A 144,179-nucleotide genomic window follows, 5' to 3' on the forward strand; every position below is an offset into this window, starting at 1 on the left:
TGAAATTGAGATAGAACAGAAGGGTGCGAGTGGAAAGTCGTAGTATTGATAAAATGAAGCAATAAATTGACTCCAAAACCTGCATGGTTATCCCATTAGAATTGCTAATCAGAAGGTGTAACTTTTATCCTAGGTAACACACTAAGCGATCGTAGAGATTGAAATTCTGAGCTGATAAAACCTATTGATCCCAGGGGCAATATCCTTTGTAAATCCACTGACCTTGTTTTACTCCTTAGTCCCTAGACTTGTAGGAGTAAAGGGTAACCTCGAACTCTCCTTGGGCATGTCAAACCTGTCAAGAATAAATTGTTAGCGGTGGGTTTTCGCCGTCCGGAACTTCATGAGTCTCCTTTGACTGGACCTCTTTTACTTTTTCTAAGGGTAGTATCACACCGTTTGCAACCTTTAGTGTTTGTAAATTTATATAGAAAACCTATGACCCTTTTCCCCCTTGGCGGGGAGTTAACATATGTCGCCTTCCCTCCATTGAATTATGCATCTTTATTCAGGATATTGCCACAGTAGGACTGACCCTTGCCCCCCAAGTTATCGTAGAGCGTCCTTGTAAGCTTTGCTATGTTCTAAGATGAACCCCTTTATGACTAGATACCTCTTGAGTGTATCTATGGGGGAACTTCTTTGTTGAACTAATCTTTACTCGATGATAACCTTTATTGTATTTACAATTCTGTTACGAAAAGGCCTGGACATGTGGCTGGCATGGTGAAAGGCATCCTTTTTCTCTTTTTAAGACCAAGTTCATTTTTATCTCTCAATAATTTATCCTTATCTCTCCATAGTTTGTGATCCTCTTGATTTTCTTCGTGAGTCTCAGGAAATCTACTAGCACGGTAAGTATAGATACGGGCGAAGGTAGAAACACAAATGTAAATGTATGAATGTATGAAAATGCAAATGCATGCGTATGCAAAAGACTCTTCTTTTTGTGTATATTATGACTCCTTATATGTAATGCAATGTAGACGTGCGACAGATATAACCCTAAGGATAGCCTATGTGGATTTCGAGGTGACATTAGACCATAGTGAAATCCTTTCAAGCTAGATGTTATGACGCGCCAATGGAAATTCCTTATATTAGGGAGTACGCAGAAGGTAGCAGCTGGTGACCGTTCAAGACAGTCACCAAATCTCATGGCCATCGGGGGCCGTTCGACGTGTACTAACGAAGTTGTCCCTCGTGGGAAGGTTCTCTATGCAGAACACAACCTATCTAAGGACGATTCTGTAACGCCCGGAAATTCGATTATTCGTTTGATCTAGACGTTTAGAGTGTTTAGTGAAGTTTTCGTATTTTAAGACGATTTAGTCGGTATTAGTTCGGGATAGCGGATTGATATTTAATCAAGAGTTCTGATATTTTTCAGTATTAGAAATATTATTGGAAGAATATTTGAAGTTTTGGGAATTTTCTGAGTAATTAAGATTAGACCGAAAATATTCGATTTAGTCGAATTTGGATTGTCGGTGTTATTTAAGGGCAAATTTGGAATTATTAAATTGAAGTCAGAAAATAATATTAAGAATAATATCACTTATAAGTCGGAATTATTATATTGAAGGAATTATTATTATAAGTGATATTTTGGTTATTGAGTTATATCTCTTATTGGGCCTAAATTGATTTTGGAGGATATTAAATAAATAAGAGTTGTTAACCTCTAAGCCCAAATTGGATTTTAAATTAGGGTTTTAGAGATGAGAAAGAGTAGTTGTCATTTTTGGAGAAAACAAGAATAGAAGAGAAAGAGGCAAGTTTTGGAGAAGATGAACAAAGCTTGAAGATTTCCATCTATGGTGCCCAATCGGAAGTGTGAATCGGAGACCCATTGAGTTGCTTCAATTGATAAGGTAAAGGTGGGGTTCTCTTCCTATAATGGGGCTCATGAACAATTGTATGTGGGGATTGGATGTGTAGATTTATTACTTTTGCTTGTGTTAATTGTTGCTGGAAAATTAGAGATCTATAAGATATTGTTTTCTCTTTGTGGTTGTTGTTTGAAATTGCCATGTTAACTTGTTCCGGAAATTGAAATTTGCCATCACTGTTTGTGTTGATATTTAGACATTTTTGGCTGTTGCTGTTCGTATTATAAACCATGAGTGTTGAAAATATATAAAGCAAAATGAAATGCACAAATGGCTAAAATAAGTGACGGTAACAATGTAAGATGTGTGCGTTATTTCTTTCTTGCTGTTCCATTATTTTCTTCATTTAATATAATAATTGGTAATGTGTTTATCTTGATTGGGGACACAGACCACCATGTGGAGATGGCCGCCCCACTCTGTAATCATCTATCACCTGTTCCATCCATTTTGTTATCTTTGTTGCTACATGTATAGTGCAAAATTAGAATAAAAGTGATTCTAGTGATGAAACTATATGACTTAGTAATAATTAAAAGAAAAATACAGAAACAGTAGGAAATGTAGTGGTGTAACTTAGATGGATCACATGATTAGAAACAGTTCTAATTATTGAACTAATAAATAGTCCCGTTCGATCGAAATAGTTTAATTAAGCGGTATAATTAGGTTCCCGGAATTTGATAAAAATTTACGTGGTAGCTAAGTTTAATTAGTAGATTAACATGATGGTGTTATTTTGTTGAAATTGTGATATTTTACGAATCGACTGAAATTGTGTCTGGTTTAAATATTCTTTATAAATAAATTATAATAATTTAATAGAATTGTCAATAGAGTTGTTAGAGTTGTCAATAGAGTTGTTAGAGTCGACAATAAGTTGTCAGAGTTGTTTTGAATTATTAAGAGTCATATTTTTATTTGTTTTGAGTAATTCTGACATGTTTAGAGTTGTCAGTGTATAACGTCGGTGTTTGTTTTTTTATTGGAACTTTAACAATTCATATCTTTTGAACCGTAACTCCGTTTGAGTCTCCGTTCGAGGCGTTAGAAAGCTAGCGTGATATTCTTTTCAATAAAAATGGTTTTGAACAATAGAATGCTAGAAATTGGAAATGGAGTAGAAATTGAAGTGAATTAAATTAATATAGTTTGATATTAATTGGTTAAATTAATAGTTAAATTAATTGCAATGAGTTTAATTGATTGGAATATATTTGAAGTTGGATCAATTATTTGGTTTGTCGGTAAATTACGATATTTTGAGAATTTATCCGTAATTGTGTTTTGACTTGAATATGTATGTTGAGAAATATATATTATTATGTCAATGATGTTGTTTTGATATTGATTCTCTGTGGGTAGTTGGATAGCATTAATTTTAATGATTAATTGCTTGATTTTAAATGTGTATGTTCATATAAAATTGGCAAAATGAGAATTAACATGAGATAGTATGATTACTAGTGTTAATTGGATTTTGTGAATCGTAATTGATTAATTGGCCTTTTATATGTGAATGATATGTATGTGTTGTGAATGTTGTGTACAATTGGTGGATAATTCATCGAGTTGAATTATTGTGATATGCTAAATATTAAGATGGTAGAGATGATCTTAATTGCATATGTTTGTCAACATTGTACATGCATTCATGTCATGGTGTGCCTTGAAACAAAGGTGGTTTGCTTTGAAACAAAAGCGAGGCTTGGATTCTAGAGTGAATTCGGAAAGCGGTAAACTATATGTTTACATTTGGTGGTTTTGATCTTGTCCGGATCTGAAGCGTGGCTAGATTCTATATGAATCGGAAGCGGTGGAACTCTGGGTCCATATTGGGTACCACATGCATATAGTCACATGTCTTGCATTGAGTCACATTGAGGTTAAGTGATGTTTGAATATATGCATTTATGTGATTGTTATGTGTACATGAGATGTGATAATTGAAATTGGTGATGTTTTGATACATAATTGGCTAAATGTGTGAATATGTGATAATGATGGATTGTATATATATTTGGAATAATAGTATTGAATCTTTTGAGTATTATACTATTAAATTTTGTGCATACTTGATTATGTGAAATTTATTGGATGATACTATTTACATGATTATGACTTGTTGTGTGATGAAAAGTATGTGAGACTAATGAACTGTAGAAGTATGATGTGTATAGTAGTTATTGATACTTGCGATGTGATGATTTTATATGTCTGAATCCTAGCATGCAATTTATCATACGCCCACTTATATGATTTGATATCTCACCCTTTTCTCTTGTTTCGCCGTTGCCTTTATATTGGCAACGTGCAGGTATTCAAGTATGAAGATTTAGTTGCCGTTACTCGATTCGGTTGTTGCTCTGATACGTAGCACTCTGGGGGGAAAGATTTATATTATTTATGATGTTGCTATTTAATTGTTTCATTTTGGTTGGACAAAGTGATAAGTTAACTGAAGATATTTTGTTGAATACATTCTTAAGTGATTCCGCTGTGTTTTAATAAAATAAGTTATTCTATTTCAAAGGTGCTATGTATCCGCTTTATGCGACGAGGTGATTTGTTTTGTTTTAATTATGTGACGCCTCATTTGTTTATTGAGAAATTTTGAAAACTCTGATTTTTTTTATATATAATTTCCGGGTAGAAATGGGGTGTTACAATAGTGGTATCAGAGCAGGTCGGTCCGTCCGGCCAAGTTGTCGAGTCTGTTGAGTTGTGCGACAGTTGAATGCTGTCAGTGTTTTAGTCTTTAGTACACGACACGTGTGTGAAACACTGTCCGTACTTGTTTGTTTTGTTGTAGGGATTGGTTTGATTCCAAGTGGGGGAGAAGTTTTGCTTCTCGAAGATGTTTCTGTTGTAAGGGATGGTCAGGTATGTTATCGACAAGCGACAATGCAAGTGTTGTTAAGAGTTTTGGATGTTAACCAGAGTCGAAGACAATGTGAAGTTAAGGATAATTTTGGGAGACAGAAGTTAGAGAGTGAGATGTTCAGCACGGTTGAGGACTGAGAGCTTGTCGGTGTGTTTAGCCTTTGCGTCTGATGCCGGTGTTTGACAAGTGTTAAGGTGATAAAGTTGCGGTAGACTTTATGTTGGACTCGCATAAGTGATTATAGGACGTAGTCGATGTGTGAAGTGTTGTGAATCGCAAACCCGAGTTGGAACTCGAGGACGCGCGTAGCTTGTAAAAAGAATTGTTGTCTCCGTGATATCAAGACGGAATTTCGATGAAAGAATGCATCTCTCGAGTTATAAGGAGTTATGCTAGAGGTTGTTTGGGATGTGTTTGAGTCGAAGAAAAGTGATTTTCGGAGTAGGATCTCCGTAAGCAAGTCGCAGAAAATTCAGAATCATTGTGAAACTTTAAAAATTCATAACTTGAATTCCAGATATCCGATTTGAGCTCCTTTTGAAGCGTCGGAAAGATAATGAGATGAATTGTGAAGTACGAGTATAGAAGTAATTTTGGAGATGAAAACACGTTTGAAGATTGTGTGATGCTAAGTGACTACGAAGCAGATTTTGTAATATGCTTGGACGTTGGTGTTTCATCGACAAGATATAACGAGTAGGAAGTTGTGGGTATTGTAAAAATCCAAGGTGAATCATTGGATTATGAGGTGTTAATGGATTTGAGTGAAAATTGGAGATGACGCTATTACGAAGTAACGACGGTTTATACTCCACTATGGTTGTCGAATACTAATTGACAAATTGGGGAACTGATCACCCTCAATCCATTGTTAATGGTAGATGATAATCGTACTGAATGTTATAGATCTGTCTTGCTATCTTAATAGTATAGAAAGAGTATTGATGTTGTATCAAGAAGGTAGTCGCTCACCAGTTTGTGTAACTTGATGAGAGGAGTGGTTGAGTAAGAGACGGACAAAATGAACAATTTGGAGTAGTGAGTATTGTACAAGCGAATGTCGCAAGGGAAAGATTTGGAAGTAAGAGTGAAACAACAATGTGAAAATGAGTATTAAGGAAGTCTGTGTTGGATTGAAAATTTGTGAACCATACAGTTGACAGGGTTTTAACAAGCCAGTGACTTAAAGAAGAATTATCAGAGCTGCGCAGCGGAAGCATTGCGTTGCACTGTTGTTATTCGACTTGTAAGAAGTGAAGGAAGATATGTCAGAAGACTGTGAAGTGGAGTTATCTTGATGTTTGGATTGATAGATTGTTGGAATAAGTGTGATGAGCTAGGATGCTACATTGGGTCGTAGATTATTGTGAATCTGGTAAGAATAGTAATGTGTTTGTGTTCTTGTGGAATCGTTGCTGTGCCGAAGAAGTAGTGATTGGAGTGTTACCAAACGCGATTTGGATATTTGAGAATTGGATACGAGATTTGGTTGCGATGGTGTTGTCAAGTAGATTTTCGAGGACGAAAATATTCTAAGTGGGGGAGAGTTGTAACGCCCGGAAATTCGATTATTCGTTTGATCTAGACGTTTAGAGTGTTTAGTGAAGTTTTCGTATTTTAAGACGATTTAGTCGGTATTAGTTTGAGATAGCGGATTGATATTTAATCAAGAGTTCTGATATTTTCAGTATTAGAAATATTATTGGAAGAATATTTGAAGTTTTGGGAATCTTCTGAGTAATTAAGATTAGACCGAAAATATTCGATTTAGTCGAATTTGGATTGTCGGTGTTATTTAAGGGCAAATTTGGAATTATTAAATTGAAGTCAGAAAATAATATTAAGAATAATATCATTTATAAGTCGGAATTATTATATTGAAGGAATTATTATTATAAGTGATATTTTGGTTATTGAGTTATATCTCTTATTGGGCCTAAATTGATTTTGGAGGATATTAAATAAATAAGAGTTGTTAACCTCTAAGCCCAAATTGGATTTTAAATTAGGGTTTTAGAGATGAGAAAGAGTAGTTGTCATTTTTGGAGAAAACAAGAATAGAAGAGAAAGAGGCAAGTTTTGGAGAAGATGAACAAAGCTTGAAGATTTCCATCTATGGTGCCCAATCGGAAGTGTGAATCGGAGACCCATTGAGTTGCTTCAATTGATAAGGTAAGGGTGGGGTTCTCTTCCTATAATGGGGCTCATGAACAATTGTATGTGGGGATTGGATGTGTAGATTTATTACTTTTGCTTGTGTTAATTGTTGCTGGAAAATTAGAGATCTATAAGATATTGTTTTCTCTTTGTGGTTGTTGTTTGAAATTGCCATGTTAACTTGTTCCGGAAATTGAAATTTGCCATCACTGTTTGTGTTGATATTTAGACATTTTTGGCTGTTGCTGTTCGTATTATAAACCATGAGTGTTGAAAATATATAAAGCAAAATGAAATGCACAAATGGCTAAAATAAGTGACGGTAACAATGTAAGATGTGTGCGTTATTTCTTTCTTGCTGTTCCATTATTTTCTTCATTTAATATAATAATTGGTAATGTGTTTATCTTGATTGGGGACACAGACCACCATGTGGAGATGGCCGCCCCACTCTGTAATCATCTATCACCTGTTCCATCCATTTTGTTATCTTTGTTGCTACATGTATAGTGCAAAATTAGAATAAAAGTGATTCTAGTGATGAAACTATATGACTTAGTAATAATTAAAAGAAAAATACAGAAACAGTAGGAAATGTAGTGGTGTAACTTAGATGGATCACATGATTAGAAACAGTTCTAATTATTGAACTAATAAATAGTCCCGTTCGATCGAAATAGTTTAATTAAGCGGTATAATTAGTTGCCCGGAATTTGATAAAAATTTACGTGGTAGCTAAGTTTAATTAGTAGATTAACATGATGGTGTTATTTTGTTGAAATTGTGATATTTTACGAATCGACTGAAATTGTGTCTGGTTTAAATATTCTTTATAAATAAATTATAATAATTTAATAGAATTGTCAATAGAGTTGTTAGAGTTGTCAATAGAGTTGTTAGAGTCGACAATAAGTTGTCAGAGTTGTTTTGAATTATTAAGAGTCATATTTTTATTTGTTTTGAGTAATTCTGACATGTTTAGAGTTGTCAGTGTATAACGTCGGTGTTTGTTTTTTTATTGGAACTTTAACAATTCATATCTTTTGAACCGTAACTCCGTTTGAGTCTCCGTTCGAGGCGTTAGAAAGCTAGCGTGATATTCTTTTCAATAAAAATGGTTTTGAACAATAGAATGCTAGAAATTGGAAATGGAGTAGAAATTGAAGTGAATTAAATTAATATAGTTTGATATTAATTGGTTAAATTAATAGTTAAATTAATTGCAATGAGTTTAATTGATTGGAATATATTTGAAGTTGGATCAATTATTTGGTTTGTCGGTAAATTACGATATTTTGAGAATTTATCCGTAATTGTGTTTTGACTTGAATATGTATGTTGAGAAATATATATTATTATGTCAATGATGTTGTTTTGATATTGATTCTCTGTGGGTAGTTGGATAGCATTAATTTTAATGATTAATTGCTTGATTTTAAATGTGTATGTTCATATAAAATTGGCAAAATGAGAATTAACATGAGATAGTATGATTACTAGTGTTAATTGGATTTTGTGAATCGTAATTGATTAATTGGCCTTTTATATGTGAATGATATGTATGTGTTGTGAATGTTGTGTACAATTGGTGGATAATTCATCGAGTTGAATTATTGTGATATGCTAAATATTAAGATGGTAGAGATGATCTTAATTGCATATGTTTGTCAACATTGTACATGCATTCATGTCATGGTGTGCCTTGAAACAAAGGTGGTTTGCTTTGAAACAAAAGCGAGGCTTGGATTCTAGAGTGAATTCGGAAAGCGGTAAACTATATGTTTACATTTGGTGGTTTTGATCTTGTCCGGATCTGAAGCGTGGCTAGATTCTATATGAATCGGAAGCGGTGGAACTCTGGGTCCATATTGGGTACCACATGCATATAGTCACATGTCTTGCATTGAGTCACATTGAGGTTAAGTGATGTTTGAATATATGCATTTATGTGATTGTTATGTGTACATGAGATGTGATAATTGAAATTGGTGATGTTTTGATACATAATTGGCTAAATGTGTGAATATGTGATAATGATGGATTGTGTATATATTTGGAATAATAGTATTGAATCTTTTGAGTATTATACTATTAAATTTTGTGCATACTTGATTATGTGAAATTTATTGGATGATACTATTTACATGATTATGACTTGTTGTGTGATGAAAAGTATGTGAGACTAATGAACTGTAGAAGTATGATGTGTATAGTAGTTATTGATACTTGCGATGTGATGATTTTATATGTCTGAATCCTAGCATGCAATTTATCATACGCCCACTTATATGATTTGATATCTCACCCTTTTCTCTTGTTTCGCCGTTGCCTTTATATTGGCAACGTGCAGGTATTCAAGTATGAAGATTTAGTTGCCGTTACTCGATTCGGTTGTTGCTCTGATACGTAGCACTCTGGGGGGAAAGATTTATATTATTTATGATGTTGCTATTTAATTGTTTCATTTTGGTTGGACAAAGTGATAAGTTAACTGAAGATATTTTGTTGAATACATTCTTAAGTGATTCCGCTGTGTTTTAATAAAATAAGTTATTCTATTTCAAAGGTGCTATGTATCCGCTTTATGCGACGAGGTGATTTGTTTTGTTTTAATTATGTGACGCCTCATTTGTTTATTGAGAAATTTTGAAAACTCTGATTTTTTTTATATATAATTTCCGGGTAGAAATGGGGTGTTACAATAGTGGTATCAGAGCAGGTCGGTCCGTCCGGCCAAGTTGTCGAGTCTGTTGAGTTGTGCGACAGTTGAATGCTGTCAGTGTTTTAGTCTTTAGTACACGACACGTGTGTGAAACACTGTCCGTACTTGTTTGTTTTGTTGTAGGGATTGGTTTGATTCCAAGTGGGGGAGAAGTTTTGCTTCTCGAAGATGTTTCTGTTGTAAGGGATGGTCAGGTATGTTATCGACAAGCGACAATGCAAGTGTTGTTAAGAGTTTTGGATGTTAACCAGAGTCGAAGACAATGTGAAGTTAAGGATAATTTTGGGAGACAGAAGTTAGAGAGTGAGATGTTCAGCACGGTTGAGGACTGAGAGCTTGTCGGTGTGTTTAGCCTTTGCGTCTGATGCCGGTGTTTGACAAGTGTTAAGGTGATAAAGTTGCGGTAGACTTTATGTTGGACTCGCATAAGTGATTATAGGACGTAGTCGATGTGTGAAGTGTTGTGAATCGCAAACCCGAGTTGGAACTCGAGGACGCGCGTAGCTTGTAAAAAGAATTGTTGTCTCCGTGATATCAAGACGGAATTTCGATGAAAGAATGCATCTCTCGAGTTATAAGGAGTTATGCTAGAGGTTGTTTGGGATGTGTTTGAGTCGAAGAAAAGTGATTTTCGGAGTAGGATCTCCGTAAGCAAGTCGCAGAAAATTCAGAATCATTGTGAAACTTTAAAAATTCATAACTTGAATTCCAGATATCCGATTTGAGCTCCTTTTGAAGCGTCGGAAAGATAATGAGATGAATTGTGAAGTACGAGTATAGAAGTAATTTTGGAGATGAAAACACGTTTGAAGATTGTGTGATGCTAAGTGACTACGAAGCAGATTTTGTAATATGCTTGGACATTGGTGTTTCATCGACAAGATATAACGAGTAGGAAGTTGTGGGTATTGTAAAAATCCAAGGTGAATCATTGGATTATGAGGTGTTAATGGATTTGAGTGAAAATTGGAGATGACGCTATTACGAAGTAACGACGGTTTATACTCCACTATGGTTGTCGAATACTAATTGACAAATTGGGGAACTAATCACCCTCAATCCATTGTTAATGGTAGATGATAATCGTACTGAATGTTATAGATCTGTCTTGCTATCTTAATAGTATAGAAAGAGTATTGATGTTGTATCAAGAAGGTAGTCGCTCACCAGTTTGTGTAACTTGATGAGAGGAGTGGTTGAGTAAGAGACGGACAAAATGAACAATTTGGAGTAGTGAGTATTGTACAAGCGAATGTCGCAAGGGAAAGATTTGGAAGTAAGAGTGAAACAACAATGTGAAAATGAGTATTAAGGAAGTCTGTGTTGGATTGAAAATTTGTGAACCATACAGTTGACAGGGTTTTAACAAGCCAGTGACTTAAAGAAGAATTATCAGAGCTGCGCAGCGGAAGCATTGCGTTGCACTGTTGTTATTCGACTTGTAAGAAGTGAAGGAAGATATGTCAGAAGACTGTGAAGTGGAGTTATCTTGATGTTTGGATTGATAGATTGTTGGAATAAGTGTGATGAGCTAGGATGCTACATTGGGTCGTAGATTATTGTGAATCTGGTAAGAATAGTAATGTGTTTGTGTTCTTGTGGAATCGTTGCTGTGCCGAAGAAGTAGTGATTGGAGTGTTACCAAACGCGATTTGGATATTTGAGAATTGGATACGAGATTTGGTTGCGATGGTGTTGTCAAGTAGATTTTCGAGGACGAAAATATTCTAAGTGGGGGAAAGTTGTAACGCCCGGAAATTCGATTATTCGTTTGATCTAGACGTTTAGAGTGTTTAGTGAAGTTTTCGTATTTTAAGACGATTTAGTCGGTATTAGTTTGGGATAGCGGATTGATATTTAATCAAGAGTTCTGATATTTTCAGTATTAGAAATATTATTGGAAGAATATTTGAAGTTTTGGGAATCTTCTGAGTAATTAAGATTAGACCGAAAATATTCGATTTAGTCGAATTTGGATTGTCGGTGTTATTTAAGGGCAAATTTGGAATTATTAAATTGAAGTCAGAAAATAATATTAAGAATAATATCATTTATAAGTCGGAATTATTATATTGAAGGAATTATTATTATAAGTGATATTTTGGTTATTGAGTTATATCTCTTATTGGGCCTAAATTGATTTTGGAGGATATTAAATAAATAAGAGTTGTTAACCTCTAAGCCCAAATTGGATTTTAAATTAGGGTTTTAGAGATGAGAAAGAGTAGTTGTCATTTTTGGAGAAAACAAGAATAGAAGAGAAAGAGGCAAGTTTTGGAGAAGATGAACAAAGCTTGAAGATTTCCATCTATGGTGCCCAATCGGAAGTGTGAATCGGAGACCCATTGAGTTGCTTCAATTGATAAGGTAAGGGTGGGGTTCTCTTCCTATAATGGGGCTCATGAACAATTGTATGTGGGGATTGGATGTGTAGATTTATTACTTTTGCTTGTGTTAATTGTTGCTGGAAAATTAGAGATCTATAAGATATTGTTTTCTCTTTGTGGTTGTTGTTTGAAATTGCCATGTTAACTTGTTCCGGAAATTGAAATTTGCCATCACTGTTTGTGTTGATATTTAGACATTTTTGGCTGTTGCTGTTCGTATTATAAACCATGAGTGTTGAAAATATATAAAGCAAAATGAAATGCACAAATGGCTAAAATAAGTGACGGTAACAATGTAAGATGTGTGCGTTATTTCTTTCTTGCTGTTCCATTATTTTCTTCATTTAATATAATAATTGGTAATGTGTTTATCTTGATTGGGGACACAGACCACCATGTGGAGATGGCCGCCCCACTCTGTAATCATCTATCACCTGTTCCATCCATTTTGTTATCTTTGTTGCTACATGTATAGTGCAAAATTAGAATAAAAGTGATTCTAGTGATGAAACTATATGACTTAGTAATAATTGAAAGAAAAATACAGAAACAGTAGGAAATGTAGTGGTGTAACTTAGATGGATCACATGATTAGAAACAGTTCTAATTATTGAACTAATAAATAGTCCCGTTCGATCGAAATAGCTTAATTAAGCGGTATAATTAGTTGCCCGGAATTTGATAAAAATTTACGTGGTAGCTAAGTTTAATTAGTAGATTAACATGATGGTGTTATTTTGTTGAAATTGTGATATTTTACGAATCGACTGAAATTGTGTCTGGTTTAAATATTCTTTATAAATAAATTATAATAATTTAATAGAATTGTCAATAGAGTTGTTAGAGTTGTCAATAGAGTTGTTAGAGTCGACAATAAGTTGTCAGAGTTGTTTTGAATTATTAAGAGTCATATTTTTATTTGTTTTGAGTAATTCTGACATGTTTAGAGTTGTCAGTGTATAACGTCGGTGTTTGTTTTTTTATTGGAACTTTAACAATTCATATCTTTTGAATCGTAACTCCGTTTGAGTCTCCGTTCGAGGCGTTAGAAAGCTAGCGTGATATTCTTTTCAATAAAAATGGTTTTGAACAATAGAATGCTAGAAATTGGAAATGGAGTAGAAATTGAAGTGAATTAAATTAATATAGTTTGATATTAATTGGTTAAATTAATAGTTAAATTAATTGCAATGAGTTTAATTGATTGGAATATACTTGAAGTTGGATCAATTATTTGGTTTGTCGCTAAATTACGATATTTTGAGAATTTATCCGTAATTGTGTTTTGACTTGAATATGTATGTTGAGAAATATATATTATTATGTCAATGATGTTGTTTTGATATTGATTCTCTGTGGGTAGTTGGATATCATTAATTTTAATGATTAATTGCTTGATTTTAAATGTGTATGTTCATATAAAATTGGCAAAATGAGAATTAACATGAGATAGTATGATTACTAGTGTTAATTGGATTTTGTGAATCGTAATTGATTAATTGGCCTTTTATATGTGAATGATATGTATGTGTTGTGAATGTTGTGTACAATTGGTGGATAATTCATCGAGTTGAATTATTGTGATATGCTAAATATTAAGATGGTAGAGATGATCTTAATTGCATATGTTTGTCAACATTGTACATGCATTCATGTCATGGTGTGCCTTGAAACAAAGGTGGTTTGCTTTGAAACAAAAGCGAGGCTTGGATTCTAGAGTGAATTCGGAAAGCGGTAAACTATATGTTTACATTTGGTGGTTTTGATCTTGTCCGGATCTGAAGCGTGGCTAGATTCTATATGAATCGGAAGCGGTGGAACTCTGGATCCATATTGGGTACCACATGCATAGAGTCACATGTCTTACACTGAGTCACATTGAGGTTAAGTGATGTTTGAATATATGCATTTATGTGATTGTTATGTGTACATGAGATGTGATAATTGAAATTGGTGATGTTTTGATACATAATTGGCTAAATGTGTGAATATGTGATAATGATGGATTGTGTATATATTTGGAATAATAGTATTGAATCTTTTGAGTATTATACTATTAAATTTTGTGCATACTTGATTATGTGAAATTTATTGGATGATACTATTTACATGATTATGACTTGTTGTGTGATGAAAAGTATGTGAGACTAATGAACTGTAGAAGTATGATGTGTATAGTAGTTATTGATACTTGCGATGTGATGATTTTATATGTCTGAATCCTAGCATGCAATTTATCATACGCCCACTTATATGATTTGATATCTCACCCTTTTCTCTTGTTTCGCCGTTGCCTTTATATTGGCAACGTACAGGTATTCAAGTATGAAGATTTAGTTGCCGTTACTCGATTCGGTTGTTGCTCTGATACGTAGCACTCTGGGGGGAACGATTTATATTATTTATGATGTTGCTATTTAATTGTTTCATTTTGGTTGGACAAAATGATAAGTTAACTGAAGATATTTTATTGAATACATTCTTAAGTGATTCCGCTATGTTTTAATAAAATAAGTTATTCTATTTCAAAGGTGCTATGTATCCGCTTTATGCGACGAGGTGATTTGTTTTGTTTTAATTATGTGACGCCTCATTTGTTTATTGAGAAATTTTGAAAACTCTGATTTTTTTTATATATAATTTCCGGGTAGAAATGGGGTGTTACAATAGTGGTATCAGAGCAGGTCGGTCCGTCCGGCCAAGTTGTCGAGTCTGTTGAGTTGTGCGACAGTTGAATGCTGTCAGTGTTTTAGTCTTTAGTACACGACACGTGTGTGAAACACTGTCCGTACTTGTTTGTTTTGTTGTAGGGATTGGTTTGATTCCAAGTGGGGGAGAAGTTTTGCTTCTCGAAGATGTTTCTGTTGTAAGGGATGGTCAGGTATGTTATCGACAAGCGACAATGCAAGTGTTGTTAAGAGTTTTGGATGTTAACCAGAGTCGAAGACAATGTGAAGTTAAGGATAATTTTGGGAGACAGAAGTTAGAGAGTGAGATGTTCAGCACGGTTGAGGACTGAGAGCTTGTCGGTGTGTTTAGCCTTTGCGTCTGATGCCGGTGTTTGACAAGTGTTAAGGTGATAAAGTTGCGGTAGACTTTATGTTGGACTCGCATAAGTGATTATAGGACGTAGTCGATGTGTGAAGTGTTGTGAATCGCAAACCCGAGTTGGAACTCGAGGACGCGCGTAGCTTGTAAAAAGAATTGTTGTCTCCGTGATATCAAGACGGAATTTCGATGAAAGAATGCATCTCTCGAGTTATAAGGAGTTATGCTAGAGGTTGTTTGGGATGTGTTTGAGTCGAAGAAAAGTGATTTTCGGAGTAGGATCTCCGTAAGCAAGTCGCAGAAAATTCAGAATCATTGTGAAACTTTAAAAATTCATAACTTGAATTCCGGATATCCGATTTGAGCTCCTTTTGAAGCGTCGGAAAGATAATGAGATGAATTGTGAAGTACGAGTATAGAAGTAATTTTGGAGATGAAAACACGTTTGAAGATTGTGTGATGCTAAGTGACTACGAAGCAGATTTTGTAATATGCTTGGACGTTGGTGTTTCATCGACAAGATATAACGAGTAGGAAGTTGTGGGTATTGTAAAAATCCAAGGTGAATCATTGGATTATGAGGTGTTAATGGATTTGAGTGAAAATTGGAGATGACGCTATTACGAAGTAACGACGGTTTATACTCCACTATGGTTGTCGAATACTAATTGACAAATTGGGGAACTGATCACCCTCAATCCATTGTTAATGGTAGATGATAATCGTACTGAATGTTATAGATCTGTCTTGCTATCTTAATAGTAGAGAAAGAGTATTGATGTTGTAATACGAAGGTAGCAGCTGGTGACCGTTCAAGACAGTCACCAAATCTCATGGCCATCGAGAGGCCAGTTAATGTATGCTAACAAAGATGTCCTTCATGCGAAGAATTCGATCTTAGAAGTAGAATCCCTGCCGCCTAGGGAGTGCGTAGATGTAGGCGCAGGGTGACTGTTCAAGATAGCCACTAGGTCTCATGGCCATCGAGAGGCCAATTGACGTGCATAAATGGAATTGTCCTTCGTGATAAGGACATGATCTTGGAAATAGAATCCCTTCAGGATAGGGAACGCGTAGAAAGACCTGCAGAATTAAAACGCAGATATTCGTAGTATATAAACCACAAACATATAATAAGCACCTAACCCTAAGTTCATAAGTTTGGTATGACGGCATAAGGTAGTCTACCCTTCCCATAGGTGGTTCTAAAAAGGTCTCATGGGGTCCCTCGTAGCCTCCGAGACTTTTTGTCTCTTTGGATTTTAGAAGGATCGTTTACCCTTGAGGTTCGAGTTTTAGGGGTAGGTTCCCAGAGAGATTAGATAAATACCAAGTCTTGCCCTCAACAAAGTCAAGCCTCGTATTGGACATTTCCGGATATCTAACACACTCTGAGTGGAATTATCAATGAGACTCGTAGGCGATGCAAGTCTCCTCTAGTCTTAAAGATAATTCCCACGCTTATGTTTTGACCATAGTTTAATTTCCCAAAAATACAATAAAATAACAAATATTTCACATAATCACAATTAAACAAAATTTATTCAAATTATTGTAAATAAAAAAATAATATAAAAATAATGTAAAAAAAACCCTAAACCTAAACCCCAAAATCCTAAAACCTTTAATCTTAAACCCTAATCCATAACCCTAAAAGTTAGCCAAACCCTTAATAATTAGCCAATACCCTAACCTTAAGCCAAACTTAGGAGCATAATAATTTACCATGTCCCTAGCATGTCGCCAGATGTAGCAATCTGCCCTAAAAATTTAGATTTAGAGTCGCCACCTATTCTGCCATAGCGAATAGGAAACCCTACGAAGTTCAGAGATCTGGATAAGTTATTATAATCAGGTCAAGGGAAGGTGTTAGGCACCCTTACCCCTTTCCTAAGGTTTTTCTAAGGTAAAGGATTATGGCTAATAAAGAAAGGTGACCGAAAGTTAAATAGGGCAAACCTTAAACCTATTGAAGTTTTTGGGAAGGGGACTCGCCTTGTTACCAAGTTCCTACGTACCTCCTTATGGAGGATTAGAGTCTACGTAGTTCGTAGTATGTTTGTGTTTTTTAGAGGTTGTACGCCTTTGTAATTTGTATATTGAAGTATGTTTTAAATTGCAGTTCGCAGTTATGCAATTATCGCAGTTTCGTAGTTCGTAGTTTGTGAAATGTTAGTGAATTATTACATGGCATACAACCCTGTTTAGTATTTTAAACCTTATTATTGTTAATCGCGTTGATCAGTAGCTTTGATCAGCATAACTAACAAAATAACGGGTATCGATTTTATTACTAATTATCATAATCGATTGATTCGACTACAACCGTTAGCAAATTAATTTGTTTTTTGGATTAGATTATTTGAATTATTTAAGGGTAATTTTAAATTGAATTTGAAAACCTTAATTTAGTCAATTGCGTTGATCAATCGATTTGATCATCATAATTAACAAATATGTGCTTAACTTATCCTACGTAATTAATAATGAAAAGCATTAATTTTGTTACTAATCATCGCAATCGATTAAATCGATCAAAACAATTACTAAATTGAAACTTAACCTGTATATAGAAAATCCTTAGTTAGCTTGACAAAAAATGATTTTTTTCGCTAATTATCGTAATTGATTGATTCGATTAAAACAATTAAGGAAACTAATTAGAGGTTTTAATATTGTTTAATCCTATTATATTTTGTATTATTTTATATTATATATTTTTTGTTATCTGATGGGCTTCAAGAAAAATGACAGGCCCAAGATCATTAGAAGGAAATTACCAACAACTGGGGGTGGTGGAAATAAAAGAGGCACTGGTGTTGGTAAAATCGGGTGGGCTGGGCATGAAGCCCAAAACGAAAACTGCGAAAAAAGAAAAGAAAAAAAACAACAAATCCCTAAACTGGAAGCTACTCAAACAACATCCCTGTCTCTTTCTTTGCTCTTCCTTTATTCTCTCACACTCAACTCTTCTATTTCCTCTTTGTCAAATTCTGTGATTCAAATCTCATGTTCCTATCTCTCTTAAATGAACCTTAACCAACAGTGAATTTCACATCAACACTTCTAAATCTACGCTCGGAAGACGAATTCTAACACTTAATTGAAAATGATTCATACAAGTAATAGAGCAAACAAGTTGGGAGAGGAAACTATTACCGGTTGATTCTTTGGTCCCCGTAGCTACAACGCTTCCGCCTTGGTGTATTTCCAACCAAACCGTGAAGCTCAGATGTTGAATCTATGGAAGGTCCGCGTGAAGCTTGTGGCGTCGGTTTTGAGAAATCGTTCGGTGTGCGATGCTTGGCGGGGACTGGGTATGTCTACTAATGAGTTGAACTCGTGTTGATGCCGTGACGTTGTTGAAGCCGCAGAATCGTGATGCTGGGTTTGTTGTTGTGTGAATCGCGGCTGCATCATGTTCTTATTGTGATATGAGGTTGCCGTGCTATGTGAAGCTGAGCGTGTGAAGTGGCAAAATAGAAGTATACGTCGTAAAGGTCACAGTCGATTGCAAATCGCAGACGTCGCAATCTCGACCTCTAATTCTTCTTCCCTTACCTGCAAAAAGAAATAAAGACAATTGTACATATTATATTTATGATTCTTGTTACAGGGCTATTGAACGAATTCGAATTTGGTTGATGATGAGGTTGTGGTGAATCGAATCGTGAGTTTGCGTTTTGCTGAGTCAAGAAAATTGAAATTTGTTGATGGTATTACTATGGTAGTTTATATGTTGATGTTAGATTGATAAAAACATGATACAAAGGTTAAGGAGGAAAGATTGTATGTAGGACTGGTGTTTTTTGTACATGAAGAACCAGTAGGATTAGGGATCAAAAGGTTTGTGTAGCATAAGGGTTAGTGGCCTCCCCTTATTCGGTGACAACATCTTCTTTTTATAGTGCTCAAATTAGGGTTTTCTACAGCCAGTTGGCCTATTGCCTAATTAATTAATTAAACTAATTATATTACTAATAACAATAATCGAAAATAATAATAATATCCTAATAAAACCATAATTAACATTAATAATAATTAAACAATAATATTAATTAATAAAATATTAGTTAATAAAATTATAATAATAATTATTATATCCTAATAATGGTTAGTAGATTATTGTAGCAAAAGAAAGATCCAAACCTTATAGTGGGATAGATTGGGCCAAATGATTTGTCCCAAAATTTATACATCTAGATTTAATTAAAAAAGTTTTATAAGAGGGTGTGTTTAACAATAAATATGTTAAACCCTATAACTCTTAATTTTAATACCTTTAATAAATTAATAGACGTGAATCATATCGGATAAATTTTGGGGTATGACATATATATGTTGAGAATTAATGATTAATGGGAATAACAATGTTTGGCGTTGTTGTTATGTGTATTTGTGATATGTTGAGATGGTTAATGTTATGTGAACGCATTGTTGGTGATGATAACATGACATATTGATCGGAAAAATAGCAAGTGTACTATTTTTACCGATGTAGTTATAATGGGTTTTACCCCAAGTATCGATCTCGAGGATTGCGTAGGAAATATAAGTTATTATAATGAGTCAATTAAACAAAAGAGCATAGGGGTGCTTTTGCTTATCAATGAAATAAGTTGAAATAATATAAATAAGCTGAAATTAAAGTTGAGCTTTTTATAATATGAGAATAATGCAAAGGTAAGGTGTGTGATTTATCTATAACTCCTCTGGATTAAGATCTCTTTAACAAGTTCATGGAATTCAATTATTTATTCTTAAGGATGTTTTCCTAAGTCCTTAGTGAAAACCTTTTGGTTTATAATCCTATTATCTAAGTCCTTAGAGAAATAGGAGAAAACCAAATATGTGATTAATCAAGAATTTCCAAATAACCTTACGGTATCCCTAGTCCTAGGTGATAACTACAAGGTTCAATTGTATACAGACCATAACAATCGTAGTCCTACAAATTGTTAACCACAAAACATTCCTTATTGATCCGATAAAGAAAGCATTAAAAACATTATACAATCGAATTGAATAATAAGAACATTTGATTAACGAAATACTAAATCCAGAGTTATCACAGATCAAATCAGGGACACCCCCTAGCATTGGGGGGTTTAACCTCTCATAATATTCAAGGAACACAAAGCAAAGAATTTAGACATTACAAAGATAATTGGGAACTTTGATCTTCAATGGTGTCCACTGTTGAATCTCTCCGTCTCTGAAACCCTTGATGAAGCTATCTTCTCCTGTTTCTGGAATTCTATCGTATGATGCAAAAAGTGCCTCACCTCTTGTCTCAAAATCACTTTTAATCTGTTCTAAGTTTTCAGGTCCAAGACAGAACACCCAAAATGCCCCTGGTGCTTTAAAAATAACAAAATAGAAAAAAAATCAGAATTTCTGTCCGCACCAGCTGACACGGCCGTGTCACTTGACACGGGCTGACAGTGTCAGCTTCTGCCACTTTTGGGGAGAATCCTTCAGCAGGTTGGACACGGCCGTGTCACTTGACACGGGCAGCCCGTGTCAGCCTCAGCCTTTAGAATTTGGCTTTGACTTCAACATCAAAGTTGTAGCCCTTTTCGTTAGAGAAATTTTGCCACCGGAACCGTGTCATTCCGAGTTACGGAGCTCTAGTTTTGATCAAAATACTACATGCTTGTCACGATTTTCAACTTCTTTTACATCAACACTTGTGAAATTTCCATCTGATCCAGAATTAACCTATAACCACCAAGTAGAGAGATCAAAAGCATCTAAAAAGACATGATAAAGGGCACAAAAACATAATGCAAGCAATTAGCTAATATTAAAGGAATCAATGAAAAACTCTTGAAAACAACCACAAAGTGTTACCAAGTATGACGATCTTATGCAGAATTTATGACGAAACTAAGTAGAAATGGTGACCGATCACAACCCCTAACTTATCTCATTGCTTGTCCTTAAGTGATGCATGAGAGAACAAAACAAATGTAACCCCTGAATTCACGCTTACCACAATACAACAAATGCTTTTCGCAACTCAACTTATACCTTTCCGATCAATTTTTCCAGTTTCAAGAACCGGGTTTCCCGCTTCACTTCCACGTCAAAGTACTCCTTCACCTGCAAGCTTTTTCACATTTCTCACCGTCATACCCCAAAATTTGCCCGATCAATTCTCGTCTAATAATTTATCAAGGGTATTAAAATTAAGAGTTATGGGGTTTAACATATCTATTGTTAAACCCACGCTCTTATAAAACTAGTTTTATTGGGGTGTAATTAGCAGGTATTTTGGGCGCAAAACCAGTCAGTCCATTTATCTTATCATAAGGGTTTTTATTAAATATTATTAAATATTATTAAATATTATTAGGGACTCTTATTAGAATTTTAGTATTATTAATTTTAATATTATTAGTATTAGGATTATTATTATTTAACTAATTATTATTATTTTATTATTATTAATTTCTAAAAATGACAAAATTTAAGTTTTTTTCTTTTGTGGGTTTTAACCTAATTTTCTAACACTATAAATAGGACCTTTGACAATCCTATCAAGAGCTTCTTTCACTTTCACGTATTTTTTTCACAAAATTCACACACACTCAAAAACTACGTTTTTCACACAACTACGTTTTCTACGCTTTTTTTCTCTCCTCCCTTTGAGGGTTTGTCTTAGGGTTTGTCTTGAACATCCCTAATCTGCCATTGTCGATCAACTGACAACAGCCGACAAACCCTTTCCCCCTTCAAACGCAATTTTCAAACCACTCAAATGCAATTTCAAATCATTCAAACTTAATCACAAACTCAAACATTTTTGGCTCTGGCCATTGTTGTCTCGATCTGACAATGGCCGGCCTCCCATAAAAAAGGGGTTTCTGGCCATTGTTGTCTCGATCTGACAATGGCCTAATTCTTTACAATGTTTTTTTTACCTTTTAAAGGTTTTTGGCCAATGATTATAACTGAGGCCTCCCCTCTTTTAAAAAATGTTTTGTTATTCATTTAATACATGTTTTAGCTAATGATTTTGTATGCTCTAAAAAATGTTCATTTTGGCCAATGATTTCTATGAGGCCTGCTCTTTTTTAAAATGTTTATTTTGGCCAATGATTTTTATGAGGCTTTTTTATTAAAAAAACTTTGTTTTGGCCAATGATGATGCATTGAGGCCGTATTTATGATATGCTTGGTCATTGTTGTCTCGATCTAACAATGGCCATATCTTGGGTTTTGGCTTGTGGTCATTGTTGTCTCGATCTGACAATGGCTTTATCAAAACTGAGATTTACCCTTTTGTCCAAAGGCTGAAAAACTTTTTTTTAATAAAACCTAAACATTAAATGGGTCCTCTTGAGTACAAGGGTGGCAAAGGGTGCCTAACACCTTCCCTTTGCCTAATTAACCTACTTACCCAAATCTCTTATAATTTTTAAGGGTTTCTCACTTGCCCAAATAAAGTGGGTGGCGGCTCTAATTTTTAAGCAGGTTGCTACAGCTGGCGACTCTGTTGGAGAACGTGTTTTTTTTTTTTTTAAAATATTTAGGTTTGCCCTAATTTAGTCTTTAGGTTTTGACTTTGGTTTTTTTCCATTTGGTTTTTATTATTGTTTTTGGGTATTAATTATAATTCAGATTTTTTTTAATCATTAACTCAATATATTATCATCACTATTATTAAGTTGCTCATTTTCAATAAACTGATACTAATTAAACTTAATTTGAGATAATTAATTTATTTATCCGATTGCTGTATCATTTATTTATTTTCTTTATAGCAATTATTATATTATTATCTTTTAATTAATAAATTTATCAATACTAACCCCTGTGTAATTTTATGCACAAGAACTCATGCTCCCCACTTTTTGTTACGCATACAGAACAGAATTCAGTTCTTATTAATTTATTTTATTAAAAAAAAATCAATACAAGACTGTTCCATTAGGAGTCATAATCAATTTCCACCATTTACTATAATCACAAAAACCATCTTAACCATACACAAAACGAAACCTTCAAAATCTATTGAAAGCTCACAGATACAATACTAACAACATCCATAGTTTGAGTTTGTTTTGCAGATGAAAGGAAGAGGAACGGAATCGGAAACTGACACCCGTCCTCCCCGGCCAACCGTTCCCAATCCGATCGCCGCGCTTCAATCTCCTCCGATCGTCCAGCTTGCCGAAACAACTCTGCGAGATCGCTTACACCGGGAAGCCACGCAAATGCGGCACCCTAGCTCCAATTCTGCCGGCGATGACACCACCACCTCCATCACCACTTTTCCGAATCGATTGGAGATCCACTCAACCCAGCAACAACACCACGAGGCCCCATGTCACCGAAAATCCTTCGCCGCCATCGCCGGCTGTTTCGACCATCGGTAGACCCTTCTCTTTTCTTAGGTTTTGTTTATTGTCTATGTTTTGAATTTTACAACTGATTCTTGTTCGGCTTCTTTGAGGAGATTATGATTTGATGGCAAGAGATATGATATAGTGTGATTTATTTTCTTTGGAAATCTAAAGGAGAAGCATGTTTTGTTTTGGAGAAGAGATATTGGAGTGAGAGAGACAAAGAAGGTTACTCCCTTTGTTGCTGCATAATCTTTTAATAAGGTTTATTTTAATTATTATTTTTTCAATAAGAGTACCATGTGTCAATTATTGGTTGGTTGATGCTCAAAAGAATCACGAAGCGTAAACAAGGTGCCCACCACGTTTCTATCAGGTTTCATTTACCTCTTCAAATTTAATTTATTTTCTTTAAATTTATTTATTTATTTTTTTTAAAAGTTGATGGTTAGAAATCATAACTAGATGTTTAGAAATCATAATTAAAATTTCTATTATTTTTATAATGATGGTTAAAAATTAGGATTACAATTTCTAGTAGGAAATAGGTTTCCGCTTTAATTTTCTTCTAATTGAACTCCTTCTAATTTTTACTTTCATGTGCTTAGATGTTTGTATCTAGCTTGGTTAACTTATTTAAATTAGCCCTTTATTTAAGTTGATTCAATTATTTAGTTGGGCTTTATCATTAAAAAAAATACAAAAATACAAAATAAAAAATCAATTCTCACAATAAAAAAAATATTTCTTACACAAATAAATACGATGTTTGGATTTCACATTTACCGCATCTTCGAATTGGTCGACTCCCGATGTCGCACCAATCAATTATTCAAAACACGATTAAAATTCATGTGGTTTAGGCCTAGAGCGATAATCGAGTGCTATCGCTAAAAATGCGGTAATTGAATTAAGTCAAATTTCTTCGCCTCGAGCGAATTAATTCTGATAAAGATCACGATTCTTTATCAAGACTCAATCAAACAATTTACTCACCTCCCCTTTAGTCTTAGGGTTTTTTTAATTTTGTTTGGTGTTTATATTGTTTCATTTTTCTGCTGATAATTATATATTTGTTTCATTATCTCTTTTTTGTTCGTATAATTATCATTTTTTCATACTTGTTGGTGGGATAATATATATTGTAAACCTTAAGTGTGGGAATTATCCTTAAGACCAGGGGGACTTGAATCGCCTACGAGTCTTATTGATAATTCCACTCAGTGTGGGTTGAATATCCGGAAATGTCCAAAACGAGGTTTGACTTTGTTGAGGGCAGGACTTGGTATTCGGCTGATCTCTCTGAGAACCTACCCCTAAAACTCGAACCTCATGGACAAATGAGTTGTTCTAAAATCCAAAGAGACAAAAAGTCTCGGAGGCTACGAACGACCCCATGAGACCCGTGTTAGAACATACTAATGGGAAGGGTAGCCTCCCTAAGCCGTCATGCCGAACCTATGAACTTAGGACTTTTGTGCTTTTGTGCTTGTTATATGTTTGCGATTTATATGCTACGAATATATGCGTTTCAATTCTGCAGGTTTTTCTACGCGTTCCCTAGCTTGTAGGGATTCTATTTACAAGGTGACGTCCTTCCCACGAAGGACACTTCCATTCATGTACGTCAATTGGCTTCCCGATGTCCATGAGACCTAGTGACTGTCTTAAACAGTCACCCCGTGCTTACATCTACGCATTCCCTAGCGTGTATGGATTCTATTTCTAAAAATCGCATCCTTCATACGAAGGACATCTTCGTTAGCATACGTCAATTGGCCTCTCGAAGGCCATGAGATCCAGTGACTGTCTTGAACGGTCACCTCGTGCTTGCTCCTACGCACTCCCTAGCCCGTAGGGATTTTCTTTTATGACCATATGTTTTTTGCAATGACTTCGTCCTTCCCCTAAAGGACGTCCTCGTTAACGCACGTCGATTGGCTTCACGATGGCCATGAGATCTAGTGACGGTCTTGAACGGTCACTACGTGCCTGCTCCTGTGTACCCCCTAACTCGTAGGGTTTTGGATTTCCATCTTTCATCCCTAGCCTGCAGGGATTTCACTTCTTCCAGTATCGTCCTTAGATAGGTTGTGTTCCGCATAGAGAACCTTCCCACGAGGGACAACTTCATTAGCATACGTCGAACGGCCTCTCGATGGCCATGAGACCTAGTGACTGTCTTGAACGGTCACCCAATGCTTTCTCACGCGCAACCCCCTAACTTGTAGGGTTCGAATCTCCATTTGTGCATCTTTCATCCCTAGCCTGTAGGGATTTTACTTCGTCTGATATCGTCCTTAGATAGGCTGTGTTTCGCATAGAGAACCTTTCCACGAGGGGCAACTTCGTAAGTACACGTCGAACGGCCTCTCGACGGCCATGAGATTTGGTGACTGTCTTGAACAGTCATCTGCTGCTACTTTCCGTGTACTCCCTAATCTAAGGGATTCCCATTGGCGTATCATAACATCAAGCTCGCACGTATTTCGCTAGGGTCTAATGTCATCCCTAAATCCGCGTAGGCTATCCTTAAGGTTATATCAGTCGCACGTCTGCATTGCATTGTGTCACCTCGGTTTTTGGACGTGAACTGACTCTTCTTTTTATTTTTGAATTGCGAAAAGCAGAGAGTCGCCACCGACTTTTATTTTATCCAATTAAGGAAAGGTTTATAAAAGAAACAAAAAAAGACCTTAAAGAGATTTTGGGTTCGGGGGGTAGGTTATACAAAGGGAAGGTGTTAGCACCCTTTGTATCCATGGTTATCCATGGGCTCTTAATTGCTTAGCTCACTTGTTTGAATCATTTGATTTGCTTGAAATGCTTGTATGTGGTTTTAAATATTTTGTAAAGAATTAACTTTGTAATGATCCTTGTGCGGATGTATACAAAGTGTTTATCTTTCGAAAGATGTTTTGATGGTTTGAAAAAAGATTTTTAACTTCGTAATGATCCTTGTTTGGATATATACAAAGTATAGTCTTTTGAAAGTTTGTTTTGGAAAAAAAACAGTGATGTGTGAAACATTTTTTTGTTTGATTTTTGTTTGAGCAAGCAATTAAGAGATCTACCCTAAATTTGTAAGGTCCTTTCCCATTTCTTTTATAAAATTTTCCCTAAATGGATACAAACAGGAATTTGAATTTGTAATCAGGTAATTTGAAAAGAGTATTAGAGGGATTACCCTAAGAGGTGCAAGTGTAATTGTGTTTAGTTTTCAGATATATTATCTTTGAGATTAGTGATCTAGCGCTTCAGTTTTATTCTTGTTATACACGCAGTTTTATATGTACAAGAATTAAAATGCGGAATGTAAAGTGCGGAAAGTAAATCTACGCTATTACATCGATTGTGCGAGAAATGTAAACTATGCTATTTACATGAAATTTGCAACCTAATACACTTATCTAAGAATTTAAATTGCAATAAGATAAAGGGAAAATGTTTTTTTTTTTTTTGGATTTTTTGGATGGTGTTTTAATTAAAATTAAAGGCATAATTAATCTAATTAAAAGGTCAACAATTTGAAATAAAATTTAAACCTAAAAAATTAAGTCTAAAATATGTCCAAATTGTTTGTCAATTAATTTTAAAATAAAATTAATTTTTTTGTGATTTTTGAAATTGTTTTTAAGTTAATTAAACAAATAATTATACAAATAATTAACCTAATAAGAAAAATATGCTTTATTATGTCTAAAAATTAGATTATAAAGATCTAAACCTAAATATAAAAAAGAAAATTATTTTTTTGAGTTTTTGATTGGCTGAAAATTAATTAATAGCAAATATTTACATAATTACTAATTAATTAATCAAAATAAATTAATTGTGAAGAAAAATAAAATATTTTCATGTAAAAAAATTAATTAAACATTTTATCAACCTAAAATTGAAATTAAAATAATTTTCTGATTTTTAAAACTATTTTTAATCAATTTAAAAGAGAAATAAAATTAATTAAAAGAAATATAGAAAAATTAAATAAAAGGATCTTGTGTGGTGCTCCTCTGAGGGAGCATGGTGGACTGCTTGCTCACGTGTGTTGGATGGAGGATCAGATGCATCTGATGGTGAATGGAGAGTGGCACATGGCAAGAGCGTGGACTGCAAAGCACAGGATCCAAGGATTTGAAACCAAAACGCGCGCGTCCCTACGGCCAATGGGAGGGAGCCACTTCTTCATCTTCTTCATCAAGAAGCTTTTTACAACGCTCTTTTACAGAGAGCTGTAAAAACTTCCACTCTATTACACCTGTGCTTCACGAATAAGGGTAAAACGCAACATAAATTTGGCGCAAGGCCACGAATCGATTCGTCTCGTTCATACGAGTGCGATGGTACCAATTAAACCCTGCAATTTTGCCTAAATCATGAAGCCCTATTTTTGAGCTCAAGAACCCTAAAATGGTAAGTGCTCGTACAAGAGTCCAAACATCAATTAAACTTCCAGAAATGATCAGAACATCAAACCAAACTTAAATATACAATTACATCGTGTTAAATTTGCATGTACAATTGGATTTGTGTCAGTTTTTGTTTGAACAAACCGTGAGCTATATAGCTTAGTTTAGGGTGTTTCAATGCTTGATTATGGTCGGGATAGGTTCAGTGATGTTTAAGGATCGTGTTTGGATATTTATTTGGACTTGAATTGAGCTTAAACTCAGAATTCGAATTTTGAGTTTCTTTGAAAATTTCAAGTGTGAAAATGGTATCCCTTTGGCTCTGAATTCGTCCTTCTTTGATGCTGATAAGCTTATGTATATATAAGCAATGATTTGAAGCAGATAAACTCAAGCAAACAAGTCTAGTCTTGCATACTTGAGTACTTTGACTTTCATGGATGGAACTTTGAAAAAAATGGCCATGGCTCCAAATTTCTTCAACCACTCTTGCCAATAAGTCACTCTGTACTCTCTGCACCATCTTTGAATCAATCTTGGCAACTCACATAGAAACAAGAGCCTTGGATAATATCTTTGATTATTTCTTTTTTAATTTAATTTTAAATTAAATAAAATTAAATCAAAAATGAAATAAAAAGGTCATGGGTCTAAGATTGGTCGTGGATGGCCTTAAGCAATCTTAGAAACATGTTTAGATCACAAAAGATTAGGCCCTTTTGAAAAAAACAAGTTTGGTCAATGTTGGTTTCATGTTTTTTCCCAAAAAATGGCCAACTTCAACAAGGCATAACTCCCTCAATTTCATTTGAAAGATAATTGAATTTCCTTCAAGATGAGCTTTGGTTTAAATTTTTCGGATGAACGAGGAGAGAGTTATGGCCGGTCAAAGTTGAGTTGACTTTTTAGGAGAGAACCCTAATTTTGAAACTTGGAATTTTGTCGATTTCTGAACTTTTCTTGATGAATTATGATCAACGATTGATCAAATGATGAATCTTTTGACAAAATATGGATGTTGACAAAAAGTTGCATTTTTGACTGTCTGTTGACTTTTTGGTCAAACTGGTCGTCTGTTGACTGTTTGAGCTGTTGACTGTGCGTCCAAGCGAATCGAAGTTTGAAAATTTGGCTGGTGGTACTTTGAGACATATGGATATCCATGAAATCCATTTGAGGTCTCAAAAACTTGTTCTCCTGAAAAAAAACAAAAACCCTAGTTAGGGACTGTTTGTGTAGGAGACAATTAGGCGTACCTGATTTTTGTGCAGTGTTGAGTCTCTGTTGATCACATGATTATCAGAAGACTTCTAGAACAAAAATCTTTGAAATTTGAAGTGCGAAAGATTGATTTGACTGATGGTACAAACACGGAGAATTGCGCTGATAGCGGGTTTGACTGGTAACTGGCTGTCCGGGTATTAATGTAACAGTTAAAGTGAAAACTTAACAGTTAAAGTTAATTTTTCTTTTTGTTTTTGTTGTGTTAATGGTGAAAAATTATTTACATGGTTTGTTAGAAAAACAAAAACATAAAAACATATACTGTACGCGAATGAAATTATCGATAATAACATTGAAAAGGATTTAATGCATAGAAATAAAAATTAAACTAGCAATAAACACGCATAATATCATCTCAATAATTAAATGACGGTACAACAGATAATACAATATTTAATACTGACAGTACAAATATTACATAACAAAAAATATAACGAACAGTACGACAAATATAATGAACGGTACATTATTTGAAAGCGACAGATACGACAAACTTTAAGTATGACGATTAAAGATCCATGCTATAAACAACAGTATATAGATGATGGGAGTGTAAACATCCCAGGTTCGCATTTTTCAGGACTATGCAAACAAAAAAAGGACATGATCACCACAAAAACAGTGATGACCACAAGAAGAAACATATCCACCCACTTTGCCATTTTTTTTGCCGGGGAAGAAGAGAAAATGATTAGGAGATAGCATGATAGAAATTTGGGAGATGAGTGAAATTTGATGTGAGCAATTACGGAAAAAATGAGGAGTATCTATAGAGTGAAAAGAGAGAGATAGAGACGTTGGGGAATGGAGTGGTACCGTAAAAAGGGAAAATTTGAATAGTAGTAGGATTTGAAAAAATATGGTAGGTTTTGAAAAGAAAGGGGTATAGAATAAAGTTAGGATTTGATTTGAAAGAAAGAGATTTGAAAAGAAAGGAAGATATTTGAAAAAAAAAAAGAGATTTTGAAAAAATAATATAGTATAAAAATAAAAATTAGTGGGAAATAAAACCAATAATAATTTAATTGTTACCAGTATAATTTGAAACCCCGGACTCTGCGCCTGCAAATTTTAATTCTGTACCAACTGTGTCAGCATTATTTATCTGAAAATAAATCTCAAATAAAAAGTGAATGAAGTGATAAACAGTATTTGGCGTTTATGTAAGAATAAATTCAACAGCGAACCAAAATACTGTATAAAAAATTCTAAAAATTGAGTATTCATAAAATCAGGATATTTATGAAATAAAAATCCAAGATTGTATAAAACTCCAAATTTTTAGACAGAAGTTTGTTGGCTTCTCTTTAGAAAAAAGACGCGGGCAAATTTTGGGGTATAACAGTTGCCCCTATTCAATCTTCTTAAACTTGAAGAGGCCGATTGGAATCTGAAGGTAGAAGATGATTGAATATTTAGATGCCCTGAAATTTGCGCTTACCTCCACCAGAAGTGATGTTGGAAATTGCATTGAACGCGGCTTGAGAAATTCCGTTTGGCGGATCAAAACATTACTTGAGATGGGCTTTCAGATGCCATCTAGTGGATTTGTTGATGGTTTGTTTACCAGAATGAATCCATTGATTATATCTTGATGAAGGATTTAAACCTCTGTGTTGACCGTTACGGAACCGTCCGAGGTTACCACTTTTAGATTTTGAATGTTGATCATTACGGAACCGTCCGAGGTGTCCACTTTATATTTTAAATGTTAATCGTTACGGAACCGTCCGAGGTTTCCGCTTTAGATTTTGAAATGTTGATTGTTTAAGGAACCGTCTGAGGTATCGACTTAAATCTGAAGGTAGATTGTTTAAGGAACTGTCCGAGGTATCGACTTAAATCTGAGGGTAGATAATTTAAGGAACCGTTCAAGGTATCGACTTAGATCTGAAGGTAGATCATTAAGGAACCGTCTGAGGTATCGACTTAGATCTGAGGGTAGATCATTAAGGAACCGTCTGAGGTATCGACTTAGATTTGAGGGTAGATCATTAAGGAACCGTTTGAGGTATCAACTTAGATCTGAAGGTAGATCATTAAGGAACCGTCCAAGGTATCGACTTAGATCAGAAAGTAGATCATTAAGGAACCGTCTGAGGTATCGACTTAGATCTGAAGGTAGATCATTAATGAACCGTCCAAGGTATCGACTTAGATCTGAAAGGTTTGAAGTTGTTTATTTGACAGCAGCAGTAACCTGAAAAAAAGGCAAAGTTAGTTTTTTATGCCATGTCATGATGCATGTGATGCGTTTATGTGACGGGATTCTCAAAATAAATGAGAACCGTGCATGTTATGTACGCGTTAATCGCGATGCATTATGTATTATGTATGAACAATATGTAATTGTATGATGTATGGATACGACTATGTGATGGAAGCGTGTCAATGATTTTGTCTATCAATTTTGAGAAAGTAAATCTCTGTATGCGGCTTGGAGATGATGGCATTATGACCGTTGATGATCTTTGCTATCTTGTTGGAGCGTACCCAGCTGGGGAATCTTCCTTACGAACCAGGATGTTCCGTTGAGGATTATTGATTACCACTTGGGGATGAGATTAACTTGAAGGATCTAATCTTGATGCACCCTGACTGAGGATAAGAGAGATGGATAATCCTCCAATGCACTATTTGATCAGGTTTTTGTGGAGGATCCAACCTTCTAGGGATAGTGATCTTGAACAACCCTGCTGGGGGGGTGAAGGAGATGAACAATCCTTCGATGTAACATCTTGTCCGAGCTTGGGGATTGGGTCCCTTGAATAATGTTGTTGGAGAAAAGAATCCTGTCGAGGTTCTTGCTGAGGAATGTATCTCTGTTGGAGAAGTATTTCCGTTGACAGATGAAACATATTAGAGGATTTATTTTGACAGTGTGATCATCGTGAATGTGCACTACAAGCGTTGAAAGCTCGCTTATAATCTTCTGATGCTCGTACTCAGTGTCGGAGATGAAACACTCCGTTGGGGAATTAATTAGGCCCTTCTTATCCGGAGCTGACCTCTTGAAGATTGCTTTGTGGGGGAGATTCCCATGTTGCCGGTTTCGGGATAACGTCCGGATGATTGGGACATTACCTGAATGCTATTCGTGTTTTCATGTTTTTGATAAACACCAATTATATTTAAATGCATATGTTCATTCAAAATTATCATTGGGACGTTTACGCATTCAAAACAAAGAAAGTAAAAACATTGATTTTGAGCATGAACTGTATTGATTTGAAAGAGAGCCGTAATAGGCTGATTAGTACAAGGAGACAAAAATCCTAGTAGTAGGAATTTGTCATAAAACTTTTTGAAAAGTATTTATAAAGGAAGATATCTATGTGAAAACAATCCCGTCGAGTTTCAACTTTGCTATTGCCAATCTGTCTTCGAGTATCTCATCCCTCACTTGTTGGAAGAAAATGATTGGATTGATTGATGCCTTTCGGACTTTGATGTGTTGAACCTTGAATGTGAATTAGTAGTTAAATGGGACATAGTCGTACGCTTTATTCCCTAAATTTTGCCTAGGCCGCCTTTTCAGGTTTTCAGCCTACCGGGATGATTTTTATATATTTTTTAGTCTCTAATTTTTGCCTGGATCGCCCTTTCAGGTTTTCAATCCACCGAGACGCCCATTTTTTGCCTAAGTCGCCCTTTCGGGTTTTCAACTTAGCGAGCTTTTATTTCTTTAAGCGAAGTACCTTTTGACTATGTCCGCATTCACAGGGTGTGGGAAATCCTCGCCATCCATAGTGGTAAGCAACATGGCTCCGCTGGAGAATACTTTCTTGATTACAAATGGTCCCTCATAAGTGGGAGTCCACTTGCCCCTGGGATCACCCTGTGGTAAGATGATACGTTTGACAACCAAATCACCGATTTGATATGCCTGACTTTTGACTTTTCTGTTGAAAGCTTTGATCATACGTTTCTGGTACAACTGACCATGACAAATAGCCGTAAGCCTCTTCTCATCAATCAAGTTTATCTGGTCCAACAGAGTCTGGATCCAATCGTCTTCGTCTAGATTGGATTCTTTCATAATCCTTAGGGAAGGAATCTGAATTTCAATTGGAAGAACTGCCTCCATACCATAGACTAAGGAGAATGGAGTTGCCCCTGTTGAGGTACGTGTTGAAGTGCGATAATCATGAAGAGCAAAAGGTAACATCTCATGCCAGTGTTTGTAGGTTACTGTCATCTTCTGTATGATCTTCTTGATGTTCTTGTTGGCAGCTTCCACGACACCATTCATCTTTGGTCGATATGGAGAGTGTCATACCCCAAAATTTGCCCTCTTATAATTGTCTATGTCATGTTATTTCAAATAATTGACGTAGCGCAATCGGTAAGAATTTGAGGGCAAAAGATGTACGACCGAAAGGTCCCGGGTTTGAATCTCACATCTAACCTTTATTTTATTTTCTAACTTTTTTTTCCATTTTTTTTAACTTCATTAGTTATAATTTTCTTCTTTTTTATCAGGAAGTTTAAAACATCTTTCTTCTTTAAATCTTAATTTTTATAGTCCTTTCAGTAAAATATATTCAAAAATTACAAAAAATATATATAGTTTTGAGAAGTTATTTTTTTATTTTAAGCATTAGTTTTGTTATTAGTATTATATTAAAGATTTAGAAATATTATATCAGATAGATGTTATTATTATTATTATTATAATTTTAATTCAGTTATTATTAGTTTTATATTTTTATTTCTAATTATATTATAGTTAGTTAGCTATTATTATTATTTAGTATTATAATTAATAGTTATTAGAATTTTATTTTTATTACTAATTAAATCCTTTTTAGAGTCCAAGCCCATTGTTTTTTAACCTAATATTTTTCTTATAAATACTAATTTTTTTTGTACTTTAGGGACTAACAATTCTAACCCTTATTCTCACTCTCTCTCTCTTCTCACAAATACAAAAAATATTTTCTCCTATTTCTCCTTCTTCAGGGTTTCAATTCCGGTTGCAGCAGAGTGATAAATTTTCCAGCCTATCAGCCGAATTCTGAAACTACTGTTTCGATTTGCTCTGATTTCCTCTTTTTTCTATTTTATTTGATTTAATTTCTATTTTCATATTTTCAAAAAAATCTAAAAAAATTTGTAGTTTCGTGTTCTTATTTTATTTGATTTATAATCAGGTTTTTATATTTTTTTGATTTTATTTTAATCACTTTTCTATTTTTCCATTTGTTTTCTTAACCGTAACATTACGTTGGTTTATGAACAGGTTTTTTATGGATTGACCAAGTGGATGGTACCCAATTGCTTTAAGGAAATCAGGTGTCAATTCTTCCTTACATTGCTTCATTGCCCTTGAAAACCTTGGTAAAATCAGGTGTCAATTCTTCCTTACATTGCTTCATTGCCCTTGAAAACCTTGGTAAAATCTCCCTTTTAACCATTAACCCTAAAATATATATAATAGGTAGATGTTGTCCATTTTCATGAATTAGGGTTAGGATTTTATCACATTCTTTATTTTTAGGCTAATAATTATTTTTAGGCTAATTTATTTATTTTTAGGCTAATTAATTTATTTTTAGGCTAATAATTATTTTTAGGCTAATTAATTTATTTTTAGGCTAATTAATTTATTTTTAGGCTAATAATTATTTTTAGGCCAATAATTTATTTTTAGGCTAATTAATTTAATTTTAGGTTTGTTAGCCTTGTTTTCAAAAAACCTTCGTTACCTTTTCGCTCTCCCTTCAATTTTATCCTGCTTTTATTTTCGCGTCCAATTCTTCCTCTATATTGTCACTGCCCCACTTTCTTGTTTATTGCGAGGTACATTCGAGCTGTTCATCTATTCTCGTGGATATTCGCAAATTCATCCTCACCAGAACGTGTTGCTCCATCATAGACCTCGACCACACCTAATCAGAGGTTACCTCAAGCTCTTCCGACCGCGCGCCATATCAGATCTAAAAGCTAAGTTTCTGATTTTATTATTTATTTAATATCATTTTATTTTGCCTTTTTTGATTAAAATAGGGTTAGCTTCAATCGCTAATGAATTGGTAATGCACTCACCCTTTTGTTTATTCTTCCTTTGCCAATTTTCAGGGTTAACCAACCATTAAAGCTCAAATAGTCGGTAACCCTAAAAACTCTTACCTCTTCTATTTTTTTGCCTAATTATTGCTTATGTCAAACCCGCTGGATTCTTATTCCCTTCCCCATATTCTTATGTATCTGCTTCTAGTCTGTATTGATTGGCCTTGAAGGCACTTAAATTGCTTTATACTTTCTGCTGTGGTTAGTAATCTTAGGGAGTGCAAGTCTTGAACTGAATTAGGATAACTAATTACAAGATAAATAATCGAACTTAATCACGTGATTGTTGCACCCACGCACACTTTTTGGGTAACCTCTTTGCTGCCTGTTGCCTGTTGCCCTGTTGCCTTGTTGCCTTGTATTTTTTGCAGAATAGCCATGTCCCTCGAATACGAGGATACCTCAGCCATGTTGCCTCGATAAATACAAAGGTCATAAGACCCTAATGATGCTGCCTTCGATACACCAATATGACCTCGACCCTCGGAAGTTGCCTACGAAAGGCTGAGGTATCCTCTGGCTGCCTACGAAAGGCTATTCTGATCCTTCCCTTTAGACTACCTGCCTCTCTATGGCATGGGACAGTCTTATGGCGAACGATGCTAAAAGGCTTTATGCCCTCTTATGGCATGAATAGACCCTTTCACCCTGAAAGGCTAAAAGAACTGATTTTCTACATTATTAAGGTAATTGCCCCTAATTGCCTTGCTCTGGCTAAAAACATTTTCATATTCTTTCTCATAAACCTTCAAAATGGCTACGCTCATTTACGAGCTAAAGTCCGTATTCACTTCTTCTACATTTCTGAAATCAAAGAGCAAAGCAATTAAGAGCCCATGGAAAACCATGGATGCAAAGGGTGCCTTACACCTTCCCTTTGCATAATTACCCCCCGAACCCGTTTTCTTTTAAAAAGGTTTTTTCCTGTTCTTTTAGCCTTTCTGATTAATTTGGATAAAATAAAAGTCGGTGGCGACTCTTGCTATCCGCAACATTTCAAATTAAAGTCAGTTCACCGTATTACAGAGAGGAATTATGATGTTTAATCTTGAACTGCGTGCAAATTTCAGCAATCATCATGTTGTTTAAATTTGTGCCATTGTCTGTGATGATCCTTTCAGGGATGCCATACCGACAAATGAGACTGTGCTTGATAAATCGGGCCACAACATTCTTGGTGACAGAAGCAAACGAGGCTGCCTCTACCCATTTGGTGAAGTAATCAATAGCGACCAGGATAAAACGATGTTTGTTGGAAGCCGTAGGCTCGATTTCTCCAATCATATCGATGCCCCACATTACAAAAGGCCAAGGAGCCGTCAGAACGTTTAATGGGACTGGAGGTACATGTACTTTGTCGGTGTATATCTAGTATTTGTGACAAGTTCTGGAGTGATGATGGAAGTCTGTCTCCATGGTAGACCAATAGTAACCTGCTCTCAAAATCTTTTTAGCCATTGTATGTCCACTTAAATGAGTACCAAAGGTACCATCGTGTATATCTTCCATAATCTGTTCCGCTTCCTTCTTGTTTACACAACGAAGCAGAGTCGAGTCATGATTGCGTTTGTACAGGGTTCCATTACTTAGAAATAATTTGGCAGCAAATCTTCTTAGAAACTTTCTGTCATTAATGGATGCCCCTTCAGGATACTCCTGAGCTTCGAGATATCTTTTTACATCATGGAACCATGGTTTTTCTTCCACTCCTTCGGTATTGATCTCGTTGCAATAGGCTGGTTCATCCTGTCTTTAAATGGTGATCATAGGCGCCTCATTGTCCCACCTGACTTTGAACATAGATGACATGATAGCTAAAGCATCAGCCAGTTGATTTTCTTTGCGCGGGATATGCTCAAAAGTGATTTTTTCGAAGTAAGGAATCAAACTCAGCACATGTTCTTTGTAAGGAATTAGATTCGGGTGCTTTGTGTCCCATTCTCCTTTAACTTGATAAATTACAAGGGCCGAGCCCCCGTATACCTCCAGGAACTTGATTCTCAGATCGATTGCAGCTTTGAGACCCAAAATACATGCTTCGTACTCGGCTATATTGTTAGTGCAGTCGAAACATAGTCTGGAAGCGAATGGTGTATGTCCTCCTGCAGGAGAAATAATCACAGCTCCGATGCCATTGCCAAGCGCATTAGAGGCTCCATCAAAAATCATAGTCCATCGGGACTCTGGCTCGGGTCCTTCCTCCGGTCCGGGTTGTTCGTAGTCAATAACTAGCATAATGTCTTCATCTGGGAAGTCAAAGTTCAACGCTTGATAATCATCCACTGCTTGATGAGCCAGATGATCAGCTACCACACTTTCTTTGATTGCCTTTTGCGAAGTGTACTGGATGTCATACTCTGTTAAGATCATTTGCCATCTTGCTATTCTTCCAGAGAGAGCAGGTTTTTCGAACACATATTTGATAGGATCCATTTTGGAGATCAGCAAAGTGGTATGGTTTAGCATATACTGTCTTAGTCGGCGAGCCGCCCATGCATAGGCACAACAAGTTTTCTCGAGAAGTGAGTATCTTGTTTCACAATCGGTAAACTTTTTGCTAAGATAGTAGATTGCATGCTCTTTTCGGCTAGACTCGTCATGTTGCCCCAGTACACACCCCATTGAATCTTCTAACACTGTTAGGTACATTATCCGAGGTCTTCCTTCCACTGGTGGTAACAAGATTGGTGGTTTTTGAAGATATTCTTTGATCTTGTCAAAGGCTAATTGGCATTTGTCGTTCCATCTTGCACTTGATCTTTCTTCAACAATTTGAAGATCGGCACACAAGTAGTAGTCATATGGGCAATAAATCTGGCGATGTAGTTCAGACGTCCCAAGAATCCTCTAACTTGTTTCTCGGTACGAGGTATGGGAATTTCTTGAATGGCTTTGACCTTAGCAGGATCAAATTCAATACCCTTGCTGCTGACAATGAAACCTAACAGTTTACCAGATCTCACCCCAAAGGTACACTTGTTCGGATTCAGTCGCAACCTGTACTTCTTGAGTCTGTCAAACAGCTTGTGCAGATGACCCAGATGTTCTTCTTCGGTGTTGGACTTTGAAATCATATCATCAACATAGACTTCTATTTCCTGATGAATCATATCATGGAACAGAGCTATCATTGCACGGTGATATGTTGCTCCTGCATTCTTTAAACTAAAGGGCATCACCTTGTAACAAAAGGTTCCCCAGGGTGTTGTGAAGGTTGTCTTTTCCATGTCTTCTGGCGTCATCTTGATCTGATTGTAACCGGAGAATCCGTCCATAAAGGAAAATACCTTCCATTATGCAGTATTGTCAACCAGTACATCGATGTGAGGTAAAGGAAAATCATCCTTGGGGCTTGCCCGATTTAGATCTCTGTAGTCTACACACATTCTGACTTTCCCGTCTTTTTTAGGTACAGGCACGATGTTAGCTATCCATGGAGGATAACTCACAACTTTTAGAAAGCCAGCATTGAATTGCTTCTCAACCTCGTCTTTAATCTTCTTGGACATGTCAGGCCTACTTCTTCGTAGCTTCTGCTTAACTGGAGTGCTACCTTCTTTGATCGGCAAGCGATGGACCACAACATCGGTATCGAGACCAGGCATATCTTCATAGGACCAAGCGAATATCTCGACATAGTCTTGTAACATGTGAATCAGTCTTTGCTTGACGATGTCTTCTAAATCAGCCCCTATCTTGACTTCTTTCTTTTCTTCGTCACTGCCTAGGTTGATAACCTCAATTGGCTCTTCATGCGGCTGTATAGTCTTTTCTTCTTGTTCTAACAGCCTTGCAAGTTCCCTAGGTACTTCACAATCTTCCTCACTTTCGTCCTCAGTTTGGTAGATCGGATTTTCAAAGTCATGACTGGCAATAGCAGAATCGTTATCAACAGGATCCAGAGTGAATGTGAATCTGCATTTATTATGTGGGTGTGTGTAAGAACACATAGCTATTTGAAAATGAATAAAGTAAAAAAAGAAACAAAAAGGATCACAAAATTTGAATATGCAAACGTCCCATGAACATATGATCATGATATGACAAACCCTTATCAAAAGGACCAGTGTGCCCCGGGCAAGGCACCTGGCTTTAAAGTTCATGGTTCGATAGTACAGGAACCATTTTTATTTTTTTGAACATATAAACAACGAAAACATGAAATTGCATTTACTCCTGATCAAAGGAGATAACATCTTCGGCTTCCCAGTTGTTCAATCCATTGTTGTGAGTGGGGAATATCCAGTTGCCCCAGTTGCATTTGTCTTCTTCGTCTTCCACAACATTGACTTCTTTGGTGACGAGATGGGCTATTGATCCTTCCGGATGAGCAAGATGCTTTGTTGGAGATGAGAGCCCAGGCTGAGGTATCTCTGTTGGCTGAGAGAGATACTCGATAAGATCGTCCCATCCAGTTGGGATGATGTCTTTGATAGAGATTTGCGCACTCTGGGGAGCAGTGTACTTCACCAGAAAATCATACTTGCCACTTGGGTCTCCTAGTGTATCCCAGATTTCTTCGGGGCTTGTGATTATCTTATCGTCTTCATCCCATCCAGTTGGGACAATGTCTTCAATGGCAATTTTTGAGCTCAAGGGAGCGGAATACTTCACCATAAAGTCATGCTTGCCACTTGGCTATCCCAGCGTATCCCAGACTTCTTTTGGAATAGGTGGACTAGGTGAACTTTGGCATTGCTTAGCAACGGAACCTGTGATACTTTTGTCATCTTCGAAATGATCATCCCGTCCAGTTGGGACAATGTTTTCAATGACAATCAGAGAACTCTGAGGAGCAGTGTACTTCACTAGAAAGTCGTACTTGCCGCTTGGTTCTCCCAAAGCATCCCAAACCTCTTTGGGAACGGGTGGAACTTCTTTTGGATGTTGCTTAGTAATAAGGTTTGAGATCACTTTTCCGTCTTCGATAGCATTTACTCCTTGGCTGATGAAATGTGGCATTAATCCTCCAGAACGAGGGCATTGATCATTCTTTTGAGTTCCATTAGCATAGCCCAGACCTAGCTTATCGAACTTGTAAGGCACATCAGGGAGTTGTCCCCACACTCTACAACCACCCTCTTCGATCACAGCCTTAGCATCTTTGAGAGAAGCCATTGTTGGAGTTATTCTTGTTGAAGGAGTAGCAGAAATATGTTTGGCAGTAGAGACAGCCGGAGGGACTGCCTCAAAAGCTTGGCAGGGGGTCTCGATGAATTCACCATCCATCTCAACATACTTGGAGTTACTTAGGTGGCTAACCACATATTCTTCTTCACCATAAACCATGACGACCTTGCCTTTTATTGGATATTTTAACTGCTGATGCAGGGTAGAAGTTACAGCGCTTGCACCATGTATCCAAGGGCGTCCTAGTAAACAGGAGTATGCTGGATGAATGTCCATCACGTAAAAGGTAGAATCAAAGATCTGAGAGCCCACTCTGATTGGGAGCTTAAGTTCTCCGTGTACTGTTCTTCTTGACCCGTCGAAGGCTCTTACCACAACATCGCTTGGTTGTAACACAACTCCTTCGAAATCAAGTTTCTCCAGTACTACTTTTGGTAACACATTTAACGAGGAACCATTGTCTACCAGCACATGAGACAAAGTGGTGCCTTTACATTCAATAGAGATGTGCAGGGCTTTATTGTGATTTTTCCCGGCAGGGGTTAAATCAGCATCAGAGAAACCGAGACCATTATCCACTGTTAGACTGGCAACACAATTTTCAAATTGGTCGACTGAGATCTCTTGTGGTACATGTGCAACTTTCAAGAATTTCATCAAGGCCTTGGCATGAGCTTCTGAATACCTCAACAGAGATAGCATTGAAATCTTTGAAGCAGTGTGCCCCAGTTGTTCAACAATATTGTAATCACTATTGCAGATGATTTTCAAAATCTCCTCCATTTCTTGCTTTGAAGGATCTTCAACAGTGACTTCAACAGGTACTTGAACTGGTTCAACTAATGGCTCTTTGCCTCGAGCATTGACAGCTTGATTAGGAACTGGGACCTGGACTGGAGTAGTAGTAACATTTGGAGAAATTTCCGGCGAAAAGACCCTTCCACTTCTTGTAATCTTACTAGTCCCCACAATATTATCAAAAACTGGATTAGTAACATTCGCGGCCTCATCAGTCGAGGTGTCTTGTTTAACTCCATGGACATAAACATTCGCGCCATAACTCCACGGCACAGCTTTGTCTGAGGAATATGGAAATGGAGCCGGATTGGTGATGATTACAGATGCTACTCTGGGTGCAGTAGTAATTTTGACGGGTTTATTTGTTGGAATTTTCATAGGGGTTGTGGAAATAACAGACAAATCCGGGCAATAGTTCTTCAGATGGGGAATTCTTTCAAACATTATTGCATGATTGTTTATCAGGCGCTGAATGCCTTCCTTCAATTTCGCACAGCCGTTGGACTGAGAAGCACAATGGTAACAATTCTCATTACAACCCGGAAATAAACCGGATTGTAGCAACTTTGCTTTGATAACTAAGAGGGAAGTAGTTAAATTCATCACATCAGCAACATGAGAAGCATCATCTACAACATTGATGGCCTTGTCATGCTTGGGCATAGGAGCAGTAATGACATTTGGAGTCTTTGGAGGGTCGAATTCAAATTCCCCAAGATCTATCATGTCTTGGATCTTATTTTTCAAGGCCCAACAGTGATCTGCATCATGTCCAGGAAAATTGGAATGGTATGCACATGTTGCGTCGGGGCGATAACTAGGAGAGGAAGTGTTGACATTCTTTGGAGGATCCCTCAATGTAATCAGATTTGCTTTTATCAAGTGTTGTAATGCTTGAGAAATTGGCATGTTGATTTTGGTGAAGTTCCTTCTTGGTGCGTCTGGCCGACGCGTATTCTTCAGCGGTTGATCTTGTTGAGGTGCAGACGTAGAGATCAGAACAACCCCTACAGATTGGTGATGCTCACTTTTGTTGCGACCCTTTTGACTGTGCACTGTATTGACTTCATTTCTCCCGCTGATGGGCCTCTTTGTAGTACCAGAGGAGGAGCCTACTTGAATTTTTCCACTTTAAATGCCGCTTTTGACACGCTCTCCAGTTAATATCAGGTCAGTGAAACCTGACGACGAGCTTCCCAGCAAATGACTGTAAAAAGGGCCAGTTAAAGTGCCTATGAACATGTCGACCAACTCGTGATCAGATAAGGGAGGTTGAACCCTTCCAGCTAGATCTCTCCATTTTTGTGCATACTCTTTGAAGCTTTCTTTCGGTGCCATGGTCATGCCTCGTAGTTGAGTACGGGTTGGTGCAAGGTCAGCCTTGTATTGATACTTGTTATACCCCAAAATTTGCCCGCATCTTTTTTCAAGAAAACTTCAATCTAAAAATTAAGAGTTTCATATAATCTTGGATTTTTATATCCTGATTTATGAATACTTGGTTTTTAGAATTTTTCTTATGCGGTATTTTGGCTCGCTGTTGAATTTATTCTTACGCAAACGCCAATTACTGTTTATTACTTCACATACGCTATTTATTTGATATTTATTTACAGATAAATAGTACTGACGCAATTGGTACAGAGTTAAATCTTTTGCAGGCGCATAGTTCGGGGATTCAGACTATACTGGTAACAAGTAAATTATTATTATCTTTTGTTTCCCACTAATTTTTGTACTATATTCCATTATTTTCAAAATCTCTTTTCAAATCTCTTCTTTCAAAATCAAATCCTAACTTTATTCTATACATCTCTCTTTTTTCCAACACTATACACTTTCTTTCAAATCTCACTTCCACTCAAATTTACCTTTTGTACGGAATCACTTCATTCCCCAACATCTCTATCCTTCTTTTCATTCTATAAATACCTCTCATTTTTTCCATAAAATCTCACATCAAATTCTAACTCATCTCTCAATTTTCCACTTCATATTCATTCTCTCTTCTTCCCCGACAAAAATGGCGAAGCGAATGGAAACGTGTTTTCTTATGATCATCACCGTCGTGGTGGTAATCATGTCCTTCTTCTGTCTGCATAGCCCTGAAAAATGTGGACCTGGGATGTTGACACTCCCAATCATCTACATGTTACTGTTTGTAGCGTGGGTTATTAATCGTCATTCTTAAAGTTTGCCGTATCTCTTATTTCTTAATGTACCGTTTACTCGTCGTACTGTTCATTATAGTATGTAATATTTGTACTGTCAGTATTAAATGTCGTACTATTTGTCATATTGTTGCTTAATTGTCCAGATAATATTTTGTGTGTTTTCTGCCAGTTAAATATTTATTTTTCTGTGCATTAAATGATTTTCAGGGTCATTATTGGTAATTTTGCTCGCATACAGTACATATTATTTATTTATTACGTCTGTGTTTTTCTAACAAGTCATGTAAATAAATTTTCATCATTAACACAAAACAAAAACAAAAACAAAACAAAAAACAACAAAAATATTAACTTTGACTGTTGAATTTTCACTTTAACTGTTACATGCCTGAACAGTCAGTTGACAGTCAAACCGCTGACAGTGCAATTCTCCGTGTTTTGTACCATCAATCAAATCAAACTTTTGCATTTCAAAATTCCAAGATTTTTGTCCTAGAAGTCTTCTGAATATCACATGATTAGCAGAGACTCAACACTGCACAAAAATCAGGTACGCTTAACTGTCTCCTACACAAACAGTCCCTAACTAGGGTTTCTTGTTTTTTTCCAGGAGAACAAGTTTTTGAGACTTCAAATGGATTTCATGGACCTCCATATATCTCAAAGTACCACCATACCAATTTTCAAACTTCAATTCGCTCAGACGCACAGTCAGTAGCTCAAACAGTCAACAGACGACCCGTTTGACCAAAAAAAGTCAACAGACAGTCAAAAATGAAATTTTTTGTCAACATCCATATTTTGTCAAAGGATTCATCATTTGATTATTGGATGATCATAATTCATCAAGGAAAGATCAAAAATAACCAAAACCCTAAGTTTCAAAATTAGGGTTTTCTCCTAAAAAGTCAACTGAACTTTGACTGGTCATAACTCTCTCATCCTTCATCCAAAAAATTCAAACCAAAGCTCATTTTGAAGGACATTCAATTATCTTTCAAATGCAATTGGTCCCATGGTCATTAGATTCACCATTTGAAAAATATGAATCAAGACATTACAGGTCATTTTCAAAGTCAACAAAATGTCACTTTTTTCAAAAGGACACACAAGGAGCATGAAAAATCATTTTGATATGATACCAAAGACATTGGTTAGAGGACTCTTTGAGGTTTCCAAAAAGTGCAAGAACTCCTTCATATGATAAAAATTGAGGGATTTACACCTTGTTGAAGTTGGCTAAATTTTGGGAAAATGCATGAAATCAACATTGATCAAAAATGTGTTTTTTCCAAATGGGGCCTAATTTCCATAATCCAAACATGTTTCCCATAATGAGAAGGGCCTACCACGACCAAGACAAAGCCCACATCATTTCTGTTCCTTTTTTGGTTTAATTTTATCATATTTAAGATTAAATTAAAAAAGGAAATGGAAGGATAATATGTAGCTTGGTTCCTAAGCATGACTCATCAAAGATCATTCAATATTCTGCAGCCAAGGAAGTACCGCAGAAGAGGTGTGGAAAATTCAAGCTATGGTGGCTTGAATTCAAAGCTACATATATTAAAAAATTCAAAAATTCAACAAAAGCACTTAATGCTTTTAGCTTAGTTTCTAAGCACTTACTTGCTTATATAAGGGCTATCACACTTCAGTAATAGAGACACGAATTCAGAACCTAAGCCTTGCTTGTAACATACTTGTATCAACTTGAATTTTTTAAATAAATCTAAAATTCGAATTTTAATTTCTAGCTTGTTTCAGTTCAAACTAAACACTCAAATACAATCCCCAAGCATCATTGAATATATTCCAATCAGTTTCAAGCCTTGGAACACTCAGAATCGTCCACTAGACCTCACGGTTTGCTCGAACTAAAACTTACAAAAATCTCATCACACATGCATATTTAACAAGATGTAGACTCATATTTAAGTTTAATTTGGGGTTCTAATCATTTCTGGATAGTTAATTGCAGTTTGGTTGCATATACACGAAGATACCATTCTAGGGTTTGTGAACTTAATTTTAGGGCTTTTCGTTAGAAGCAAAATTAATGGCATATTCGAACTCAGTGAATCAAGCCAAATCGAATGGACATGTCGCGCCAAATTTCTATTCATGTTTACCCCTATTCGCTATTTTGCAGGTTTAGAACTCATCTATTACAGCGCGTTTCTCACAAAAATGCTGTTAAATGTGTTGGCGAGAGGTTGAAGATGATGAGGTGTCCTCACCTCATAGGACAGAGCGTGCGCGTGTTTTTTTTAAATAACTTGTGATTCTGTGTTTTGCAGGTTTTGTACACCTCGTGTTCCTCAAAATCTGAACCATCAGATCATGCCAGCTGTTTATCCAACGCACTAAGACACACCAGTTCATGATATAGACTTTAAGCCAGTCACACATGATCATTGTTTATATATTTTCTATTTTATTTAATTTTCTTTGTAAAATTATTTTAAAATAGTTTTAAAAATCCAAAAAAATACACAAAAAATATTTTTAAGTTGATAAAATAATACTTTATTTTCTGATATAAAAATATTTTATTTTTCTTCATAATTTAAATATTTTGTATAATTAATTAGATAATATGTATATATTTATCTTTTAATTATTTTAACCAATCAAAAAATCATAAAAAAAATTGTTCTTTATATTAAATATAGTTTATATATTATAGGCTAATTTTGTACATATTTAGAATAATTTTCTCTTTAAGTTTTAATTATTTGTGTAATTATTTTTATAATTATATGATTATTTAACTTAATAATTTCAAAACAATTTCAAAAATTCCAAAAAAAATAGTTTTGTTTTAAAATTAATTAATAAGCATTTTGAACATATTTTGAACTTAATTTTTAGGTTTAAATTTTATTTCCATCTTTTTCTCATTTTAATTAAATTAATCATGCATTAATTCTAATTAAAATCAATCATCAAAAAATCCAAAAATATTTCTTTTATTTTCTTGCAATTTAAATTCCTAGATCAAGTGTATAGGTTGTCAAATTCATGTAAATAGCGTAGTTTACATTTCCCGCAAAATCGATGTAATAGCGTAGATTTACTTTCCGCATTTTACATTTCCGCATTTTAATTTTCAGTACATATAAAACTGCGTGTATGCCAAAGATAAAATTGAATCGTTAGATCACTAACTTCAAAGATAAAATATCTGAATCAAAACACAATCACACTTGCACCTCTTAGGGTAATCCCTCTTTTACTCTTTTCAAAATCAAAATCAAATTCTACTGTTTCAAATGCAAATTTGAACTTTCGATTACATCCGGTAAAAGGATAGTTTTTTAAAGGAAATAGGAAAAGACCTTATAACTTAGGGTAGACCTCCTAATTTGCTTGCTCAGATTAAAACAAACAAATCTCTCATATATCATTGTTTTTCAAAATAAAACTTTCAAAAAAGACAATACTTTGTATATATCCAAACGAGGATCATTACGAAGTTAACGTTCTTTTTTCAAAAAACATCTTTTGAAAGATAAAAACACTTTGTATACATCCGCACAAGGATCATTACAAAGTCAATTTACAAAGGTATTTGAAACCACATACAAGCATTTCAAGGCAATAGAAAAGTGATTCAAAACAAGTGAGCTAAGCAAATTAAAGAGCCCATGGATAACTATGGATACAAAGGGTGCTAACACCTTCCCTTTGTATAACCTACCCCCTTACCCAGAATTTCTTAAAGGTCTTTTTCTGTTTCTTTTATAATCCTTTCCTTAATTGGATAAAATAAAAGTCGGTGGCGACTCTCTGATTTTCAAAAACACAAAAGCAGAAAAAAAAGAGTCAGTTCGCGTATCTCTCACACGAGAGGTACGGTAAAAAACCGAGTGCATGACAGAACTGGCGACTCTGCTGGGGAATTACTTTCTAAAACAAAATGTTTTAAAAGGGGTTACCTTTAGAGTTTAGATCGCTTTGATGTTTTCAATTGCTTGATTTGATTGCTCTATTTTTCAAAGGTTTGTTTGGGTATTTTGCTTGTGTGAAAGATTCTAACCCGAATCTCGAGATACCTTAAGTATGTGACAATAGACCAAGGAAACTATACGGCATGTACCGATACGGTTGATCTGGTAGTCACCGTTAGTGCGATACTTTGGTTTATACTGATGTCCCTTGAAAACGATCAAGGAGTATATTAGGCTTCCGAAATGTCATTAAACACTAATTTGTCTTAGATCCTTTTAGTTGAACTTGACTTGTGGCCTATTAAGTAGCTAGCTTTGAAATTGATCGAAGTTAGTTATCCTCGAGGAATATTTTTGATCGGCCGTCTGAGTGCCGTATTGAGATGTTGTCTCCAAGGATCATAGAACCCGAATACTATTCTAGGACAGGTTTTAACCAACTCAACTTCAGTGGGGAGGGTATCACCTATGAACTTCATGCAAGCCTTTAAACCTAAGGCTATTGTTTGATTTGTTTGTGTTTGCCACATGTTTGACATCATAACATCATAAGCATATCATTTTCTCACTAATCATTTTAAGGATCGAAGAGTTTACCTTTGTTTTGTTATTACAGGTAATGGCCCCCGCCACCAGAGATTACATCCGAATCAACATCTCAACGGTGCCATCTGAACTAAAAGACTTAATATCAGAGTTTCCAAGGAATGCTCAATTCACCGAAAAGCACGGTCACCTACTCCATTTGGTTACCTCAAAATTTGAAGAAGACATGATACGGGTCCTGTTCCAGTTCTTTGATCCCGAACATCATTGCTTTACCTTTCCTGATTACCAGTTAGTACCCACCTTGGAAGAGTTTTCTGAACTAATTGGATTACCTGTTCGAGATCAATTACCTTTCACTGGTTTAGAAAGGATTCCAAAACCTGAAATCATTGCTGCTGCCTTACATTTGCGAAAGTCAGAAATCGAGTCCAATTGGGAAACAAAGAGTGGAATCCAGGGTTTTCTTGCTAAGTTCTTAATGGAAAAGGCTCGATTACTACTAAAAAATAAAAGTTATCCAGCTTTTGAGGAGGTTATGGCTCTTTTGATCTATGGGTTGGTTTTATTCCCTAATCCCGACCAGTTCATAAGTGTGCACATTATCAACCTTTTCTTAACCCGTAACCCGGTACCGACCTTGCTGGGAGACATTCTACATTCTCTACACAATCGTACCATGAAGAAACGAGGAACTCTTATGTGCTGTATATCACTACTGGCTAGATGGTTTACATTTCATCTTCCCCGATCAGTGTTGAGAAATGAACAAAGAATGCAATGGTCTCGCAGGATTATGTCTTTGTCTCATTCAGATATCCGATGGAACAACTTCTTTCAAAGAGACATTACTACCATTGATCATTGTGGAGAGTACCCTAATGTGCCACTCCTCGGCATCAAGGGAGGCATCACTTACAATCCCTCTTTAGCTTTACGCCAATTCGGATATGCACGGAGAAACGGTCCTCATGACATGATTATCTGTGGCATTGTGTTTTATTACGAGGATGATTCCCATAGACATCGACGAAGGTTCATACATGCGTGGGGCAGTGTCTATAGAATAGAAAGCAAAACTTTGGGGCAATGGAATTCTATTCCTATGGAACCTTACCTCAGATGGGTGCGTACTCATGCTCAGAAGTTCATCATGCCATATCCCGCTGTTCTACCTGTGACTATCAAGCCAGAAGTCGAAGGAGACGAACCTCAAGTTATTCTACATCTGGATATGCCAACTGACCTGGAAGAGTTGCAGAAATCTTGGGTTCAACTAAAAGAGGAAAGAGACACCTTCAAAGCACACTGTCAAGACTATGAGAGAAGATTATTGGAGCTCACCGGACAACTCCAAGAAGAACAGTAGATCAACACATTCCTGGGTGCAAAGAGAAAGCGTCCATGGGAGACCTGAGGGATCCTTCATTTTCTTTATTTATTTCTGTTTTGTAAGCCCGAATGAGGCAAAAGAAAAAGAAAAAAAGAAATAAATTATTTAACTAATAAATGTTTGTTTCTCCTTTGTTTTAACAAATCTAAATTCTAAGATCCTTGAAAACATTGCATATGCATTTCATTCATAAACATTGCATAACAGGTTCACATGACGGATTTCTCATCTCCTCGCTGTTTATTTCAGTTAGAAGAGATGGAATCTGAGACAAGCATCAAGAATCTCGAAGCACAGAACGCCCAAGTTCAAGTAGCAATTCTGGAATTGGCAAAGGGGCAACAAGAACTGCAAGCCCTGATAACCAAGAAGAAAAAGAAGCCCAAAGGATCTGTAGGCTTGAGTCACCTGAAAAGGAAGATCAAAATCCCAGTCAAAAAGTCCAAAAAGCCACCGATCCCTGAAATAGTCGGTGATGGTGAACAAGGAGACAATCACAGCAACCAGGGTTCTGCCAAACCCTCTCTCTCTTCCAATGAAGAGGATTATCATTCGGAAGACGAACAGGATGATGACAAATACCAGCAGTTGGAAGAACGCATGAAAGCTATGGAGATACAAAAAATACCTGGTTTAGATTTCAATGATCTGGGACTCGTCTCAGATGTTGTTATCCCTCCAAAGTTCAAAGTTCCTGTCTTTGCAAAGTATGATGAAGTTTCTTGTCCAAAACTACATCTGAGGTCCTATGTAAGGAAGATACAACCTCATACAGCAGATAACAAATTGTGGATTCACTTCTTCCAAGAAAGTCTGTCGGGTACACAATTCGAGTGGTACTACCAACTGGAAAGTACAAAAGTTCATACCTGGGAAGAGTTAGTTGCTGCTTTTTACAAACAGTATCGATACAATGCTGATCTTGCACCAACCCGTACTCAACTAAGGGGCATGTCCATGGCACCAAAAGAAAGTTTCAAAGGATATGCACAAAAGTGGAGAGATATGGCTGGAAGGGTTCAACCACCTTTATCTGATCGCGAGCTGGTCGACATGTTCATGGGCACTTTAACTGGCCCTTTCTATAGCCATTTGCTGGGAAGCTCATCATCAGGTTTCACTGACCTGATATTGACTGGAGAACGTGTCGAAAGCGGCATTCAAAGTGGAAAAATTCAAATAGGCTCTTCCTCTGGTACTACAAAAAGGCCCATCAGTGGGAGGAATGAGGTCAATACAATGCAAAATCAGAAAAGTCGCAAAAGTGAACATCACCAATCTGTAGGGGCAGTTCTGATCTCCGCATCTGCGCCTCAAAAAGATCAACCGCCAAAATATACGCGTCGACCAGATGCGCCAAGAAGAAATTTCACCAGAATCAATATGCCAATCTCTCAAGCATTGCAGCATTTGTTAAAAGCAGATCTGATCACATTGAAAGACCCTCCAAAGAATGTCAACACTTCATCTCCGAGTTATCGCCCCGATGCAACATGTGCGTATCACTCTAACTGTCCAGGACATGATGCAGATCACTGTTGGGCCCTGAAAAATAAAATACAAGACATGATAGATGCTGGGGAAATTGAGTTCGATCCTCCAGAGACTCCAAATGTCATCACTGCCCCTATGCCGAAGCACGACAAGACCGTCAATGCTATCATAGACACTGTTTACATCTATGATGTGAGGGAATTGTCAACTCCGCTCCTTGAAGTCAAAGGAAAGCTAATCCAAGCTGGTTACTTTCCAGGTTGTGACCTTGATTGCTTTTATTGCACACACCTACCCAATGATTGTGAAAATCTGAGAATGGGAATTCAAAAGTGGATGGATCGCCGTATCATTATGTTTGAGAGGCTACCTTCCATGGACGTTTTATGTGAAGTCTTTGCAAACGGGATGAGAATAGAGGACGTCTCAGTGGTTTCCAGCATACCATTGAAAATCCCTACCAAAGCTCCTTTCAAAATTTCTGCTACACCCAAAAGTGGCATCGGTAATCATTACCAGTCCAACTCCATTTCCATACTCCTCAGACAAAGCTGTCCCGTGGAGTTATGACACTAATGTTTATGTCCATGGAGTTAAACAAGATACCTTGTGTAACACCCTTCTAAACCCCGCGGCAAATTAAACAAGTTTATTCAGAGTACATGAAATAAGGGTGCCACAATTCAAAATAAATTAAAAACATCGTTCAGTCATGTCATGCAGTCACTGAGGCAATTCTCATTAATTAAAATAATTCATGTCAACACAGCGGAATTAAATCAAACAGATTAAGTTTAACATCTTTCAAACTAATCCTTCAAACATCAAAACATAACTAGAGTTATAAAACATAAACTCTAAACATCGCGTCCCTAGTGTTACAACTATCAGAGCATGACACCTGACGCTAACTAAACAACTGACTCATGAGCTAATCCTCACCGAGTCGAACAGCCGCTATCCTCAATCTGAAAATGATCAACAGTAAGGGTGAGTCTCATTCACAATTAAACAATGTTATCAGTTCATAAACGACAGAACATCAACAATATAATATTCACCCAACATCAACATATATTCAGGCAAGTTTCATCATCATAAACAACCAACACATCATCAATATTTATAACACTGGAAAACCTCCAATCATGTTATAAAATCATGCATATGAATGCAACTGACACTATGCATGTGGTACCAACATCATCAAATGGGAATAACCCATGACCGATCCAACATCATCAAGATACGGCCCTGCCGGCACAGATTCCACACAATGGGAATCATGCCCTTCACTGATCCAACACACCCTTATGGATACAGTATCACCAATGAACATGAATGAATGCAAACATATATGAACATACTTATACCATCGTCAAGTCTATGAGTAACATCATCTAATACTCATTTCATCATCATCATCATCATCATCATCATCAAGTATGTTTATATATATGCATCATTCAATCACAATAACATCATTAGACATCAAAACAATCACCACATGATCACATTATCAATATTATAATGATCTTATCACAACATCGCCACTTCAATCATATGAACAACATTATCATATCTCGACTCATCACACAATGCATACAACAATAATACAGTCCACAATTATGTACTAAGTACGTCAAATCCACACAACGACAACATGAGATTTACATCATCATAATACTACGTCTAACACATTCATCACAATTCAACATATTGAATTATCCACCATTGGTATAACATACATTCATCATGTAACAATCACAACAATACATAGAAATTATCATTCATCAATTCCATGTATCACAATTAGCACATAATACACAATCTCCATACATGTTATTCTTAAATAACATTAATCCATGGCATACACAGATACAATTACATGTCATTTTCAAAATCACACAATAATTAAATTATCTAGTGCTAATTAATTTATTTTAATCATAAAGAGCATTCCGTTAGCTTTCTAACGCTTCGAACGGCACCCAAAACGGACTTACGGATCAAAAGTTATGAGTTTTATAAAAATAAGTATTTTTCAAAAACGTACAGCGGTAACCGATTACCCAAACACCAGTAATCGGTTACTGAAGTTCAAAATCCCATATTTGCTGTTTTTACTATGGGTAATCGATTACACCCCTTTCGGTAACCGATTACTTCGTACCTGCAACCCAAAAACCAGTTTTCAGCACCTTGAATCCCCCCAAACATCCCCCAATCGAACCAATACGATTGTATACGAAAAACAGAGGGATTTCACATGCAATATGAGTTATATCATCAATCAAACAACACTTTTAACATCAACAATCACTACCAACAAGTAATTACACAAAGTTCACAAAATTGAACCTAAATACCAAAACCCCAACCTAGAACATATTCTCTATCGAATCAATAGTATATGATTTCAATCCTAACGCCTACGACCCGATAATAGAGGTTAACCGGAAGAGTCCCCCCTTACCTTAGAGTTTGGGATCCTTGAAGCTCTCTTCCTCTTCTTCTCCTCTGTCGCACTTTCACGTTCTCTGTGTTCTCCCAAATGCACTTGTGTTTCCCTTCTTTCAAAAATCTTGTTTTATGAAAAACACAACATAGCTTTAGTAAAGGCCTTATTTCTTGCACCCCTTTCTCACTAACTACAACACTGGCCCATTACTACATATTCCAATTTTATCATTTTAATCACCGCATAATTACATAAACCCAATTAATTCCAATAAATAATTTAAATTCTAATTAAATTAATTTAAGGAAAAATACGGATGTTACAACTCCCCCCCACTAAAAGAGTTTTCGTCCTCGAAAACATACTTCAAATGAAAAGTTTCGGATATGAGTCCTTCATCTGACTCTCCAGTTCCCAGGTAACATTTCCCTAGTCGATCCTCAAAATTCATCTAACATAAACAACATAAAGCATGTCTCATGCATTCAATCTCAACTCTTACGTCGCATATGACCCTCCAAAAGGTTAACAACAATGGAATAATTGAGGTACAACCCACACAATACGCCCAATGACTGAATAAGACATGAATAGTCAACCAAACGCGTACTCATAGTTGTACACTATCCTTCATCTTACCATCTCAAAATCAAATTCATTTTCAAATCGAAAGAGAAACCAACATCCACGTCCGCAAGATGTGTAGTATTTCTTTAACCTCTCCATCATAGAAATTATACATACGCACTAGGATCTCATCCTAGAAAGCGAGATCAAAACCTCATTTAGGACAAGGATCTTTCCACAATCCTATCCGCCCTTCTCAATATCCCACTACTTAATAGCACTGTCATCATGACATTAACTTATCTGCATCTTTCAACAAGGTCGTCACTCAACACTAATATAGATTTTCGCTACACACGTCTGTGTAATATCATTCCTTATCCATAGCATGATTATACCCGATCTACACTGCAGTAATGCATTCCATCTACCGAACGTACCATCCTTAAACATACCTTCCCGTCTGAACGATAAAAATTTTCACCAACTGCTTCCTTCAAGAACTCAATAAGCATATCCATATACCATTTAATTTCCACTATCTGACTCCTCTCGAGTCACACCAGCAATTATCTAACCCGTTATAGTCCGCTTTCGCTGCACTACTCTGGTTACTCGTTACAACTATCATTACCAATTAGATTTCTGAGTTTTACCCAATTCCGACTCTCTTTACTCATTCGTTTAAAATCTTCCTTTACCATACATGGTACTAATTGACCACTTAGCAGTATTTGCACACACTCAAAAATAAATTCCTGAGTTACTACATCTATTAAAACATTCCAACCATCAGAACGAGTACACACAAGTAGTTATAATTACACTAATCTGCCTCAATATACCATTTCTTACAAGTTCAAACTGAGTCTCACTCTTCTCTAAGAATTAAATCAACTTCATCCTTCCTAAAGTATAATTCTTCATTATATCTGGAATCTACAATATCACCTCAATAACAGCACAAAATTATTATAGTACCATATGGTATCAACTCACCGTCTTAACTTCGCCGAATACATACTCGTTAACTACGTACAACCACAATAACATACTCATCATCTTGGAAATTATTCAAAAGAGTCATAATCTTCCGGCACGGCATCCTTACATCCACTAGATTCTAAATCCAACATATAGATTAATTCATGTTCTCTACGTAGGCTTTAGACATATTATTTCCTCACTGTCTACTAGTAGTACCTATAACACTACTCCACATCACACTTTCGTTGTGCGACTCCGATTACCCGTCTTAAGTCATCGTCCAATATGTCGCACTCTTTCACATTAATTTCTTCATAATTTCACACAACATGGTGAGTGATTATTCTCATGGCTTAGTATTCATCACTTTTTAAACCATTAAGGTAACAAAACAAGTTCATCCCATCTATATGATTCCGCCTACTATCAACAAGAGATTAAGGGTGATCAAGTCCTCAATTTGTCAATAGATAGCCGACAACCATATGTAAGCATAAACCGTCGTTACTACCTAATAGTGTCCTTTCCGAGTTTGCACTCAAACTCATTAACATTGTCATAGTTCAATAATTCACTTTGAGTCTTTACAACTCGCGCACTTCCCTCTTATTGGATCTTATCGGTGAGACACCGACGTGCAAACATCTTACACAATCCGCTTCATAGTCACTTAGCATCACACACTTGTTAAGTACTTCCAAACTTCATAATCACTAATATACTTGTACATTACTATTCATCTCGTTCCAAATCAAAATCCTCCTCTTAGCAAAAGACCGCGACAACATTCATAACTCGTGGTTTTACTCTAAATTCCATGACATCTTTCGCGCTGAAATGTCATTCCACTCGACATCTCAACAAAGTCTCCCTCACATCAACAGGTGTTAAAAGTTCTCTACAATTCTTCTTTTATACTTGTCGTTACTTTGGCCTCCCAAATACGACTCCAAGAGTTCTAAAGTTTATTTTATCTTTACTACTAAGTCTCTTCTCACTAAAATCCATCGGCACTCAAATCATCTTTATTACCGAACATCTTATCAACTTATTCATCAACCATGTTCCACTCAACTTCGTTTCAAATGATTGCGGTAGTAGGCATTCCTATTCAACAAGTTTCACTCTTCCTTAACCGACTTCACAATATCTCCTTATAGGATCAATCTACTGTATTTATAACATCTCCCATAAGGTAGAACATAATTTCACCTCTTCGTAGGTTCAAACGACACATTAATCCGACACTCGAAACTCAAGATATGAATTTTCCAATCGTTATCCAAAAATGCAACATCGACATCATGCAGCGACGCTCTATACGGTATTCCCAAAACTTTTCAAATGGTACATTCAATTCTAAAAATTAATTCTCAACAAACCTTCTAATTATTCCTTCAATTCGTTCCACTCTGACACTGACATCCCGTGCAGTACCAATAAACAAATCTAGTTATAAGAACAAGAGTAACCGTAACTTCACCTCTTTCCAACTTCATCCCGTCACAATTAATTATGTTACAGCTGCTGCAACTATTTTTATAACAAAGTTCATCTCGTTAGCTTTCCGTCGCTTCAAACGGAACTCAAATCGGATGTCCAGAACTCCAGTTATGAATTTTTGAAGTTTTGCAGCTATTCAACAATTTTCCTGCGTTTTGCTTACGAAAATCTCACTTCAAAACTCATCCTCTTCAACTCAATCACGTTCCAAACAGTCCCTTATCATGTCTCTTCACTTCCAAACATTCTTATAACTTGAGCAACACATCACATCGCCGAAGTGCGATTTCCGGAACATTACGACAGCAATCCTCTTTGCAAACTTGCAGCTGAACCTCTTCTGAGTCGTACGGCTACTCAACTGACAACTTTGCAGTACACCAGCAGAGCTGATACATTGCAACTTTCTAATTTCCTCTCCTACAAATAATCATCAATTACCTCTAATCATCTTCCTTCAGGATGTTCCAACTCGATTATCAGTCAAGTCTTAATTTCAAGTCACCTTCGATTCGGAAAACAACAACTCCAACAACGCTCGCACTGTTGCCAACAACAACCTACTGAATCAATCGTCTTACAACTGAAACATCACCGAGAAGCCAAGCTTCTCCCCCACTTGTCTCAATCCAACACCTGCAACAAAACAAACAAGTACCGACAGTGATTCACTCACATGTCGTGTACCAAGGGATAAAACGCCGACAGTATACAACTGTCGCGCAACTCAACTGACTCGACAATTGGCCGGACGGACCGACCTGCTCTGATACCACTATTGTAACACCCTTCTAAACCCCGCGGCAAATTAAACAAGTTTATTCAGAGTACATGAAATAAGGGTGCCACAATTCAAAATAAATTAAAAACATCGTTCAGTCATGTCATGCAGTCACTGAGGCAATTCTCATTAATTAAAATAATTCATGTCAACACAGCGGAATTAAATCAAACAGATTAAGTTTAACATCTTTCAAACTAATCCTTCAAACATCAAAACATAACTAGAGTTATAAAACATAAACTCTAAACATCGCGTCCCTAGTGTTACAACTATCAGAGCATGACACCTGACGCTAACTAAACAACTGACTCATGAGCTAATCCTCACCGAGTCGAACAGCCGCTATCCTCAATCTGAAAATGATCAACAGTAAGGGTGAGTCTCATTCACAATTAAACAATGTTATCAGTTCATAAACGACAGAACATCAACAATATAATATTCACCCAACATCAACATATATTCAGGCAAGTTTCATCATCATAAACAACCAACACATCATCAATATTTATAACACTGGAAAACCTCCAATCATGTTATAAAATCATGCATATGAATGCAACTGACACTATGCATGTGGTACCAACATCATCAAATGGGAATAACCCATGACCGATCCAACATCATCAAGATACGGCCCTGCCGGCACAGATTCCACACAATGGGAATCATGCCCTTCACTGATCCAACACACCCTTATGGATACAGTATCACCAATGAACATGAATGAATGCAAACATATATGAACATACTTATACCATCGTCAAGTCTATGAGTAACATCATCTAATACTCATTTCATCATCATCATCATCATCATCATCATCAAGTATGTTTATATATATGCATCATTCAATCACAATAACATCATTAGACATCAAAACAATCACCACATGATCACATTATCAATATTATAATGATCTTATCACAACATCGCCACTTCAATCATATGAACAACATTATCATATCTCGACTCATCACACAATGCATACAACAATAATACAGTCCACAATTATGTACTAAGTACGTCAAATCCACACAACGACAACATGAGATTTACATCATCATAATACTACGTCTAACACATTCATCACAATTCAACATATTGAATTATCCACCATTGGTATAACATACATTCATCATGTAACAATCACAACAATACATAGAAATTATCATTCATCAATTCCATGTATCACAATTAGCACATAATACACAATCTCCATACATGTTATTCTTAAATAACATTAATCCATGGCATACACAGATACAATTACATGTCATTTTCAAAATCACACAATAATTAAATTATCTAGTGCTAATTAATTTATTTTAATCATAAAGAGCATTCCGTTAGCTTTCTAACGCTTCGAACGGCACCCAAAACGGACTTACGGATCAAAAGTTATGAGTTTTATAAAAATAAGTATTTTTCAAAAACGTACAGCGGTAACCGATTACCCAAACACCAGTAATCGGTTACTGAAGTTCAAAATCCCATATTTGCTGTTTTTACTATGGGTAATCGATTACACCCCTTTCGGTAACCGATTACTTCGTACCTGCAACCCAAAAACCAGTTTTCAGCACCTTGAATCCCCCCAAACATCCCCCAATCGAACCAATACGATTGTATACGAAAAACAGAGGGATTTCACATGCAATATGAGTTATATCATCAATCAAACAACACTTTTAACATCAACAATCACTACCAACAAGTAATTACACAAAGTTCACAAAATTGAACCTAAATACCAAAACCCCAACCTAGAACATATTCTCTATCGAATCAATAGTATATGATTTCAATCCTAACGCCTACGACCCGATAATAGAGGTTAACCGGAAGAGTCCCCCCTTACCTTAGAGTTTGGGATCCTTGAAGCTCTCTTCCTCTTCTTCTCCTCTGTCGCACTTTCACGTTCTCTGTGTTCTCCCAAATGCACTTGTGTTTCCCTTCTTTCAAAAATCTTGTTTTATGAAAAACACAACATAGCTTTAGTAAAGGCCTTATTTCTTGCACCCCTTTCTCACTAACTACAACACTGGCCCATTACTACATATTCCAATTTTATCATTTTAATCACCGCATAATTACATAAACCCAATTAATTCCAATAAATAATTTAAATTCTAATTAAATTAATTTAAGGAAAAATACGGATGTTACACCTTGACCGAAGAGGCCCTGAATTTTACTACTCCAACTATTGATAATATTGTGGGTACCAGTAAGATTACGAGAAGTGGAAGGATCTTTTCACCAGAAATTTCTCCAAATGTGGCTACTAATCCAGTCCAGGTCCCAGTTCCTAATCAAGATGTCAACGCTCGAGGCAAAGAGCCACAAGTTGAACCAGTTCAAATACCGGTGGAAGTCACTGTTGAGGATCCCTCAAAGCAAGAAATGGAGGAAATATTGAAAATCATCTGCAATAGTGATTACAATATTGTCGAACAACTAGGGCACACTGTTTCAAAAATCTCAATGCTGTCTCTGCTAAAGTATTCAGAAGCTCATGCCACGGCCCTGATGAAGTTCCTGAAAGCTGCACATGTACCACAAGAGATTTCAATCGATCAATTTGAAAATTGTGTTGCCAGTCTAACAGTGAATAATGGCCTCAGTTTCTCTGATGTTGAACTAACCCCTGCTGGAAAGAATCACAATAAAGCCCTACACATGTCCATTGAATGTAATGGCACCACTCTATCTCATGTGCTGGTAGATAATGGTTCTTCTTTGAACGTGTTACCAAAAACAGTACTGGAAAAGCTTGACTTCGAAGGATTTGTGTTACAACCAAGCGATGTTGTGGTAAGAGCCTTCGATGGGTCAACAAGAAAAGTGTACGGAAAAGTGAATCTCCCAATCAGAGTGGGCTCTCAGATCTTTGATTCTACCTTTTACGTAATGGAAATTCACCCAGCATATTCCTGCTTACTAGGACGCCCTTGGATACATGGGGCAAATGCTGTAACTTCTACCCTGCATCAGAAGTTGAAGTATCCAGTAAAAGGAAAGATTGTCATAGTTTATGGCGAAGAGGAATATGTGGTTAGTCACCTGAGCAATTCCAAGTATGTTGAGTTGGATGACGAATTCATCGAAACTCCCTGCCAATCTTTTGAGGTGGTCTCTCCAGATGTCTCTACTACCAAGCATATTTCTGCTACTCCAACTACAACTATGACTTCTCTCAAAGATGCCAAAGCTGTGATCGAAAAAGGTGGTTGCACAGTATGGGGACAACTCCTCGATATACCTTACAAGTCCGACAAGCTAGGCCTGGGCTATGTTAATGGAAATCGAAAGAACGATCAAAGTCCTTGTTCTGGAGGATTAATATCACATTTCATCAGCCAAGGAGTAAATGCTATTGAAGACGATGGAGTGTTCTTGAACCATATCATTCAGCCATACCCAAATGAAGTTCCATCCCTTCCCATGGGAGTTTGGGATACTTTGGGAGAACCAAGCGGCGGATATAATTTTCAGTATACCGCACCTCAGAGTTCTTTTATTGCTACGGAAGACATTACCCCAACTGGATGGGGCGATCAATTTGAAAATGGCAAAAGTTTCACAAGTTCCATCACTGAGCAATATCAAAGTCCACCTAAAGAAGTTTGGGATACTTTAGGAGAGCCAAGTGGCAAATATGACTTTATGGTGAAATATTCCGCTCCTCCAAGCTCACAAGTCGCCATTGAAGACATTGTCCCAACTGGATGGGGTGAACATTACGACGACAATTTTACTCTTGAAGAAGCCAGGGAAACACCAAATAACGAGGGTTATTTCCTGTCACAGTACACCACTCAGCAGAATGCACAAGTCTCCCTCAAAGACATCATCCCGACTGGATGGGACGGCCTTATCGAGTATCTCGCTCAGCCAACAGAGGTACCTCAACCTGGATCCTCATATCCAACAGATCATCCTACTTATCCTGAAAGATCACCGACTCATTTCCCCACCAATGAAATCAATGCTGTGGAAGATGAAGAAGACAACTGCAACTGGAACAGCTGGATACTCCCTGCTCACAACAATGGATTGAACAACTGGGAAGCTGAGGATGTGATCTCCTTTGATCAGGAGTAAATGCAATTTCCTGTTTTTGTTGTTTATATTGTGCAAAGATAAAAATGGTTCCTGTACTATCGAACCATGAACTTGAAAGCCGTGTGCCTTGCCCAAAGCACACTGGTCCTTTTATAAGGGTTTGTCATATCATGATCATGTTCATTCAATAAAATCATGGGATGTTTGCATATTCAAATTTTGTGATCCTTTTTCTTTCTTTGCTTTTTTCAAATAGCTATGTTTTCTTACACACACCCACATAAATAAATGCAGATTCACATTCACTTTGGATCCAGTCGATAACGATTCTGCTATTGCCCGTCATGACTTTGAAAATCCGATCTACCAAACTGAGGACGAAAGTGAGGAAGATTGTGAGGTACCAAGAGAGCTTGCAAGGCTGTTAGAACAAGAAGAAAAGACCATACAGCCGCATGAAGAACCAATTGAGGTCATCAACTTGGGTAGCGACGAAGAAAAGAAAGAAGTCAAGATAGGGGCTGATCTAGAAAACAGTATCAAGCAAAGACTGATTCAAATGTTACAAGACTACGTTGAGATATTCGCTTGGTCCTACGAAGATATGCCTGGCCTTGACACGGACATTGTGGTTCATCGCCTGCCGATCAAAGAAGGTAGCACTCCAGTTAAGCAGAAACTGCGGAGGAGTAGGCCCGATATGTCCAAGAAGATCAAAGACGAGGTTGAAAATCAATTCAATGCCGGTTTTATGAAAGTGGTGAGTTATCCTCCTTGGATAGCTAACATAGTACCTGTGCCCAAAAAAGACGGGAAAGTCAGAATGTGTGTAGATTACAGAGATCTGAATCGGGCAAGCCCCAAAGATGATTTCCCTTTACCTCACATCGATGTACTGGTTGACAATACCGCACAATGAAAGGTATTCTCCTCCATGGATGGATTCTCAGGGTACAATCAAATCAAGATGGCACCCGAAGATATGGAAAAAACAACTTTCACAACACCCTGGGGAACCTTTTGTTACAAAGTAATGCCCTTTGGTTTAAAAAATGCAGGAGCTACATATCAGCGTGCAATGGTAGCTCTGTTTCATGATATGATTCATCAGGAGATAGAGGTTTATGTCGATGATATGATTGCAAATTCCAACACCGAAGAAGAACATCTGGGTCATCTACACAAGCTGTTCGACAGACTCAAGAAATACAGGTTGCGACTGAATCCGAACAAGTGTACCTTTGGAGTAAGATCCGGCAAACTCTTAGGTTTCATCGTCAGCAGCAAAGGTATTGAAGTTGACCCTGCCAAGGTCAAAGCCATTCAAGAAATGCCTATACCCCGTACTGAGAAACAAGTCAGAGGATTCTTGGGACGTCTGAATTACATAGCCAGATTTATTGCCCATATGACTACTACTTGTGTGCCGATCTTCAAACTGTTGAAAAAAGATCAAGTGGAAAGGTGGAATGAAAAATGCCAATTAGCCTTTGATAAGATCAAAGAATATCTCCAAAAACCGCCAATCTTATTACCACCAGTGGAAGGAAGACCTATGATAATGTACCTAACTGTGTTAGAAGATTCAATGGGGTGTGTACTAGGGCAACATGACGAGTCCGGCCGAAAGGAGCATGCAATCTACTATCTTAGCAAAAAGTTTACCGATTGTGAAACAAGATACTCACTACTCGAAAAAACTTGCTGTGCTTTAGCATGGGCGGCTCGCCGACTAAGACAGTATATGCTAAATCATACCACTTTCCTAATCTCCAAAATGGATCCTATCAAGTATGTGTTCGAAAAACCTGCTCTCTCTGGAAGAATAGCAAGATGGCAAATGATCTTAACAGAGTATGACATCCAGTACACTTCACAAAAAGCAATCAAAGGAAGTGTGGTAGCTGATCATCTGGCTCATCAAGTAGTGGATGATTATCAAGCATTGAACTTTGACTTCCCAGATGAAGACATTATGCTAGTCACTGACTACGAACAACCAGGACCGGAAGAAGGACCTAAGCCAGGATCCCGATGGACTATGGTTTTTGATGGAGCTTCTAATGCACTTGGCAATGGCATCGGAGCTGTGATCATTTCCCCTGCAAGAGGTTATACACCATTCACTGCTAGATTATGCTTCAACTGCACTAACAATATAGCCGAGTACGAAGCATGTATTCTGGGTCTCAAAGCTGCAATTGATCTAAGAATCAAGTTCCTGGAGGTCTACGGAGACTCGGCGCTTGTGATTTATCAAGTCAAAGAGGAATGGGACACGAAGCACCCAAATCTAATTCCTTACAAAGAATATGTGCTGAGTTTGATTCCTTATTTCGAAGAAATCACTTTTGAACACATCCTGCGTGAAGAAAATCATCTAGCTGATGCTCTAGCTACCATGTCATCCATGTTCATAGTCAGGTGGGACAACGAGGCGCCAATGATCACCATTTACAAACAAGATGAACCAGCCTATTGCAATAAGATCGATGCCGAAGGAACGGAAGACAAACCATGGTTCCATGAAGTAAAAAGGTATCTCGAAGCTCAGGAGTACCCTGAAGGAGCATCCATTAACGACATAAAATTTTTAAGAAGATTTGCTGCCAAATTCTTTCTAAGTAATGGAACCCTATACAAACGCAACCATGACTCGATTTTACTTTGTTGTGTAAACAAGAAAGAAGCATAACAGATTATGGAAAACATACACGATGGTGCCTTTGGTACTCATTCAAGTGGACATACAATGGCTAAGAAGATCCTAAGAGCAGGTTATTACTGGTCTACTATGGAGACAGACTGCCATCATCACTCCAAAACCTGTCACAAATGCCAGATATATGCCGACAAAGTACATATACCTCCAGTCCCGTTAAACGTCCTGACGGCTCCTTGGCCTTTTGCAATGTGGGGTATTGATATAATTGGAGAAATCAAGCCTACTGCCTCCAACGGACATCGTTTTATCCTAGTCGCTATTGATTACTTCACAAAGTGGGTAGAAGCAGCTTCATTTGCTTCTGTCACCAAAAATGTTGTGGCCCGATTTATCAAGCACAATCTCATATGTCGGTATGGCATCCCTGAAAGGATCATCACAGACAATGGCACAAATTTAAACAACAGAATGATTACTGAACTCTGCACACAGTTCCAGATCAAACATCATAATTCCTCTCCATATCGACCAAAGATGAATGGCGCGGTGGAAGCTGCCAACAAGAACATCAAGAAAATCATACAAAAGATGACAGTAACCTACAAAGACTGGCATGAGATGTTACCTTTTTCTCTTCATGGTTATCGCACATCAGCGCGTACTTCAACAGGGGCAACTCCATTCTCCTTAGTCTATGGTATGGAGGCAGTTCTTCCAATTGAAATTCAGATTCCTTCCCTAAGGATTATGAAAGAAGCTGATCTAGATAAAGACGATTGGATTCAGACTCGATTGGACCAGATAAACTTGATTGATGAGAAGAGACTCGCAGCTATTTGTCATGATCAGTTGTACCAAAAGCGTATGATCAAAGCCTTCAACAAGAAAGTCAAAAGTCAGGCATACCAAACTGGTGGCTTGGTTGTCAAACGCATCATCTTACCACAAGGTGACCCCAGGGGCAAGTGGACTCCCACTTATGAGGGACCGTTTATAATCAAGAAAATATTCTCCGGCGGAGCCATGTTGCTTACCACCATGGATGGCGAGGATTTCCCACACCCTGTGAATGCGGACATAGTCAAAAAGTACTTTGCTTAAAGAAAAGCTCGCTAGGTTGAAAACCTGAAAGGGCAACTTAGGCAAAAAAATGAGCGTCTCGGTGGATTGAAAACCCGAAAGGGCGATCCAAGCAAAAATTAGAGACTAAATAAAGATTATCCCGGTAGGCTGAAAACATGAAAAGGCAGCCTAGGCAAAAGTTAGGGAATAAAGCGTACAACTATGTTCCGTTTATTTGCCTACTCACCTTCAAGATTCAACACATCAAAGACACCGATCAGTCCAATTACTTTCTTCCAACAAGTGAGGGATGAGATGCTCGAAGACAGATTGGCAATAGCAGAATTGAAACTTGACTGGATTGTTTTCACATAGCTATTTCACTTTATAAATATTTTCCAAAGCTTTATGACAACTTCCTACTACTAGGATTTTTGTCTCCTTGTACTAATTAGCCTATCATGGCTCTTTTTCAAAAAATCAATGTAGCTCAGGCTAAAAAATCAACATTTTCACTTTTTCTGTCTTGAATACGTAAACGTCCCAATGATAATTTTGAATGAACATATGCATTTGAATATGATTGATGTTTACCAGAAAAACAGAAATAGCGTTCAGGTAATGTCCCAATCATTTGGACATCATCCCGAAACCAGCATCAGAAGAAAAATCCCCAACAGAAATGCATTTCTCAGCAAATTCCTCAAAGAGATTTTTTCTCTCCCAAACAAAGTGATTCGAGAAATTTTATTCCCCAGCATGGCTGTTCCGGATTACTATCCCCAGAAGGTGTGATCTCCACACCAGGACTTGGTCAAATAGTGCATCGGAGGATTATGCATCTTCCTTATTCCCACTTTAAAGGGCATCAAAATCAGAACTTTCAAATTACTTTTCATCCCCGAGCGGTAGTCAAAAATCCTTCAACAGAGCACCCTGGTTCTCAAAGAAGGTCCCCAGCCGAGGGTACTCAAACAAGACGACAAAAATCATCAACAATCACAATGCCTTCATTTCCAGATGGCTAGCAGAGATTTATTTTCCCAATCAGAAGCTTGATACGCTCAATACATCATACATTATACATCATACATCATACATCATACACATATTCATACACCACATAACATGCATATTTCTCCTTTAGTTTGAGAATCTCATACATTACATACATCATAAACATTGCATATCACTAACTTGATTTTTTCAGGCAGACGGATGTCTTCAGCAAAGATGTTCTCAATCACATGCAGTGTTCCCTTGAATTCTATTCAGATAAGCAGTCCTCTCAGATATAATCAAGCCGAAGATTCATTCTGAAGAGATCTCTCTTTACAAATCACCTATCAACTCAAAAACATACCAACACAGATTTAAAGCTGATACCTCAGACGATTCCAGAACGATCTACCATCAAAGATCTAAAGTCGATACCTCATACGGTTCCAGAACGATCTACCATCGAAGATCTAAAGCTGATACCTCAGACGGTTCCAGAACGATCTACCATCGAAGATCTAAAGCTGATACCTCAGACGGTCCCAGAACGATCTACCATCACAGATCTAAGCTGATACCTCAAACGGTTCCAGAACGATCTACCATCAAAGATCTAAAGCTGATACCTCAGACGGTTCCACAACGATCAACTTTCAAAATCTAAAGCGGAAAAACTTTGGACAGTTCCGTAACGATCATCCTCCTAGACTTAAAGCGGTAACCTTGGACGGTTCCGAAACAGTCAACGCAGAGGTTTTCAAATCCTTCATCAAGATATAATTAATGGATTCATTCTGGTGAACAAACCATCAAATACATCTGCCAGATGGCATCTGAAAGCCCATCTCAGGTAATGTTTCGATCTGCCAACAACATTACTCATGCAACATTCAAAGACAAATTCCAGCATCACTTCCGGTCAAGGTAAGTGCAAATTTTCAGGGCATCTAAAATATTCAATCATCTTCTACCTTCAGATTTCAAACAATCTCTTCAGGTTTAAGAAGATTGAATAGGGGCAACTGTTATACCCCAAAATTTGCCCGCATCTTTTTTCAAGAAAACTTCAATCTAAAAATTAAGAGTTTCATATAATCTTGGATTTTTATATCCTGATTTATGAATACTTGGTTTTTAGAATTTTTCTTATGCGGTATTTTGGCTCGCTGTTGAATTTATTCTTACGCAAACGCCAATTACTGTTTATTACTTCACATATGCTATTTATTTGATATTTATTTACAGATAAATAGTACTGACGCAATTGGTACAGAGTTAAATCTTTTGCAGGCGTATAGTTCGGGGATTCAGACTATACTGGTAACAAGTAAATTATTATTATCTTTTGTTTCCCGCTAATTTTTGTACTATATTCCAATATTTTCAAAATCTCTTTTCAAATCTCTTCTTTCAAAATCAAATCCTAACTTTATTCTATACATCTCTCTTTTTTCCAACACTATCATACACTTTCTTTCAAATCTCACTTCCACTCAAATTTACCTTTTGTACGGAATCACTTAATTCCCCAACGTCTCTATCCTTCTTTTCATTCTATAAATACCTCTCATTTTGTCCATAAAATCTCACATCAAATTCTAACTCATCTCTCAGTTTTCCACTTCATATTCATTCTCTCTTCTTCCCCGACAAAAATGGCGAAGCGAATGGAAACGTGTTTTCTTATGATCATCACCGTCGTGGTGGTAATCATGTCCTTCTTCTGTCTGCATAGCCCTGAAAAATGTGGACCTGGGATGTTGACACTCCCAATCATCTACATGTTACTGTTTGTAGCGTGGGTTATTAATCGTCATTCTTAAAGTTTGTTGTATCTCTTATTTCTTAATGTACCATTTACTCGTCGTACTGTTCATTATAGTATGTAATATTTGTACTGTCAGTATTAAATGTCGTACTATTTGTCATATTGTTGCTTAATTGTCCAGATAATATTTTGTGTGTTTTCTGCCAGTTAAATATTTATTTTTCTGTGCATTAAATGATTTTCAGGGTCATTATTGGTAATTTTGCTCGCATACAGTACATATTATTTATTTATTACGTCTGTGTTTTTCTAACAAGTCATGTAAATAAATTTTCATCATTAACACAAAACAAAAACAAAACAAAAAACAACAAAAATATTAACTTTGACTGTTGAATTTTCATTTTAACTGTTACATGCCTGAACAGTCAGTTGACAGTCAAACCGCTGACAGTGCAATTCTCTGTGTTTTGTACCATCAATCAAATCAAACTTTTGCATTTCAAAATTCCAAGATTTTTGTTCTAGAAGTCTTCTGAATATCACATGATTAGCAGAGACTCAACACTGCACAAAAATCAGGCACGCTTAACTGTCTCCTACAAAAACAGTCCATAACTAAGGCTTCTTGTTTTTTTCAGGAGAACAAGTTTTTGAGACTTCAAATGGATTTCATGGACCTCCATATATCTAAAAGTACCACCATACCAATTTTCAAACTTCAATTCGCTCAGACGCACAGTCAGCAGCTCAAACAGTCAACAGACGTCGTTTGACCAAAAAAAGTCAACAGACAGTCAAAAATGAAATTTTTTGTCAACATCCATATTTTGTCAAAGGATTCATCATTTGATCATTGGATGATCATAATTCATCAAGGAAAGATCAAAAATCAACAAAACCCTAAGTTTCAAAATTAGGGTTTTCTTCTAAAAAGTCAACTGAACTTTGACTGGTCATAACTCTCTCATCCTTCATCCAAAAAATTCAAACCAAAGCTCATTTTGAAGGAAATTCAATTATATTTCTAATGCAATTGGTCCCATGGTCATTAGATTCACCATTTGAAAAATATGAATCAAGACATTACAGGTCATTTTCAAAGTCAACAAAAAGTCACTTTTTTCAAAAGGACACACAAGGAGCATGGAAAATCATTTTGATATGAGACTAAAGAAATTGGTTAGAGGGCTCTTTGAGGTTTCGAAAAAGTGCAATAACTCCTTCATATGATAAAAATTGAGGGATTTACACCTTGTTGAAGTTGGCTAAATTTTGGGAAAATGCATGAAATCAACATTGATCAAAAAAGTGTTTTTTCCAAATGGGGCCTAATTTCCATAATCCAAACATGTTTCCCATAATGAGAAGGGCCTCCCACGACCAAGACAAAGCCCACATCATTTTTGTTCCTTTTTTGGTTTAATTTTATCAAATTTAAGATTAAATTAAAAAAGGAAATGGAAGGATAATATGTAGCTTGGTTCCTAAGCATGACTCATCAAAGATCATTCAATATTCTGCAGCCAAGGAAGTACATCAGAAGAGGTGTGGAAAATTCAAGCTATGGTGGCTTGAATTCAAAGCTACATATATTAAAAAATTCAAAAATTCAACAAAAGCACTTAATGCTTTTAGCTTAGTTTCTAAGCACTTACTTGCTTATATAAGGGCTATCACACTTCAGTAATAGAGACACAAATTCAGAACCTAAACCTTGCTTGTAACATACTTGTATCAACTTGAATTTTTTAAAGAAATCTAAAATTCGAATTTTAATTTCTAGCTTGTTTCAGTTCAAACTAAACACTCAAATACAATCCCCAAGCATCATTGAATATATTCCAATCAGTTTCAAGCCTTGGAACACTCAGAATCGTCCACTAGACCTCACGGTTTGCTCGAACTAAAACTTACAAAAATCTCATCACACATGCATATTTAACAAGATGTAGACTCATATTTAAGTTTAGTTTGGGGTTCTGATCATTTCTGGATAGTTAATTGCAGTTTGGTTGCATATACACGAAGGTACCATTCTAGGGTTTGTTAACTCAATTTTAGGGCTTTTCGTTAGAAGCAAAATTAAGCAAAATTAATGGCATATTCGAACTCAATGAATCAAGCCAAATCGAATGGACATGTCGCGCCAAATTTCTATTCATGTTTACCCCTATTCGCTATTTTGCAGGTTTAGAACTCATCTATTACAGCGCTTTTCTCATAAAAACGCTGTTAAATGTGTTGGCGAGAGGTTTAAGATGATGAGGTGTTCTCACCTCATTGGACAGAGCGCGCGCGTGTTTTTTTAAATAACTTGTGATTCTGTGTTTTGCAGGGTTTGTACACCTCGTGTTCCTCAAAATCTGAACCATCAGATCATGCCAGCTGTTTATCCAACGCACTAAGACACACCAGTCCATGATATAGACTTTAAGCCAGTCACACATGATCATTGTTTATATATTTTCTATTTTATTTAATTTTCTTTGTAAAATTATTTTAAAATAGTTTTAAAAATCCAAAAAATACACAAAAAATATTTTTAAGTTGATAAAATAATACTTTATTTTCTGATATAAAAATATTTTATTTTTCTTCATAATTTAAATATTTTGTATAATTAATTAGATAATATGTATATATTTATCTTTTAATTATTTTAACCAATCAAAAAATCATAAAAAAAATTGTTCTTTATATTAAATATAGTTTATATATTATAGGCTAATTTTGTACATATTTAGAATAATTTTCTCTTTAAGTTTTAATTATTTGTGTAATTATTTGTATAATTATATGATTGTTTAACTTAATAATTTCAAAACAATTTCAAAAACTCCAAAAAAATTAGTTTTGTTTTAAAATTAATTAATAAGCATTTTGAACATATTTTGAACTTAATTTTTAGGTTTAAATTTTATTTCCATCTTTTTCTCATTTTAATTAAATTAATCATGTATTAATTCTAATTAAAATCAATCATCAAAATATCCAAAAATATTTCTTTTATTTTCTTGCAATTTAAATTCCTAGATCAAGTGTATAGGTTGTCAAATTCATGTAAATAGTGTAGTTTACATTTCCCGCAAAATCGATGTAATAGCGTAGATTTACTTTCCGCATTTTACATTTCCGCATTTTAATTTTCAGTACATATAAAACTGCGTGTATGCCAAAGATAAAATTGAATCGTTAGATCACTAACTTCAAAGATAAAATATCTGAATCAAAACACAATCACACTTGCACCTCTTAGGGTAATCCCTCTTTTACTCTTTTCAAAATCAAAATCAAATTCTACTGTTTCAAATGCAAAATCGAACTTTCGTTTACATCCGGTAAAAGGATAGTTTTTTAAAGGAAATAGGAAAAGACCTTATAACTTAGGGTAGACCTCCTAATTTGCTTGCTCAGATTAAAACAAACAAATCTCTCAGATATCATTGTTTTTCAAAATAAAACTTTCAAAAAAGACAATACTTTGTATATATCCAAACGAGGATCATTACGAAGTTAACGTTCTTTTTTCAAAAAATATCTTTTGAAAGATAAAAACACTTTGTATACATCTGCACAAGGATCATTACAAAGTCAATTTACAAAGGTATTTGAAACCACATACAAGCATTTCAAGGCAATAGAAAAGTGATTCAAAACAAGTGAGCTAAGCAAATTAAAGAGCCCATGGATAACCATGGATACAAAGGGTGCTAACACCTTCCCTTTGTATAACCTACCCCCTTACCCAGAATTTCTTAAAGGTCTTTTTCTATTTCTTTTATAAACCTTTCCTTAATTGGATAAAATAAAAGTCGGTGGCGACTCTCTGATTTTCAAAAACACAAAAGCAGAAAAAAAAGACTCAGTTCGCGTATCTCTCACACGAGAGGTACGGTAAAAAACCGAGTGCATGACAATACTGTTTGTAGAAAGCAGCAGCCAAATCTTCCCAGGTATGAACTTTTGCACTTTCTAGTTGGTAGTACCACTCGAGTTGTGTACCCAACAGACTTTCCTGGAAGAATTGAATCCACAATTTTTTATCTGCCGTATGAGGTTGTATCTTTCTCACATAGGACCTTAGATGCAGCTTTGGGCAAGAGACTCCATCATATTTTGCAAAGATAGGAACTTTGAACTTTGGAGGGATAACAACCCCTGAGACGAGTCCAAGATCGTTGAAGTCTAAACCCGATATTTTCTGTATCTCCATAAATTTCATGCGTTCTTCCAACTGCTATATTTTCTATGACCCTGTTCGTCATCGGAATGATAATCTTCTTCGTTAGAAGAGAAAGAGGGTTTGGCAGAACCCTGGTTGCTGTGATTGTCTACTTGATCATCTTCACCGACTACTTCAGGGATTGGCGCCTTTTTGGACTTCCTGGCTGGGACTCTGACTTTCCTCACGAGGTGGCTCAAACCTACAGATCCCTTAGGCCTCTTTTTCTTCTTGGCCATCAGGGCTTTCAGTTCCTCTTGCCCTTTTGCTAACTCCAGAATTGCTAATTGAACTTGGGCGCTCTATGCCTCGAGATTCTTGATGCTTGCTTCGGAATCCATCCTTTCTAACTGAAATAAACAGCGAGAAGATGAGAAACCTGTTATGTGAACCTGTTATGCAATGTTTATGAATGAGATGCATATGCAATGTTTTCAAGAATCTTAGAATTTAGATTCGTTTAAACAAAAGAGAAACAAACGTGTATTAGCCAAACATTTTATTTCTTTTCTCTTTTCCTTTTCTCTTTTTTTTTCTTGCCTCTCTCGGGCTTACAAGATAAAGCAAATAAAAGAAAATAAAAGATTCTTCAAGCCTCCCATGGACGCTTTCTCTTTGTACCCAGGAACGTGTTGATCTGCTGTTCTTCATGGAGTTGTTTGGTGAGCTCCAACACTTTCCTCTCATAGTCCTGACAATGTGCTTTGAAGGTGTCCCTTTCTTCTTTTAGTTGAACCCAAGATTTCTGCAGCTCTTCCAGGTAATTCGGCATGTCCGGATGTAGAATAACTCGAGGTTCCTCCCCTTCGACTTCTGGCTCAATGGTCACAGGTAGGATAGCGGGATTTGGCATGATGAACTTCTGAGCACGAGCACGCACCCATTTGAGGTAAGGCTCCATGGGAATAGAATTCCATTGTCCTAAAGACTTGCTTTCTACTTTGTAGACACTGTCCCAAGCATGTATAAACCTTTGTCGATATCCTTGGGAATCATCTTCGTAGTTGAACATAATACCGTGGATGATCATGTCGTGAGGACCATTTCTTCGTGCATATCCAAACTGGCGCAAAGCTAAAGAGGGATTGTAGGTGATGCCTCCCCTAATGCCAAGGAGCGGCACATTAGGGTACTCCCCACAATGGTCAATAAGAGTGATGTCTTCTTGAAAGAAGTTGTTCCACCGGATATCTGAATGAGATAAGGACATAATTATGTGGGACCATTGCATCCTTTGCTCATTTTTCAACACCGATCGGGGAAGGTGTGATGTAAACCATCTAGCTAGTAGTGGTACACAACACATAAGAGTCCCTCGCTTTTTCATAATACGAGTGCTAGAGAATGTAGAATGTCTCCCAACAAAGTAGGTACCGGATTGCGGGGTAAGAAAATGTAGTAGCGTGCACGCCTATGAATTGGTCGGGATTAGGGAATAACACCAACCCGTATATCAAAAGAGCCACAATTTCTTCCAAAGCTTGGTAACTCCTATCCTTTAATAGTGATCGAGCCTTTCCTATCAAGAACTTAGCAAGCAAACCCTCGACTCCACTCTTTGTTTCCCAATTAGACTCGATTTCTGACTTCCGTAAATGTAAGGCAGCAACAATAATTTCAGGCTTCAGAATCTTTTCTAAACTAGTGAAAGGTAATTGATCTTGAATAGGTAACCCAATCAGTTCAGAGAATTCCTCCAAGGTGGGTACTAGCTGGTAATCGGGAAATGTAAAACGATGATGTTCGGGATCAAAGAATTGGAACAGGACCCGTATCATGTCTTCTTCAAATTTTGAGGTAACCAAATGGAGTAGGTGACCATGCTTCTCGGTGAATTGAGCATTTATGGGAAGTTCTGTTATTAATTCCTTAAGTTCGGATGGTACTGTTGAGATGTTGATCCGGATGTAATTTCTGGTAGCGGGAGCCATTACCTGCAACAACATAACAAAAGTAAACTCTTCGATCCTTGAAATGATTAGTGAAAAATGATATGTTTATGATGTTTATGATGTTATGATGTCAAACATGTGGAAAACACAAACAAATCATACAATAGCCTTAGGTTTAAAGGCTTGCACTAGGTTCATAGGTGATACCGTCCCCACTGAAGTTTAGTTGGTTTAAACCTGTCTTAGAATGGTATTCGGGTTCTATGATCCTTGGAGACAACATCTCAATACGGCACTCGGACGGCCGATCAAAACATTCCTCGAGGATAACCAACTTCGATCAATTTCAAAGCCAGTCACTTAATAGGTCACAAGTCAAGTTCAACTAAAGGTTCTAAGGCAAATTAGTGCTTGATGATATTTCGGAAGCCTAACATACTCCTTAATCGTATTTAAGGGATATCAGTACAGACCAAAGTGTCGCACTAACGGTGACTACCAGATCAACCATATCGGTACATGTCGTACAGTTTCCTTGGTCTATTGCCACATACTTAAGGTATCTCGAGATTCGGGCTAGAATCTTTCACACAAGTAAATCCAATTCCCAAACAAGCCTTTGAAAAATAGAGCAAACAAAACAAACAATTGAAAACATCGAAGTGATCTAAACTCTAAGGTAACCCCTCTTAAAAACATTTTGTTTTGAAATCCCCAACAGAGTCGCCAGTTCTGTCACCTCGGTTTTTGGACGTGAACTGACTCTTCTTTTTATTTTTGAATTGCGAAAAGCAGAGAGTTGCCAGTTCTGTCACCTCGGTTTTTGGACGTGAACTGACTCTTCTTTTATTTTATCCAACTAAGGAAAGATTTATAAAAGAAACAGAAAAAGACCTTAAAGAGATTTTGGGTTCGGGGGGTAGGTTATACAAAGGGAATGTGTTAGCACCCTTTGTATCCATGGTTATCCATGGGCTCTTAATTGCTTAGCTCACTTGTTTGAATCATTTGATTTGCTTGAAATGCTTGTATGTGGTTTTAAATATTTTGCAAAGAATTAACTTTGTAATGATCCTTGTGCGGATGTATACAAAGTGTTTATCTTTCAAAAGATGTTTTGATGGTTTGAAAAAAGATTTTTAACTTCGTAATGATCCTTGTTTGGATATATACAAAGTATAGTCTTTTGAAAGTTTGTTTTGGAAATACAACAGTGATGTGTGAAACATTTTTTTGTTTGATTTTTGTTTGAGCAAGCAATTAGGAGATCTACCCTAAATTTGTAAGGTCCTTTCCAATTTCTTTTATAAAATTTTCCCTAACTATATTCAAACAGGAATTTGAATTTGTAATCAGGTAATTTGAAAAGAGTATTAGAGGGATTACCCTAAGAGGTGCAAGTGTAATTGTGTTTTGTTTTCAGATATATTATCTTTGATATTAGTGATCTAGCGCTTCAGTTTTATTCTTGTTATACACGCAGTTTTATATGTACAGGAATTAAAATGTGGAATGTAAAGTGCGGAAAGTAAATCTACGCTATTACATCGATTGTGCGAGAAATGTAAACTACGCTATTTACATGAAATTTGCAACCTAATACACTTATCTAAGAATTTAAATTGCAATAAGATAAAGGGAAAAGGTTTTTTTTTTTGGATTTTTTGGATGGTGTTTTAATTAAAATTAAAGGCATAATTAATCTAATTAAAAGGTCAACAATTTGAAATAAAATTTAAACCTAAAAAATTAAGTCTAAAATATGTCAAAATTGTTTGTTAATTAATTTTAAAATAAAATTAATTTTTTTGTGATTTTTGAAATTGTTTTTAAGTTAATTAAGCTAATTAAACAAATAATTATACAAATAATTAACCTAATAAGAAAAATATGCTTTATTATGTCTAAAAATTAGATTATAAAGATCTAAACCTAAATATAAAAGACAAAATTATTTTTTTGAGTTTTTGATTGGCTGAAAATTAATTAATAGCAAATATTTACATAATTACTAATTAATTAATCAAAATAAATTAATTGTGAAGAAAAATAAAATATTTTCATGTAAAAAAATTAATTAAACATTTTATCAACCTAAAATTGAAATTAAAATAATTTTCTGATTTTTAAAACTACTTTTAATCAATTTAAAAGAGAAATTAAATTAATTAAAAGAAATATAGAAAAATTAAATAAAAGGATCCTGTGTGGTGCTCCTTTGAGGGAGCATGGTGGACTGCGTGCTCACGTGTGTTGGATGGAGGATCTGATGCATCTGATGGTGAATGGAGTGAGGCACATGGCAAGAGCGTGGACTGCAAAGCACAGGATCCAAGGATTTGAAACCAAAACGCGCGCGTCCCTCCGGCCAATGGGAGGGAGCCACGTCTTCATCTTCTTCATCAAGAAGCTTTTTACAACGTTGTTTTACAGAGAGCTGTAAAAACTTCCACTCTATTACACCTGTGCTTCACGAATAAGGGTAAAACGCAACATAAATTTGGCGCGAGGCCACGAATCGATTCGTCTCGTTCATACGAGTGCGATGGTACCAATTAAACCCTGCAATTTTGCCTAAATCATGAAGCCCTATTTTGAGCTCAAGAACCCTAAAATGGTAAGTGCTCGTACAAGAGTCCAAACATCAATTAAACTTCCAGAAATGATCAGAACATCAAACCAAACTTAAATATACAATTACATCGTGTTAAATATGCATGTACAATTGGACTTTTGTCAGTTTTTGTTTGAACAAACCGTGAGCTATATAGCTTAGTTTAGGGTGTTTCAATGCTTGATTATGGTCGGGATAGGTTCAGTGATGTTTAAGGATCGTGTTTGGATATTTATTTGGACTTGAATTGAGCTTAAACTCAAAATTCAAATTTTGAGTTTCTTTGAAAATTTCAAGTGTGAAAATGGTATCCCTTTGGCTCTGAATTCGTCCTTCTTTGATGCTGATAAGCTTATGTATATATAAGCAATGATTTGAAGCAGATAAACTCAAGCAAACAAGCCTAGTCTTGCATACTTGAGTACTTTGACTTTCATGGATGGAACTTTGAAAAAAATGGCCATGGCTCCAAATTTCTTCAACCACTCTTGCCAATAAGTCACTCTGTACTCTCTACACCATCTTTGAATCAATCTTGGCAACTCACACTAGAAACAAGAGCCTTGGATAATATCTTTGATTACTTCTTTTTTAATTTAATTTTAAATGAAATAAAATTAAATCAAAAATGAAATAAAAAGGTCATAGGCCTAAGATTGGTCGTGGATGACCTTAAGAAATCTTAGAAACATGTTTGGATCACAAAAGATTGGGCCTTTTTGAAAAAAAACAAGTTTGGTCAATGTTGGTTTCATGTATTTTTCCAAAAAATGGCCAACTTCAACAAGGCATAACTCCCTCAATTTTGATCATATGAAGGAGTTCTTGTACTTTTTAGAATCCTCATGATGTCCTCTACGAGCCACTTTGGAAGCTTTTTTGCATTTGGAGAAGTTATCTTGATGTTATGGGTTTTGACAAAAAACTGCTTTTTGTTGACTTTGAAAATGACCTGTAATGTCTTGGCTCATATCTCCCAAATGGTAAATCCAATGACCATGGGACCAATTTCATTTGAAATATAATTGAATTTCCTTCAAGATGAGATTTGGTTGAAATTTTTCGGATGAACGGGGAGAGAGTTATGGCCGGTCAAAGTTGAGTTGACTTTTTAGGAGAGAACCCTAATTTTGAAACTTGGAATTTTGTCGATTTCTGAACTTTTCTTGATGAATTATGATCAACCATTGATCAAATGATGAATCTTTTGACAAAATATGGATGTTGACAAAAATTGCATTTTTGATTGTCTGTTGACTTTTTGGTCAAACTGGTCGTCTGTTGACTGTTTGAGCTGTTGACTGTGCGTCCGAGCGAATCGAAGTTTGAAAATTTGGCTGGTGGTACTTTGAGACGTATGGATATCCATGAAATCCATTTGAGGTCTCAAAAACTCGTTCTCCTGGAAAAAAACAAAAACCCTAATTAGGGACTGTTTGTGTAGGAGACAGTTAGACGTACCTGATTTTTGTGCAGTGTTGAGTCTCTGTTGATCTCGTGATTATCAGAAGACTTCTAGAACAAAAATCTTGGAAATTTGAAGTGCGAAAGATTGATTTGATTGATGGTACAAAGACGGAGAATTGCGTTGATAGCGGGTTTGACTGGTAACTGGCTGTCCGGGTATTAATGTAACAGTTAAAGTGAAAACTTAACAGTTAAAGTTAATTTTTCTTTTTGTTTTTGTTGTGTTAATGGTGAAAAATTATTTACATGGTTTGTTAGAAAAACAAAAACATAAAAATATATACTGTACGCGAATGAAATTATCGATAATAACGTTGAAAAGGATTTAATGCATAGAAATAAAAATTTAACTAGCAATAAACACGCATAATATCATCTCAATAATTAAATGACGGTACAACAGATAATACAATATCTAATACTGACAGTACAAATATTACATAACAAAAAATATAATGAACAGTACGACAAATATAATGAACGGTACATTATTTGAAAGCGACAGATACGACAAACTTTAAGTATGACGATTAAAGATCCATGCTATAAAAAACAGTATATAGATGTACGGGAGTGTAAACATCCCAGGTCCGCATTTTTCAGGACTATGCAGACAAAAAAAGGACATGATCACCACAAAAACAGTGATGACCACAAGAAGAAACGTATCCACCCACTTTGCCATTTTTTTTTACCGGGGAAGAAGAGAAAATGATTAGGAGATAGTATGATAGAAATTTGGGAGATGAGTGAAATTTGATGTGAGCAATTACGGAAAAAATGAGGAGTATCTATAGAGTGAAAAGAGAGAGATAGAGACATTGGGGAATGGAGTGGTACCGTAAAAAGGGAAAATTTGAATAGTAGTAGGATTTGAAAAAATATGGTAGGTTTTGAAAAGAAAGGGGTATAGAATAAAGTTAGGATTTGATTTGAAAGAAAAAGATTTGAAAAAAAGACGCGGGCAAATTTTGGGGTATAACACATTGCATACAAGGAGTCACCATATATAAAAAAAAGGGATTCTTTTGCATACGCATGCATTCACATTTTTATGCGTTCATACATTTACATTTGCATTTCTATCTTCACCCGCATCCATACTTACCGTGCTAGCCGGTTTCCCGAAATTCCCGAAGAAAATCAAAAGGATCACAAACTATGGAGAAAGGAGGATATACTATTGAAAATGATCTTAGTCTTACTAAGGAAAAGAGGATGTCTTTCACCATGCCAGCCGCATGTCAATGCCTTGTCGTAACAGGATTATAAATACAACAAAGGTTATCGTCGAGCAAGGATAAGTTCAACAAAGAAGTTCCCTCATAGATACACTCAAGGGGTATCTAATCATAAAGGGGTTCATCTTAGAACATAGCAAAGTTTAAAAGGACGCTCCGTGATAACGCTGGGGGCAAGGATTAGTCCAACTGGGGCAATATCTTGAGCAAAGATGCACAACTACGATGGAGGGAAGGCGACGTATGTTAACTCCACACCAAGGGGAAAAAGGGTCATAGGTTTCTTCATCAATCTACGAACTCCAAAGATTGCGAACGGTGTGATACTATCCTTAGAAAAAGCAAAAGAGGTTCAGTCAAAGGAAACTCATGAAGTTCCGATACGATGAAAACCCACCGCTAAGAATTTATTCCCGACAGGTTTGACGTGCTCAAGGAAAGTTCGAGATTACCCTTTACTCCTACAAGTCCATGAACTAAGGAGTAAAACAAGGTCAACGGATTTACAAAGAAGATTGTCCCTAGGATCAATAGGTTTTGTCATGCTCAGAATTTCAACCCCTACGATCGCTAAGTGTTACTCAGGATAAAAGAGTTACCTTCAGATTAGCAATTCTAATGGGATGACTACACAGGTTTTGGAATCGATTCACTTGCACATTTCTATTCTATTTTCAATTTCAAAGTTAGGATTATTAACAAACTTGAGGGAGAATGACGAATACAAATAACTAAGTCTAGCTAGACTTATGCTTTCAAGGTAAGACCAAGCCGAGGATGTACAGGCATTGTTTCAATTCCCAAACAGTGGAGATATAAGGATGTTAATCCCTCATCACCCCCTCGAGCCAGGAGTTGGAGTTTGTTTCTACTTTTCAAATAAACCTTGATTTCAACCAGGGGCAGGGTAGATTTTGATTAATTCAATAATGTGTTTTGGTTGTCAAGAGAATCAGTCAATCCAAGTGTTAGGGACCAAATAGTACTAATTTTCATATATTGTTTTTGGTCCCTTTAACCACTTTTTACTATATAATCACACTTTTATTCATGCAATTTAATAATTTTGCAATTTTTTTCATTTTAGTTCATTTGAATTGTTATTTCACATGTTTGTTAGTTTTGTAGCGTTTTTAAAAGGTTTGAAGATCATGGAAGCGAAGAGGAATTACTTGAAGACTTGGAATAGCAAAAGAAGTGTCGATAAGGCCAGTTTGCCCCGCAAACATCCTTTGCGCCGCCAACTGATAGATGCTGAACAAGTCCAGTTTTGAATTGCAACTGATGTGGCAAAAGATTCACTGTTTGCCCCGCAAACACTGCGCTGCAGAATTTTATCTTTTACTTTGTTGCCACTTGTCATGAGAGACAGGCTTATCTTTTGAAGAGGAAAAGTTAGTACTAATTAGGGGTTATTTAGGGAGATAAAAAGGGGGAATTTTAATATTCTATTCATTGTGAACCAAACATTGAGGCTAGGGTTTTGGAGAGAAAAGCTTGTAACTTTGTGAGAGATTGATGCTCATAGTTTCTTCTCCATCTCTTTTGCTGTCAACCATGGTGATGAGTAGCTAAATCCCACTTTGACAAGATTGGAGGTAGTAGCTATCCTTGTTAACTATGTATTTTCTCTAACACTTTGTATGAACTTAATTAGCATTGAAATGGATGAATGTTGTTGTTTTATCTTTATATTTAGATTTGATTTATGATTGAGAAATATATTTCAAGTCTTGGTCTACAACATTTTATCAAGTAGTGAATAAATGCTAGAGATAGATTTATTTGCAACTTTTCTATTTGTATCAAACAATCAAGATTAGTATATTGATAGTTAGAGTGAGAGATCATCTAAAGATTAATATATTAACTTTCATAACCTTGTTTAGACATAAACATTGTTGAGAGGATACTAGAACATCGTCATTGCTATTGAAGTTATACATTAGTTATTAAAGTCACATAGAAAATAGGAATAGTGAAACCAAAACCAATCTTGTCATTCTTTTATTATTGAAACAAGTTTTAGTTTATTGTCTTGATTAGAACAAATAGCGATTCAAAACAAAATAACTTTGTTACCTTCCGAACTTAAAATAATAGTAACTATAGAACGGAGGTAATATCACCCAATCTCGGTGGATACGATATAAAAATATTTGCCTTGAAAATACTATTCAACACCAAGCAGGGGTAGAAGCAAAGGTTCAAGCAAAGGATCAAGCAAAGCAAAGGTTCAAGCATATCTTCTTCCTCGCTTTCATCCAAGTTTGAGGAAGCAATGGAGATAATATTCACAACACTTTCTTCCTCAATACATCATTCAAGATCGAGGACGTATCAATGTCGAAGCTTAATCGAGGTTAAACATGGCAGTCACAATATTTAAAATCCAAGGATAAACATTTAAAAAGGGGAATTCAAAAAAAAAGGAGGAAAGCGCCCACTAAGTCAAAACGGAAAATTCCATGAAAGAAAACAAAATGACTTAGGAAAAAATTAGGGCATCCCGATGGGTCAAATTCAAAGGAATTGGCTCATGCAAAAATAAGGGATAAAAAAAACAAAGGCGAAATACAAAGGATAATCTTATGACTGCTAAATCATCGAAGCTTCTCATCAATTCTTGAATCTCTACAATATTTTTCATCAGTGCTTGGATCTCTACTAAGGCTTCTGCTCAACATCAAAACTGAAACGATTCTCTTACAAACAAAGCACATTCATTAGATTAAGCGAATTTTAAGGATTTGAAGAACATCAAGGAGAAAGGGTTGGGTTAAATAAATTTTTAGCCTTATATCCGTTGTTTATTAAACCATGAACCAGGCCAAGTTACAACATTCAAAAGTCCTAATTGAGGCAAGGTTAACTACGAAAGCATATTAAGCAGGATTTTGTTATAGTGACTCCTAAGTTTGTTAAAACTATTCCTAACCACTGCGCTTCTTCAAGCATTCATTTCCAATCATCCAGTCCTAATTCATAACGGACTTCGATTTCAAAACTTGCATACGCATCGCATTGGAGTTACTTCTCAAAGGGTACAACGTCATCTACGAATATACACTTAGCATCGAGGAGATATCGAAATTGGTTAATCAAAGGTGATCCTTTCTAATAAAGACTCTTGAATGGGGAAACCACGTCCAGAGGGTTTTCCTAAACAGGGGAAAAACCTCAAGGATTACAGGGGCATACGATCAAACATCCTATTTACTAGGGGCATTCTTCCTAAGGTCCAACCGACTTGGGTCACGTCTCGAAGCAATAATAATCAGGGGCATGTCAAACATGGGAGAAACTTAAAAAGATAGAACACCATGGATAACCCTCCATATCCTGGGGATCAAGAGCATACCTTTCAATATAAACATTTAAGCATATGTATCACATTCGCACGACAAGGTTATTTCTTGGAGCATTTCCTTCATAGCTTGGAGATCAATGGCATCTTTTCCCACAAAAATATTGGGGCAGTGGATATCAAACCCTAAGGGTGAACAACTCGAAGGGTTAAAGGCGTGGAGAACCTCAAAAAGTTAAAGGCGTGGAGTATTTCAAAAAGCCAAACTGGGGCAAGGCGCACATCATAAGGAAAAGGCGTTCTCACACTTTACAACATCGAACAAATCTTTCTCCTAACTACGATCTTCAAAGTTCAAAAAAACAGGTATTGGGAAATCGCGCTAGCTTCCAACAACCTTACAACATTAGCGAACTATATACGCTTTGGTTATCAACATCCTATCATTGGAGCATCATGCAAATACATATAAGTCATGCATTACATACATCGGTTGATACATTACGCCACACCTTTTTAGGTAGTCTTCTTTAAGACAAATCTTACGATCCTTTCTAGGAACCTTTTCAAGTAGTCTTCCTTAAGACGAATTGTCATCCTTTCTAGGAACCTCTCCAGGTAGTCTTCTTTAAGACTTTCTTTTTTCTAAGAGCCTTTCTAGGTAGTCTTTTCTAAGACATTCATCATCCTTTCCAGGAACCTCTTCAGGTAGTCTTCTTTAAGACATTCTTTTTCTAAGAGCCTTTCTAGGTAGTCTTTTCTAAGACATTCATCATCCTTTCCAGGAACCTCTTCAGGTAGTTTTCTTTAAGACATTCCTTATCCTTTTCTAAGAACCTTTTTAGGTAGTCTTTAAGAAAAAATTTATCCTTTCTAAGAACCTTTTCAGGTAGTCTTCTTTAAGACAAATGTTCATTCCGGAAACCCTTTCAGGTTGTCTTATAGAAGACATTATTTCATTCCACTCGTTACATCAATCAACATATGCATGAGCATAAGCATTATCCGCATACATAAACATTACCAAGCCAGCATAAGCATAGCCGTGGTATAGGGGAAAACATGGATTAAACAGATTCAATGGGTTTAAGGAGATAAAATCTCGGGATTGCACCAGCATACATACATACGCATTAGCATATACATATCATTTAGCGCATTCACAAGCCCAGTTTCCGACCCTCGAGTCGTGAGTTTCCAACCCTCGTGTTGTGATTGGTTTGTTTTCTGACCCCCGAGTCGTGAGTTTCCAACCCTTGTGTTGTGATTGGTTTGTTTTCCGACCCTCGTGTTGTGATCGATTTGTTTTTCGACCCTCGAGTCACGAGTTTCCAGCCCTCATGTTGTGATTGGTTTGTTTTCCGACTCTCGAGTCGTGAATGTATGACCCTCGAGTCGTGAGTTTCTAAACATATCGTTTCCTTTCGGACCCTCGAGTCGTGAATATTTGACATGCTATTTTCTCCGACCCTCGAGTCGTGAGTCTCCAAACAAGTGAATCTTTTTCATGCAGGAAAACGTGCTAAAACTACAGCAAACAATCTTCTATGCAGGTAAACTTATCCGAACCGGGGCAAGTGGATCCCATTGGTGCAGGTGAGCTTGCTAGAGCTATAGCAAGTGATCCTTTTGGGATTACTCAAACTACGATAGTAAGTAGGTATGGCTAACTGCGACGACTTACTAGGCTATAGTAAGTGGGTCATACCATCTACGATAAACTTACTGAAACTACGATAGTAAGTAGGTATGGCTAACTGCGACGACTTACTAGAGCTATAGTAAGTGGGTCATACCATCTACGATACAATTACTGAAACTACGATAGTAAGTAGGTATGGCTAACTGCGACGACTTACTAGAGCTATAGTAAGTGGGTCATACCATCTACGATAAACTTACTGAAACTACGATAGTAAGTAGGTATGGCTAACTACGACGACTTACTAGAGCTATAGTAAGTGGGTCATACCATCTACGATAAACTTACTCAAACTACAATAGTAAGTAGGTATGGCTAACTGTGACGACTTACTAGAGCTATGGTAAGTGGGTCATACCATCTACGATAAACTTACTGAAACTACGATAGTAAGTAGGTATGGCTAACTGCGACGACTTACTAGAGCTATAGTAAGTGGGTCATACCATCTACGATAAACTTACTGAAACTACGATAGTGAGTGGGTATACCAACTGCGACGACTTACTAGAACTATAGTAAGTGGGTTACCTACAAACTACAAAACCTTGCTAGCACTATAGCAAGTTAAATATCTTCTACATAGAAAACGGCGAACCCTCGCTATTGCTAGCCAGGTTTATTCATCACGTTAGTCCCTCGGCAGTGATCTCTTCCAAAAATACAAAGGGTTTTACAACAAGGTTTTTCCAAGGGTTTCTCAATTGGGATTGTTCATCACGTTAGTCCCTCGGCAATGATCTTCTCCAAAACTTCATCAATAACAAACAAAGGTTTTATTTTTTCTAACATAACTAACAGTCATGCATCATTCAATTGCGTACCTCATTCATACATAATGCATATTCATACATTGCTCTCATTTATTTTGAGAAGCTCACTGCATCATACATCACATGCATCATGACATTGGATAAAATTAAGGTTGCCTTTTTAGGCCATGCTACAATCAAAACACGTGGTTCCTTTCAAAAAGCATCTACTTCACATTCTAAAAAAAGAAAGGGGGGTATTTACCCTGGATGGCATCTCTAAGTCCATCTCCCACGGAACTTCTTCCCAACAAGTGCGAATTTCAGGGAATTCAATATTCAATCCTCTTCTACCTTTAGATCACGATAGGCAGACGTGCCTATCTACCTCTTCAGGTTTAAGAAGATTGAACAGGGGCAGATGTCATACCCCAAAATTTTCCCGATCAATTCTCGTCTAATAATTTATCAAGGGTATTAAAATTAAGAGTTATGGGGTTTAATATATCTATTGTTAAACCCACGCTCTTATAAAACTATTTTTATTGGGGTGTAATTAGCAAGTATTTTGGGCCCAAAACCAGTCAGTCCATTTATCTTATCATAAGGGTTTTTATTAAATATTATTGAATATTATTAGGGACTCTTATTAGAATTTTAGTATTATTAATTTTAATATTATTAGTATTAGGATTATTATTATTTAACTAATTATTATTATTATTTTATTATTATTAATTTCTAAAAATGACAAAATTTAAGTTTTTTTCTTTTGTGGCTTTTAACCTAATTTTCTAACACTATAAATAGGACCTTTGACAATCCTATCAATAGCTTCTTTCACTTTCACGTATTTTTTTCACAAAATTCACACACACTAAAAAACTACGTTTTTCACACAACTACGTTTTCTACGCTTTTTTTTCTCTCCTCCCTTTGAGGGTTTGTCTTGAACATCCCTAATCCGCCATTGTCGATCAACTGACAACAACCGACAAACTCTTTCCCCCTTCAAACGCAATTTTCAAACCACTCAAACTCAATTTCAAATCATTCAAACTCAATCACAAACTCAAACATTTTTGGCCGATGATTACCTATGAGGCCTCCCCTAAAAAAGGGTTTCTGGCCATTGTTGTCTCGATCTGACAATGGCCGGCCTCCCATAAAAAAGGGGTTTCTGGCCATTGCTGTCTCGATCTGACAATGGCCGACCTCCCATAAAAAAGGGGTTTCTGGTCATTGTTGTCTCGATCTGACAATGACCTAATTCTTTACAATGTTTTTTTATCTTTTAAAGGTTTTTGGCCAATGATGATAACTGAGGCCTCCGTCTTTTAAAAAATGTTTTGTTATTCATTTAATACATGTTTTAGCTAATGATTTTGTATGCTCTAAAAAATGTTCATTTTGGCCAATGATTTCTATGAGACCTGCTTTTTTATAAAATGTTTATTTTGGCCAATGATTTTTATGAGGCTTTTTTTAAAAAAATAACTTTGTTTTGGCCAATGATGATGCATTGAGGCCGTATTTTTGATATGCTTTGCCATTGTTGTCTCGATCTAACAAAGGCCATATCTTGGGTTTTGGCTTGTGGTCATTGTTGTCTCGATCTGACAATGGCTTTATCAAAACTGAGATTTACCCTTTTGTCCAAAGGCTGAAAAACTTTTTTTTATAAAACCTAAACCTAAAGATTAAATGGGTCCCCTTGAGTACAAGGGAGGCAAAGGGTGCCTAACACCTTCCCTTTGCCTAAATAACCTACTTACCCAAATCTCTTATAATTGTTAAGGGTTTCTCACTTGCCCAAATAAAGTGGGTGGCGGATCTAATTTTTAAGCAGGTTGCTACACTCACCAATTCTCTCGGGGTTAAAATGAACTTCACTCACAAGTCATGATATGCAATACCAACTTTAAAATTTGAGTAAACTCTACTTTCATACACAAACACTCTGCACACATTTTTTGAGGTCTTTGGGATGTAGCGGGGCTTAGGTGCGGTGAGATAAACAAGGAAAAGGATACACAAGGGTTATAGGCTCAGCATTCGTGTTGTTTTTCTTGTTTTCGTGCTTCTTATAGCATCATAGGATTTAACCACACCCTTATTTCTATTCCTTTTATTTTTGCTTCACTCAATTTTTTTTTTTGCTTTGAGTGTGTGATAAATCAATGAGTCTCTTTGTTTAGGCGAGTGCTTCTTCGAATTCTTCCTTTTCTTAAGGAACTTTGATGTCTCAACATTTTTCTTTTCTCTTTTTTTTTCATTCTTTTTTTTTTCGCACTCGCCATTCTTTAGGTGTACTACCCCAAACTTATAATTTTTGCACTGATATAACAACAACATTACAACACTTATGCCGAGCAGGGTAAGAAATTAGATTTTTTTTTTGCCAGGAGTTAATATATGTGGTTAACACAAACAAGGGATACAGGCTCAAAGGGGATTATAATGGATAAAAATAAACATGGGAAGGCTAGAAAGGGGATTATAATGGATAAAAATAAACATGGATAAAAATAAACGTGCCTCAGTGTGTGTCATTATGTAGTGTCATATGAGCAGAATGTACGCAAATTCAAAGTGATAAAGTCATACCTGACTACTCTCTTATGATGATATATTTCTGGCTTTTTTGTGTTCTCACCATGTTGGGCATAGCTTACAGGATCCATAGTACTTATCGTGTGATGTTGCTCCTTTTCCGGTTCGTATGTACCAACTTTCAATCTCGGTCCGGTGTCATCAAGTTGCATCCAACAATTATTTTTGGTTGAATCAACTTCCAGGGATGTCTGGGGTGCAAGTATGGGTTGGATCTTTCATCCTTTTACTACCACTCCATCAACCATCCGGTAAATCTCATCAATCTGTAACACCTGGTAAACATAATAGCATAGAAATACTAGGAAAAACAAATACTCAAAATAAAAACGGAACGCAATAAACCCCCCCTCCCACACTTGAATCAAACATTGACCTCAATATTTAAATTCGAGATAGCGAGGGTGAACTCACAGAGGGTACTGCGACTTCAGGTGCTGCTTCCTAGCTTTCACTAGAGAGACCCACTTTTCTTTATTTTCTGAAAAACAAAACAAAAAGTAAACCGCATTATTAAAACCGTGGGTTGCCTCCCACGAAGTGCTTCGTTTAACGTCGCATGGCTCGACGGTCCATTACCCTTTATTAAGGAGGGTACTTCCTCCTCCAAACCTGGTTGCTTATCACTTCTCCAAACCTGGTTGCTTTTCTCTTCAAGTTACTATCCACTTTCATCTTCTCACTTTGACTGCCTCTTTTTTCTTCTTTTTGACTTCTTGAATGAACGCAAAACTTATGATAGATGCCTGAGCTGAACCCACATGAGAGACTATGCTCGATACTTTTTTTGGGAGGGGTTTTGGACTTTTGCTTTCTCCCTCACTTCTAATCATATCAACCGAAGGTTTATTATTTCCACATGCACCTTTATTTTTGACGTCCAAGACCTTCATTGTTACCTCTTCATCAAATGATTTTACTGTTAGTGTCCCTTTCTCGAGATCCAGACTGCATCAAATAGTAATAAAAAATGGCCGCCCAAGAAGGATAGGAGTCTCTTCATCTTCGGGAATATCCATAATGTGGAAATCAACTGGAAAGATAAACTCACCGATCTCCACCAATACATCTTCAACTATCCCATATGACTTCTTAATGGTGTGATCAGCAAATTTCAATTTGGTCTCACTCTCGCTTATCTTTTCAATGTCAAGCTTTTTGAAGATAGATAATAGCATTAAAATTACACTAGAACCAGAATTAATTAACACCTTCTTGAACGATCTCTCATTGATGGTGCAAGGGATTACCACTGCTCTAGGGTCTTTCTTCTTGATTGGGATCCTTCTTTCTGGTGAGACTCTACCACACTTTTCAGTCACCACTTCAGGTTCCACTCTTACTGGTCTCTTTTTAGAAATCACTTCTTTCATGAATTTCTTGTACAAAGGCATATTCTCCAATGCTTCAAAGAATGGTAAGTTAATCTCTAAATTTTTGAACATTGCATCAAACTTCTCAAACTCATTCTCTTTCGAATCCTTCTTGGCTACTCTAGAGGGAAATGGTAATTTAATCACAGGTTTAGCCTCATTTTTATTTTTCTCTTCAAGTGGCTTATCCGGTAGTGCCACTACTTCAGGTTCTTTCACATTCTCTCTTATTTCAAGATTTACCTCTATTAACAAGTTGTCATCTATTTCCTTTTTTTCTTCAGACTCTGGTATTTTATGACTTCTTGTTATGCTATCATTGATATTCTCTTGGTTTTTAGGATTCTTCACAATTGAGCTCGAAAGGGTACCTTGTGCCTGTAGAGTGAGATGTTGTGATATCGGACCCACTTGAACTTCTAGATTTTTTATTGAAGCTGTGGTGTTCCTATGGTTGTTTCACGTCTCTTCTTGAAACTGAGAACATTGTCCGGCCAGTCTCTCAATAGCAACTTCCCATTCTGCCTTTTGAGGCACTTGTTGCTGATCTTTCCAGTAGAAGTTTGGATGATTCTTCCACCCCTGATTATAGGTGTTAGAATAAGGATTGTTCTGCTTCAAGAACTTTATCTCTTCAATTTGTTGAGGAGTTGCCAAACAATACATAGTTTGGTGAGGGCCGTTACAAATCTCACAGCTGACAGTCTGAGCCGGTTTAACTTGAGCCACAGTTTGAGTCTCAACAGTCATCTTCTTGAGTCTTCTCTCGACTTCAGCTGTATTTTGATCCTCCATTTTTACAACCTGATCTGTAAGCTTTAAATCAATTTTGCCTTCTGTTTGGTTCACTGTGCGATCATACAACTCAATATGCTCATTAGCGGCAATTTCTTCTATGACCCTCTTGATACCAGTGGATGTTGAGAAATTAGTTGAGCCACCGACAGCAGTGTCTATAAGTTGTTTTGTCTTGACTCGTAGACTATTCACAAAAGTTTGCATTTGCTCGGTTGGATCCATGTTATGAGTGGGACATGCAACCAAACACCTCTTAAACCTCTTATATGCATCTCCAAGTGATTCCCCTTCTTTCTGTTTGAAATTGACAATGTCATATCTTTTTCGAATGAAAACTAAAGCAGGGAAATACTCATTCAGGAAAGAATTTTCCATCTCTTGCCATGTCGTGATACTCCCAGCTGGAAGTGAGTAAAACCACTCTTCCGCATCCTCAGATAAAGTGAATGGAAACATCACAAGTCTCTTGGCTTCTTTAGAATGGCCTTCTATCTTCAATGATGTTGTGGTGGTGAGGAATCTCTGTAGATAGTTATTCGCATCTTTGTTGATTCTTCCTGAAAAGGGCTTGCTCTCCAACTGGCGGATAGTCGAAGGATGTAATTGGAAGTGTGCCACGTTGACCGGTTGATTTACTATTGTCATTCGGCCAAGTGGTGCATTAGCTCTTCCATAATCACCCAAAAGTCTTTCCGCGGGAGGCAGATCAGCTGCCATAGTTTCAGATTGTGAATCTGACTGCTTGGATGGGCTCGATAGTGTTTCTTCGTTTTCTGATTCTGAAACTATGGTTGATTATTCTTTTGATGCCAGTCTTTTTTGCTTAGCTTCTCGAAGTCGTGCTCGCAATGATCTTTCTGGTTATGCGTCAAAAAAGATTCTGCTGAGGCCTTACCTCGCATCAAGATTAGACAATGATTAGTTGAGAGCAAAAATAAAATAAAAAAATAAAAATTGCAGAAAAATAAAATTTTAGTTGCAGAGCAAATAAATTTCAGTTGACTTATTAATCACTTATATTTTAGCAATCCCCGGCAACGACGCCAAAAACTTGATAGGAAAAATAGGATTATATGTTGATGTTAGATTGATAAAAACATGATACAAAGGTTAAGGAGGAAAGATTGTATGCATAACTAGTGTTTTTTGTACATGAAGAACCAGTAGGATTAGGGATCAAAAGGTTTGTGTAGCATAAGGGTTAGTGGCCTCCCCTTATTCGGTGACAACATCTTCTTTTTATAATGCTCAAATTAGGGTTTTCTACAGCCAGTTGGCCTATTGCCTAATTAATTAATTTAACTAATTATATTACTAATAATAATAATCGAAAATAATAATAATGATAATCCTAATAATAATATCCTAATAATACCAGAATTAACATTAATAATAATTAAACAATAATATTAATTAATAAAATATTAGTTAATAAAATTATAATAATAATAATAATAATAATATCCTAATAATTGTTAGTAGATTATTGTAGCAAAAGAAAGATCCAACCCTTATAGTGGGATAGATTGGGCCAAATGATTGGTCCCAAAATTTATACATCTAAATTTAATTAAAAAGGTTTTATAAGAGGGTGTGTTTAACAATAAATATGTTAAACCCCATAACTCTTAATTTTAATACCTTTAATAAATTAATAGACGTGAACCGTATCGGGTAAATTTTGGGGTATGACATATATATGTTGAGAATTAATGATTAATGGGAATAACATTGTTTGGCGTTGTTGTTATGTGTATTTGTGATATGTTGAGATGGTTAATGTTATGTGAACGCATTGTTGGTGATGATAACATGATATATTGATCGGAAAAATAGCAAGTGTACTATTTTTACCGATGTAGTTATAATGGGTTTTACCCCAAGTATCGATCTCGAGGATTGCGTAGGAAATATAAGTTATTATAATGATTCAATTAAACAAAAGAGCATAGGAGTGATTTTGCTTGTCAATGAAATAAGTTGAAATAATATAAATAAGTTGAAATTAAAGTTGAGCTTTTTATAATATGAGAATAATGCCAAGGTAAGGTGTGTGATTTATCTATAACTTCTCTGGATTAAGATCTCTTTAACAAGTTCATGGAATTCAATTATTTATTCTTAAGGATGTTTTCCTAAGTCCTTAGTGAAAACCTTTTGGTTTATAATCCTATTACCTAAGTCCTTAGAGAAATAGGAGAAAACCAAATCTGTGATTAATCAAGAATTTCTAAATAACCTTACGGTATCCCTAGTCCTAGGTGATTACTACAAGGTTCAATTGTATACAAACCATAACAATCGTAGTCCTACAAATCGTTAACCACAAAACAATCCTTATTTATCCGATAAAGAAAGCATTAAAAACATTATACAATCGAATTGAATAATAAGAACATTTGATTAACGAAATACTAAATCCAGAGTTATCACAGATCAAATCAGGGATACCCCCTAGCATTGGGGGGTTTAGCCTCTCATAATATTCAAGAAACACAAAGCAAAGAATTTAGACATTACAAAGATAATTGGGAACTTTGATCTTCAATGGTGTCCACCGTTGAATCTCTCCGTCTCCGAAACCCTTGATGAAGCTATTTTCTCCTCTTTCTGGAATTCTAACGTATGATGCAAAAAGTGCCTCTCCTCTTGTCTCAAAATCACTTTTAATCTGTTCTAGGTTTTCAGGTCCAAGACAGAACACCCAAAATGCCCCTGGTGCTTTAAAAATAACAAAATAGAAAAAAAATCAGAATTTCTGTCCGCACCAGCTGACACGGCCGTGTCATTTGACACGGGCTGGCCGTGTCAGCTTCTGCCACTTTTGGGAAGAATCCTTCAGCAGGTTGGACACGGCCGTGTCACTTGACACGGGCTGCCCGTGTCATCCTCTGCCTTCAAATTTTGGCTTTGACTTCAACATCAAAGTTGTAGCCCTTTTCGTTAGCAAAATTTTGCCACCAGAACCGCGTCATTCCGAGTTACGGAGCTCTAGTTATGATTAAAATACTACATGCTTGTCACGATTTTCAACTTCCTTTACACCAACACTTGTGAAATTTCCATCTGATCCAGAATTAACCTACAACCACCAAGTAGAGAGATCAAATGCATCTAAAAAGACATGATAAAGGGCACAAAAACATAATGCAAGCAATTAACTAATATTAAAGGAATCAATCAAAAACTCTTGAAAACAACCACAAAGTGTTACCAAGTATGACGATCTTATGCCGAATTTATGACGAAACTAAGTAGAAATGGTGACCGATCATATATGTTTTTTTGTGCAAAAAGGTGAGATAATTCATGTGTGATAGATTATGCGATATATGCTTGTATGATTAAGATTTTGTGATGGTCTTAATTTCATATATTGGTTGTCTTGCACATGCATCCATGGGGAGCTCATACTCCGATTGGTGGTTCTACTCCTAATGGAGATCTGGAACGGAACTATATGTTCATGGGAAGCTTATTCTTCTGGGGGAGCTTATACTCCTTTTGGTGGCTCAAATTTTGAGCGAGGTGAACCTGATGTTCATGATTAGTACCACATGCACGAGTCGTATAAAGTTACATTGGAGTCACATGTGTTGATGTGAATGTTGTGTTTGGTGTGCAATATGTGATATTTGAATTGATTGCTACATTGTGATAATTGTGATTGATTATCTTTGATATTTTGAATCCTTGAGCAATGTGGTATATGTGGATATGTGAGATGTATTGAAATATGTTGAATACATGAATATATGAAGTGTGATGAATTTGATCGATAAATGTTTGTTATGCATTACTTATTATTATACATTTAAATAATGATGTCAATTCTCACCCTTCTATTGGAATGATGTTTTATATGATATCGCTCAGGAACCAAAGGTAACGGTGCTTCTCACGAGGATTATTTGGAGGAGTTAGCTTTTATTCATCCTATTACTAGGTAGTGAGTCAATGCTTTGGTCATGTAACACAGGGGTTTATTTGAACTCATGTTTGTTTATTAGATTTTGGTATACTCTCTTCTATTTGATGGTGTAGTGAGATTATGTGATGATTGGCCTATGTTGCCTAATATTTTGATACATGGTTATATTCCGTTGTGACATGTGTAACACCCGTATTTTGATTTATCGTTTAATTTGGATTATTTTAGTATTTATTGAGTTTTGGCGTATTTTAAGCGACCGAGTCAGTATTTTACGAGATAGCCTGTCGAGAGTCAATCGTGAATTTTAATATTTTTAGTATTAGAAATATTATTAGAATAATATTTGGCATTTTGAGAATTTTCTGAGTAACTAAGATTAAACCGAGAATTTGAGACTAAGAGTAAAGGGGGTATACTGTGAGTAAATTAGATGGGCTTAGGGAGTTATGATGTACGTGTGCATTGGTGTGGCCCAAATCGGAATAGAAGTGAGGTAGTATCACTTAGGTTTTAGAAAACCAGAAACATAACATTATGGAAAAATAGCAGAGAAGAAAAATAGGAGAAGAGAGAGTACGAGCAATTGCATAGCAGAACGATTTTTGGGGGTTTCGATCGGAACGAGAATAAGAGTGACCTTCGATCCAAAGGTAAGGGTGGGGTTCTTAATCTTTAAACAAGGGTATGATGAATTGTATGTGGGGTTTAGGGGATTAATATTGTCTCTTTGTTTTTGATTGATCTTTCTGATATGTGTGATGTTGTGTGTTGCTATTTTTGAAATTGTATGGGAAAATCTGCTGATATGTGACTATTGTTTGGTTGTGTTTCTGTGATTGTTGGGATGAATCAAAATTGGAATAGATGAAGAAGCTATCCACATGCAATTCCTTGGAGAAATCTACATGCAAATCCTTGGAAAAATCCACATGCAAATCAAAATTGAAGAAGCTATCCACATGCAAATCCTATGAGAAATGAAAAGCTAAGATAACACACAAACTATTTAATGCTGCATACAAGAGTAGAAGTTAACGGGAAAAAAATATTGAAGCTATATATATATTCATGATCTCTTGAATCGAATGACAACAATTACACACGAGTAAATCATCAAGTGTGTAGAAAACTCTCTGAAGCAAAAACTCTCATATTCATATTCTAAGTTCATAACTTTGTACTTAATCTTAGTGAAATATCACAGTGGTGATTACAACTTTTTAGAAGCAACCCTATACACTGTCATAAGAAGTTATGTAGTAACCGAGTCCTTGAGATACCGGTTGGGTAAGAAGTGTAACGCCCCATATTTTCTAATTTTAATTTAATCTAAAGTTAAATTATTTTTTAGAATTATTTAGTATTTTCGTTGAACTAATTGGAGGAATTATGGAATATTGGTCTTTGGACCAAGTGTGGTATTTAGTAATGATGGGGTGTTAAGTAATTGAGCCCATTACTAAATTATGTTATGTTTTCATAAAATAAGGAAATAAGAGGAAATTGAGAAATAGAAGAGGAAAAGCTAAGAGGGAGAGAAGAAGAAGTCATGAACAAAACTCATTTTCGTATTCATGGTGCAACCCTCACAAAATGGGACATAACTTTCTGCTCGTAGCTCCAAATCAGGTAATTCTTGAAGATTAGGATTCTACATAAAATTTCATTCGATTTGATATATTAATTCGTGTCAAGGAAGTTCTTGATGAAGGACATAAGTGAGTTTTAAGATTGGAGATTCTCGCTGAATTTGAAGAAAGAGGGCTTACGGGTTTGATGGAGAAGAAGGAGAAAATTCCAGATTATTGGCTAAGGTAAGGGAGGACTTTTCCGATTAACCTCTATTATCAGGTTGTAGATGTTAGGACTGAGATTTGTGTACTATTGATTCGGTAGGGAAATGTGTTCTAGGTTGGGGTTTTGACATTTAGGTTCAATTTTGTAGATTATGTGTAATTACATGTTTGTGATGATTGATGATGTTGGATGTGTTGTTGGATTGATGATATAACATGTATTACCTGTAAATTGGTTATGTTTTTCGTCTACAGTTGTAATGATTCGATTGGGTTGTGTTTGGGGAAAATAAGTTGCTGTCAAAATGGGATTGTAACCCCTTACGATTGTGAAAAATGTGGTTTTGGGGCTGGTTACGAGTTCGTTACCGGTTACGGTATCCTTGTAACTGGTTACACTGAAGTTGTTTATAAAAATTTGTTTTTCATAACCCGTTACGCTATTTTCAAAACTTGTTACGCTGCAGCTTTTAGGAAAAATATTTATTTTCAAAATTTCGTATCTTTTGAATCGTAAGTCTGTTTTGGGTGCCGTTTTAGGCGTTGAGTCAATAATTCTATTTTCTATCTAATAAAATAGCTTAAAGAGAAATAGCTCGTTTTATTTTAAAAACCCGGTATTTGTGGTGGAGAATTATACTTGTATGCGTAAGTGATAAATGTATTTATACGGTGGCGTTGCGACAATGTATTTGCTATGTTGATGTTGTGTTTTGTGTGATGTAAGTATTACATGATTGTTTAATGGTGTTAAAATATGAATGTACAATTTGGTGTTTTGTTGGTGAGTTGGTTTTGATGATGTTGTTCATCTTAATCGGTATTACTTTTGGTGAGTTTATGCATTGTGTACATATATTGATAAATGTGACAATGTGGATGTGTTATGACAACATGATGAATCTTTTGAAAAAATATGGATTTTGACAAAAAAATTGCATTTTTGACTGTCTGTTGACTTTTCGGTCAAACTGGTCGTCTGTTGACTGTTTGAGCTGTTGACTGTGCGTCCGAGTGAATCGAAGTTTGAAAATTTGTCTGGTGGTGGTACTTTGAGACATATGGAGATCCATGAAATCCATTTGAGGTCTCAAAAACTCGTTCTCCTGAAAAAAAAACAAAAACCCTAGTTAGGGACTGTTTGTGTAGGAGACAGGTAGGCGTACCTGATTTTTGTGCAGTGTTGAGTCTCTGCTGATCTTGTGATTATTAGAAGACTTCTAGAACAAAAATATTGGAAATTTGAAATGTGAAAGATTGATTTGACTGACGGTACAAACACGGAGAATTGCGCTGTCAGCGGGTTTGACTGGTAACTGGCTGTCCAGGTATTAGTGTAACAGTTAAAGTGAAAACTTAACAGTTAAAGTTAATTTTTCTTTTCTTTTTTTTTGTTGTGTTAATGGTGAAAAATTATTTACATGATTTGTTAGAAAAACACAAACATAATAAATAAATAAAATATACTGTACGCGAACGAAATTACTGATAATAATATTGAAAAGGATTTAATGCACAGAAATAAAAATTTAACTAGAAATAAACACGCATAATTTTATCTTACTAATTAAACGACGGTACAACAGATAGTACAATATTTAATACTGACAGTACAAATATTACATAAAAAATATAACGAACAGTACGACAAATATAATGAACGGTACATTATTTGAAAGCGACAGATACGACAAACTTTAAGTATGACGATTAAAATCCCATGCTATAAACAGCAGAATATAGATATACGGGAGTGTAAACATCCCAGGTCCGCATTTTTCAGGACTATGTAGACAGAAAAAGGACATGATCACCACAAAACCAGTGATGACCACAAGAAAAAACGTATCCACCCACTTTGCCATTTTTGCCAGGGAAGAAGAGGAAATGATTAGGAGATAATATGATAGGAATTTGGGAGATGAGTGAAATTTGATGTGAGAATTTATGGAAAAAATGAGGGGTATCTATAGAGTAAAAAGAGGGATGGAGACGTTGGGGAATGAAGTGGTACCGTAAAAGGAAAGTTTGAATGATAGTAGAATAAAGTTAGGATTTGATTTGAAAGAAAGAGATTTGAAAAGAAAGAAAGAGATTTTGAAAAGAAAGAAAGAGATTTGGAAAAAGAATATAGTATAAAAAATTAGTGGGAAACAAAAACCAATAATAACTTAATTGTTACTAGTATGATCTAAAACCCCAGACTCTGTGCCTGCAAAATTTAATTCTGTACCAACTGTGTCAGTATCATTTATCTGAAAATAAATCTTAAATAAACAGTGTATGAAGTGATAAACAGTATTTGGCGTTTGTGTAAGAATAAATTCAACAGCGAACCAAAATACCATACAAAAAATATTCTAAAAACTGAGTATTCATAAAATCAGGATATTTATGAAATAAAATCCAAGATTATATAAAACTCCTGTAATACGGTGAACTGACTTTTTTATCGAAATGTCGCGGTTAAGCATGAGTCGCCACCGACTTTTATTTTATCCAAATTAATGAAAGGCTAAATGAACAGAAAAAAACCTTTTTAAAAAATTTTTGAGTTCGGGGGGTAATTATGCAAAGGGAAGGTGTAAGGCACCCTTTGTATCCATGGTTAGCAATGGGCTCTTAATTGCTTAGCTCACTTGTTTGTTTTGAAATGTCTGAAAAGGGGGTGTCAAAAGTAAAAACTTTGAAGAAGAACTTTAGCTTGTAAATAAGCGTAGTCTTTTTGAATTTGATTTTGAAAAGAGGTGTGAAAAGTAATTTGAATTTTAGAGCAAGCAAATAGTAGCAACTATCCTAAGTTTGAAAAATCGTTCTTTTAGCTTTTCGGGCGAAAGGATCTATCCATACCATGAGAGGGCAGGAAGTCTTTCAATTGGATGTTAAGGGTCATCGAGAGTAATCGTTCGCCATAAGACTGTCCCTTGCCATAAAGAGGGCAGGTAGTCTAAGGGAAGGATATAATAGTCATTTGATTTTCTTAGGCATCATGCGAGGATACCTTAGTAATTTGAGACAATCATTTTATAAGGCAACATCGAGGGAGTTTCAATAACTTTAAAGGCGACAGGCAACATTGCTTTAGGTATTTAGCATACTTAGAGGCAACAGGTTTATAAGACAACAAGCAACAAATGCAACAAGAGGGATTACCCTAAAGGTGGGTGGGTGCAACAATCACGTGGTTCAGTTCGAATATTTAATCTTGTATTGTTAGTGATCTAGGTTCAGTTAATAATCTTGCACTCCCTATTTTACTAACCACGCAGAGAAATAAAGGAAGAATTAAAGCCCTACGCTATTACAATAAACACCTGCGGGGATGGGGGAAATTAAAAGACATAAATAAGAGAAATCAATAATTAGTTTTATCATCTTGATCTTGAACCTTGATCTTCCTCGAACCCTTGATCAACTCTACAAATTAAGAGGAAAATAAATAAGGGTGAGTGCGTAACAAATTCATTGGTAATTGGAACAAACTCTATTTTAATCAAAAGGAAAAAGAATTAAAATTAAAATGATATTTAAACAAAAGACGGGGAATCAGAACTTAGCTTCTTAATCTGATGGTGCGTAATCGGAGGATCTTTGATTAACCCTGAAAAAATCAAGAATGAAGAAGAGAAAGGTTAGTGCATTGACTGATCTAAACCCTAGTTGATCACAAACCCTAAAGGTTTTACAAACCCTAAAGGTTTTTTAAGAAAACTTATTGTGACCCAAAAGAGGTTTGTAAGGATATGTTAGTGGATAATACCTACCTGAGGATCCTAAGTTTATAAACGAATAAAGGTTGACAAAAGAAAGAATTATTTATTTGATTGATAAAAAAGATATGTGCCAAATAAATAAATTTTTAAAATGTTAAAGAAATAATTTTTTGATGAGATAATAAAAATCGAGTTTTCGATAAAAAACATGAATTATAAAATTAATATATAATTTTGTGTGATAAGTTTGATAAAAAATAAATGAAAAAACTATGATAAAATAAAATAAAAAGAGAAAAAAGAATTGTACAATTAGAAATAAAAAAAATTAGAAAATACTTAGCTGCGATTGAGTGTGGTGAGTTTATGAGGATCTATGGTAGGCCTGCAATTCCAAAGTCGTTGGATCTGATTGGGTGGAGATCTGACGGTTGCATGTTGGGAGGCGCATCGTATGCGCGCATGAACCTGCTGCATTGGATCTGTGAATGAAACAATTTGTAAAAAAATATGGTGTACTGCCTGGGCTTGAACCCAGGACTTAAGGATTAGCAATATTGCCTTCTCCTCCACTCAGCTGCGCGTGTTTATTTATTAGTAGTATACATTCAATAAAATTAATATGAGACAAAGAGAGTAATGGGAAATTCAAACATAGTTAGAACCTGGGCCCACAAATTTTCGCTGTAGCCAATCGTGGGAGAGAGAGAAGATTGGGTCATGGTTGACCAGCCGCTCACGTGAGCCCACGCGTCTTGGGAGTGGGAGAGAGAGGGTAAGCTCTTTGACCCGCCAATGTCGTTGTGACACGCACGCCTTCTTCTTCATTCCACCCTGAATCAAAAAACGTCACGAGATAGCTACGAACATAGCTTCCGATTGGCTGCGAATTCTGCAAAATCATTCGTAGCTAATAACCTGCGATTAATCGACTACAACAAAACGCGTTAAACATTAAAACAAAGAACCCAGATTTTCATAAAATCGATCCCTGGATTCAAATATGGCGTTAGTTTTTCACGAAACGCCCTGGAACATGGGTTGCGATGCTTTGCAGGTTTAGATTCTCAACAATGGTGGAATACGACTTTTAGCCTAAACCTCCAATATCTTACGTTGGACCTGTTCTAATTATCCTCAGAAGCTTGTTAGAATCGTTAGTTCACGTTAAAACATGATGCAAAGCAATATATGAAAGTTACAACATAAACACGTATGAAGAACGTGATCTCCACCCTGCAAGCTTAAATTATGATACCAACTTACCTTGTAATACCTCAGAGGACGATTGGAGTGACTGGTTGGCCTTGAATCCTTCTGAAGCTTACTCTTTGCCCGTGCCCTAGTCTTTGAGAAAATTTTGAGAGTTTTGGTTGTTTCTTGGAGGCAGTGGATTCGTCCCCTAGTTGGCTGAATATATTGAGTATATATATGAGAAGCTTTTAGGTTAAGATTTGGGCTTGGACCATGGTTTGTTTAGGAAGAAAAATTTTGCCTGAAAATTCACTAAATCTTTCTATTTTTTGCCCTAATGTGTATATCTCTCTTTCCAATCCCTTAAATCACGAAATTTGGTCAATTTCATGATGTTTGGAGGATTGTATTTGATTGAGGAACAAATCTTTTGATTAAAATTAATTTTCTATATTTTATAATGTTTTATTATCACTTAAATGAATTAAAATTCAAATAAATAACAATAAATATTATAAAAATAAAATAATTAATTAAAATGTATTTTAAAGGCCCATGGTCTTGTTTAGAATCCAAAAGTTAGGCCCAAAGACTCAAAACATCAAAATTCTTCATTTTGTATTAAGTGCATTTCCTCAAAATCGCCCAACTTGTGCAAGCCATAACTCTCTCAATATTTGTCATATGAAGATGTTCTAGGACTTTTTGGAAAGCCCATGATGTCCTCTACAAGCTACTTTGGAAGCTTTTTTTCATTTGAAGGATTTATGTTGATGATATTGCTCCTGACAAAAAACAGCTTTTTTGCGATCTTTTAGAAGGACCTGTAATGTATTGGCTCATATCTCTCGAATGATGCATTTTTAGCCCCGACATGTGAGAGAAAAAGTTGTAGAGAATTAAATTTCCTTCAAAAGGAGCTTTGGATTGGAAATTTATGATGTTCCATGTAGAAGTTATGGCTGGTCAAAGTTCAGTTGACTTTCTCCTATGAAACCCTAATTTAGAAACTTTTGGATTTGATGATTTCTGATCTTTTCTTGATGAACCATGATCAATCTTTGATCAAATGGTGAATGATACTTCAAAATAGGGTTGTTGACAAAAAATCAGGAGTTTTGACTGTACTTTGACCGTAGTTTGACTTTTAGGTCAACCAATCGATTGTTGGTTATTTGGGCTATTGAGTGAGCAATCTTTTGAATCAAGGCTTGAAACTTGGTATGAGGGTACTTTAAATCGTATGAGAGATCATGGAACCCACTTGAGGTATCAGAAATTCAAATTCCTTGATTAAATCAGAAACCCTAATTTGGAGGCTGTTGTTCAAGAGAGAGACTGCATGCTTCCTTCTTGTGTATCTTTGAGCATTTGAAAATCAGATGGACTGAAATATGAATAAGTATGTTGGGCAAATTTTGGGGTATGACAACTCCCAATTTTTAGACAAAAGTCTGTTGCCTTCTTTTTTTTGAAAAAAGATGCGGGCAAATTTTGGGGTATAACACATTGTATTAGGTTTATGAATTATTATAACATGAATGGAAGGTTGTCCAATGTTATAATGTTGTGTGTTTGAATTACTGTTGTTTTGTGGAATGTGTATATAATCTGAATGTATTTGCTATTGGGTGAATATTATACTGTTGATGTTCTATCGTTTATGAACTGATAACATTGTTTAATTCCGAATGAGACTCCCCTTATTGTTGATCATTTTTCAGATTGAAGTGTAGCAGTGCTTGCTTTGGTGAGGATAGCTTGTAGGCTGTCTCGATAGTTTAGAGTCGTGTCATGCTCTAGTCTTGTAACACTGGGGAACGTTTGTGTTTAGAGTTGGATAATAACTCTCGTTTTGGTTTTATTGTTGAATAATATTGTTTATGCCTTGAATGTGGTAGGCGGTGGTTTTAAGTATTCAACTGATGAAGTATTCCGTTGTGTTTTAAACATGTTTTTAATTGTTTATGTTCCTCGGAATAGCATGACAGACGTTTTATTTTATATGAAGTAATTGTAATGCTCTTAATTGCATGTTACTCTGAAAATGTTATTTAATTTATCGGGGTTTAAAAGGGTGTTACAATAGTGGTATCAGAGCAGATCGGTCAGTTCGGCCAATTGTCGAGTCAGTTGAGTTGTGCGACAGTTGAATATTGTTGGTGTATTATCCCTTGGTACGTGACAAGTGAGTGAATCACTGTCGGTACTTGTTTGTTTTGTTGCAGGAGTTGGTTTGAGCAAAGTGGGGGAGAAGCCTTGCTTCTCGGAAGAGGTTTAGTTGCAAGTTTGCAAAGAGGATTGTTGTCATGGTGTTTCAGAAATTGAACTTCGGCGATGGAATGTGTTTCTCAAGTTATAAGAAGTTTGGAAGCGAAGAGATCTGATAAGGGGCTGTTTAAAATGTGATTGATTTGAAGAGGATGAGTTTTGGAGCGGAATTTCCGTAAGCAAAACCCAGGAAAATTGCTGAATCGTTAGGAAACTTCAAAAATTCGTAACTGGAGTTCTTGACATCCAATTTGAGTTCCATTTGAAGCGTCGGAAAACTAACAAGATGAACTTTGTTATAAAAATGATTGCAGCAGCTGTAACATATTTAATTGTGACAAGATGATGTTGGAAAGAGGTGAAGTTGTGGTTACGCTTGTTCTTAGAACTAGACTTGTTTGTTGGTACTGCATGGGATGTTAGTGTCAGAGTTGAACGGATTAAAGGAATAATTAAAAGGTTTGTTGAGAATAAATTTTAGGAATTAGTAGTAAAGGTGAAATAAACTTTAGAACGGTTGAAGTCGTATTTGTGATGCCAAAGCAACGATATGTATAAAAGAAGAATTGTAGAGGATTTCTAACACCTATTGATGTGAGGAAGACTTTGTTGAGATTCCGAGTGAAATGATATTTGGACGCGAAAGATGCCATGGAATTTGGAGTAAAACCACGAGTTATGAATGTTGTCATGGTCTTTTGTTACAATGAGGATTTTGATTTGGGACGAGATGAATATTAATGTATGAGTACATTAGTGATTTTGAAGTTGAGGAGTACTTAACAAGTGTGAATTTTGGTTAGACGAAGTTAGCTTTCTTGGACAAGTGATTTCTAAAGATGGTATAGCGGTTAATCCCACGAAGATAGAAGCGGTATCTAAATGGGAAGCTCCAAAGTCACTGTCAGAGATTCGTATTCTTCTTGGTCTTGTAGGTTACTACATAAAGTTCATAGATGGATTTTCAAAGTTAGAATTGCCGTTAACTAAGTTGACAAGGAAGAGTCAAGCGTTTGTTTGGGATTCGAAATGTGAGGAAGGATTCCAAGAGTTGAAGAAGAGGTTGACTAGTGCTCCTATCTCGATTTTTGCCAAATCTGACAGAACCGTTTGTGGTATATTGTGATGCGTCACTGATGGGTTTGGGTGGTGTATTGATGCAAAATCAGCAAATAGTAGCTTATGTGACGAGATAACTAAAACTGCATGAAAGGAATTATCTGACTCGTGATTTAGAGTTGGCAGCTATGGTTTTTGTTTTGAAGTTGTGGCGACATTATTTGTATGGTTCAAGATTCGAAGTGTTTAGTGATGATAAAAGTCTGAAGTACCTCTTTGATCAGAAAAGGCTTAATATGAGGCAACATAAATGGTTAGAGTTTTTAAAGATTATGATTTTGGTTTGAATTACCATCTGGTAAGGAAAATGTTGTGCTAATGGTGAAAGAGTTGGATTTAATTGAACAATTTAGAGATTTGAGTTTGGTATGTGAAGGCACTCCTAATAGTGTTAGATTGGGTATGCTTAAGCTGACTAGTGGTATTCTTGACGAGATTAGAGAATGTCAGAAAGCTGATGTTGAGTGATCGATAAGTTGGCTTTGAATTACCAAGGTAATGGCAGTGAATTCAGAATCGACGAGAATGGTATAATGAGGTTTGTTGATCGGGTTTGTGTTCCCGATGTTTTTGAGCTTCGAAAGAATATTCTAGAAGAAGGACACAATAGTGAATTATTGGACTATGACAATGTTAATGAGTTCGAGTGCAAAATCAGAAAGGACACTATTATATAGTAACGACAGTTTATGCTTAAATATGGTTGTCGGCTATCTATTGACAAATTGAGGACATGATCATCCTTAATCTCTTGTTGATAGTAGACGAAATCATATAGATGGGATGATATTGTTTGTTACCCTAATGGTATGAGATGTGATGAATACTAAGCCGTGAGAATAATCACTCACCATGTTGTGTGAACTTATGAAGAAGTGAATATGAAAGAGTGCAACATATTGGACGGTGACTTAAGACGGGTAATCGGAGTCGCACAACGAAAGTGTGATGTGGAGTGGTGTTATGAGTACTACTCGTGGGAAATGTGGAATTAATATGTCGGGAGCCTACGTAGAGAACATGTATTAATCTATATGTTGGATTTTGGATCTAGTGGATGTAAGGATGTTGTACTGGAGAATTAGAACACTTTTGAATAATTTCTGAGATGATGAATATGTTATTGTGGTTGTACGTAGTTAACGAGTATGTATTCGGCAAAGTTAAGACGATGAGTTGATACTATATGATGTTATAATAATTTTGTGTTGTTGTAATGTGTTAATGTAGATTTCCAGATATAATGAGGAATTATACTCTATGAAGGATGAAGTTGATTTAATTCTTAGAGAAGAGTGGGACTCAGTTTGAGCTATTTTGTAAGCAATGGTATATTGAGGCTGGTGAGTGTAATTATAACTACTTGTGTGTACTCATTCCGATGGTTGGAATGTTTTAATAGATATAGTAACTCAGGAATTTGTTTTTGAGTGCGTGCAAGTATTTCTAAGTAGTAAATTAGTACCATGTATGGTAAAGGAGGATTTTAAACGAATGAGTAAAGCGAGTTGGAATTGGGTAAAACTAAGAAATCTAATTGGTGATGATGATTATAATGAGTAATCAGAATGGTGCAGCAAAAGCGGAATGTAACATGTTGGGTAATTGTTGGTGTGACTTGAGAGGAGTCAGATAGTTGAAATTCAATGGTATAGGAATATTTTTATTGAGTTTCTTGAAGGAAGCAGTTGGTGAAAAGTGTAAGTATTATTTTATCGCTCAGATCGAAACGTGTGTCTAAGGTTGGTACGTCCGGTAGATGGAATGCATTACTGCAGTGTTGATCATGTGTGATCATACCATCGATTGTGTAATTATATTATTCAATTATTGGGCGTATTGTATGGGTTGCACCTTGACGTTTCATTGTCGTTAACCTTTTGGAGATATAGCGAGTGGTACACCTTTAGGTGGTCGAATGCAATGTAAGAGCTGAGATTGAATGCACGAGACATGCTTTCTGTTGGTTATGTCAGATGAATTTTGAGGATCGACTAGGGAAATGTTACCTCGGAACTGGAGAGTCAGATGAAGGACTCCTATCAGGAACTTTTCACTTGAAGTATGTTTTCGAGGGCGATAACTCTTTTAGTGGGGGAGAGTTGTAACGCCGCATATTTTCTAATTTTAATTTAATCGAAAATTAAATTATTATTTAGAATTATTTAGTATTTTTATTAAAATAATTGGAGGAATTATGGAATATTGGTCTTTGGGCCAAGTGTGGTATTTAGTAATGAGGGGGTGTTAAGCTGTTGAGCCTATTAATAAATTATGTTATGTTTTCATAAAACAAGGAAATAAGAGGAAATTGAGAAATAGAGGAGGAAAACCTAAGAGGGAGAGAAGAAGAACTCATGGACAAAACCCATTTTTCGTATTCATGGTGCAGCCCTCACAAAATGAGGCATAACTTTCTGCTCGTAGCTCCAAATCAGGTAATCTTGAAGATTCAGATTCTACACGAAATTTCCTTCAATTTGATATATTAATTCGTGTCAAGGAAGTTCTTGATGAGGGTGATAAGTGTTGCACCCCAAAATTTTCCCATTTATTTATATCCACTTTGATTTCATATCACATTCATGTGCATACCTCATGTAGGTCATTCATCTAATACATTCATCCATATCACAATTACTGTTCAAGAAAATTGACAAAAAGAGGCTGAGGTTGAGGAAATTCTTGGTTAAGAAGAATCAGATCTGAGGTCTTATTGAAGAGGATCATTTCCATTGGCATACTCCTAAAATCACGGTTTCATTATCTCCGAGTCAAAGCTCTGGTTAAAAGATACAAATCTCAAGTTCATTAGGGTTTTTAAATTGGGGTTTTGACCAAAGTCAACCATGTTGACTTTCTGGTCAAAATTTAGTCAGGAGGTGATTCTGAGTGTGAAATATGGTTGTCTGGAGGAAGTATTCATTGGAGCTTTCTCTGGTTGAAAACTGATTGGGAATGAGATCGAAAACTGATTAATCGGGAAATTCATCTAGAACTGGAAAAATCAGAAAAGTTGACTTTTTTGGTCAAAATCAAGGTCAACTGTCAAATATTGACTTTTGGTGGAAAATCGGTCCAAAAAAAAGTCAACAAAATAAAATAAAATCAAGAAAATGTCAAAATTACCAAAAATGGCAAATTAGTTGAAATGTGAAAGTTTCCATAAGAGGAAAGTTCTAGACTTAGAAAATATTTTGAAGGTTTTCAAGTTGATTGGTCATCCCACTTCATGCTATCATTACACGTGGAAAATGGCAAAATTTTAAGACAAGCTCAACATCAAAAGTGTTCAAATCACATCCCACTACAACTTTCTAGTTGAAAGTTTTTTCATTGGAAGCTTGGTTGAGAAGATAAAGAGATTGGAAGTTGGAAGAATTCAATTGGTGCAAACTATGTTACTGGGCAAAATGTTGGGCACGCGTGACACATTTCATCAAACATGTGGCGTGCCAACTTTGAAGCTTACTATAGAGAAATAAAAAGACCCATCAGGTACAAATTGAGTATGCATCTCTTCTCCTCCATTTCTTCTAACCATTGAAGAAAGAATCAGGTCATTTGGATAAGTGTGGAACAAATTACAAATCCAAAAAGTGGTGATCACGCAAAACATTCCATGGCATAAGGCTGAGTCAGAATCCTAAGTCACACGCATGCATTCTATCAAACACATGGCGTGCTGATTTTGAAGCCAATTTCAAAAGTCTACAAATTTCCATTGAAGTCAATCTTGGTGCCAAATTATTCTTTGCCATGTCCTCTTCCAAATGAGCTAAGGTTTGTAATGGTTGGATATACATAGGTCAAGATATTAAGCCTCAAACTCACGCGTATGAAACTGCGATGAAAGAGCCATATGGCCAGGGCATGCACGCGAGGGACACACTTACACATCAGTCAGCTTGCTTAATCCAGCCATGCAGAGTATGAATTTGTAACAGCTCACCAAAAACTTACCTCATGTGCATAACCCTTGCTCATGAAGCATTAGGAAAAGCTACAATACAACATACACACCATAACCTTCCATGGGCACTCACCCTATATAAATCAAAAGCACCTCACAAATCAATTCACGTTCACTTTCTTCATTTTTTCAGTTTTTCATACAATCCTCTCTCTACTCCCTCTCTCTCTCTCAAAGAGTTTGTTACAAACCTCTAACAAACTCCATAAGCGAATCACAACTCTTCATCCTCCATGGATCTCCATCACCAAACTCTCAACCTTCATTGATCTTCATCAACCTTCACCACCACCATAGTCACACCTCTACCGTTCCTTCAAGTTCTTCATCTCTGTCCACAACTATTCCTAGTCAGCCTCTCACGCTTCAGATCCAAGGATTCATCATCACCGTCTCGGCTTCAAGATTCTTCTTCGTTTAACTCCGGTATCAACATCATCATCATCAACATCATCAAGAACTCTCAGCTGGAGCTTTCTTTGAAGATATCCTCCCAAGGCTCACACAGGTAAGTGTTTCGCTCCTCCTTAGCATGCCAACAATGTACATTTGACCTTATGATCAATCTTTGTGTTTCTTGAATGTGAATTTTATTTGTATATGAAGCATTCGCTGTTTACATGTTTGGATTGTGTGTTAAAATGCTACGAGAGTTCATGAGAATATTGATACATTTAGAGTTCGTTTTAGTGAGACTTAGGTTATGTTAGAGTTAGGAATGTTCACTGTGTGGAATTTAGAGGAAGATTTAAAAGGAATAGAGGTCAGATTTGGATTCAGGGAAGAGAAACGAATCGGAAGATGGCATCTTTTAGAATTTATGGGCAAGATATGGGGAATTCCGGCGGAGAGTGACCGGGGAATACGACCGGAGCCCTAGCTCCGGCGTCTGTGTTTGTTTTTTACTTTCTCACTCCGATTTGCTTACGTGGCATAAAGCAGTTGGCTCTTTTCCCAACTTTTTGATGTTTTTCTTTCATCTCAATCATTGGCACGTAAGGTGGTTCGTTTTGATTGGCTGGAGCTTGGTGTTTTGTTTTATTCAATTTAAATGAGTCTGACCAATTGATATGAGGTTGATGTATATATGTGTCACGTGATAATAAAAAAGAACCATGTGAATAATAGAGAAAATAAGCAAAAATGAGATATTGATGCTGGGCCTCATCAGACTATTGGCCTCGCGTTTTTTTTCTTTCTGCACCTCCCTGCAATTAGGCCCAAGCGTGCTACAACATAAGTCCAGTTCATATTTGTTTGCTAATCCACCCCCCTCCATTGACAGATTTGGTAAATATTAAAAATAGTTCTCTTTTTATTCTTTTGTGTGGTTAATTCAATTTTTGCTCAAATATAAAATAACAAAAATAGATTTCTTGACCAATTAGAATTTTAGGGACTATTGTTTTAATTTTTGTTGATTTTCTTCAAATTGTGTTTGGTACATAATAATAAAAATACATAGTCTTTTTAGTTTAATTCAAAAATAGTCTTAAAAATGGATAAAAATGTGAGTTGCTTGTGAATATTTTTCATGGTTAGTTTAGATTTTAATTCTTTCTTTTTGTGAATATTTTCATATTTTGAGAAATATCAAAAATACCCCTAGTTGTTAAAGTTGATTTTAATCAACTTAAATAACTTTTTCCCCATCTCTTTAATATTCTATTAGGTTTTAGAATTAGACAATCATTAGGCTAGAAAATAGGTTAGTCCCCCTTGTTCATCATTTTTTTTTCTTTTCAACATTAAAACACTAATAAATAATGATGCGAATCACACCTTACTAAAAGTGAGAGAGAAATGAGTGGGATTTATTCTCTAATCTGTTTCTCACTCACTTAGTGGGAGAGAAATGAGTGGGATTTATTCCCTAATTTGTTTCTCGATCACTATATAATGGGAGAGAAATGAGTGGGATTCATTCCCTAATCTGTTTCTCAAGCATTATACATTTTTATGTGATTCAAATCGCAAAGTAAATTCCCTTATAAAAAATACCTAACGAAAAACATTCAAAACACCTAATAAAGGCTCGAATTAAAACAAAGTAATGAAGTGGTGCGAAACCTTGTATTAGGTTTTGTTCATCATGTAGTTACATAAAAAACACAAACCCAAGATTCTTTTCTGTTGCCTTGTTAGGCACCTAAGAACAAGTTAAGTCCTTTCCAAATTAGGCGTATAAGTTTCCAAAGGTCGAGCATCGTGGATTGTGACCTTAACCGCTGTTCAACTAAAAAACACAAAACAAATGGAAACTATGGAGCCGAACTACGGTCGCTCTGATTCCTTGTAAGGGATACGTAGGCATTGGGTCGCAGGGCCTAAGCGAGCACACTTGTACATAATTCCTTCTTTTCCCCGTATTTCTTTTGCATTCATTTGCATTTAGGTTTAGACATAGATATACACCCTTTAGATAGAAACAAACATAGGTGGATACCATCGAGTACGATGGGCGTGAGGGGTGCTGATACCTTCCCCTTGCGTAACCGACTCCCGTGCCCTATTCTCTGGTCGAAAGACCTCGTTCTTATTCTAAGTTAGGTTATCCGGTATTCCTTTACCGTGATGGGATAAATATATTAGTGGCGACTCTGATACATTTTTCGCAGTAGCGACAGCCGGCGACTCTGCTGGGGATGTGATAGACCTGTGCTGGTCTATTCTTAGCGAGTCGATCCTAGCCTTTGTTTGTTTCTTTTATTGGGTGTTTCTTTGTTTATTTATATGTTTGCATCATTTGTATATATGCTTACATATCATGTCTATTTTCCTGCTTGCATATCATGTTTACTTTCCGCGTGCATCTAGACTATATTATGGGACCCCGTGGGGGCCACATATTTTCTCTGTTTGCAGGTTGGGTGGGATGATTCTATGAGGTAAAAGGCCCAATACCCAGACTATGTGTGAACCATAGGAACACTAGGATAGAGTGGGAGCATGGTTTGTCTCGAGGTGTACGTCTCGGGATGGATTATGTGACTACGAGCAGAGTAGTGGTTTCAAACGGAGGTATTATCGTCACCCGCATCCGTGATGTGATGATGCTTACCTTCGGGCGGACCGTATACTACGTTTCACGACCTTACCTTGACCCAGATTCACCTGTGAGTGGGTAGGGATATACATGACAGGTACCGTTGGTGACTATTCATATTCTGTTGGTGATTATTGGTTCTCCTAGTATTCAAAATGGTGTCGGACCTTTGATCTCAAGACATTTGACCTACCGAGGCTTTACATCAGTTATTCAGAGGATTGTACAGTGGTTACTAAGATTATATGGACATTGATCCCATGCTTTTGCATTGCATATCATTATCACTCTATCCACTTCATTTGTGGGGGATTCTAAAGTCTATTTCCGAAAAAACGAGGAAACGGAAAAAAATAGAAAAACAGAAAAGATGGTAAAGAAAAAAGAAAAGATACTATATGAATGAAAAAAAAGAGAATAAAAGAGAAACAAAAGCTGATGAAAAGGCTTTAGGATCCCTTAGAAATGAAACATGCATTCATACTATCATGCATTTCATAGTTCTCTCAGAAGTTTATGGGGGCCCTTTCTACTCAGATTCTGACTTCAACAACAAAATTGACTTCTCACCGCTGCATGCTCAAAAGTAGTTAACAATGGAACAACTCCGTGAGGTTTTGACTGAGATGGGAACAGAAAGGGGGACTAATGTGAATCAGTGCATAGAGGTTATTCTAGCCTTTTCTCTTTGACAAGAAGAATCGAGATAGGTTCCTCAGAGGCCAAATGCAGATGTTAATCTCACCCCAAGAGAAGGTCTTATGATTCAGAATGTCTGAAATACTCTTGAGATTCCAATTCCTATTAAGGAGACTTCGCATCATGAGAACAATTTGGAATTCAAAGCCTTCAGGTTCTTGATTATTGAATCCGACAAAAGGTTCCACCTCTTGGAGAAAAGGTTGAAAGCCATAAAAGATTGTGACTCCGTTGATTTAGGCATTGTTGGATTGTGCCTAGTGCTTGATGTCAAGAGCTGCAAAAGTCATTTATTCTCTCTTTGGATAGTTTGGACATGCAAGCCAAAGTGTAAATTATCTCTTGTACATGTGTGGAAGTTGCTTGGGGCTCCCGACCGAGGGATAAGCAAGACGTATTCTGGTCTTGAGCACTGAACCATTCGCATTGCTCGAATCCCTAAAGCATTACAAATTCTTGTGTGACTTCATCAGAATCTTTTGCCATGTGGTAATCAAGAGTGTTCTGCAGAGGCATTTCTCATTCTCAAGCTGTTGCTTCATATCATGTGTCATCTCTTCCCGAAATTTTCTTCTTAGTGGCCTTTGCTCGTCAATATAGGAAGAAAGAATATGAGAAATAAACTGATGTAATTTCAGTGCCTTGTGCTCAGTTATATCCCCGATTGCTAGCTGGTATTTCAGTTGGTGTTTTGGGTCTTCCTCACCACGGATAGCTCTCTTGAGTTTGATGTTAATGGAACATTCTTTTAGTCATGATGGTGATTATCGTTCTAACATCTATGTTTGGGGCTCCCGACCGAGGGATAAGCAAGACATTGTCTATCTTGAGTATTGCATCATTGCTCGAATCCCTAAAGTAAGGTAAAAATGCACCACTGTTGGTGTTTTGGGTCTTCCTCACCACGGATAGCTCTCTTGAGTTCGATGTTAATGGAACATTCTTTTAGTCATGATGGTGATTATCGTTCTAACATCTATGTTTGGGGCTCCCGACCGAGGGATAAGCAAGACATTGTCTATCTTGAGTATTGCATCATTGCTCGAATCCCTAAAGTAAGGTAAAAATGCACCACTGTTGTACGCCTTTGTTGGAATACTCTTCTGGAAAGTAATCTAATGTGTGTGGAAGGAACATATGATAATGCTAAGTGGCTACCATGCTGGGGCACCTGGCCATTCAATTGAAGATTGTATATCATTCAGAGGTAAAGTTCAAGTCCTCATTGATTCCAGAGCAATCACATTCACTCCAAGAGGTTTATGCTTATATTGAAGTCTCAATGGAGTATCAAAGCAATAGAAAGCATTCAAGAGCAATAAGTCCATACGGAGTCAAGTCTCCTCAACAATGGCATTCATTTAGTTCTTTATTGCATTCTCATTTGTAACATTTCATTGTTTGTTTAAGCATTGATTGCATGTAATTTTTTTTGTTAATTTTCGAATGAAAACCACAACACATTGTTTATGCTTGTCTTGAAGTAATCCATTCGTTTTCACTCATAAAAATGTTTTGGCATTACGGTACCAACTTTACTAACCGCTTGCTTAGGCAACGAGCGGAGGGAGAATGATGATTAAAAAAATGCAAAAACCCTAATCGTGTGTTTTTGAATAGAACCCTACTGATGATGTACATGCATTGTTTCAATTCCCTAAACATTGGAGATATAAGGGAGATAGACCCTTGTTAACCCCTTTGAGCCTTGAAGTAGGAGTTTCTTTTCTAATTAAAAAAAAACCTTAATCTTAACCCTGGGGCAGGGTAGTGTTCAAATATTGACTTTTGGTGGAAAATCGGTCCCAAAAAAAGTCAACAAAATAAAATAAAATCAAGAAAATGTCAAAATTACCAAAAATGGCAAGTTAGTTGAAATGTGAAAGTTTCCATAAGAGGAAAGTTCTAGACTTAGAAAATATTTCGAAGGTTTTCAAGTTGATTGGTCATCCCACTTCATGCTATCATTACACGTGGAAAATGGCAAAATTTTAAGACATGCTCAACATCAAAAGTGTTCAAATCACAGCCCACTACAACTTTCTAGTTGAAAGATTTTCATTGGAAGCTTGGTTGAGAAGATAAAGAGATTGGAAGTTGGAAGAATTCAATTGGTGCAAACTATGTTGCTGGGGAAAATGTTGGGCACGCGTGACACATTTCATCAAACATGTGGCGTGCCAACTTTGAAGCTTACTATAGAGAAATAAAAAGACCCATCAGGTACAAATTGAGTATGCATCTCTTCTCCTCCATTTCTTCTAACCATTGAAGAAAGAATCAGGTCATTTGGATAAGTGTGGAACAAATTACAAAGCCACAAAGTGGTGATCACGCAAAACATTTCATGGCATAAGGCTGAGTCAGAATCCTAAGTCACACGCATGCATTCTATCAAACACATGGCGTGCTGATTTTGAAGCCAATTTCAAAAGTCTACAAATTTCCATTGAAGTCAATCTTGGTGCCAAATTATTCTTTGCCATGTCCTTTCCCAAATGAGCTAAGGTTTGTAATGGTTGGATATACATAGGTCAAGATATTAAGTCGCAAACTCACGCGTATGAAACTGCGATGAAACAGCCATATGGCCAGGGCACGCATGCGATAGACACACTTACACATCAGTCAGCTTGCTTAATCCAGCCATGCAGAGTATGAATTTGTAACAGCTCACCAAAAACTTACCTCATGTGCATAACCCTTGCTCATGAAGCATAAGGAAAAACTACAATACATCATACACACCATAACCTTCCATGGGCACTCACCCTATATAAATCAAAAGCACCTCACAAATCAATTCATGTTCACTTTCTTCATTTTTTCAGTTTCTCATACAATCCTCTCTCTACTCTCTCTCTCTCAAAGAGTTTGTTACAAACCTCTAACAAACTCCATAACCGAATCACAACTCTTCATCCTTCATGGATCTCCATCACCAAACTCTCAACCTTCATTGATCTTCATCAACCTTCACCACCACCATAGTCACACCTCCACCGTTCCTTCAAGTTCTTCATCTCTGTCCACAACTATTCCTAGTCAGCCTCTCACGCTTCAGATCCAAGGATTCATCATCACCGTCTCGGCTTCAAGATTCTTCTTCATTTAACTCCGGTATCATCATCATCATCAACATCATTAAGAACTCTCAGCTGGAGGTTTCTTTGAAGATCTCCACCCAAGGCTCACACAGGTAAGTGATTCGCTCCTCCTTAGCATGCCAGCATTGTACATTTGACCTTATGATAAATCTTTGTGTTTCTTGAATGTGAAATTTAGTTGTATATGAAGCATTCGCTGTTTACATGTTTGGATTGTGTGTTAAAATGCTACAAGAGTTCATGAGAATATTGATACATTTAGAGTTCGTTTTAGTGAGACTTAGGTTATGTTAGAGTTAGGAATGTTCACTGTGTGGAATTTAGAGGAAGATTTAAAAGGAATAGAGGTCAGATTTGGGTTCAGGGAAGAGAAACGAATCGGAAGATGGCATCTTTTTGAATTTCTAGGCAAGATATGGGGAATTCCGGGGAAGACGACCGGAGCCCTAGCTCCGGCGTCTCTGTTTGTTTTTTACTTTCTCACTCCAATTTGCTTTCGTGGCATAAAGCAGTTGGCTCTTTTCCCAGCTTTTTGATGTTTTTCTTTCATCTCAATCATTGGCACGTGAGGTGGTTCGTTTTGATTGGCTGGAGCTTGGTGTTTTGTTTTATTCAATTTAAATGAGTCTGACCAATTGATATGAGGTTGATGTATATATGTGTCACGTGATAATAAAAAAGAACCATGTGAATAATAGAGACAATAAGCAAAAATGAGATATTGATTCTGGGCCTCATCTGACTATGGGCCTCGCGTTTTTTTTTCTTCTTGCACCTCCCTGCAATTAGGCCCAAGCGTGCTACAACATAAGTCCAGTTCATATTTGTTTGCTAATCCACCCCCTTCCATTGACAGATTTGGTAAATATTAAAAATAGTTCTCTTTTTATTCTTTTGTGTGGTTAATTCAATTTTTGCTCAAATATAAAATAACAAAAATAGATTTCTTGACCAATTAGAATTTTAGGGACTATTGTTTTAATTTTTGTTGATTTTCTTCAAATTGTGATTGGTACATAATAATAAAAATACATAATAATGCTTGTGAATATATTTCATGGTTAGTTTAGATTTTAATTCTTTCTTTTTGTGAATATTTTCATATTTTGGGAAATGTCAAAAATACCCCTAGTTGTTAAAGTTGATTTTAATCAACTTAAATAACTTTTTCCCCATCTCTTTAATATTCTATTAGATTTTAGAATTAGACAATCACTAGGCTAGAAAATAGGTTAGTCCCCTTGTTCATCATTTTTTTTCTTTTCAACATTAAAACACTAATAAATAAAGATGCGAATCACACCTTACTAAAAGTGAGAGAGAAATGAGTGGGATTTATTCCCTAATCTGTTTCTCACTGACGTAGTGGGAGAGAAATGAGTGGGATTTATTCCCTAATCTGTTTCTCGGTCACTATATAATGGGAGAGAAATGAATGGGATTCATTCCCTAATCTGTTTCTCAAGCATTATACATTTTTATATGATTCAAATTGCAAAGTAAATTCGCTTAAAAAAATACCTAACCAAAAACATTCAAAACACCTAATAAAGGCTCGAATTAAAACAAAGTATGAAGTGGTGCGAAACCTTGTATTGGGTTTTGTTCATCATGTATTCTGAGTTAGGTTATCTGGTATTCCTTTACCTCGATGGGATAAATATATTAGTGGCGACTCTGATACATTTTTCGCAGTAGCGATAGCCGGCGACTCTGCTGGGGATGTGATAGACCTGTGTTGGTCCATTCTTAGCGAGTCGATCCTAGCCTTTGTTTGTTTCTTTTATTGGGTGTTTCTTTGTTTATTTATATGTTTGCATCATTTGTATATATGCTTACATATCATGTCTATTTTCCTGCTTGCATATCATGTTTACTTTCCGCGTGCATCTGGACTATATTATGGGTCCCCGTGGGGGCCACATATTTTCTCTGTTTGCAGGTTGGGTGGGATGATTCTATGAGGTAAAAGGCCCAATACCCAGGCTATGTGTGAACCATAGGAACACTAGGATAGAGTGGGAGCATGGTTTGTCTCGAGGTGTACGTCTCGGCATGGATTATGTGACTACGAGCAGAGTAGTGGTTTCAAACGGAGGTATTATCGTCACTCGCATCCGTGATGTGATGATGCTTACCTTCGGGCGGACCGTATACTACGTTTCACGACCTTACCTTGACCCAGATTCACCTGTGAGTGGGGAGGGATATACATGACACGTACCATTGGTGACTATTCATATTCTGTTGGTGATTATTGGTTCTCCTGGTATTCAAAATGGTGTCGGACCTTTGATCTCATGACATTTGACCTACCGAGGCTTTACATCAGTTATTCAGAGGATTGTACAGTGGTTACTAAGATTATATGGACATTGATCCCATGCTTTTGCATTGCATATCATTATCACTCTATCCACTTCATTTGTGGGGGATTCTAAAGTCTATTTCCAAAAAAAAGAGGAAACGAAAAAAGATAGAAAAACAGAAAAGATGGTAAAGAAAAAAGAAAAGATACTATATGAATGAAAAAAAAAAGAGAATAAAAGAGAAACAAAAGCTGATGAAAAGGCTTTAGGATCCCTTAGAAATGAAACATGCATTCATACTATCATGCATTTCATAGTTCTCTCAGAAGTTTATGGGGGCCCTTTCTACTCAGATTCTGACTTCAACAACAAAATTGACTTCTCACCGCTGCATGCTCAAAAGTAGTTAACAATGGAACAACTCCGTGAGGTTTTGACTGAGATGGGAACAAAAAGGGGGACTAATGTGAATCAGTGCATAGAGGTTATTCTAGCCTTTTCTCTTTGACAAGAAGAATCGAGATAGGTTCCTCAGAGGCCAAATGCAGATGTTAATCTCACCCCAAGAGAAGGTCTTATGATTCAGAATGTCTGAAATACTCTTGAGATTCCAATTCCTATTAAGGAGACTTCGCATCATGAGAACAATTTGGAATTCAAAGCCTTCAGGTTCTTGATTATTGAATCCGACAAAAGGTTCCACCTCTTGGAGAAAAGGTTGAAAGCCATAAAAGATTGTGACTCCGTTGATTTAGGCATTGTTGGATTGTGCCTAGTGCTTGATGTCAAGAGCTGCAAAAGTCATTTATTCTCTCTTTGGATAGTTTGGACATGCAAGCCAAAGTGTAAATTATCTCTTGTACATGTGTGGAAGTTGCTTGGGGCTCCCGACCGAGGGATAAGCAAGACGTATTCTGGTCTTGAGCACTGAACCATTCGCATTGCTCGAATCCCTAAAGCATTACAAATTCTTGTGTGACTTCATCAGAATCTTTTGCCATGTGGTAATCAAGAGTGTTCTGCAGAGGCATTTCTCATTCTCAAGCTGTTGCTTCATATCATGTGTCATCTCTTCCCGAAATTTTCTTCTTAGTGGCCTTTGCTCGTCAATATAGGAAGAAAGAATATGAGAAATAAACTGATGTAATTTCAGTGCCTTGTGCTCAGTTATATCCCCGATTGCTAGCTGGTATTTCAGTTGGTGTTTTGGGTCTTCCTCACCACGGATAGCTCTCTTGAGTTTGATGTTAATGGAACATTCTTTTAGTCATGATGGTGATTATCGTTCTAACATCTATGTTTGGGGCTCCCGACCGAGGGATAAGCAAGACATTGTCTATCTTGAGTATTGCATCATTGCTCGAATCCCTAAAGTAAGGTAAAAATGCACCACTCTTGTACGCCTTTGCTGGAATATTCTTCTGGGAAGTAATCTAAAGTGTGTGGAAGGAACATATGATAATGCTAAGTGGCTACCATGCTGGGGCACCTGGCCATTCAATTGAAGATTGTATATCATTCAGAGGTAAAGTTCAAGTCCTCATTGATTCCAGAGCAATCACATTCACTCCAAGAGGTTTATGCTTATATTGAAGTCTCAATGGAGTATCAAAGCAATAGAAAGCATTCAAGAGCAATAAGTCCATACGGAGTCAAGTCTCCTCAACAATGGCATTCATTTAGTTCTTTATTGCACTCTCATTTGTAACATTTCATTGTTTGTTTAAGCATTGATTGCATGTAATTTTTTTTGTTAATTTTCGAATGAAAACCACAACACATTGTTTATGCTTGTCTTGAAGTAATCCATTCGTTTTCACTCATAAAAATGTTTTGGCATTACGGTACCAACTTTACTAACCGCTTGCCCAAATAATTTTGAGCCTAAATAATCCTTTGTTTATGAAAAACCATGAACCAGGCCAAGTTACAACCCTTAAAAGTCCTAATTGAAGTAGGGTTTATTTCGAAGACGCACTCTGATGAGATAGCGTTTAACTGACTCTCAATGAAGCGAAACACATATCTATGTTGGTATCGTATGCCCGCTTTATCTTTCATTCACAAGAGGTGGCCACCTCATTGCATAAAAAGTTTTTAAACTTCAAGACTAGCATAGGCTTTGCATTATAATTACCATTCTTATAATCAACATTATTTTGCATACAAAACATTTGCTTGAACATCAAGGAAGTTTCTATGATGAGAATCCATGAAGAGCTTGATCATGTCAAAGTAAAAGAGACTTGAGAACTCCGTAGAGTTAAGAAGCAATCATTTCAGAGACTAATTATCAAAGCTAGTTTCCTGAATACTCCATTGAGCGTGTGCAGTTTGATGCCCTCGTTGTTTGATCGTTAAGGGACAAGTGCCTGAGAACTCCGTAAAGCCTGATCAGTTTGATACTGCGCTTGATTGGTTACCCTGAGGGGAAAGGGTTGAATTCTCCATTGAGCAAATCGTTTGATACCTTCTTTGATTGACTACCCTGAAGGGAGAAGTTTGAGTACTTTGTGGAGTAGATGCATTTTGATTTAGTATCCTTGAGGGGAAGAGTTTGAAGACTCCATTGAATATGATAAAGTTGCTTCCATAGTTTGGTTGATCTTAAGGGAACTAAAACTCGAGGATTCTGATAAGATGTACATAATCAGGGGCAGTCACGACGAGGAATCTCTCTCGTGAGTTCAGTCTATCTGGGGCAAGCAAATCAAGGCCTGACATCTCAAATTCGACCAATCAGGGTTAATCAAGTCGAGGAATCTCTCTCTTGATTACAATCAATCTGAAGTAGTGACGTCGAGGAATCTCAAACTCACTCAATCTGGGGCAGTTACGTTGAGATTCGACAAATCTCTTCAAGGATCCGTGGATCAAGAGAAAGAATATTTCAAATGCTTGAATATGCTGGGGCAGAATTATCTCAAGTAATTATGGTGTAAGGATCCTTTCGAGGCAAAGGTCTTCGTAAATCAGATATCTTCACAAGTCAGGAAGCCTGGGGCATACTCTTTTGGTTTATATTGAAGAAACCGTCATTCACCTATAAGGTGCGGTTGGCCATCACATAGTGGAGAAGTATCACAATGCTTTTCCCCAGCAAGTTACTCTCTCCCCAAGCATAGGAGTTTATTTCTCCTGAGATTTAGTTCCATTCCTCAAGCATAGGAGTTTATTTCTCCTAGAAAAGTCTCTCCTCAAGCATAGGAGTTTATTTCTCCTAGAAAAGTCTCTCCTCAAGCATGGGAGTTTATTTCTCCTAGAAAAGTCTCTCCCCAAGCATGGGAGTTTATTTCTCCTGAGAGTTTGTTCCATTCCACGGGCATAGGAGTTTATTTCTCCTAGGAGTGTTCCAATCCTCTTAACAATGGTTCCTCATCAGGGTTCTCATCCCCAATATGGTAAATTGAGGGAATCTCCTCAAGCTAAAAATTCTCCGAGCTATGGCACATGGCGAGAAGTCGGAAAGTATTCTTCAATTCAACGAAGAAGTGTATCTTGCAAGTTAAAGTCCAATGTCTATTGGCACCCCCATAGATTTCACAACACTAAGGGGATTCTCCCTGGTGTTTACCTCTCCCGAGGTCAGAGAGGAAGCTCAATCGAAAAGTCGGTGGAACATTCGCTAAAGGGCCCTCATTATCTCTACATATAGTAACCATTACATTTGCATTGCATCTACAAAAACGCGTAGCATTTCCATGAATATGGAGCATTACGCCATGGGAAAAATTCAAACATGCATCAATGTATAAGCCAAGTTTTTATGTGCTCCAAAAGCACAAAGTAATATATTCCCAGAAGAAGTCTCACTTTCTCCCTCCAGTGTGGATTGGATACAAAGTCTTTCTTCGTCAAGATCATTGCCTTTTTTGGTTATTTCCCGTTTGCTGAGTTCAATCGTTTGGATAACCCATACTTTGTGTGTGGCAACTCGAATGAATGCCACTCTTGAAGAGTACACCCCGCCTTTTGGCCTGAGGGATCCACGTAACTCTTATGCTTCGCAAGCATCAACATCTCCGTGAATGTTCAGTGGTTACTGTCATCCGCGTGTCGAGTTTAGTCGTTACTAGTCTTATTTTGGTTATTTTCCCGCATGCCGCATGCATAATAGAGTGCGAATGAGGGTGGGCATTCAACCTATCTCATTTTTCAATCATTTGCAATCCATACTATGTGTTTGGCAATTTGAATGATTGCCACCCTTGAAGAGTTACACTCCGCCTTTTGGCCTGAGGGATCCATGTAATTCTTATGCTTTGCAAGCATCAATATCATCTTGAAAGCCCAGTGTTTACTAGCATCCCCTGATTGATTCTAGTTGTCACTAGCCTTTCTTTCAGTCAAGCCCAATGTTTATTGGCATCGCCTTCAAATTCATTGTTCATAAACATCCCCATAGAGTCTAGTCATTACTAGTCCTCCTCAATAAAGTCCAATGATTATTGGCATACCTTTTCAGACCTAGAGTCACCCTACGGTTGTGTCTTTTTTTGAAGTCTAACTAAGGTTAGAAATTTGGTAAGATTCCCCTTCGGCTGGTTTCTTCCTTATGGAGTCGTCCTTCGGCTACGTCTCTTTGTTCAAGTCTAACTGAGGTTAGTAAATTAGGATCGGATTCCCCTTCGGCTGGTTTCATCCTTTATCGAGTCACCCTTCGGCTGTGTCTCTTTTTGAAGTCTAACTGAGGTTAGCAATTTGGTAGATTCCCATTCGGTTAGTTTCTTCCTTTGTTGAGTCATCCTTCGGCTATGTCTCTCTTTGAAGTCTAACTGAGGTTAGCAGTTTGGTAGATTCCCCTTCGGCTGGTTTCTTCCTTTTGGAGTCGTCCTTCGGCTACGTCTCTTTGTTCAAGTCTAACTGAGGTTAAAAAAATAGGATCGGATTCCCCTTCGATTGGTTTCATCCTTTATCGAGTCACCCTTCGGCTAAGTCTCTGTTTGAAGTCTAACTGAGGTTAGAAAAATAGGATCGGATTCCCCTTCGGCTGGTTTCATCCTTTATCGAGTCACCCTTCGGCTGTGTCTCTATTTGAAGTCTAACTGAGGTTAGCAAAATAGGATCAGATTCCCCTTCGGCTGGTTTCATCCTTTATCGAGTCACCCTTCGGATGTGTCTCTGTTTGAAGTCTAACTGAGGTTAGCAAAATAGGATCGGATTCCCCTTTGGCTGGTTTCATCCTTTATCGAGTCACCCTTCGGCTGTGTCTCTTTTTGAAGTCTAACTGAGGTTAGCAATTTGGTAGATTCCCATTCGGTTAGTTTCTTCCTTTGTTGAGTCATCCTTCGGCTATGTCTCTCTTTGAAGTCTAACTGAGGTTAGCAGTTTGGTAGATTCCCCTTCGGCTGGTTTCTTCCTTTTGGAGTCGTCCTTCGGCTACGTCTCTTTGTTCAAGTCTAACTGAGGTTAAAAAAATAGGATCGGATTCCCCTTCGATTGGTTTCATCCTTTATCGAGTCACCCTTCGGCTAAGTCTCTGTTTGAAGTCTAACTGAGGTTAGAAAAATAGGATCGGATTCCCCTTCGGCTGGTTTCATCCTTTATCGAGTCACCCTTCGGCTGTGTCTCTATTTGAAGTCTAACTGAGGTTAGCAAAATAGGATCAGATTCCCCTTCGGCTGGTTTCATCCTTTATCGAGTCACCCTTCGGATGTGTCTCTGTTTGAAGTCTAACTGAGGTTAGCAAAATAGGATCGGATTCCCCTTTGGCTGGTTTCATCCTTTATCGAGTCACCCTTCGGCTGTGTCTCTTTTTGAAGTCCAACTGAGGTTAGCAATTTGGTTAAGATTCCCCTTCGGCTGGTTTCTTCTTTGTTCAAGTCTAACTAAGGTTGGCAATCTGTTTGAGGTCCACCTTCAGCTAGTATCCTTTAATAATACTCAACACTCTTTGTTGTACCATAGAAGGCAATTTTTGATGGTACTTTCGGGGTATTCAATCCACTCGCACCTTAAATGTCCGAAACCCAAGATGTTCGTACATTTAGGTCCAAGAAGATTGAATAGGGGCAGCTGTTGCACCCCAAAATTTGCCCATATATTTATATCCAATTCGATTTCATATCACATTCATGTGCATACCTCATGTAGGTCATTCATCTAATACATTCATCCATATGACAATTACTGTTCAAGAAAATTGACAAAAAGAGGCTGAGGTTGAGGAAATTCTTGGTTAAGAAGAATCAGATCTGAGGTCTTATTGAAGAGGATCATTTCCATTGGCATACTCCTAAAATCAGGGTTTCATTCTCTCCGAGTCAAAGCTCTGGTTAAAAGATACAAATCTCAAGTTCATCAGGGTTTTCAAATTGGGGTTTTGACCAAAGTCAACCCTGTTGACTTTTTGGTCAAAATTTAGTCAGGAGGTGATTCTGAGTGTGAAATATGGTTGTCTGGAGGAAGTATTCATTGGAGCTTTCTCTGGTTGAAAACTGATTGGGAATGAGATCGGAAACTAATTAATCGGGAAATTCATTTGGAACTGGAAAAATCAGAAAGTTGACTTTTTTGGTCAAAATCAAGGTCAACTGTCAAATATTGACTTCTGGTGGAAAATCGGTCAAAAAAAAGTCAACAAAATAAAATAAAATCAAGAAAATGTCAAAATTACCAAAAATGGCAAGTTAGTTGAAATGTGAAAGTTTCCATAAGAGGAAAGTTCTAGACTTAGAAAATATTTTGAAGGTTTTCAAGTTGATTGGTCAGCCCACTTCATGCTATCATTACACGTGGAAAATGGCAAAATTTTAAGACAAGCTCAACATCAAAAGTGTTCAAATCACAGCCCACTACAACTTTCTAGTTGAAAGTTTTTTCATTGGAAGCTTGGTTGAGAAGATAAAGAGATTGGAAGTTGGAAGAATTCAATTGGTGCAAACTATGTTGCTGGGCAAAAATTGCTGGGCACGCGTGACACATTTCATCAAACATGTGGCGTGCCAACTTTGAAGCTTACTATAGAGAAATAAAAAGACCCATCAGGTACAAATTGAGTATGCGTCTCTTCTCCTCCATGTCTTCTAACCATTGAAGAAAGAACCAGGTCATTTGGATAAGTGTGGAACAAATTACAAAGCCACAAAGTGGTGATCACGCAAAACATTTCATGGCATAAGGCTGAGTCAGAATCCTAAGTCACAAGCATGCATTCTATCAAACACATGGCGTGCTGATTTTGAAGCCAATTTCAAAAGTCTACAAATTTCCATTGAAGTCAATCTTGGTGCCAAATTATTCTTTGCCATGTCCTCTTCCAAATGAGCTAAGGTTTGTAATGGTTGGATATACATAGGTCAAGATATTAAGCCTCAAACTCACGCGTATGAAACTGCGATGAAACAGCCATATGGCCAGGGCACGCACACGAGGGACACACTTATACATCAATCAGCTTGCTTAATCCAACCATGTAGAGTATGAATATGTAACAGGTCACCAAAAACTTACCTCATGTGCATAACCCTTGCTCATGAAGAATAAGGAAAAGATACAATACAACACACACACCATAACCTTCAATGGGCACTCACCCTATATAAATCAAAAGCACCTCACAAATCAATTCACGTTCACTTTCTTCATTTTTTCAGTTTCTCATACAATCCTCTCTACTCTCTCTCTCTCTCTCTCAAAGAGTTTGTTACAAACCTCTAACAAACTCCATAACCGAATCACAACTCTTCATCCTCCATGGATCTCCATCACCAAACTCTCAACCTTCATTGATCTTCATAAACCTTCACCACCACAATAGTCACACCTCCACTTTTCCTTCAAGTTCTTCATCTCTGTCCACAACTTTTCCAAGTCAGCCTCTCACGCTTCAGATCCAAGGATTCATCATCACCGTCTCGGCTTCAAGATTCTTCTTCATTTAACTCCGGTATCATCATCATCATCAACATCATCAAGAACTCTCAGCTGGAGGTTTCTTTGAAGATCTCCACCCAAGGCTCACACAGGTAAGTGCTTCGCTCCTCCTTAGCATGCCAGCAATGTACATTTGACCTTATGATCAATCTTTGTGTTTCTTGAATGTGAATTTTAGTTCTATATGAAGCATTCGTTGTTTACATGTTTGGATTGTGTGTTAAAATGCTACGAGAGTTCATGAGAATACTGATACATTTAGAGTTCGTTTTAGTGAGACTTAGGTTATGTTAGAGTTAGGAATGTTCACTGTGTGGAATTTATGGGAAGATTTAAAAGGAATAGAGGTCAGATTTGGATTCAGGGAAGAGAAACGAATCGGAAGATGGCATCTTTTTGAATTTCTGGGCAAGATATGGGGAATTCAGGCGGAGAGTGACCGGGGAAGACGACCGGAGCCCTAGCTCCGACGTTTATGTTTGTTTTTTGCTTTCTCATTCCGATTTGCTTACGTGGCATAAAGCAGTTGGCTCTTTTCCCAGCTTTTTGATGTTTTTCTTTCATCTCAATCATTGGCACATGAGGTGGTTCGTTTTGATTGGCTGGAGCTTGGTGTTTTGTTTTATTCAATTTAAATGAGTCTGACCAATTGATATGAGGTTGATGTATATATGTGTCACGTGATAATAAAAAAGAACCATGTGAATAATAGAGACAATAAGCAAAAATGAGATATTGATGCTGGGCCTCATCTGACTATGGGCCTCGCGTTTTTTTTTCTTTCTGCACCTCCCTGCAATTAGGCCCAAGCGTGCTACAACATAAGTCCAGTTCATATTTGTTTGCTAATCCACCCCCCTGCATTGACAGATTTGGTAAATATTAAAAATAGTTCTCTTTTTATTCTTTTGTGTGGTTAATTCAATTTTTGCTCAAATATAAAATAACAAAAATAGATTTCTTGACCAATTAGAATTTTAGGGAATATTGTTTTAATTTTTGTTGATTTTCTTCAAATTGTGATTGGTACATAATAATAAAAATACAAAGTTTTTTTAGTTTAATTCAAAAATAGTCTTAAAAATGGATAAAAATGTGAATTGCTTGTGAATATTTTTCATGGTTAGTTTAGATTTTAATTCTTTCTTTTTGTGAATATTTTCATATTTTGAGAAATGTCAAAAATACCCCTAGTTGTTAAAGTTGATTTTAATCAACTTAAATAACTTTTTCCCCATCTCTTTAATATTCTATTAGGTTTTAGAATTAGACAATCATTAGGCTAGAAAATAGGTTAGTCCCCTTGTTCATCATTTTTTTTCTTTTCAACATTAAAACACTAATAAATAAAGATGTGAATCACACCTTACTAAAAGTGGGAGAGAAATGAGTGGGATTTATTCCCTAATATGTTTCTCACTCACTTAGTGGGAGAGAAATGAGTGGGATTTATTCCCTAATCTGTTTCTCGATCACTATGTAATGGGAGAGAAATGAGTGGGATTCATTCCCTAATCTGTTTCTCAAGCATTATACATTTTTATGTGATTCAAATCGCAAAGTAAATTCCCTTAAAAAAAATACCTAACCAAAAACATTCAAAACACCTAATAAAGGCTCGAATTAAAACAAAGTAATGAAGTGGTGCGAAACCTTGTATTGGGTTTTGTTCATCATGTAGTTACATAAAAAACACAAACCCAAGATTCTTTTCTGTTGCCTTGTTAGTCACCTAAGAACAAGTTAAGTCCTTTCCAAATTAGGCGTATAAGTCTCCAAAGGTCGAGCATCGTGGATTGTGACCTTAAATGTTGTTCAACTAAAAAACACAAAACAAATGGAAACTATGGAGCCGAACTACGGTCGCTCTGATTCCTTGTAAGGGATACGTATGCATTGGGTCGCGGGGCCTAAGCGAGCACACTTGTAAATAATTCCTTCTTTTCCCCGTATTTCTTTTGCATTCATTCGCATTTAGGTTTAGACATAGATATACACCCTTTAGATAGAAACAAATATAGGTGGATACCATCGAGTACGATGGGCGCGAGGGGTGCTGATACCTTCCCCTTGTGTAACTGACTCCCGTGCCCTATTCTCTGGTCTAAAGACCTCGTTCTTATTCTGAGTTAGGTTATCTGGTATTCCTTTCCCTCGATGGGATAAATATATTAGTGGCGACTCTGATACATTTTTCGCAAAAGCGTCAATAAGCAAGTTTGAAGATTGGAGATTCTTGCTGAATTTGAAGTAAGAGGGCTTACGGGTTTGATGGAGAAGAAGTGGAAAAGTCCAGATTCTTGGCTAAGGTAAGGGGAATTTTTCCGATTAACCTCTATTATCGGGTTGTAGACATTAGGACTGAAATTTGTATACTATTGATTCGGTAGGGAAATGTGTTCTAGGTTGGGGTTTTGACATTTAGGTTCAATTTTGTAGATTATGTATAATTACATGTTTGTGATAATTGATTATATTAGATGTGTTGTTGGATTGATGATATAACATGTATTACCTGTAAATTGGTTCTGTTTTTCGTGTACAGTCGTAATGATTCGATTGGGTTGTGTTTGGGGAAAATAAGTTGCTGTCAAAAGTTTTTTTTTTGTTGCAGGCTGATGTAACTGGTTACAGTCGGGCTTTTAACCGGTTACGGTTGTGAAAAATGGGGTTTTGGGGCAGGTTACGAGTTCGTAACCGGTTACGGTTCCGTTCGTAACCGGTTACGGTCACGTAAAAATAATAGCGAATAGAGTTACGTCAAGCATAACCGGTTACGGTATCCTTGTAATCGGTTACACTGTAGCTGTATTTGAAAATTTGTTTTTTGTAACCCGTTACGCTGCATCTTTTTTGAAAAATATTTATTTTCAAAAAATTCGTATCTTTTGAATCGTAAGTCCGTTTTGGGTGCCGTTTTGGGCGTTGAGTCAATAATTCTATTTTCTATCTAATAAAATAGCTTAAAGAGAAGTAGCTCAATTTTATTTTAAAAACCCGGTATTTGTGGTGGTGAATTATACTTGTATGCGTAAGTGATAAATGTATTTATGCGGTGGCGTTGCGACAATGTATTTGCTATGTTGATGTTGTGTTTGGTGTGATGTAAGTATTACAGGATTGTTGAATGGTGTTAAAATATGAATGCAATACTCGGTGTCGGTGTTATGTTGGTGAGTTGGTTTTGATGATGTTGTTCATCTTAATCTGTATTGCTTTTGGTGAGTTTATGCATTGTGTACGTATATTGATAAATGTGAGAATGTGGATGTGTTATGACAACATGTTTATAATGAAATGTTGTGTTCGGTGTGAATAATATAATGTAATTGGTTGGATTATGTTGAGGTGTGAATACATTATCCATGATTGTTGTGCAATGTTGAAATATGATAAAGATTGTTCATATTGTTTGGTGTTGAATATTAGCATGCTTAAGGTGGTGCATGCATACATAATCATATGGTGGTTGTATCCCGATGGAGATGAATCAATGGTCGCTAATTTCCATTGTGTGGAATTAGTGAGTGGAAGTAGTTGTATCCTTGATGATGGTGGATCGGTGAGATGGGTGAAACTCATGATTGGTACCACATGCATATAGTTGCATTGCATTAGGTGTATGAATTATTATAACATGCATGGAAGATTGTCCAATATTATAATGTTGTGTGTTTGAATTACTGTTGTTTTGTGGATGTCTATATAATATGAATGTATTTGCTATTGGGTAAATATTATACTGTTGATGTTCTATCTTTTATGAACTTATAACATTTTTTAATTGCGAATGAGACTCATCCTTACTGTTGATCATTTTTCAGATTGTAGTGTAGTGGTGCTTTCTTTGGTGAGGATAGCTTGTAGGTTGTCTCGATAGTTTAGAGTCGTGTCATGCTCTGGTATTGTCACACTGGGGAATGTTTCTATCCTATCTTTCTAATATTCAATAGGATAGAGTCGTTCCCCAGTGTTACAAGACTAGTGTTAGAACAAGATTTGTTCTGATCAATATTCTTAGTTTTGATGATAACAAGGATTTGAATTTTGTATGAGATAATGTGGTACTCTAATACTATGCAATTTCCGTTTCAGGAATTATACAAAGAGTATGCACAAAATCAGCGCAAGAAGCACTGACTCAGAAGGTTCAGCATGCAACATCAAAACGTGGTCCGGCAAGACATCAGAAGATGGTCAAGCAGAATCAGAACATGGGTCTATGGAAGCATCAGAAGAACTTGAGATTAGAAGCAGAAGCACTGAAGTTCTCATGGTATCACACTCAGAAACACTTCAAGGTCAGAAGACAAGAAGATGCTCTGCACCAAGCTGTTTGACTATGATGATATTCAAACGTTGTTTACACAAACATCAGATCAGAAGCAAGTACTAGACTGGCAGGCTACACTGATTGACTAAAGGAACATTAGAAGCTATTAAAGGCAACGTTAGTAGACACATCGGAAACAAGGCTCGAGGTAGTTGACAAAAGAGTGAAACATTAAATGCAATGTTGTACGGAATACGCAAAGCATTAAATGCTCCCAACGGTCATCTTCTCAAGTGCCTATAAATATGAAGTTCTGATGAGAAGCAAAGGTTAACGAATTACAAACTCTGGACCAACTTGCAGAAACGCTGTTCAAATCAAAAACTCTCAAACTTCATCATCAAGCTCACTACATTGCTGTTGTAATATCTTAGTGAGATTTAAGCTTAAACTTAAGAGAAAATCACAGTTGTGATAATAGCTTTATAAGAAGCATTGTAACTCTTAAAAGAATTTGTTTACATTAAGTTGTAAGTTCTAGAGTGATCAGGTTGTTGATCAGTATACTCTAGCAAGTCTTAGACGTTGTCTAAGCAGTTTGTTCCTAGAGTGATCAGGTTGTGATCAGGATACTCCAGAAGACTTAGAGTGTTTCTAAGTGGAAAACCATTGTAATCAAGTGTGATTAGTGAATCTTCTGGTGGCAGAAGATCTGACAAGAAGAAGGTCGTCTGCTATGAGTGCAATGAGCCTGGACACTTCAAGAATGAATGTCCAAAACTTCAGAAGGAGAATCCCAAGAAGAAGTTTCATAAGAAGAAAGGTCTTATGGCAACATGGGATGATTCTGAATCAGAATCAGAATCAGACTCTGAAGGAGAGCAAGCCAACTTTGCACTGATGGCCACTGTGGATGATGGATCAGAATCTACATCAGAATCAGATTCTGAAGAGGTATTTTCTGAACTATCTAGAGATGAGTTAGTTTCCAGTTTGACTGAACTTCTGGAACTCAAGGCTCATCTTAGTATCAAATACAAAAAGCTGAAAAGCAATTTGAATTTGAAACTAAGAAGCTGGAAGTGGAAAATTATGAACTGAAGGAAAAAGTTTTAAAACTATCCAAAGATAGTGGATCTCCTTCTGAATCAGAAAAATCCATTCCTAGTCTCAATCATATTCTGAAAGAATATGACTCGAGCTTCAGAAAGTTCCTATCTAGAAGTATTGGCAGAAGTCATCTTGCTTCTATGATATATGGTGCCTCTGGAAACAAGAGGTTTGGTTTTGGCTATGAGGGTGATACCTCACATAAATTTGAACCTGTTGATGATTTGAAAATCACATACAAGCCATTGTATGATCAGTTCAAATATGGCCATGCACATGATATTAGGCTCACTTCACATGCACAGAGTTTTAACACTGTACACACCAAGAAGCATGGGACACAACCTAAGAAATATCATGTTGTCAAACCTAAAGAATATCATGATGCTCCTCCTGTTAACTATTATGCTAAACCCAAGTTCAATCAGAACTTGAGGAAAACTAACAAGAAAGGACCCAAGAAATTGTAGGTACCTAAGGAGAAGATAATTTCTGTTGCAGATGTCCTTAGCTGCAAAGAGGACAAAGCACAAAATGTCATGGTACTTAGACTCTGGGTGCTCGCGACACATGACGGGAAGAAGGTCTACGTTCCAAGACCTGGTGCTTAAACCAGGTGGAGAAGTCAAGTTTGGAGGATATCAGAAGGGCAAGATTATTGGCTCTGGAACCATAAGTTTTGGTAACTCTCCTTCCATAACTAATGTACTTCTTGTAGAAGGATTAACGCATAACTTATTGTCCATAAGTCAATTATGTGACAATGGTTATGATATAATCTTCAATCAAAAGTCTTGCAAGGCTGTAAGTCAGAAGGATGGTTCAATCCTATTTACAAGCAAGAGAAAGAACAACATCTATAAGATTGATCTTTTAGATCTTGAGAAGCAGAAGGTGACTTGCCTTATGTCTGTTTCTGAAGAGCAATGGGTCTGGCACAGAAGATTAGGACATGCTAGTTTGAGAAAGATTTCTCATATTAACAAACTAAATCTGGTCAGAGGACTCCCAAATCTGAAATATAAATCAGATGCTCTTTGTGAAGCATGTCAGAAGAGAAAGTTCTCCAAACCTGCATTCAAATCTAAGACTGTTGTCTCTTCCTCAAGGCCATTAGAACTTCTGCACATTGATCTGTTTGGACCAGTCAAAACAACATCTGTTAGAGGGAAGAAATATGGATTAGTCATCGTAGATGATTATAGCCGCTGGACATGGGTAAAGTTCTTAAAACACAAGGATAAGTCTCATTCAGTGTTCTTTGAATTCTGCACTCAGATCCAATCTGAGAAGGAGTGCAAAATCATAAAGGTCAGAAGTGATCATGGTGGCGAATTTGAGAACAGATTCTTTGAGGAGTTCTTCAAAGAAAATGGTATTGCCCATGATTTCTCTTGCCCTAGAACTCCACAGCAGAATGGAGTTGTAGAGCGAAAGAATAGGACTCTGCAAGAAATGGCCAGAACCATGATCAATGAGACCAATATGGCTAAGCACTTCTGGGCAGAAGCAATAAACACTGCATGTTATATTCCGAATAGAATCTCTATAAGACCTATTCTAAATAAGACTCCTTATGAATTGTGGAAGAACAGAAAGCCCAACATTTCATATTTTCATCCTTTTGGATGTGTGTGTTTTATTCTGAATACTAAAGATCATCTTGGTAAGTTTGATTCTAAGGCACAAAAATGTTTTCTTCTTGGATATTCTGAACGCTCTAAAGGCTACAGAGTATACAATACTGAAACATTGGTTGTAGAAGAATCAATCAATATCAGCTTTGATGATAAGCTTGGTCTTGAAAAACCAAAGCAGTTTGAGAATTTTGCAGATATAGATATTGACATATCAGAAGCTGTAGAACCAAGAAGCAAAGCTCCAGAAGCTGAAAGTCTCAGAAGCAATGGATCAGAAGATCAAGTTGCTGCATCTTTAGAGAATCTCAACATTTCTGAAGAGCCAACAGTCAGAAGATCTTCTAGACTCTCCTTAGCTCACTCAGAAGATGTGATCCTTGGAAAGAAAGACGATCCCATCAGAACAAGAGCATTCCTCAGGAACAATGCAGAATGTCAGTTAGGTCTTGTTTCTTTGATCGAGCCAACTTCTGTTGATCAAGCTCTAGAAGATCCAGACTGGATAATTTCTATGCAAGAAGAACTGAATCAGTTTACAACGAATGATGTATGGGATTTGGTTCCTAGACCAAAAGGACTCAACATCATTGGTACTAAGTGGGTGTTCAGAAACAAGCTTAGCGAAAAGGGAGAAGTGGTAAGAAACAAATCCAGACTGGTGGCTCAGGGATATAGTCAGCAAGAAGGGATTGACTATAGAGAAACCTTTGCACCAGTGGCCAGGTTAGAATCTATTCGCTTATTGATTTCTTTTGCCACTCAACATAACATCACTCTGTATCAGATGGATGTTAAGAGTGCCTTCTTAAATGGTTATATAGATGAGGAAGTCTATGTCCATCAACCTCCTGGTTTTGAAGACTCTAAGTCTCCAGAATATGTTTTCAAACTTAAGAAATCATTGTATGGATTGAAGCAAGCTCCCAGAGCTTGGTATGAAAGATTAAGTTCTTTCCTTCTGGACAATGGTTTCACTAGAGGTCAAGTGGACACAACTCTTTTCTGTAAAACATCTAAGAAGGATATTTTAATTTGTCTAATTTATGTTGATGATATTATCTTTGGAACATCCAATGCTTCACTTGGAAAGGAGTTTGCTAAGTCTATCCAGGCTGAATTCGAAATGAGTATGATGGGTGAACTCAAGTATTTCATTGGGATTCAAATCAATCAAACTTCTGATGGAACCTATGTTCATCAAACGAAGTATGTGAAAGAACTTCTGAAGAAGTTTAATCTTTCTGAAAGCAAAGAAGCCAAAACTCCTATGCATCCGACATGTGTTTTAGGTAAGGATGAGGTAAGTAAGAAGGTATATCAGAAGTTGTACAGAGGTATGATTGGATCTCTTCTATACTTAACTGCTTGTAGACCTGATATTCTATTCAGTGTTTGTCTGTGTGCTAGATTCCAATCAGATCCTAGAGAATCTCACTTAACTGCTGTTAAGAGAATTTTGAGGTATCTGAAAGGTACTACTAACGTTGGCTTAGTCTACAGAAGATCTAAAGAATACAACTTATTAGGATTCTGTGATGCTGACTATGCTGGAGATAGAATTGAAAGAAAGAGTACTTCTGGAAGTTGTCAATTCCTTGGAAGTCATCTGATCTCCTGGTACAGCAAGAAGCAAGCTACCATAGCTCTCTCAACTACAGAAGCAGAATATGTTGCTGCTGCTGGATGTAGCACACAAATGCTATGGATGAAGAGTCAGCTAGAAGATTATCAGATACATGAGAGTAACATTCCTATTTTCTGTGATAATACTTCTGCTATATGTTTATCTAAGAATCCTATCTTACATTCCAAAGCTAAACATATTGAGATTAAACATCATTTTATGAGGGACTATGTTCAGAAGGGTGTTCTTTCTTTGAACTTTGTGGATACAGACCATCAATGGGCTGATATCTTTACAAAACCCCTTGCCCAGAATGAAAAGATGAGAAGATCTTTGTATGAATACATTTTGAAATGTGTTAGGACTAGGCAGCTATAAGAAGTTCTGATACTAATCAATTAGAAGTTCTGATTCTGTTATTGCTAACGTTTCACTATCTAAGTTGATTCAGAAGCTCTTTTAAAGCAAAACAGCTGTCACCAGTCTTTCCAGAAAATGAACACGTGTTCACTATTTTTGGACAAGCATGCGTGCAGTTCAGGAGACGCCGCCCTAGGTAACTGTGCAAATCATTTCATTTTGTCACTTTATCTCTCCTAACGTCATTCCTCATTAAATGCATATTGATGTCATTTTTTTTAATCATTTCTCTTAAACAGTTTTTCTTTTTACTTTTTTTTTATTTTCTTTTTCAAACCGTTTAAATAACCCGCTTCATCTTCATTTCATCTTTTTCACTCTCTCTCCATTTTTGTATCTCTCTCTTTGCATTTGTTTCTTTCAAACCCTAGTTTGTGATCTGAAACCAAGCAACATCATCATGTATTCATCATCAAGTTCATCAAGCCCAGTAGAAAGACTCTCTTCTACTCAGATTCTTCTCCGCAAGTATGGGTATGCTCCTCTAAAAACCTGCATGATTCCCACTGACGAACTAGAAGTTCTCTGTGAGTCTGCTATGGACTTCAACAACCAAAGAGCAAATGGTTTTCTGTGTGATGCTAGAATATTAGCACAGGGATGGTCAAACTATCTCGATAGAATGGTTGGACCAGTTTATCCTGAACTGGTGAAGGATTTCTGGGTACATGCAACGGTTACCCCAACTGCCATCATTTCCTTCGTGCTAGGGCATGAAGTGGTTATTACAAAAAAGCTCATCAGGAAGCTATACAACCTGGATGACGAAGAAGGTTGCACCGGTCCTCAACCTGGAAGGGTTAACTGGTATCAGGTTGAACAACAAATCTCTTTTGCTTTCGGAACTGAATCTCATAAAGCCGGTACTTTAAGGCCGTTTTATCAAGTGTGGGCTGAGATTATTCTGGGTTCTCTTCACCACAGGAAGAAGCTATTCTCCTCCTCTGCCTACATCAGTCCTGATCACAAGTATACTCTCTTCTGCATTGGCAGAAAGATAGAACTCAACATCTCTCACATTCTGTTTGAGAATCTGAAAACTTCTATTGTCGAGTCAAGAGAAGAAGAAAGCGCAAAGTATCCTCATATTCCAAGGAACACTATTCCTTTCACCAGAATGATATCTGACATTCTGACTGAAAGTAGTTTACTGGATTCTATCAGGACCCTTGGAGCGTCCCAATTTCTTGTAGTTGTTCAAGGTCCCGTCTTCAACGGTGTGGATTTGTTCAGACTTGATCTCATCCAGACGGTATCTTCTGTTGGTACAAGCTTTCCAGATATTCTCTCAAGGAGAGTTCCTGTTGAAGGTTTTGCCACTTTGTTTCATTTAGAACTTCACAAGGCTGTCAAGCACCACTTGGAAGATTCTGTTAGGAAACAATCTGAAGTTGATCCTGCGTGGATCCGTGGTAGAGTGCTTCTGTCAAAAGCTGATCTTCAGAAGAAGGATCAGAAGAAACAACAGGCTAGGCTAAAAAGAAAGGCTCAAGAAGATGAGGCCAAGCAAGCCAAGAAGCAGAGGATCACCTACAATCCTGACAAGGTGAACACTCCAGAATATCAGCAGAAGAAAATTAGAGATTCCTTTCGTACTCCCAGATCTGCAAATGCTCCTTCTGCAATTGTCTCCACGCATGTTTTTACACCTCATTCTGTACCTCAATCTTCTACCCAACCACCTCCTTCCGAACCACAAAATACCTTCACTATACCAAATCCTCTATCACCTTCTCTTTCTACTCCTGTCTTAAACCCTACACCACTAAATATTCTTCCTCCAACTCCTTCTGACAAGCCATCCTCATCAACACCCATTATAATTATTCCTTCTTCACCTACTCCAATCACAGATATCCCTTCATCCTCAATCATTCCCACACATATCTCATCTTCCTCAACCACCTCACCTCCACCTTCTCTATCCCATCCCCTACCTACCAGAAAATCCAACCCCTACTGCCTTCTCTACCCTGACTACAAATTCACCTTCAACCCACCAGAACCTGAACCCCATATCTACCTGGAGCTGTTCAGACATGAAGTGATTAGCATGCTGGACCTCTTGAGAGATGCTTTCCTCAATGGTCTCGATGATGTTTCTACGAGAAACCTCTAGAGAAGCTTTCGCCAGGATTTTCAAGTAGGAGCAATGGGAGTACAGAAAAGACTAGTGGCTGCTGCCCCTGGTTATGCTGGTTATCTTCTGGAGGGTGATAATGGTATCTACTATCATCCCCTAAGAAACAATGTTGCTGCTGAAGAGAAAAGGTTTGTGGATGAACTGGAGGAAGCAAGAATTGCTGCTGCAATGGAAGCTAACCCATGTAGGGAAATTGTGGTCTGGAAACCTCAATATCCTGTTTTGCTTGGAGATTTCAGGACTCTCTTTGAATTTCTGAGGGAAAACCCTTCTGAGAAAGACCCAAGCTTGGTCTGTCCAGAAGTTGTTGACCCACCAGAAGTTGAAGGTCCTTCTGCTCCTAGGAATCTTGCTGCCATTCTTCAGGCACTTGAGAATGGAGATTCTGAGGTTCCTGCTGTAGAGTATGGAGATGCTTCTATGCAAGAAGCAAATGCTGATCATATTGCTGAAACAATTCCTGTTGAGGAAAATCCTGCAAATGATCTGACCATGGAAGCTGCGGATCACAATGCCATTCCTGTGGATAGAAGTTGTGAAGCTTCTTCTGATGAACCTTCCCGTCTTGCAAGGACTTTGGAAGTTATTCAGAAGAACCAGGATGAGCAGAGATCAATCAACGCTGAGTTTCGTGCTTTCATGGAAAGGCAGAATGAGAGCAACAGTGGGATTCATGATATGCTGGCCAAGATCATGTCGAAGCTAGGGTCATCTTAGATTGAGTCTTAGATTGTTTTCTTTTGTTGTGCTGCATCTGTTTTTTCTTTGCATCTTCCCTTGCCCTTCCTCTTGTACTTCTGAACCTCTGTTTCTATGAGCTTAATGACAATTATCCTTTTCTACTATGTGTTTGTCGTGTTTTTCATCTGAATCTTTTATGTTTTTGATGTTATGACAAAAAGGGGGAGAAAAATGTGATAAATGACCTGATTTATTTTATCAGTTGCTGGGAGAAAGGCTCCACATTTCTAACAGAACTTGCAAAGTTCTATGCTTTTGAGTGTTGTCTTGCAGGAATTGAATGTTAGAACAAGATTTGTTCTGATCAATATTCTTAGTTTTGATGATAACAAGGATATGAATTTTGTGTGAGATAATGTGGTACTCTAATACATTGCAATTTCCCTTTCAGGAAATACATAAAGAGTATGCACAAATCAGCGCTCAGAAGCTTTGTCTCAGAAGGTTCAGCATGCAACATCAGAACATGGTCTGGCAAGACATCAGAAGATGGTCAAGGCAGAATCAGAACATGGGTCTATGGAAGTATCAGAAGAACTTGAGATCAGAAGCAGAAGCACTGAAGTTCTCATGGTATCACGCTCAGAAGCACTTCAAGGTCAGAAGACAAGAAGATGCTTTGCACCAAGCTGTTTGACTCTGATGATATTCAAATATTATATTCACAAACATCAGATCAGAAGAAAGTACAGGTGGCAGGCTACGCTGACTGACAAAAGGAACGTTGGAAGCTATTAAAGGCAACGTCAGTAGACACAGCGTGAACAAGGCTCGAGGTAGTTGACAAAAGCGTGAAACATTAAATGCAATGCTGTACGGAATACGCAAAGCATTAAATGCTCTCAACGGTCATCTTCTCAAGTGCCTATAAATATGAAGTTGTGATGAGAAGCAAGGTTACTAATCTAGAACGAAATTATTATGAAAAACTTGCTGAAACGCTGTTCGAACTCAAAGCTCAGAATCTTCATCTTCATCAAAGCTCACTACATTGCTGTTGTAATATATTAGTGAGATTAAGCTTAAACGTTAAGAGAAATATCACTGTTGTGATTATAGCTTTTCAGAAGCATTTGTAATACTCTTATTTGATTACATTAATTTGTAAGTAACTAGAGTGATCAAGTGTTGATCAGGATATCTAGGAAGTCTTAGCTTGTGTCTAAGCAGTTGTAATTAGAATGATCACGTGGTGGTCAGGATACTCTAAGAAAGTCTTAGCTTGTGTCTAAGCATTTGTTCCTGGAGTGATCAGGTTGTGATCAGGATACTCTAGAAGACTTAGTCGCGGACTAAGTGGAAAACCATTGTAATCTGTTGCGATTAGTGGATTAAATCCTCAGGTGAGGTAAATCACTCCGTGGGGGTGGACTGGAGTTGTTTAGTTAACAACGAACCAGGATAAAAATAATTGTGCATATTATTTTTATCGTTCAAGTTTTTAGACTACACTTATTCAAACCCCCCCTTTCTAAGTGTTTTTCTATCCTTCAATTGGCATCAGAGCGCCGGTTCTAAGGTGCAAGCACTTAACCGTGTTTAGAAAAGATTCAGGAAGAGAAAAACGCTTCAGTAAAAGATGGCTGGTGAAGTTCAAACAAATCCAACTGCATCTACATCTGGCTCTGCTGAGCAATACAACGGTAACAATGGTTATACTAGACCACCAGTATTTGATGGTGAAAACTTTGAATACTGGAAAGATAAACTGGAAAGTTACTTTCTTGGTCTAGATGGTGAACTATGGGATCTTCTGATGGATGGTTACAAACATCCAGTGAAAGCCAGTGGCGTAAGGCTTACAAGGCAAGAAATGACTGATGATCAAAAGAAAGAATTCAAGAATCATCATAAATGTAGAACTGTTTTGCTGAATGCTATCTCTCATGCTGAGTATGAGAAGATATCTAACAGGGAAACTGCCCATGATATATATGAGTCATTGAAAATGACCCATGAGGGAAATGCTCAAGTCAAGGAGACTAAAGCTCTTGCTCTAATCCAGAAATATGAAGCCTTCAAGATAGAGGATGATGAAGATATTGAGAAGATGTTCTCAAGATTTCAAACTCTAACTGCTGGATTGAGAGTTCTGGATAAAGGCTACACCAAGGCTGATCATGTAAAGAAGATTATCAGAAGCTTACCCAGAAGATGGGGTCCAATGGTGACTGCATTCAAGATTGCCAAGAATCTGAATGAAGTTTCTTTGGAAGAGCTTATCAGTGCCTTGAGAAGCCATGAAATAGAGCTGGACGCAAACGAGCCTCAGAAGAAAGGTAAGTCTATTGCATTAAAATATAATGTTAAAAAATGTACTAACGCTTTTCAGGCTAGAGAAGAAGATCCTGAAAAATCAGAATCTGAAGAAGAAGATGAACTGTCCATGTGTAATACGGTGAACTGACTTTTATTTGAAATGTGCGGATAGCAAGAGTCGCCACCGACTTTTATTTTATCCAATTTTAGGAAAGGCTAAAAGAACAGGAAAGACCTTTGAAAGATTTTGAGTTCGGGGGGTAAGTTATACAAAGGGAAGGTGTAAGGCACCCTTTGCATCCATGGTTATCCATGGGCTCTTAATTGCTTAGCTCACTTTTTGTATTGTTTGAAATGTTTGAAAAGGAGGTGTGAAAAGTAAAAACTTTGAAAAAAGAACTTTAGCTTGTAAATAAGCGTAGTCTTTTTAAATTTTGATTTGAAAAGAGTGGGAAAAGAGTTTTGAATTTTAGAGCAAGCAATTAATAGCAACTACCCTAAGTTTAGAAATTTGTTCTTTTAGCTTTTCGAGGCGAAAGGATCTATCCATACCACGAGAAGGCAGGAAGTCTTTCAATTGGATGTGAAGGGTCATCGAGAAATCGTTCGCCATAAGACTGTCCCTTGCCATAAAGAGGGCAGGTAGTCTAAGGGAAAGATATAATAGTCATTTTTAGGCATCATGCGAGGATACCTTAGCAATTTGGGACAATCATTTTATATGGCAACATCGAGGGAGTTTCAATAACTTTGAAGGCGACAGGCAACATTGCTTTAGGTATCCTCGGAATCGAGGGACTTGACTATTTAGTACACTTAGAGGCAACAGAATCGTTAAGGCAGCAGGCAACAATATAAGGCAACAAGAGGAATTACCCTAAAGGTGTGTGGGTGCAACAATCATGTGGTTCAATTCAGTTATTTATCTTATATTGTTAGTGATCTAACGTTTGATTGATGATCTTGCACTCCCTAATTTACTAACCACAGCAAAAAAAAGTAAAGCAGTTCAAATGTCCTACGCTATTACAATAAACACCTGCGGGGATGGGGAATTAAGACAGAAAATAAAGAAAGATGAATAATTAATTTATCTCGAGCCTTGACTTCCTCGAACCTTTGATTCACCCTGAAAATTGCAATGAAAATAATAGGGCTAAGTGTATGTAGAATTCATTGACATTGAAACAAACCCCATTTTATAATATTTTATAAGGCAAAATAAAATAAAAATATTATTTAAACAAAGTTAGAAAACTTAGCTTTTTGATCGGGTGAGGCGCGTAGTCGGAAGATCTTGATTAACCCTGAAAATTGGACACAAAGAAGATAAATGTTAGTGCATTAAAGTCCCCAACAATTATAAGGATACTAAGTTAATGGACAACATCTACCTAACAGTGACTAATGATCATGAAGAAATCAAGGTTTAAAGGCATAAAAACTAAATTAGCCAAAAATTAAAATTGTTACCCTAAAATAGTTATTAGCTGAAAAACAATTACTTTTATTTTTATAAAAAAAATCAGATTTTTCGATTAAATAAAATAAGTGATTATGAAACTATCAAGTAAAAACAATTTGTTTTAAAAATAACATGATCAAAAAGAAATTATAATAAAAGAGATAAAAGGAAAATAAACAAAAAGATAAAAATTATTTTAAAGTACTTAGCTGGGATTTTATGTGGCTTGATCTTGAGGGTGTATGATGGAGCTTCACAACTGGCCGTCAGATCCTATGCTAGTATTGATCCAAAGGTGGGTGCGTGAGGTCGTATGGTGAGGCCACAGTAGGATGTGTGCGCTGGAACACTTGAAAGATTGTTGTAAAAATTAATAGACGCCTGAGGGAATCGAACGCATGTGCTGATACTTCCAGTCTTTCCTCTTTGCCAATGGAGCAATTCACGTTTGCTGTTAGTGGATCACATAAGTAAATATAAATAAATAGGCAATTGCTGAATGGAAAAGTCAAAAAGTTCAGAGTGGGACCCCCCTGTGTCATGCTTCGCCAATCAAAAAGGAGAGAGAGGGTCAGAAGCGTTTGACCAGCGAACCAAGTCGCGCCACGCGTGCGGAGAGAGAACGAATGGTTGACCAGCCAGTGAAGCAGCGACACGCGTTTCAGCTCCCCATGTCATCATCTTCAACCTCCGCACCTGCGGATTTTCCTGCGGAAACTGTTGGGACTTTACCTGCGAATTTTGCTAAGCGCCCGTCTCCATCAACCTGCACCTTCGAAACACGAAAAACAACAACAAAGAGACACTCCTTTGAACCCAGGTCTCATAATAAAGACCTTCTGAATTCAATGGAGGGATTAGTTTTGGCTGAAAACACTCGTAGCCATGGGTACGAAAAGATGAAAGCTTTATCTCCAACAATGGCAAGTGATGTTTCTGACGTTCATGAACCCATGTAATAATCCAGATTCATTCTAAATAACTCAAGGAACATGTCAGTACGTTTAAATTGCTTTGAAATACCATAAATTATGCAATACGAAAATCAGAAAGAATGAATAAAGTTGTTGCATATGATATGTGCATTCCACGTATAGTTAACCTTACAAATTCCTTAGACTTACCTTATGATGTCTCAAAAGTTGAATGGAAAGATCGAAACCACCTGACTCTCGCTGTAAGAATAAATCTCGAGTGCCCTAACTTTTGATAATTTGAAAGCTTCCAAACCCTAGTCTTTTCCACCAGTTTTTTCGTCCCCTTCTCCTTGCAGCATGTTTCTATATATATAAGGGTGGAAATAGGTCAACAAGAATGGGCTTGGATCCATGTTATTTGAAAGATAATTTTTTATTGAAAATTATGTGATTCTTTTCTATTTTTGCTAAAAATCTTGAATCAACTCTTCCAATCCTATTTATCACGATTTTGTACTTAAATGAAGAGTATTTTGATGATTGAATTTGATTGTAAAATCAAATCCTTGATTTAAACTAATTTTTTCATATTTATAATGATTTATTCTTATTTAAATGAATTAAAAAAAAATTCAAATAAATAAGATAATTATTATAAAAATAAAATAATCAATTTAAATGAAATTATAAGGCCCATAGAGATGTTTGGAACTCAAAAGTTAGGTCCACTAGTCAAAATAAGCAATTTTGTTCAAGTTGACTTTTGTGCATTTCTCCAAAATTGTCCAACTTCGTCAATGCATAAATCTCTCAATTTTGATCGTGTGAAGGTGTTCTATGACTTTTTGGAAGGCTTAAGATGTCCTCTAAAACCTCCTTTTGGTTTCATCTCAATTGAGTTTACCATGTTTAGGTTATGAGCTTTTGAAAAATGTGACTTTTTGTTGACCTTTTGGAGGACCTGTAATGTTTTGGCCTATATCTCTCAAATGAAGTATTTTTGGACTTGGCATGTGAGAGACAAAGTTGTAAAGAATTCGATTTCCTTCAAAATGAGCTTTGGATGGAAAATTTCTGATGTTCCATGTGGAAGTTATGGCTGTTCAAAGTTGGGTTGACTTTCTCCTTAAAAACCCTAATTTAGAAACTTCTGGAATTGTTGATTTCTGAGTTTTCCTTGATGAATCATGATCAACCTTTGATCAAATGATGAATATAACATTGAAATGATGATGTTGACCAAAAATCAGGAGTTTTGACTGTACTTTGACCACAGTTGACTGTTAGGTCAAACTAGTCGATCGCTGACTATTTGAGCTGTTGATTGAGTATTCTGAAGAATCAGAGCTTGAAACTTGTCATGAGAATATTATAAGGCACATGAGAGAACCTGAGGTCCCCTTGAGGTGTCAGAACCTGATTTTTCTTTGAGATGAGCAAAACCCTAGTTAGAGGGTTGTTGTTTAGGAGAGAGACTGCATGCTTTCTTCTTATATATCTTTGAGCATTTGAAGATCATATGAGTCAACATATTTGAAATATGGTGGGCAAATTTTGGGGTATGACACCATGATCTCCAGAAGGGTAAACAACCTCTGGAAGAGCAAGCAAAGGAAGTTCAGAGGCTTCAGAAGTTCAAAGAGATTTGAACGAGGAGAATCTTCTGGTGGCAGAAGATCTGACAAGAAGAAGGTCGTCTGCTATGAGTGCAATGAGCCTGGACACTTCAAGAATGAATGTCCAAAACTTCAGAAGGAGAATCCCAAGAAGAAGTTTCATAAGAAGAAAGGTCTTATGGCAACATGGGATGATTCTGAATCAGAATTAGAATCAGACTCTGAAGGAGAGCAAGCCAACTTTGCGCTGATGGCTACAGAAGATGATGGATCAGAATCTACATCAGAATCAGATTCTGAAGAGGTATTTTTTGAACTATCTAGAGAAGAGTTAGTTTCCAGTTTAACAGAACTTCTGGAACTCAAGGCTCATCTTAGTATCAAATACAAAAAGCTGAAAAAGCAGTTTGAATTTGAAACTAAGAAGCTGGAATTGGAAAATTCTGAACTGAAGGAAAAAGTTTTAAATCTATCCAAAGATAGTGGATCTCCTTCTGAAACAGAAAAATCCATTCCTAGCATGAATCATATTCTAAAAGAATATGACTCGAGCTTCAGAAAGTTCTTATCTAGAAGTATTGGCAGAAGTCATCTTGCTTCTATGATATATGGTGTTTCTGGAAACAGAAGGTTTGGTTTTGGCTATGAGGGTGATACCTCACATAAATTTGAACCTATTGATGATCTGAAGAACACATACAAGCCATTGTATGATCAGTTCAAATATGGCCATGCACATGATATTGGGCTCACTTCACATGCACAGAAGTTTAACACTGTTCACACCAAGAAGCTTGTGACACATCCTAAGAAATATCATGCTGACAAACCTAAAGAATGTCATGCTGTTCCTCCTGTTAAATATTTTTCTAAACCCAAGTTCAATCAGAACTTGAGGAGAACTAACAAGAAAGGACCCAAGAAATTGTGGGTACCTAAGGAGAAGATAATTTCTGTTGCAGATATCCTTGGCGGCAAAGAGGACAAAAAGCAAAATGTCATGGTACCTGGACTCTAGGTGCTCGCGACACATGACGAGAAGAAGGTCTACATTCCAAGACCTGGTGCTTAAACCAGGTGGAAAAGTCAAGTTTGGAGGAGATCAGAAGGGCAAAATCATTGGCTCTGGAACCATAAGTCTTGTAACTCTCCTTCCATAACTAATGTACTTCTTGTAGAAGGATTAACGCATAACTTATTGTCTATAAGTCAATTAAGTGACAATGGTTATGATATAATCTTCAATCAAAAGTCTTGCAAGGCTGTAAGTCAGAAGGATGGCTCAATCCTATTTACAGGCAAGAGGAAGAACAACATTTATAAGATTGATCTTTCTGATCTTGAGAAGCAGAAGGTAACTTGTCTTATGTTTGTTTCTGAGGAGCAATGGGTC

This window comes from Vicia villosa, linkage group LG7 (assembly GCF_029867415.1).
Source record: "Vicia villosa cultivar HV-30 ecotype Madison, WI linkage group LG7, Vvil1.0, whole genome shotgun sequence".
In the NCBI taxonomy this organism is placed as follows: Eukaryota; Viridiplantae; Streptophyta; class Magnoliopsida; order Fabales; family Fabaceae; genus Vicia; species Vicia villosa.